General features: G+C 38.3%; 3 protein-coding genes across 4 annotated transcripts in view; all 3 read left to right on the top strand.

Annotated features, from left to right (window-relative positions):
- LOC131134944 (acetylcholinesterase-like) overlaps window positions 1–7,252 on the top strand; it is a 12,607-nt gene extending 5,355 nt beyond the window's left edge. For both annotated transcript variants that reach the window (XM_058080672.1, XM_058080671.1), the window contains 5 exons: window positions 1–158; window positions 869–1,179; window positions 2,950–3,159; window positions 4,921–5,078; window positions 6,432–7,252. The exon at window positions 1–158 is cut by the window's left edge and continues 29 nt beyond it. In XM_058080672.1, the coding sequence (XP_057936655.1) occupies window positions 1–158; window positions 869–1,179; window positions 2,950–3,159; window positions 4,921–5,078; window positions 6,432–6,526 (932 nt within the window). In that variant the 3' untranslated portion in view covers window positions 6,527–7,252. The remainder of the gene's footprint in view (window positions 159–868; window positions 1,180–2,949; window positions 3,160–4,920; window positions 5,079–6,431) is intronic.
- A 27,514-nt stretch (window positions 7,253–34,766) lies between these two features.
- slitrk3a (SLIT and NTRK-like family, member 3a) lies at window positions 34,767–45,337 on the top strand. The gene is made up of 3 exons (XM_058080584.1): window positions 34,767–35,252; window positions 35,626–35,710; window positions 37,003–45,337. Exon 3 carries the CDS (start codon window positions 37,061–37,063, stop codon window positions 39,770–39,772), a length of 2,712 nt encoding a protein of 903 aa, XP_057936567.1. The 5' UTR covers window positions 34,767–35,252; window positions 35,626–35,710; window positions 37,003–37,060; the 3' UTR covers window positions 39,773–45,337.
- Window positions 45,338–71,972: 26,635 nt separating this feature from the next.
- On the top strand, window positions 71,973–133,682 carry si (sucrase-isomaltase). The gene is made up of 48 exons (XM_058080372.1): window positions 71,973–72,049; window positions 73,979–74,102; window positions 74,218–74,303; window positions 74,799–74,919; window positions 75,208–75,317; window positions 75,443–75,594; window positions 77,502–77,673; window positions 78,833–78,932; window positions 79,774–79,886; window positions 80,005–80,130; window positions 82,059–82,190; window positions 82,595–82,714; window positions 85,672–85,785; window positions 86,486–86,570; window positions 86,978–87,095; window positions 87,877–88,048; window positions 89,607–89,723; window positions 91,268–91,422; window positions 92,506–92,590; window positions 96,795–96,851; window positions 98,833–98,957; window positions 99,420–99,508; window positions 100,182–100,231; window positions 100,502–100,693; window positions 104,379–104,528; window positions 104,609–104,815; window positions 105,164–105,318; window positions 106,040–106,208; window positions 107,431–107,527; window positions 108,581–108,693; window positions 108,967–109,092; window positions 109,506–109,634; window positions 109,866–109,979; window positions 110,065–110,127; window positions 110,281–110,397; window positions 110,489–110,576; window positions 110,684–110,822; window positions 113,689–113,822; window positions 113,978–114,012; window positions 115,544–115,660; window positions 121,203–121,351; window positions 121,862–121,946; window positions 122,061–122,117; window positions 123,400–123,524; window positions 124,609–124,697; window positions 126,043–126,092; window positions 131,088–131,258; window positions 132,877–133,682. Exons 2-48 carry the CDS (start codon window positions 73,979–73,981, stop codon window positions 132,952–132,954), a joined length of 5,472 nt encoding a protein of 1,823 aa, XP_057936355.1. The 5' UTR covers window positions 71,973–72,049; the 3' UTR covers window positions 132,955–133,682.
- The last annotated feature ends 10,497 nt before the right edge of the window (window positions 133,683–144,179 follow it).

Raw genomic sequence — 144,179 nt, 5'->3', positions numbered from 1 at the left:
GCCCCACATCTTCCCCAACCCATCTGGACATGTGTCTGCAGAAGTCTGATCCAGGGACTATAACCTCAAAGCAATATGAAGTTCTCAAACAGCCATCTGTATTAACCAATCCCTTTCTCCCTCTTGTTGATGGCAACTTCCTACCAGATGAACCTGAAGTAGGTGTGGCTAGGATTCAGTGAAAAGTGACTGTGGTTGTTTATAATGTTATAAGCTCATAAAATAAGTACAAAATGTAATTAAACTGGCATATACACTATGTACTGAATGCATCACCAGGGAAAAATAGATTTAATACATTAAAGTTGTTGGAGCTACATCCAGTAAACACTCATTAATGTACTTAATAGTCATACAGAGTGGAGTAGCGCTCTGCATGACTGATCTTTGGCAGAGAACAGAAAAGACATAAACCACAAACAACCACTTTTGTTTTTCAGTAGGAAAAATATCCTCATTGCTATATGTTCAAAGTTATCAGCCGACCAGTTTTGACCTTATTACAGTAATGCATTCCAAATTATCATATATTGTATGCAGGTTCACAGTTCACTATTCCAAATAGGCAATTCAATAATTCAAAAAGTCACCAACCATGGTACCTGCTGTGCAAGACTGACATCATGCCTAAGAATGCTGCCTTTTAAATTCTCCAATCCCCTCCTATTGGGTGGCAACATTTTTCTTTAATATTAAAAATAATGAAACATTTAGACAAAAGACAATGGCGTGAAAAATGTGTGCGTGCGTAAATATATAGTTACTGATGGATGTTGTCCATCACAAGGGTGAACTTGTGAACTGGATAAGCAGAATACAACAGATATGTTTGGAAAAAGTCACATTTTTCTTTTTAATTTCTTGGCAGGTGTTGTTGCAAAGTAATGACCTCACGAAGAAAGAATTGTTGATTGGATTAAACAAGGATGAAGGGACTTACTTTTTAGCATACGGAATGCCTGGATATCACATTACTGGTGAGAGTCTCATCACCAGGAAGGAGTTCATGGAAGGAGTGAAGATTGCAATGGCAGACTTTGGCTCTGTTGCAAAAGAAGCAGCAATTTTCCAGTACACAGATTGGACCGATCAAAATAACAGGATGAAAAACCGTGACTCTTTTGGAAGTCTGGTTGGAGACCAACTTTTTGTTTGTCCTGTACTGGAGTTTGCACAAAGGTAAGTAAATGCAAGTCACTGAATTTTATTGATGTTGACGTTTTAGTGATTTTGTGTAATTTGTGTGTAATTTGGCTTATGCTATTGTAAACACAGCAAGTACAGTATATGTCTAAATATTAATGATGCACACTTGGAGAACAGCTCAAATTATGTTGATAAACCGTACCTGTATATTTGTCCTTACCAAATATCATGATATTACGACTAGTAATGACTAGTAAAGTAGCAGCGGCTCAGAAGTACAAACCGTGGCTACAATGAGTTTACTAGCCAACTAAATCGCTATCTTGCAGTTTTACAATGGTAAATGACTGATCATCCAGCACCATCATTTTCATGATGACATCACAGATCGCTGGAGCCCTCGGGTTGTCTCTGGCAAACTTTTCTGGACTTTTCAAACAACAACCGATAGCTTGTCCAAATGTGCTTTAGCATACCTCAGACTCCATTTGTGGCAGAAAAGGCTTCTTCCACATGACTCTCCGAAAATAGCTGAATAGTTGAACGATGCACAGTGACACCATCTACACCAAGATCAGGTTGTAGGTCTTTGGAGGTGATCAGTGAGTTGAGTTTGACTTCTCACCATCCTTCGAGATTCTGAGATTTTTCTTGGCCGGCCATTCCTGGCCTTAACTAGGACTGTGCCTGTGGTTTTCAATTTCCTCACTATGCTCCTCAGAGTGGAACCTGACAGCTGAAATCTCTGACCGAGTGTTAGATTCCTGCCCTTAAACCATGATGTTGAACAATCTTTGGTCTCGGGTCATTTGACAATTGTTTTGAGGCTACCATGGTGATTCTCTTCAGAGAGGATGAAAAGTGGAGAACAACTTGCAATCGGCCACCTTAAATACCCTTAATACTCTCATTGTGGCTTCACTTATATATATATATAGGCCAAGGGTCAGTAGCTTACCAAACTAATGTTGTGTTCCATTAACTCGTGCTAAATGTATTCAAATCAATAAAACAGCAATGGTGCCCAAATTTAGGCACCTGCCTACTTTTGTTTAAATAATTATTGCACACTTTCTGTAAATCCTATAAACTTAATTTCACTTCTCATCTATCACTATGTCCGTCTGCTATATGATGTATTTAACTGAAATTTCTGATTCCAACAACCAGTCATTTTTCAATCCAATCCAATCCACTTTATATAGCGCAATTTATAAACAGAGTTTCCAAAGTGCTGCACAGACTAGTAAAATAAAAAGTAAAAATAAAATACAATAAATAAATGTACAAATTGAATTTAATCCAAAAGTAAAAAATCAAATAAGAAATAAAATAGTAAAATAGATATTAAAATATTAAAAACAAGAAGCAAAGCAGTAACAGTATAAAAAATAAAACCAATTAAAATAAAACAAAGAACAAAGTAAAAAGTTAAAAGCCAGAGAATAAAAGTGGGTTTTAAGACGAGACTTAAAACTTTCGATGTTGGGGGCCTTTTTTTACTTGGGAGGGGAGAGAGTTCCATAGCTTGGGGCCAACCACAGAAAAGGCTCGGTCTCCCCTGGTCTTAAGTCTCGTCTTGGGCACCACAAGTTGGAGCTAGCCCTCGGACCTAAGTGACCGCGCTGGAGAGTAAATTTTTGATGAGGTCTGAGATGTATTTGGGGGCCAGCCCATTCAACGCCTTAAAAACAAGCAATATTTTTAAAGGAAAATCTTGAAAATGATTGGGGCGCCAAACTTTTTCATACCAATGTATTTGTTTGTGCAAGTGCAGTGATTCTGTGTCTCCACCCCCAACAGGTACTCACAATATGGTGGTAAAACCCTCCTCTATTTTTTTGACCACCGGTCCTCCATAAATCCTTGGCCTGAATGGATGGGCGCGATGCATGGCTTTGAGATAGAATTCATCTTTGGAATGCCACTCGATACAAAATTGGGATACACAAGGACTGAAGTGAACATGACCAAGAGATTCCTGAAACACTGGGCCAACTTTGCAAGGACAGGGTATGTGTCATCAAATAAAGTACAGTGGAACCCTGGTTAGCATCATTAATGCATTCCAGATGGTTATATTAAACCAAATCCAACCAAATCCTGAAACCAAATCTATTTTTTTGGTTGAATTCAATATTGTTCTTCAACTTCTTGGGAAGGTTTTGGCCCAATATTCTCATTTGAGGTTGTGCCATACAGGAGGCCTGAGTGAAATATGAAGTATCGCCAGATTTAGTCTTAGGCATGTGATTTAAGATGGCTGAATAAACAAACAATGCAGTCAGCCATAACTGTTAGCATAGTAGACAAATGACGTGGCTGCATGGATTTTGTAAGTTGAGATTATTTTACATACAACACTGCACAGCTGTCATACGCGGAGCTCTGCAGAGACATGTGCCAAAGTGTGAAATACAACAATTTGTTGCATAAACAATTTTGTAGGACAAAACAAACTGAAGCTAAATTTTTGTAGAAAATTTTTCAAACCAAAACATATGCTCGGAGGAGTTTACGCTGACTGGGTTTGTGCTGTATTGTCAACTACACTCAACAAAAATATAGACACAATATTTGTGTTTCTTTCATGAGGGAAAACTTTGTCAATGTCCGAAAAGGCCTTCCTGTCAAATATTTTTGTACAAATCTGTGTAAATCTGTTAGTGTGCACTTCTCCATTACCAAGATAATCTATCCACCTCAAAGGTGTGCATATCATGATTCTGATTACACAGCATAAAGGTGTGCCTCCCTCCACCCTCGGCCATCTCTGTGTGTAGTTTGCATGTACTCCCCGTGCATGTATAGGTTTTCACCGGGTACTTCGGCTTCCTCACACATTCCAAAAACATGCATGCTATGTTAATTGGCACTTGGAATTGAACACTCCTATTAGCGTTAAAGGAAAACTGCACTTGTTGCTAGTTGCCAGTATGAGAGAAATGAACATCTTTGTCTTTTCGGTGTGTTCTAAAGAGTGAAAAACAGCCCGTGTGATACACAGCTAACAATGCACGTATTGGGATTCACTTATTTCACCTGTAAAGTCCTCCTAAGGTGCCCATAGGGGTGTTATTTCATATACAGATGGCTCTAGTAATCTTTAATCATGTGTCTAATAACTTATATAGATGATTAAAAACAGTTTTTTTGTTCAAACTTCGAAAATATTCAATTTATCAATCATCCACATTAAACGGGGGATGACTACTGCCACATTGTGAAACGCCCATGAAGATGATCTGAATTCAAATTTAATAGACGGGGTGCACACTATGTAGTCAGCATGCCTATTGTACACTCCCCAACAATTCTGTTGTGACATCTGTGGCAATTTACTGTGTGATAAAACTACACATTTTGGAGTTGCATTTTATTGTGGCCAACCACCTGTGCAATAATCATGCTGTCTAATCAGCATCTTGATAGGTAACAACTGTGAGGCGGATGGATTATCTTGGCAAAAGACAAGTGCAAACACAGACTGTGAAGAATATTTAACAGAATAGGCCTTTTGTGGACGTAGAATAAATGTTAGATGTTTGAGTTCTGATCATAAAAAAAAATATGAGCAAAAAGTGTTTGTATTTTTGTCTCTCCCCTCCTTGTTTGTTGCTCAGGGTCACACACATCTTAATTTGTAATTTAAGGTGTTGTTTTCTAAATTGCATACTCAATACTAAGAGTGCCCGTGTCTCACAACTGCATATACTGCAGTGTACTGACTCCTTGGGATTTTTGGGGTGTCAAATCTTTGTCTGCTTTGTTCAGCAATCCAGGAATTGATGGGGCCACATGGCCTTTGTTCACCGCTGAGCACCAGGAATATGTCACGCTGAATTCTAACCTTCCTGAAACAAGAAGGATGATGAGAGCCAAAGAGTGTTACTTCTGGAATAAACTGATACCACGTATACAGAAGATTTCAAGTAAGTCATGCTTTCTGTGAATCCTCCATTCACCTAACCACAGATAGTCTTAGAGTTGCCTGGTGTGGGGTCTACAAAAGCAAGTAACCGCTGGGTTTTGTAATTAGTGCTAGGTCAAAAAAACATTGGCATCAACATCTGGGGCAGTAGGAAACGTCCTAATCGAATTCTGGTTAAATTATATCAATCAGCTGTTGGTGTGAAATTTGTGTTACTTCTTCATTAACGAAAATTGGGTTGTTTTTTTAAATCATAATAGGCTATTTTTTTAAAAAATACAAAGGTATACATAAATTATTAATAAAAAAATAAATTATTAATAAAAATGGTAAAAAACAAAATGGTACAACCCTGATCACAAAACATTTTTATGATTCCACTTCAAGATTGTTACTCGAAAGAGACTCCTCTAATCGAATCGTCGAATAGTAGACTATTGTAAGACACCCAGAGTCGCAATTTGTCAAAGTTTAGCTTTAATGTCAGCAGTCATTGAATGTATAGTCTATCATTGTTACACCCGCAAACGTAATAACGTAAAGGTAATAACTTCCCACAAATGTAATATGAGACAAAATAATGATCTTTGTGGTTGTTGTTGTTGTTTGTTCTTTCTTCTTTTAATGAGGGAGAAGGTGTAGATGTCATTTTCAGAATTTTAACAAGATAATTCTTTTTTTCCTTATTTTTGTGGAAAAAATATTATTCAAAGGTATCATTTGAATACATTAAAGGGATCTTTAATTATTAAATTATAATTTATTTTAAATAAAAAAAGATAACATAATTGTAATAATTGCAATTATTTTAATAAAATTATTATTACTATTATTATATTTTATTATTTATTTTATTTATTTATTTATTTTGATTATTTCTTTCCCATATACACACAAAATCACACATACAATAATATACTGTAACTAAAACTCACATGTACGCCCACAAACAATACAAATTTCCCCACTGAGGGACGAATAAAGGCATATCTTAAGGCATATCTTAAACAAAATGTAATAATTTCCTGCAAATGTAATAGTTATTATATTTGCAGGAAATTCAGTATTACGATTGCAGTAGGCAAATTTTATTACGTTTGTGGGAAATTTATTAGATTTGCGGGATTATTACATTCAAAGCTGCAGATTTGCATTACGTTTGTGGTTTATTATGTTTGCGGGCAGTTATTACGTTCGGGGTTGTCTCATATCATACAACGAAAAATAACAAAAAATAGCAAAGGGATTGGACATACAGTAGCTTTTGATTGAAAAGCATGAGCAAGCACGTCCAAACTTTTAACCGGTATTTAATGACCATTTAGTAAGTAGATGTGTTTGTTTCTGTCCACAGATGAGCTGGTGTGTGGGGCTGCAAATGGGATTACACTCCACTATCATTGTAAATTGCTTCTGGTTTTATTGTTTATCAGGTTTATGTTTGTGTAGGGGGTAGGGTCTGTCATCACCCGTACAGTGGTGAAGTAAGGTGAGTCCCACCCTAACAAAAAACTGCAATGGTGTGACACTGGCCGTTGCTATATGCCGCTAAAAAAGCAATAATATTTTTACACCTGTGTGGATTGGCTGTTACAGCACAGCTTCTCAACTCAAGTTTTAGTTTCCATCCATGCATGGGTGGAGGAGCAGAATAAAACCAATGAAATTTGGTTCAAATTACAACTATAGCACTTTGGCATCTTTTGAATAAATTTCAATTAATATTTTTCAAACTGCCTTTGACTGTTGTGAGGAACATCTGAACAATATGCCAGTTGGATCATACGGTCACACAGACACCTCTCAAGAACTACACACTGTTTTCTGGGACATTGTGTTTTTAAAAAAAATATATAGCTGTAGCTTGGAGTGATATTTTTGTGAGAGATTTTTCACATTTTTTTATTATAACCAAAACTAAAACATGCTACTACTACAGTTTTATTATATGAGGTTATGATTTTAAATTGGCTGAAATGCATTTCCACATTGTCACACATATGGTCTGAATGCCTGTTTCTATCTGATATTTAAATTATTATATACATAAAAAGGGAATAAAAAGATCCTTATTTTTTTTCTGAATGCACTGAAGCAAACATTACTCGCTTTTACTGTATTATAATTTCACTGATTTGTTGAAATATTGTTTAATAAAATATTATTCAACAATCATATTTGATGGTTATCATTTGCTGGCCGTCCCTTTTTATCAGGCTTGATTGGTTTAAGACCTGACAGCAATAAGTGAACTTCTGCAAAGTAGAATTCTGCAGGCCCTTCGGCCCTTTGGATACGTAAAGCTTTCTAGATCTTCCAGAATCAGCACCTACCCCAGCTCTATTTCTTTGTATTCCATGCTTCCCGCGAAAATGGTCCGTTTTAGTGTATTCCACCCACGGCACCCATGGTCACACTCCCAAGTGCTCACGAGGACTTGCGGATAACTGCCGAACCCAACTTTATAGAAGTTGATAATAAACGACAATTAATCTTTTTAAAATGATGGTTTCCATCACATTGCTCAGGGTATGGGATGAATACATGGATAAAACAGATGGCTTCCCCTACCATAAGCTAGCAACTTAACTTCTTAGCCTCTCCAATTTACTTATTCTAAACTTAAGAAAGTGTTTTAAACACAGTGGTGAAGAAGGACAAAGTAGCCAAAAACATACCAGTTCCACACGGAATGAGAGGGGAACCAGTCTCCATGCAGTGTGAAAGGTAATGTCATCTAACATGATGTCTCATAACATCACTGAGGGCTAGTGACCAAAACACCGCATATAAGTTGTCTTTGACTAATAACAGGCCACAGTTAACCACAAAACATGGTTCAATGATTTAGAAATCATTCATGAAATATTTTTTTAAATGCTATATAGTGAGGGAGTTCTATCTAAATTAAATTATATCTAAATCTAAAATTCACCAGCAGTACATTTGATGACAAAGACCCAGATCTAAGCATCTGAAGTTGTTTTTCTCTTGAACTTATTTTTGTCTTTTTTTTTTCATAATTTTAAGCCGTCAAGGAGGTCTGGAGAGACACCAGATCTTGTGACAAAATCACCAATTTGTCAGCACTGAGGGACGGATGTCAGGGAGTGAGTGGTGATTAATGTTTATGACAGTGAAAAGTTAATTAAAGATGACACCTCCCACGGCATGTCTCCTGAAATCAGAATTACAAACCCCCGGGCATACATAAAGTGGTACATGTTCAATAAATGTCAGTGAAAAAAACAAAAAACATTGTCTCGTATTTAAGAATGTTAAAGACATTGTGTTTTTAGCAGGTTTCACTAATGTCATGATTTTGTGTCATGTTACTGAGTTTGCATTTAAGGACTTAAGAATGCACAGCATAGCATCAAAAATGCCCGTCATTAATACCATCTGTTGCATATACGGTTCTGGTCACAATGATCCGTAAGGGCTTCAACAACATCTTAGTAGGAAAGCATATTCTGATTTTAAAAAAAGTAGGGACTTGGGAAATATAAATCTTTAAATATATAATCTTAAAAAAAAAAGTGTTTTTGAACTTGAACTTAATGCAATGCAATTCATGGAAAACAAACTTAATGGTCTGAAATGTTCTGTTATTATATGCATGGAAAATGGTCCATCTTTAATATATTTTTCAAGACACATTAAATAATCGTGTTTAAAATGATTTTATCAATATTGATTGCAGTAAAATATGTGTTTTTTTAGCTGCTTGATAGTTATTATTATCCTAAAATTTATAGATTTACCCAAAATTAGTATAACTCCTCCTCTTTTGTTTGCCAAAGATTTGAGACACTTTCTTTCAAACAAGTCTTGGTGTCGCATTTGCATCTCTCTAGCTCACTGGTGTGTGACTGACAGAAAGAAAAGCTCTGACTTCCTTGGGGTGGAGGTCATATTACAGCACTTAGTTGGTTTGCATATACAGAGTGGGCTATAAGTTGCCATACATTAGGAAAAAAATCATTTGAGACCAAAATTCATACTAATAATATGGTTTTTCAACTATAGCTGAGATGCATTTTTGCATGTCTACATGTGTTGCTTTACAAAATATCAAAGTGGCCCTTGCATCCTTTCATTTTTCAGCATGTGGCCCTCCGTGAATTTAAATCAATACAGTCAATATCCTGATAGTTTCAGTGAAATAGTGTGGAGAATATTATTTTTTTGTCTTTTTCTACCGTATAACAGTTGACATGAAAATTATATTGATATTCATGTCTTGCCGCACTCAAAAATGGTCCTCATCTGTTTTGGGGCATTTGACTGCCCCCCTGGAGTATGGCAGAATACGTCATTTCGTACAAATGGCAAGAGAGAATTACTGTGTCATTCAAGACAGAAATGGACATCATTGAAATGAGACAGACAATTAAGGAAAGGGCAAAGCCAAAGTGAAACAAATTTGTGTAGACAAATGGTCGGGGACTACCTGTAGATAACCACAGCAGGTATCATTGACTGAGGTCGGCAACATGATGTGAGTGACAACTAATTTTTCATCAGGACCACAGAAAATGATGATAGAGAAAAAACATGGTGACAGACTGCCAGAGTGGGGTGACATTGAGCCTTACATGCTCCTCATGAAGATGGGTTAAATGCATATGTACATTATATGTGTGCCCAATAAAGATCTTTCTACATTTTTTCATTCATTCATTTATTTATTTAAGAACTGCCTTTATGATAGCTTTCACCTACGCTGTGTTTACTTTCCTCCACTGCCATGTGAACCAATTTTCAGCCTGATTTCAGTATACAGCATGTCTTTGTGGGAAAATGCTGATGTTGTATAAACATGTGTGGGTGGAGTTGGCTGGATGGGTTTGTGGTGGATGGGTGGTCTATCTTAATGCAAGTTGATGCAAATTTAAATGCCTTATGGCTTTCTGACAGATGTGTAATACCAGATTAATTTTGACCCTTGTTGGTCACTGGGGCAAGAAAAAATGCATGTGAAAGTATAAACACATTTTTTATTTGTATTCATCAACGAAAATAGGTTTTTCCCACCCATCGGCGTTTGATTTGTTGTAGTTTCTTGCATTTGTCATTTGCTGGATGTGCGATATATATATATATATATTTTTTTTTCAAGCCAATACCAATAACTTCCTCAGTGATTCGTCCATCAAACATAGCATAAATAGTGATAGTAGACTTAATGAGAGCCGCTGATGACTACTACTTTTGGACAAATTAAGAACCAGAACGGGCGGCACGGCGGTCGTGTGGTTAGACCTCACAGCTAGGAGACTAGGGTTCAATTCCACCCTCGGCCATCTCTGTGTGGAGTTTGCATGTTCTCCCCGTGCATGCATGGGGTTTCTCCGGGTACTCCGGTTTCCTCCCACATTCCAAAAACATGCTAGGTTAATTGGCGACTCCAAATTGTCCATAGGTATGAATGTGAGTGTGAATGGTTGTTTGTCTATATGTGTCCTGTGATTGGTTGGCAACCAGTCCAGGGTGTACCCTGTCTCTCGTCCAAAGACAGCTGGGATAGGCTCCAGCACCCCCTGCGACCCTCCTGAGGAAAAGCGGTAGAAAATGAATGAATGAATTAAGAACCAGAACCTTATCTTTTAAGCCTGAATATATGCAGGATGAGCTACGGGTTACCAGGTAAGAAGCCCCTTTACCCTCCTTATTGCTGGTGCTAAATGTTTCATGAATAACAGCATAATGAAAACAATCATTTACAATGTCCGCTCTCATTGGCATGGCTGTGTCTTTCAGCACAAGACTAGAGCTGGTCATTTCTACAAAAAAAAATGCTGACAGTAAACATCATCAGCATCTTGTTGAATTTTCGTAGTGAAGTTGAGAGCCAGTAGTATCCACTCTACGGTCTTTCCAGTTATATAGTAAAATATGTGTATCCCAATGACGTACGTACGTTGTCAGCTTGGTCACATTAATTTGTTTTCTCATGTTTTCACAGAAAAGGGAAAGAAATATTTGTTCATGAAGGGAAGGGGTCTGAATATAATAACTACAACAAGTGCGCTTGATTTGAAATTAGAGGAGAATGTCAATGTCAAGCTAACAGCAGGATTTTTCTTAGTCAAATGCAGACACTTTTATGAGCCTATCAATTACTCCGTGGTTTTTCACAAATTCGCAATTCGATGGCGGTTTCACCTTCCAAAGGTTAATAGCTAATGCTTCATGAGCAACACCATCACAGTGGTTCGGTCTGTGTAAAACACCAACATATGTAACCAACGTGTCATGATGTATAGATGTAGATTAAGAGATTAAGATTAAGATATGCCTTTATTCGTCCCTCAGTGGGGAACTTTGTATTGCACAGCAGCAAGAGTACAGAGTCAGTTAAGCAGTACAAAATACACAATATAGAAAAATAAACAATATAAACAACCCAAGTATTAACAAAATCAACAGTTTTTCCCAGAGTTATATACAATACAGTATGTTGATGTGTGTATTTAAGTGAAAAATCATATTACTGGGAAAGTGATATTGTGCTGTGTATTTTAATGCTCACGAGGACTTGCGGATTACTGCCGAACCCAACTTTATAGGAGTTGATAATAAATGACGATTAATCTTTTTAAAATAATGGGTTCCTCAGGTTATGGGATGAATACACAAATAAAACTTTTTTTTTTTTTTTACTGGGAAAGTGATATTGTGCTGTGTATTTTAAAGAGTAAAGACTTACATGATAACACATTTTTGATGGCACTTCACTGTAGACTAAATAGCTGTATGAGCAAACTTAAACCCCACAGATGGTGTCTGAAGTTATGGAAAAACACTTTTTTTCTGTAATGACTCCAACATCCTTCTGCATTTACACTGCAAAAAGGGTTGACTTGCTGTTTACTTTACATTAAAAGATGTATATGTTTTGAAAAATCTAACTTCATTTATCCTGAGAAGAGGTCAGACGTACGCACTTTTCTCTATCTTAGTGTTAAAATTGTTTGGAAGATGTCACAAAGTACAGCGGATTGGGAACTATGCTCTTCAAGAAAGAAGCAGGAATTCCTGAAACTAGGAAGCGCCTACTCCGATATGCTATCCTTGAGTCCCACCCATGCAGGGGCGTTACTTCTTTGTGAAAGAATTAGTATGACTGTATCATAGCATTTAACTGGTTTCAATTATAGATGTGAATGAATGTGTTCTACGTGGGAAAGGGTGGCTGCCTTTACAAGGTTGCCAGGCAACCTTTCAGTGCAAAATTGAACAGTGCAACCATTGTCTATGTCTACAATGTTTCTATTGTATAATTCTAGTCAACTTTCACAGTTTACTTTTTTGTAGGTGCTAATATTGTTTATTCTTTTTGTGCCAGTCTTGAGATTTTAAGTCAAACATTAAACTGTGGTCACAAACTGTGGGCCCAAATGTTGGACCCCAAAGCAGACATAGATATCAAGTTTAAGTACACATAAACGTGGACGCAGAGACATATGTAATAAATGGGGACAATGACGAAACAAAAATAGGGTGATGCTGCATGGGAAAAAGACACAAGGGGATGAGTATGGATGTTCCGATCGATCAGCCACCCATCAGTATCGGACGATTTCCATGAAAAATCATGATATTGGCATATGTTGATAAATGCCCTTCAACACCAATCAGGGAAGCTGATCACCTGTGGCCAGTAATCAGCTTAATCCTTGTGTGCAGTGTAGTGTCCTGTAGTGTCCTCCTACTACTTTATTTCGCAGTGTGCAGTTGTGCAAAATGCAAAATACAAAAATAATCATGTGGAACTTAAGTGCCAAAACATTCCACGATAACTATCTTGTGGGGGTAACAAGTTTAAAAAGCTTTAATTTATTACAGGATTTGAAGAAAGGAGTATGGTGAGTTTTCGAGGGTCAAGGTGTGATCATCAGTCAAACAGTAGGTATGGAGACCATGTGCTGCCCATTTAACATGGTCCCCACCTTGGCCTGGCCAACCAACTTAGTCCAATGGTATGCGGAGTCTTACAATTTGGAGCAAAGTGGGTGAAGTGTCTTGCACACAACTACAGTGGAGGGAGCAAGGATCGAACCGCCAACCTTCCGGTTTCTGGATGACCTGCTCTACCTCCTGACACAGCCACCCCAAAGGTACAGTTATAATAACATTCATTCATTTTCTACCGCTTTTCCTCATGAGGGTCGCGGTTGTTCTGGAGCCTATCCCAGGACAGTACACCCTGGACTGGTCGCCAGCCAATCACAGGGCATATAGACAAACAACCATTCACACTCACATTCATACCTATGGACAATTTGGAGTCACCAATTAACCTAGCATGTTTTTGGAATGTGGGAGGAAACCGGAGTACCCGGAGAAAACCCACGCATGCCCAGGGAGAACATACAAACTCCACACAGAGATGGCCGAGGGTGGAATTGAACCCTGGTCCCCTAGCTGTGAGGTCTGCGTGCTAACCACACAACCACATACAGCCCTTAATAATAACATAATAATTGTAATAGTAATCATCATAATAAGAACCTGAACTACTGATGCAGCCGTTATCCACGCAAAGCTGAAACTCAACTCTGAATCACCGGCCTCACTTCCTCATTGCCCGTCATTCAGCTCCTTTAGGAAACACATTTGCTCCGGCACCACATCATCATGAATGCATCACATAATCAGTTCACAGTTCCACATGTCCAAAAGGAGTAGGAAGAAGCAAAGCTTATTAAATACTACCCCTCCATCTGGTACTTTTACAATCAGTAACTGTTACATTTGTTCACTTCCTGCTTTCCATAATACAGTTTTTTTTTTTTTTTTTAAATGTTATCCAGTTAACTTGACTTGCATGTTTTTGCATGACGAAAATTGACAAAAAGGTCCAAACCCAGATGAAAACACAAGAATACTATAAGCAGTAGCATCATATTAGTTTTATGATCATAAAATAGAGTAAACAGTTCATGTTCTTTAGTATTCCAGATGTTCTCAAACTCACAGTTTAAGAGTCAGCATCCCTGCTGGGAAAAAAAAAGAAGTGTGTTAAAAGTGTGTTACTTATTCAAACGACGCACACTACTGCTTTCATCCCCACACCCAAGCTCCCCCACTCTCCATTACTCCTTTCAATGCAGTGCTTTTGCCAAGCCTTAGCGTTGAGCTGCTCTCCTTTCAATACCGCTGATTAAAAATGTCTGATGCATCAACACGACTAAGCAGATTACAGATTTAGTTTCCAGAAGCAAAGGTTTCAACTGGGGAAAGAAGTGAGCAATATTAGACCGCCGAGAACCAAAGCAACTACGTGACCTTTAGTTGCACATTTTCAAAGCACACGGGACCGTGGTTACATGTTTCTTTCTATATGTAAATCATTAACTGAGTGCAAAGTGTGTCATTTTAAAATAACAATGAGGATAAAAATAGACACAGATATGCATTATGGGTTAATGACATGGGCTTTGTGTTACTCCGAGAGCTGAGCTGTGGGGAAATACCATTATCATGCCATATTGAGATGTTATTTGTTGCAATTTGCACCTCAAGGGCAACAAAGGAAGGAATGCCAGTCTTCACAGTTTTCTTAGTTATATATACAGTTGAATGCAGTGGCAAAATGCGACTGGATAAAAACAGCTTCCAAAAGGATACACAAAGGTGTATGTCACAAGCTCTAAAAGCTGCAGCTCATTAAAAAAGACAAATGCCAACTACAGTCCAAAGAGTTTAAGCGCCGCAGGAAAGCATGTGAAAACTGCTCCCAGAAATAACAATGGCCACTTCGATGTCAACAACATACTAATTCCACTTCTTCTTTCACCAAAACAATTTTGATGTTCTTTTCTTGGTACATAGCATTATCGTCCAGTAGTATGTGCAATTCAAATCCACAAATTGCAATAATTTTGGTCAGAAAATATAAACAAGGAATCAAGCTGAATTTCATAACTTACTTCAAGGTGGTTTGAGCATGTGTATATATTTATATGTGTGGGTTTAACCTGTTAAGCCTCAAATCCTTTGTGCAAAGGAGGAGACACTCATTTCCAGCAAGGGGTGTAAACCATGTTTATAGTTTTAAACATATGCTGAAAACGTGAGAAAATTACGGTCTCGATAGAACAATGCAGCCAGAAGCTAATCTACTATGACGGGTAGCAATGCCATGGACTGGTGGCCAGCCAATCACAGGGCACATATAGACAAACAACCATTCACACTCACATTCACACCTATGGACAATTTGGAGTCGCCAATTAACCTAGCATGTTTTTGGAATGTGGGAGCCGAGGACGCACCAGAATACTTCTGACTTCAACTTGAAAAACTTGAAAAATAAAAAGATTATCTAACATACCAAAATAACTTCTGTTATGTTTTTTTTTTTTTAGTTCCTACATTGAGCAAGTAAACAAACGCCACAAAATATGCTCCAGAAAATCAATTTTGCAGGGAGTAGGGGATGCCTCATTGCCTCAGTCGACTTTAAATTCTCTGAAAGCAGGCTTGCTGTGCCACACTGTGGAAACCCATGCTCTAATCCACTTTTCTTCTTATATTATTCCAAAGCACTCAAATGAAAGATAAAAATGACAAGCGTGTAGTTACACCGTACGCAAAACCTTGACTTAATTATGCAGGTTTATATACATATACATGCTTTCAAACTCCCTCACCATCGCATGACGTGCACTTACAAAAAAATCTGCGAGTCGCAGTGCATTAGTAAATATTTCCTGTCTCAAAGGCCTTCTCCTTAAACATCTACAATACAAGTAAATGTCACGGTTACTCTGTGTATTGACTGACTGGAAAATACTGCAAATGTAGCATTTTGGCTGAGAATTGCACGGCATATGCTTAACCCCGACACAACACTTTTGAAGGGTCACGACAGCATCAGAAGGGATGGCATAGTGACACATAAAGAAAGCTTAATCGAGCTGAATAGAGGGACAATGTGGGTTGCAATCCTCCACAATGCATACCAATATTACCTTATTTCTAAAATCACAAATACTTAAACTTGCTAACATAGTTAATCTTCAAACAGCTAAAATAATACATAAGGCTAAAAACAACCAATTCCCTAAAAATGTCATCCAATACTTCTCTACAAGAGAGGAGAAATATGATCTCAGGGAAGAACTAAATTTGAAACACTTATATGCTAGAACTATGTTAAAAAGCCATGGCATTTCAGTATGTGGAATCAAACTATGGAATGGATTGAGTAAGGAACTCAAACAATGCACAACGATGAGCCAATTCAAGAAACAATACAAGCAGTTGATGTTTGCTAAATACAAGGATGAAGAGTCTTGAACCAGTCATGATGTGCTATATATATCACTATATTGACACTTACTATGGTACCCATTATGTCATTGTATGGTCATATCATCTTGTTCTTCGATTTTTTTTTAAATAATGTATGAGGTACATTATTAAAAAAAAAAAAACTGTATTATGGAAAGCAGGAAGTGAACAAATGTAACAGTTACTGATGTAAAAGTACCAGATGGAAGGGTAGGATTTAATAAGCTTTGCTTCTTCCTACTCCTTTTGGACATGTGGAACTGCGAACTGATTATGTGATGCATTCAATTGTAATCTGATGCATGTTCAAATGAAATAAAACCATTACCATTACCAATATTCTCTAATCTGTCCTTTACCTGTAAGGCTCCTGAGGCGTGGGTAGGAACACGCAAACAGCAGCCGCTTGATAAAAACTCAGTTGTTACCTACCGAGTTCACATGTTTTGTTTTGTGAGAGTTAAGATCAGTAATCTTTGCCAATGTGCCCTGTGATTGATTGGCGACCATTCCAGGGTGTACCCCTCCTCTCACCCAAAGTCAGCTGGGATAGGCTCCAGCATATAACCCTAGTGAGGATAAGCAGCATAGAAAATAGATGGATGGATGAATTCTGTTTTGAAGTGATGTGTACTCAAGTCCCCTCTTTCCCAAAGACAGCTTAAAATCAATTTTTAATCAACATATTTACATATCTTTGTAATTTTTTTGAAACATACTCAGTCATTTTGACATTATTTCAAAGTCTAAACAATGTGTTCAAAATTGAGTAAGATTCATGTATGTGGAAAGACATACAATATTGATTGGACATGATATGATGTTCCATCTTCTATATTGATCATTCTGTTCAAATGGCCTCCGCGCGTATGTGCACCATTACCTCCTTAAATAAAGTGATGACCCATTGGACAACTTACATAAATTGTGTTCCAAGCGAGAAAGCTACTAATGGAGGAAGGCCTGTGGTCTCCATGGATGATATACAACAGATCATGAACTTTTTTTCTCCAAAGTGAACCAAGCTGCCCCAGGCTTATTTGGGTCAGAGAATGAATTCAGCACCGCAGGAAGCTTTGGCCGCAGAATGAAGGTGCAAACAATCAGCCTCTTTCACGTGCTGCCAGAAAATGTCTCATCCCTTCAGAAGACCAGTGACTTATTGGGCATGAGGCTGTAAAACGTTTGGACAAAACAAAAGCCTGAGGAAAAACTGGTGGAACAGGACAGTGTGTTGAGCCCGGTGTCCTTACACCATTATTGGAGACAGAGCCACTTTATAAAATGAGTCAAACTAGTGTAAATTAGATTGTTTGCTTCACAGAAAGCAGAGAGACTCTCTTATCCGTGGATGACTTTCAGGATCAGGATTTGAGAAACCAGCAGTTTGCCTGATTGCCACCAAGATTGAGTATCAACTGCGGTAATTTGATTTAAATGGGCGCCTCAGCAGGGAGCCATCATGGAAATTTTGTTTATGGAGGGGTATTAAAACAAGTCACAGTGGACACTCATTCATCTTGATTCTTTATCTTTATCATCCTCTATCTTTTTGCCCTTTTCTACCTTTGTTGTCCTCCCAGTTATCTCGACTTTTCATCTGTTTGCTGTCTTATTTGTCTTAATCTGTTTCAAAGAGACAGTTTAGTAAGCCTGTTAGCCTACAATTTTACAGCTAAGGCTTGGGAACATGCAGCAGGATATCAGTTGGATTTCCAAGTTACTGGCAAAGTGGGAGTAAATCAATCTACCCAAGCTTCTTTTAAGCCTTGTCCACACAGGAACCATCCAGTTTTTTATTTTTGCTTTTTTTTCATTTTGACAGGTTAAAAAAAACATTATGTTCACACAGTATTGGATCAGAAAATATTCACCTCCGTGGGGAACAGATCATTGGGTGAAAGTAATGTAATCACGGTTCGTATGGATTTAATATTCCAAAATAACTCTATTCTAGTGTATCATTAGAGCTGCAATAATTAATTGATGATTCATCAATAATCCAGCTATTTTTGTATTCAATTCATAATAATAATCTTAATGGTTTTGATTACCTCCATATGTTTTCTATCATTTACCAGGAATTTCACACATAAATATGCATATATATTATGACTCAAATTTACAATTGTCGTCGTAGATGGTAAAAATGTCCATTGTATTTAATATCCTGATAAAAGTATTGCAAGTATTGCAAATGATACATTTTATAATGCTTTCTGAGCTTCTGATACAAGCAGATAATGTGACCAGACAGAGGAAGTGTGACTAATTTATCTGATTTACTGATTAAATTGAGCCTAATTATGAGGTATTTTAGGCTAATAAATGAAGAGATGTCTGATTAATCAGATAAGTGAAGAAGTAGGAGGACAGTAAATACCTCATCTCGTGGCCTGGCTCATTACGAATAATAATGATCATAATTACCCAATCATGAAATGGTTGTGCATGTAAATACCCGTATCAGCGGCATTGTTAAATAACTAGCTCTGTCACTTTAAATCCAAGCTAAGCGTTAATATATTTGAAAAGACGAAACATTGATCCTGCATACTATGAGAGAGCTCTTGCAAGTGATAATTATTTTATTTAGCATCACATTAATATGTACATGGACTGTTGCTTAAGTGTCGGTGTATGACTATAGACTATTGCTTCAGTGCTGTAAATGAGTGTATGAGGTCATGCTGAGCGTTACCTTATTACATTACCTTATTACACTACCAGCATTACCTTACCTAGTGCCTGCTTACTTACGTCAGTTGATTGAAGGCGATGCAATGGGGATGCTTAATGAAAGAGAGAAATAACCCAACAGATGAATTCCTGTAATAAAGTCGGTTTACCCTTGAACTCTCAGATGCCTTGTTATACATCCACTCCCCCAAGAGAATACGGCAGTTCTTTTGAAGAACATGAGACATGCTGATTACCGTGTGACACATCAAGCTCACGTACACTATATTGCATTCCACCCGCTTCCTATGTACCATTTTTTTAAGCACAGTGAATGTAAATATTTCATATTCGGTCTTTATGCGGCAGTCATTCATTCATTTATATTCTACTGCTTCTACTTCCTCACGAGGGTCGCGGCTGTCTTTGGGCGAGAGGCGGGGTACACCCTGGACTGGTGGCCAGCCAATCACAGGGCACATATAGACAAACAACCATTCAAACTCACATTCATACCTATGGACAATTTGGAGTCACCAATTAACCTAGCATGTTTTTGGAATGTGGGAGGAAACCGGAGTACCCGGAGAAAACCCACGCATGCACGGGGAGAACATGCAAACTCCACACAGAGATGGCCGAGGGTGGAATTTAACCCTGGTCTCCTAGCTGTGAGGTCTACGCGCTAACCACACGACCGCCGTGCAGCCCTGCAAAAATACAGTTCAAGGAAAATAGCTCTCAAGTTAACCGAAATAGAGGCGAACTGAAGAAAACCTAATAATATGGAGGGATTGTGACCAATGCAACACAAGCCATTTTTAACTTCCCAGTTGCACCGTGTACGTGAATAAGACACCGCTCGGCTGCCACTTGAGGCGGTCGCTGTGTGTGACTGGCCAATCACATAGCATGAAGAATTAATACATAATGAGCATTTTTTTAAAAACACGAATACAGATAATGATGAAATGTTTCATACTCATATCGGGCAAAAATACATTATCCGTAACAGATACTTTTTATAAACGAGGCTCATTCCTACTATCAACCCACTGCTCTCACACACATTGCGAGGTGTAAATATGACCTAATTTGTACATCCATCTTTTTGTGCTTGTAAAAGCGGCATGTCAGAATCCTCAACAGGATTAAGGCATACTGTAGAGAGGTGTAAATACATGCCCTACATACATATGCTCATCCATTAAAACATATTTACAGTCAACACATCTTTGTGAATGAGACTAGTTTAGGTACAGAAGTTATCTTACTGATTTAAGATTCATATAGAAGATTGGAATTCTCCAAGTACATTTAGTGACTGCACACTCTCATGCATAAAGAAACACAAAATACTCTTTCAGTTTGTTTGTTTATGCCTTCGAGATGTAAGGCGGCCTAAGTCCTTATCTTTGTTTACTTTACCCTGCAATAGTGATACATTTCAATTCCATATCCAGCAATCACAGCATCTTTTTCAAAATATCAACATGTTGCTTTTCCACAGCTGGGTGTTGAAAGGGATATACAAACCACAAATCTGGGATTTTCAGGCTGGATGTACTCCTAAAATCTGATGGTGACCATATTTGACCTCAATTTTGATCACGTTTGCCCATGTTTGGCTGGCAATGCGAAAAAAACGGTCTGTGTCAGGATGGGTGTTAGAATCTGATTTTTCTGTGCTGGAGACGGAATGGGTTTCCTTTACTGATAACCCTGGGGTTCAGATACAAGACACTACAAGTCCTAATCACACCACACATAATGAAAGTCCAAAAACTGTACACGTTATTTATTTATTTATGACAACAAATGGTTGGTTTTCTAAATATAACTTACTTTGGGCTGCATGTGAATATGTGGGTGTGTTTGCTGTGTTACAAGTGTCCCTGAATGCAGCAACAACTTGTGTTCCAGGAGGTATGTGATGCACCTCAATGCAACATGACAAAAACATTAATTCATTTTCTACTGCTTTTCCTCACAAGGGTCACGGGGGTGCTGGAGCCTATCCCAGCTTTCTTCGGTTGAGAGGCTGGGTACACCCTGAACTGGTCGCCAGCCAATCACAAGGCACATGTGGACAAACAACCATTCACACTCACATTCATGCATATGGACAATTTGGAGTCGTCAATTAACCTATTATGTTTTTGGAATGTGGGAGGAAACCGGAGTACCCGGAGAAAACCCACGCATGCACGGGGAGAACATGCAAACTCCACACAGAGATGACCAGGGTGGAATTGAACCCTGGTCTTCTAGCTGTGAGGTCTGCGTGCTAACCACTCGACCGCCATGCAGCCTATGACAAAAACATATACATTTTAAATCCCAGAAATGTCAATTTCTCATCATTCAGCCATTGTGGGAATAACTTGGTTTGTATAACAGTTTTGCCATGATCAACCAATTGGAGGATGGTAAAATGCTAACGTCACTGTGGGCCAGCTCGCTGGCTCTGTGAGTCAAATCTGAAATCTAATTGGTTAAAAAAATCCATTGCATATAGCGTATATGGGTCAATCACATGGAAGCGGTACCAAAAGCATAACACAGCAAGCAAAAGTGAACCTTTTGTTCTAACCAATTCCATATTAAAATTAAGTATCGCTTAAATTCATATTATTACATCATCTAGAGTGTTCAGAAAAAACAGTTTACCCCCTTCCTGATTTTTTTTTTTGTATTTTTGTCACACAATCATACAAATTAAAAACCAATCAGTGACAACACAACTAAACATTTCTCCTAACTTCTACTTTAATGCCAGCCTCCGGCATACAGACAACGATTTTTAAAACCCAAACATATTCATTAGAGAACAACCCACATGACGACCAAACATCATGGTAAAATATTGTGTTTGTAGTATTGCTTTGTTAGTAAGCCTGTGCTCCAACGGGAGTTGCTCTTTTTTTTTGCGTGCAGTTCCAATAAATCTATGCCATGTAATATATAGCTTCATTATTTCCTCATTACGCTCGCCGCAATCGTTTTTATAGCTCACACACCCACACGCATTTTCACATGCTCTTTGGTAGATTATGAGAACATTTCCAGAATGTTTTGTTCTTCCTCTACCTCGGCCTATTTAAAGTTATTATTTTAATGTACTTTGTTGTCCAATTATATGGTAGGCAATGAGCTGTATCATATTTCCATTAACATCCATTCAAAATTCCACCATTCATACCTGTTTTTTTTTTTTTTTACCTGTTCCATTAATGTCTAAATGAGATCGACCACAGCAATGCTATGGAATCTTTGTGTTTTCTTTAATATTTAATTCATGACATTTTTATATATTGCAATAATAATATTGCAGGATTTAAGGTCATGTGAGGACCTTAAATCCTATTTAAGGTCCTCCTTTTTAATAGGTCTTTTCCATTGTAAACACATCACAGTACATACACAGAGCACACACACACACACACATTTCCCACTGGTTGGACCAAAATAGCAGACAATATGACTCATAATGTAATAGTAGAGCATCTGAGTGTGGGTTTCATCTGATGTGAGCTAAATGATCTTTCACAGTCTCCATGGACACAATTTCACAGAAGTCACTAATGAACATAACGATTATCTTCTGGTAATGAGTGCAACAGAAAACAGGTTGCCTTATGCTATACATTCAAGTAATTTAGAATTTATAAGGGTTTATATCTGAGAGTCATGCTCCAACTTGGACTGTATCATCCTAATGTAAGTTTGTTTGTGTAAGACACACAGGAAGTTGTAAAACTACTGGCAACATGATACGGCATCTGTGTTCTGCTTAAGGCCTGACCACTGAACAACAAATATCTTTTTATACCTGAAGATTACTATTAGGGCCTGACTGAGCAGTGTGAAAGACCGATATTAATTCTAAGGATTAAGATTATTGCTTTTTAAGCACCAATTTGCGTTAAGTCCTTATTGTAGATTAAAAGTATTAAAATCACTCCTGGATGAAGTTTAAACACATTGTGTTTGGTATTGAATTCCTATTTGGAACAGTGTTTATGTGTGCAATCCAAAAAAAAATGATCAAGGTTTTTAACACTGGTCTCTCTAAGGTAATGACACCGTATCAAGTACACACCAGTGCTGCAAGGGCGTGCTGAACACTGCTCACTGCTTAAATATTTAATTTGCCATTTGTAGTGTTTTGCCGTTGGAGAGAGATGAGTGTGGTATGTGTGGAAGCCTGTGTGTGTAGAGATAGGCAGATTAAAACACAAACAAAAGAGTTGGCATACTGATTCACCAACTGTGTATGCATGCATTTGAAAATGTAAAACAAGATAACAGAATAATAATATATAAAGAGCTATTAGGATGCTGGTAATAACTGGAAGGTGCAGTATATGTCTCTGTGACACATGAATGTATAAAAGAAATGCAACGAAGAAAGGAAAGCTGGAAGTTGAGTTCATACATTTAATTTTATTGCCTTGATACCCTTTATTGTGTTTATTGGTCGTGCCTCAGTCAATATCTTGGTAACTGACAGTTAGATAAATGAAACCTGCACTTCAAAATGCTGCATTTACGTCACCCGCTCATGCTATTTGCAGGGTGCATGTGTGTCTCTGCTGTACAATTTAACTAAAGTCAGATACATCCTTCCATACGTCAACCCAGCAAGTAGTTGTATCCTTACATCCACTTTGCCGGCCTGTCAGTCTGCCTGTCGTTTTGTTCAATTTTTTGTCGATCACTCCGTGTGTTTGACTATGTTACAGACCTGCAGCAAAGCAGAAAGAGCACACATAATCCACACAATCTACTGGCAAAGTGCTGCAGCTCAAATTGCCATTTACTCTTCTCGTCCCTGGAGATTGGATTCTTAGCCTTCTGTTCAGGAGTGCAAGAGCAAGAAGGGTGTGTGTAATGCAAAGAAATCGACTGATTCTTATATTGTTGGGAAGTTTAATGGTGCCAGCGGTGATGTATTCAAGGGTGTTGTTGATTTTGCAGTCGGGACAGGTTGGGCCATGCCCCGTCAAATTCAGTGAAATGTGCTGTTACAGAGCAGTGATTCATCTGTATCAATAACCCTGTTGATAGTGTTCTAAGGAGTCATTTCTGAAGTGTGTTACTGTTTGCCTGATGCATGTTCCTGCCTGTTTTGCCATTCAGACAGCCTATTGCAGTGTAACCATTTTCAAGTCGACAGAAAAATTCAAGTATCCGGGGGACTGTTTTGATACATTTTGTGCATTCAAGTGGCTCAAACCAATTTATGTATCTCAATATATGCTAAGCTATCAAATCTGGGATAGACTCCAGCATACCCCTGTGCCTCCAGTGAGGATAAGCGGTGGATAGTTTAGTTTTTTGTTTAAATTATGAATGTAAAACATGTGTAAATGCAAACTCAGGTTTATTGTTATAGTGCAACCTTCTACCATCCATGTTATGAATGGCTGGAAATCAAGCTGAAAATCAAATCTGAACCCAAATGTCACTTCCTGTCTGCCTGTCACTCCCGTAGGGAACAAATTTATAGCAACACACAAGCTTCAAGTCTTCAATAGCTTATTTCCTCTGATTATGTCTACTATACTGTATAATTTGAGGGTGACTATAGAGGTGTTAGTTCATGTCAAAATGGCTCTAGTAATATTAAAAACTGTATCTATGCGACCACTACAAAAATAAAAAAATATTCAATTTATAAAGAAGGAACCCTGCTTTGCGGAAAATATCATGGTCGGTTATGGAATCACTTACCACAATAACAGAAGGATTACTGTACTTCAATTAAATTCAGGTTCTAGTCAAATAGTATTTTTTTTTTCACACAAATAAATCAACAGTCTCCCTTATCTACTTTTGGTCAGTGTTGCGGTGCGACCCCAGGATGCAGAGAGGACCAGAAGGTGCAGGTAAAAGCTTAGCTTTATTTTCGACAAAGCGATTGCAGCACTGGCATACAACACGACAAAAAAACCCCTCAATGCACCAACAAAAGCAACATGCACCTGGCTGAACTAAATACAATCAACAAATTAATAAAAGGTGCGAGGAGAGAAAGTAGTAGGAGCGAAAGTAGGTACGGGATATAATACAAAATAGGAGCATGAAATGTATTATGGAAAGCAGGAAGTGAACAAATGTAACAGTTCCTGATTGTAAAAGTACCAGATGGAGGGGTAGGATTTCATAAGCTTTGCTTATGCTTTTGCTTCTTCCTACTCCATGTGGAACTGTGAACTGATTATGTGATGCATTCAATTGTAATCGGATGCATGTTCAAATGAAATAAAACCATTACCATTACCATTACCATGAAAGCAGGAACTAAGGCAGACAAAGTGAAAACACAAAACTGTCACACAGGCAAAGCTGCAGATTGTGACACTTTTCAAGGAGTTGGCAACCCAACTCAAGTCCATCTTTTCATTGCTGAAGCAATTGCAAAAATGTTTGCAGCTCAACATTGCTGGTAAACATCATTTCACAACTTGAATTTAGCGTACTTGTACATACTGTACATGTACAAATGCAACAATTACAGTCCGCATGCACTAAAATTTGCTAAAATTCGCTTTTGTAGCAAAGCACACAAGTTCAAAAAGAATTTTTTGTTTCTTTCCGCAAAGCAGTGTCAGGTATCCTAGTCAGTTCATCATATGACTCATCTCACAAATTGACGACAGAGATCTGTCACTCACTTTTTTATTTCCACTGACAAAATGAATGTCTGGTTGTTGCAGTCAAAATGTCATTTTTCACTTGTGTGAATGATAAAATGAAGTATTTGTTACACAACACTTCAGTGAGCTAGGTTAGCCTTGATATATCGTCTTTTATACAACATTCTGTTGATGATAATGTCACACTCAATGTGAAAGCAAATAAAACATGTCACTGTATAAGCTATGACTCCTACCTGATATTAATCTATTGCTGCTTTTTCGAATAAATTCTGTGCTTACTCTGCTTTTAAACCACCATTTAAGGTACCAAATATAGTTCCTTGCTTAGTAAAGAGCTATCGGGAGAAATAAATCATATGAATTAGAGTACTGTCTGAAAAAAGGAAGAAAATATGTTCCCTGCTACAGTATAATTGTTTACTTTGTGGATGTTTATGCCCACCCATGCATCCATTTTCACTACTGTATTGACATGATATCTATAGTCTACATGCTGGTGTTTTTGCAGTTTTCAATCCAAAGTACCATGGAGGTCAAGGATCGATCCCCACACCTTATTGACAAGTGTAATTGGTGGCTTGGTGATGAAGTGCCGCCAATATTGCCTCCCACATAACTGAATTCTACTTTTATGGAAAAATAATATACAATATATTTTCATATGTTGTTGTTTATCATAATCCTCAAACAAGCACTACTTTTTGTTTTCCTGCTGCTTTATTTTCAGCCAGTTTTTTTTAGCAGTACAGTCCAAGGCTGGCCAGAGCCCAGGGCTACTTTTGCCTCATAGAGGTCAGATAGTTGACCCAGTTCTTCCTGTTTATAGGTTCATTCCCTTTTGTCAAGAACTGGAATGCAAGGGGAAATATACCACGCAGAGATTTAAATTCACTCCAAAAATAGTCATGTTAGGGTATATAATTCACGGTTTGCAATACTACCCTAAATTCAGAATTGTAAGTAGCTACTTTTTTTTACATGCTTGAAATGTCCACCATGTGACCAAACCAAACAGAGTATGGGCTCACTTCAGGTTAATTATACGGTTTAGAAAAGTACATTACATAATGATTTATATTCATATTCATTATGTTGCAGACCAAAGAGTCTAAAACATGTTATTTCACGACAAAAATCTGAATTTAAAAAAAATGAATTGCGATATGAATATGAATTGGTTTAACCTTGGCAGATAGCTGAGTGTTGGTTGGTTTTTCTAAAAATTTAGAAAGCAAAGAAGAGGAAAAACAGCAGCCAAAGTTGAAGGTATAACTTCATATAGTTATAAAAAAAGACTAGTAATGTTTCTTTCTTGGAACCAGTTTGGGTTATTATAGCGACTTGAGGTGACAAAACCGTTGAATTTCCGAAATAAGTCATAGCAAAACACAAAGGTGGTGTCACATCCTGCCTTTGGCAACAATCCCGTCTTCAATTAAGGTAAAAGTAACCTTAAATGTCCATTTATCCGTTTCATTCATCATTTATATGTATGATATATTTGAAAGGAGCTCTTTGTGGGTCATGTAAGGCAGATAGATTTTCAGACATGTGTGCCACCTTAAAATAGAATAGATTTACTGCCATTGCATTATACAATACAACAAAATTTAAAAGCTCTTCACTGGCTCTTTGTTCCCACACATGCACACACACACACCGGCAGATATTAATAAATATAGTAGTAAAGTGCATGGTAATGCGGTGTAATGCAGTGATAAAGAGAAACAAGTCCTTCCGCAGGTTCAGAGGGTGGTCGTGAGGGGCTGTGTGGGATCTGGAGGTAGGAGTTGTTCCTTGCCGTGTGGTACTTCAGATCCTTGTAGCAGACAGCAGCAAAGACAGGATGTAGTGAAAGGGGTTCGTAATGGCTTTGATTATCCTACAGGCCTTGCTTTGGCAGCGTGACCTGTAGATGTTTCTCAGCTAAGAGATGGGAAGCTGATGATTTTCATGTTGACTACTTTTCTGCAGTTCCCAAAGAAATGGAGTATGTCTTAATGACGCTAACCAAGATTCCACTGTTGCTAGCAAGATTTTTTTGCACCTGGGTGGGGGCCATGCTGAAATTTAAACTTAAAGCATGGCTATTGTGGTCTTTGTGTATGTGAGCACTTTATATATTTTCCAGACATCACCCCTGTCATTTTCTTCATCATTCCCATCTTTCTATTTCTACCATTGGAACTGAGACAGAAAAACCTGATGAGACAGCAATTTATGCTTTTTCTGCCTGCTCCCCAAACACACTAAGAGACACACACACACACGTACACACACACACACATCTCTCTTGGGAAGAGAACTGTGTGAAAATTAGGTCTCTGAACAGCCATGCTGTGGGTATTTTTGCACAGACAGTTTGAGGCTAGGACAGCAGAGAAAGATAGCGGATGGTATGTCATACTCATCGACAGGACAATGTGTGCGTATATATATTTGTGTGTGCATCATGGGATTATGGTGAGGACACAAACATGCATATATTGTATATGCATATACTACTGCCCTTGCCCAAAGTCAGCTGGGATAGGCTCCAGCATACCCCCAACCCTAGTGAGACGTAGAAAATTATTATTGGGAAGTTATGAGGAATTCAAAAAGATTACCACTGCCAAAAGCAACATTTTCGTCGCCAATAGAGCTAGGGAAGACTGCTGGCCGAAAATTTTGTAAGTTAAGTTATGCTTAAGTTAACACTCTTTGAGATTAATAAAGTATCTGTCTATAATTTCTACTATACCCTTCATGTTTTACTCATTACTCATCACAGTCTGCCTCACGATGTAATCTTACAAAGAACGCTAAAATCATCACACTGTCATTTAACACTTCAACGCTAGGTAGAAAATATGCAATTCAAGTTTTCACACACACGGAGAAAAACAACAGCTATTTTAACTTCATCCCATAGTGCATTTTCCCCAGCAAAGAATTTCATTGTTTACTGCTGCCGGGGGCACTGAAATGACGTCAGCCTCCCTCTGGGTTCCGCTGGCTGCTGCTAGTGGATAGAGGCAGAACTGCATTATACAACATTTATTTCGGTAATGGTATTGTTAATACATTTGATACATGCCTAAGTGATCATTATCACTGACTTGTCATTAATTCAAGTAATCACTTAGAGAAACAAACAAAGTAGCTTTAAACTATGTACTTTATATTGTTGTAATGTCTCAGAAAATAACAGAAACTTTAAAATATTTCGAAGTATGTAAACTCATAAGTAAATGTTTTGAGTATCAATTAATGTGACCTTTGTTGCTATAGCAAGTGTTACAGAAACTTCAAAATACAAACCATTAGTACCAGTTAAACACAACCAACCCTTATCTACAAATAGATTGTGTTGCTTAGCTACCTAACTGGAGACAATTTCAAGGTAGGAAGTTTCTGGAATCTTATTATTTCACCAACCTTTTCACTACCGCTGCAAATTGGTGTGGTATTTATTATTATTATTTTTCATAGACTTGCACCTTAGAATACTCATTCATGGCATGTCACCAGGCATGGTGTTCTCAAAGGTGTTGTAATACAGTGGCATTGATACAGTAAAAAAATATTTTTTACTAACTGCAATAATTCATTAATTAAGCTTTGAAATCCTCATTGCTAAGTGTTGAGGGACAACTGTAGTCCTGAATGTCCCAGAGCGTGTTCTTCAGTCTGGAGTGAAAACAGTGTAGCGCAAAATGGAATGCATAAATATCAATAAGAGCATCTCATTAAATGACTATTGAATTACAGTAGAACCTCAGATTTCATCCTTAATATTATAGTCATCCTTCATATCTGATCATTTTAGCACACACTACTCCAGCATTTTCTTCTTTTGGCGAAAAAAAAAGCACTGTAATGGTATAGTGCTATACTGTCACACTGATCTGGTTTTCCTTGCCTCAGTGCCAGTGTTCATTTTTGTGAGGTCAAGAGATGAAATACAATAAACTGCATTCTCTTTGGTTCTTTATTTTGGGTTACTCTGGTCTTATGTCAGAAATTTCATTTGCAGACTCAGACGTGACCCCAGAAATATGTCACTCACATGCTAATACACTCACACACAAGTTAATAAACCTGTGGGAATGTGCCTTAACAATAGTTCCATTTTCTATGCTGCTTATCCTCACTAGGGTTGTGGGTATGCTGGAGCCTATCCCAGCTGTCTTCAGGCAGGAGGCGGGGTACACCCTGGACTGGTACCATGTAATCACAGGGCTCTAACAGACAAACAATCATTCACACTCACACATATGGACAATTTTGTCGGCAATTAAATTAACATTCGGTTAATTTTTCCAATCAACCAAACATGCTTGTCCTTGGAATGTGGGAGGAAACCGCAAAAAAAAGACACACTGGGATAACATGCAAACTCCGCACAGAGATGCCCAGGCGGAGAATCATCTCCTAACGCAGAGCCTTATGTATACAAAATTGATCACCTTTTGTTTTTCCAGTTTAAAAGTTTCCTGTGCTTGTGGTTTATAAAGCAAAGAGTAATTTATATTTTCCATTCTGAAACCACACTGGAATTTTAACACCAGGGCAGTAATAAAATGATTAAAAAAGCACATACAGCAACCAAAACTGTCCTACAAAGCTATTTAAGCAATTTCTGGTGGCTGTCAGTCAGAAAGTTTTTTTGTTTGTTTTGAACAGTGGACTGACTGATTTAAAAAGGAGCAAAATAATAATTGTTCACCTTCTTTCTTTGCAGTGTTCAGCTCTCATAATGACATATTGCATTATGAACCACTGTTCTTGGCATTCATGTTTTGCTGCCGGATCCTGCAAATATTCCAAAATGCTTCAAATAGAATGTAATTAGCTCTTTTGATCTGTTGCAGCGTTTTTACATACGTACTGAAATTGAATGCTAAAAAAGAACTTGTTCCTGCTGCGAGTGAGTGGGCATATAAGAGAGTCAATCTAGCAAGATTCTAAACTGATGCCAAATCCAGTTAAATGCTTTCATCCCACTTTTTTGTTATTATGAACTCAAGATTGATGTAGTGTTTGTCTGTGGAAGTGATGATGAGCAAAACAGGGGCATGAAAGAATTGATATGAGAATAGCCACCATCATCAAGTGGAGTGATTGGCATGCAGGTGATCTTGTGGGCCGACAGCCAGTCCGGAAAGTAAGCTCGGAAATGATATGCTATTCAGACATTGTGACTCCTACGTACTCAGGCAGACTATTGGCTTGATACTATAAGGAGAAGCAGAAAAAAAAAAACATTTAATGGACACCATTAAGAGTTTTAAAGGAAGTGATAATCTTTAGTCGTATTCTCTCGCTGTTTCTATTCTAACTCTACTACTGCTTCTGTTCATGTTTATTTGTAACAAGTGATGTATTTAGTGTAACATTGCATGTATGTGTGGAATAAACCAAACTAAACTAAAACTGCATGATTATTGCAGCTACCAGTATACTTTTACTCATGTTAAGTTGTTCTTAAAGTCACTTGAGCATTGAAAAGAAGATCTCTTGTTTCACTGTGGGATCATTTAAATTGACATCATCCGGTTCAAATGGGCACTTACAATATGTTCATTAATCCTATAAACACATGGCCATATGTTATAAATAATAACAAAAATATGACTTTGTACGAGCATGTTCGCCACATCCATGTCTGTGTGGAGTTTGCATGTTCTCCCCGTGCATGCGTGGGTTTTCTCCGGGTACTCCGGTTTCCTCCCACATTCCAAAAACATGCTAGGCTAATTGGCGACTCCAAATTGTCCATAGGTATGAATGTGAGTGTGAATGGTTGTTTGTCTATATGTGTCCTGTGATTGGCTGGCGACCAGTCCAGGGTGTACCCCACCTCTAGTCCGAAGACAGCTGGGATAGGCTCCAGCACACCCACGACCCTCGTGAGGAAACGGTAGAAAATGAATGAATGAATGTTGGCCACACAGTCAGGAGATCGGGAAGACCTGGGTTGGAATCTTCACTTGGACATCACTGTGTGGAGTTTGATGTTCTATGCTAGGCTATGATGGGATAGGCTCCAGCATACCCCCACGACCCCAATGAAAAATGGATGGATGGATGACTTTGTACTTTGTGTGCATGAATTACATTTATTAGTGTTTATAGATACAGTAATCTCTCCTTTATTACGGTTAATTGGTTGCAGACCCAACCATGGCAAAAAAGGATTTCTTAATAATAAATGCATAATTTTTGTAGTATGTGAAAAAGCTGTATACGACCCACTCAATAAATTTTTAACATTACTAACAGCCATGCCCTTTATCAGCCAGCATGACAGCTTGTTTTGTGTTTCTCTTTATGTCTTAGTTCTGGCTTTTACTACTTTATTTTGAAGTACTTCCTGTTTTGTTCAGTTTTGGTTTCTGTAGTCTTTACTTTCCTGTGCTGACACACCTGTGGCTAATCCGTGTTGTTCATTATTTTGTTCAGGTGGAAGCATCAGCCTTTGTTGGATCATTGTGGTTTATGCCTGTTTTGTTGCCATTGTTATTAAATATACTTTAACCTGCATTTGGGTCCTGCTCTCTGCATCCTTGGGGTTTCCTATTGTCACATTTATTCTTGTAATACACAATATAGTAGACAAACAAGTAATAAGTAAAGCCAGTTATTCCGTAATCAATTCTGCCAAATCCTGTGAAAGTTGGATGACTGGGATCCAATCCAGGTCAAACTGGCCAAGGCTTTAATGTACAGGAATTTTTCAAAGAACATTTTAACATACTTAATTGTCATACAAGTGTAAAAACAAAGGTGTATCACAAAGGGGATTCCCAATCTAGATATCTCTAACAGTGTCAACGTGGTTTTGCCAGGGATCTTCCATGATATGGTTAAACCAGAGATGGAATGGAATGTTTTTTTTTGTAAAAAAAGAAAACACTTAGTATTTTAGGCACACGTTCACTTGAGAAAGTTAGGGTATCTACACCAACTGCAAAAAAAAAAAAAGGATAATACCCTCAAAGTACAAGTCGATTTACATTCCAACACTTACATCAGATCAAATATTTGCTGGAGTGAGTGAAAGAATGAGATCACTGTTGGAAAACTTTTCATCTTGTGCCGCAGAAATGAGTCTAAAGAGTTGCAATGCTTGTACGGATACTTCGGTCACTCAGCGTTGTGGACCACTTATTGACCTCTTACTCATAATTTCCAAAAATCTTCAACATACTAATTCCTATTTAATATTATCCGAGATTAGCTTCAGTCCAAGAACATTTTGGCACACATTTTGTCAACGCTCGACCAGTTAGTATTTCTTAATCCTAATCAACAATCACTAATGATTTGGTAGAACATGCTCATCATGCTTCTAATACTTTCCCTTTACTTGTTGCTAAGATTTAAGTCCGGGCATTATGGAATGTTACTTTTATGGCTGAAAGTGATCAATGTTCGGTATTATTAGCTGTAATCTTTTAGGTCACAGTTTCTTCATTGTGACAAATGATGACCTATGTACATCATATCCTCTGTATTGAATGAAGGCTTTAGAGTGGCCCTATGTTACTCCGTGTGACATTAGCTGACAGGCTGAAGGACTGAATGATGGCTTTTCATAAAGAAGAATGTCAGTTTTGCCGTCCGGCAGCTGCTCACAAACGCCTCCCTCAAATATCCCGTCCACTGCCAAAGTCTTCTGTGTGGGCTAAAATGAACTGTCACACCAAATGGGTGTTACCCCGACAATTCAGATATTTGACCCCAGTGACCATGGAATATTATGCTCTGCTCCGTTTTCTAAGAACCATGCCCTCAGAGATCCTCATGTCTTAGACATAGTTCATCCATCCATCCATCCATCCTGCCATCAATGGGGGAGAGGTACACTCTTGACTGGTCACAAGGCAAACATGGAGAAACGCCCATCCATTTTCACATTGACACACATAGGCATACTGCAGATAGCGAGACAATTAACCCTGAAACAGCTCAACATATAATACTGCAAAATATCACTTTATGTACGATGAGTTAGCATTTATACAATGTATGTCATTTTAACTAAACGGTGCTGAATATATTTGAATGTAAATGTAATATGCATTTGCATTGATTTTCCTTGGTCTGCAACAACAACAAAGTTCCATTTGATTCCTTTGTAGCCTATAGTCCATTTTCACAGCTTGGGAACCCACTTGGACTTTTTGGCTGTACTGTCAAAGGTTGAATGTGCCTTTTAGCAAGGCACTAAATATCTCGAAACTTTCTTTTTTTGTCTGAATGTCAGTTTCTTTGGACCTGAATGCGACAGTCCAGCAGTGAAAATATAATTCCCTTGGGATCAATAAAGTCAAATAAATGAAATCACTAATTTAAAATTAATGTCTATAGCCTAGAGTCCAGTAATAAGTCATATTTGGTACATTAATGTGGTATTTGCACCATGAAGGACATTCATTGACTCATATTCTCTCATTTCTGACAAGCTTGCATGCGGATGCAAACATCCTTTTTTGCAGAGCTGTTATCGGTGCAAATCGTGATGTTGTCTCTGTCTGAGCTTTGGCTCACTTTCTGCTGCCAAAGAACGGACGCTTGTTGCCCGCTGGAGGCGAGGCGCGGGAAGGCAAGCAGAGTGGGAAGCAGGAGGGGGGGAGAAAACAGCATGAAGTGCTCCACGCCTCTCCCCCTCTTGCTTTAAATAGTCGTGGCCACCCGCTGTCGTCATCACAGCGGAGTGAGCAATGCCAACTACTGTAGCTCTTGCTCGTGTCGGTGAGAATTAAAATAAAGAATAAAAATAAAATACAATATAAAATAAAATAGAATGGATTGAGTGCCATATGTACACAGGTCTCACCCATGCCTCACGACACACTCCCTATTTTTTGTTCTTGGTGCACAAAAGTAAACGTGCTTCACTTCTCTCCCCCTCTTCAAAGCACCCAAACGGTCTCATCACTCTTTACCCCCTCATCCTCCTCCTCTTCCTCTCTTTCTCTCTCTCCTGTGCCTCTCACAATTTCCCTCCCTCCACCTCCACCTCACTGGCTGGCTCAGTCCCTCCTCATCTCTCCTCTGACGCACGACAGCAAGCATTTTTTGAATGAGTGGAAAAAGAAAAGAGACAGCTTGAGAAAGATAAATAAAAGCAACAGCTCTGTTCTGTTTATACATCTGCTTGCGTTTAACGAGTACGCGGTCCTGAGGAGAGCATCCTTACCCAGCTGCGCAGTCGTCGAGCGCACTCACCCGGTAGGAGGCTGAGGACGGAGAAAGAAGCAGGACGAGCTCTGGAGTCGAGGACTTGCATTTTAAGCAAAACAGGAGAGCGGGAAGAAGAGGGAGAGTGTCAGAGTCGCCAGAGAGTGAAAAGAGATTGCACATTCCTCTCACGTCTTCATCTCTCCTCTTCCTCCTCTCACCACGGGGAGAGGAGAGGGTGAGGAGAGCAGGGGATGGGGAACGAAGATGAATCTAACAGCATCGAAACTATTGCGCTGCTGTTTTCTTGTATTCTTATTTATTTGAATGCTTCCCAGCTGCAGCACAAACCTAAGGTGAGTTGACAGATGTTTGTTTTGTGCACAGTCAGTGATTACCTTCTGTGCGTCGTGCATGCATTGATGTCAACTTTACCCACTAACACATAATCGTGCCTTATAGTCGTGTTCTATTCTGCACACGAGCAGAGATTGCTGCATTATGCTTGGCATCTCTTTCCACAAGTGCGGCTGAACTGAACAGTATAGATAAGAGAGGATTTGGCAAATCATATACATTTTTGTAATAATTCAAAATAGAAACAGCTCTTATGAGTATGCAGCAGTTTGCAGGAACCTCCCCAGTTTGCTACATTTTTATTATCTCTGGTTCGCCTGTTTGCTTTTGAACGGGTCCCTCACCTCTACTTGTGCTTCTTTTCCCCCGCAGCCCGGCATCAGACAGTGAGCAGGACGTAGCGGGCCACAACAGAACACGCCGCAGGATATGTGAAGTTGGAATCCCTCTAAACTAAGTATGTATGTCATTAGATCAGATAGACGTATTAAATAGGCGTTAAGACATCACATACACATAAGGAAGGAGGGATCCTGAAGGATTATGCAGAATGAAGAGGATAAAAATATGAATTTTACAGCAAGGAGATGGTCTTGAATGATTTTTTTTTCAGTTGTCTTTTTTCCTGGTGCATCTTTTTGGGAGATTACAATGCTTTTCTTTTTTTTTTTCCTTTTTTTTCCAACCCTCCCTTCTCTGGAGTTTTTTATTTTCAGGACCATGGATAGTGGCTCCAGAAAGCCACTGTTCCGTGCGACTTCCTTGGATTTTTCAGCACCCACCTTTGTGCGGACAGCGACAAGCCTCTGTGTGTGTCTGTGCGTGCATGTGCATGTAAATAGAAAGTGGAAAGTCACATCCGTGGACATATGAATGTGGGTGACTTTTAACCGTTTAGTGTCAAGCATCACAAAGACATCATCAGATCTAAAATTCACATCCGAGATTATCACATCAATATATCATATTGGAATTTACATTTTTAATCAAGACTTTTTAGTTAATGGTGTTGATGCTGTAACACACACTGAAATCTAATGCTCAGTTTCATGGCCACTTTAATTAATTTCTTTTTTTATTTCACTGACAATATTCATGTCAGAATCACTGGATGAATTTATTTACATCTGTTAGGTAACTACTTAGAGTGGCTCAATGCATTTCTTATCAAATCACCTCATCAACACCATGGATGATTATTTTGATTCGGATTTATTCCTAAATATCTCAATTGCAGCTTTTTTTCCCCTCCACTGCTCTTTCATTACTTAAGAATGTGATCGAGACCCCCGTTATGTAATAAACATACCAGAGGGACGGTGTCTCCTCTTGCCGCTCTAACCTCATCCACCTGCTGTTACCATTGTTTATTCATAGCGATGAGCATCTGAGGTGATTTATTGCGACCTTAGCAGCATATCTGCTGTATAATAAATGACACTGGTTTGTGTGGTGACATTAACTCAACAAGAGATTTCTCTCGCATGGATATCACATCACCATCCAAGAGTACCAGGACCATTTTGTTTGAAACAACCAGTAACGTCTAAAGTAGTCTCCTGTGTTATTGTATTATTCAGTGGTGTTCATTTCAAGGCGCTTTTCCATTCCACCGACACTAATGTGCCCCCCCACTCTGGCGATAAGTCTCTCACCTTGAACTTCACTTTGTGAGTGTGACTGTGTGCGCTTACCTGTATGTGCTACCTCTCTTCCCCTGTTCATTGTCGCTCTTTCTGTCTGTTGCAGTGCTGTGAAGTGGCTCTCTACCTGGAGCCCAGACTTCACCTTCTTGGTGTCAGTGAGGATGTTGTGGGTTACCTTGCTGAGCACCATAGCCTTAGGATGGAGCACCCCAATCCCGCTACTAGAGGACTCGGAGGAGATTGATGAGCCGTGCTTCGAGCCTTGCTACTGTGAAGTCAAAGAGGGCATCTTCCACGTGCACTGTGACAGTAAAGGATTTACAAATGTGAGCCAGATTGCTCAAATATGGAGCCGGCCGTTCAAACTCAACCTTCAGCGAAACTCCATGAGGAAGCTCTACTTTAACAGCTTCCTCCATCTCAACAATGCCATATCTATAAATCTAGGTAATAATGCCTTGCAAGATATCCATGCTGGAGCATTCAACGGTTTAGGAATACTCAAACGGCTTTTCTTACATGAGAACAAGCTAGAGATTTTCCGGAATGACACGTTTCTCGGGCTGGAGAGTTTAGAATATCTCCAAGCAGACTACAACGTCATTAAAAGGATTGAAAGTGGTGCATTCAGGCACCTGCACAAATTGAGAGTGCTTATACTGAATGACAACCTGATACCTGTGCTCCCAAATTATCTCTTCCGGTCTGTTTCACTCACACATTTGGACCTGAGAGGGAACAGACTAAAGACATTGCCGTATAAGGGGACGTTGGAGTATGTTGGTCGGAGCTTGATGGAAATTCAGCTGGAGGAGAACCCTTGGAACTGTGTGTGTGAAATTGTCCAGCTTAAGACGTGGCTGGAGAGGATCCCCTACACTGCTCTGGTGGGCGAGATCACATGTGAGTACCCCTTCCATTTACATGGGAAAGACTTACGGGAAATCAAGCGCAGCGAGCTTTGTCCTTTGCTCTCCGATTCGGAGATCGAGGCCAAGCTGGGAATTCCTCGCATCCCATTCAGCAACGAGAACACGTGGCCTACCAAACCTTCCTCCATGCTCTCTTCGTTTCACAACACAGCGTCATCGGCGATGAAGCCCACAAAACGACCTCGGCCCACCAGAAATCCTCCCACCCCTCGTAGCATTTACCCAGGCATCAACCAGCCTCCCATTGCCGGCTACCAGACAAGACCGCCGATACCAATCATTTGTCCTGTGGGATGTCTTTGCAACCTTCACATCAATGACTTGGGCCTAACGGTGAACTGTAAGGAGAAAGGCTTTCACAACATCTCAGACTTGTTGCCACGACCTCTCAATGCCAAGAAATTATATCTCAGTGGGAACCTAATACAGAAAATCTACCGTTCCGATTTTTGGAACTTCTCCAGTTTGGATTTATTGCATTTAGGCAACAATCGGATATCCTACGTGCAGGAGGGTGCTTTTATCAACCTGCCCAATTTAAAGAGTTTATATCTGAATGGGAACGATATTGAGAGGCTGACCCCTGGGATGTTCAGAGGACTTCAGATGCTGAGTTATCTCTACTTTGAGTATAATGTCATACGTGAAATACAGGCCAACTCCTTCTCTCTCATGCCTAATCTGCAGCTGGTTTTTCTCAATGACAACCTGCTCCGCTCGCTCCCCGATGACGTGTTTGCCGGCACCAACCTCGCACGCCTCAATCTTCGCAACAATTACTTCCTTTCTCTGCCCGTACGTGGAGTCCTGGAGCATCTGACCTCCATTGTCCAGATTGATCTTCATCAGAACCCCTGGGAGTGCTCCTGCGATATCATCCCTCTCAAACAATGGCTTGAAAAGCTCTCCTCTGTCATTGTGGTCGGAGATGTCATCTGCAAGACCCCGGAGTTTGCCATTGGGAAGGATTTGCGTTCACTGGAAGTGGAAGTCCTGTGTCCTGAACTTAAGTATTCCTCAGGCCCCTTGCCGGCTCAACCTGGAGGACACGACCTCACCACAGGGAGCGGCGGGATGGGGAAGGCAGGTGGAAGAGATGCAGTGCCGCTGTCTGTCCTCATCCTCAGTTTGCTCATACTCTTCATCTCTGCCGTGTTTGTGGCAGCTGGGCTGTTCGCCTTTGTTCTTCGCCGGAGGAAGAAAATGCCCTTCAGGAAGCGATCAGAGGTGGATCTGACAGGGATCCAGATGCAGTGCAGGATTTTTGAGGATGCGCCAAGGCAGAGTAGCGTCGGCAACACAAGCACACTGGAGAAGCCGACTCCCAGCTTGCCTACGCACACTCACCCCAGTCACACACATTCCCATGGCCACGTTTATGATTACATCCCCCACCCTGTGACTCAAATGTGTAACAACCCCATCTATAAGCCCCGAGAGGGCGAGATAGCAGCAACAGCAGAAGACAGAGGACACTTTTCCGCCAAGAAAGACAATGGTAGCAGCGGTAGCAGCAGCAGCAACAACTATAGAACCTTGTTAGAGAAAGAGCGAGAGTGGAGCCTGGCCGTCTCCAACTCTCAACTCAACACCATCGTCGCAGTCAACCACACCACAGCTGACCTGGCAGGCCTTCATGAGAACGGTGGGCTCTGCCCGACTGTCATTGACAGTCAGAGACCCACACCGACGGTGGGGTTTGTTGACTGTCTGTACGGGACAGCTCCCAAACTAAAGGACATGCATGTGGCGCATGCACACCCACCCGGCATGCAGTACCCGGATTTGCAACAGGATGCTCGGCTGAAGGAAACATTGCTTTTCACGGCAGGGAAAGGCTGCTATCCTGACCCGTCCCAAAGCGATTACCTGGAGTTAAGGGCCAAACTTCAAACCAAGCCTGATTACCTCGAAGTGCTGGAAAAATCGTATCGGTTTTAACATCTCTAGCCCTTGGAAAAGAATGAACCACAAACATGATCACTTTAACACATCCACCCGAAAACCAATATTAGAAGAAAGTCTATCTGGAAAAAGCAGCATGATATGAAATAAAATATTCTACAGTTTTAACAGTGCCGCCCAAATCATTACGGAGGAGAGGCTCTTCTCAGATATTTCAATCAAGTGCCTTTTTTTCAGAGTAGCCAGCAATGTCAGCAGCCGTTATTTTTGTAATATAAATATCTCTATTTGCTGAGATGAGCGCGTAAGAGGAGCGAGAGGTGCATCGGGAAATAAAACATACAACACATCGTGAAATACATCTGTCAGTGAAAACCTTTTGTTTCTGGAGTTACCATGACACACGGGAGCTGGATGTCTCCCTGACTTGGAGGGTTATTCTCTGTCTCTTCTACCCCTCGCTAGGATGTACAAAGACCCGGAGGCCGTGCACATTAAGGCAATGGGAAATGATTGAAAGAGATAAAAATGAATATTAATATGAACTGCAGTTTGCTGCATGCACTTGTTTCAGTGCAGGAAGCAGAAAAACGGGGGGGTGTTGCAATTGTTCACTTCATCAAATTATGAACAGTGATCTATTTAAGTTTTCTATATTATGAATATGGTTGTTACTATTAATTACAGTAGGACTTCTGTCTATATCAGGGTGCTTCTCATAAAGGATGCGCCAACGACGCACGGATGGTTAAACATTTGTGAATATTATCAAAGCTCAAGGTTTTTTGGAAATTTCCATGCACTTTGTTAAAACACAACCCCACTTGCCTCTGGATCCTGCCTCACTCGACTGTACCCCCCCCCAACCCCCTCCCAACCCCTCGCCCCATCATCATCACCCACTAACAGCTTTGTAGGAGGCACTTTTAATGTTTTCTCTCTCACAAAGATTTGAAGAAAAATGTGCATATATTTATTCTGTAATTTCAGTGAAGACTTTAATTGTAAAGGTAATGTTAAATCAATGTATAGTGATTATGCGTCTGGTATAGCCTTCTTAATAAAAAGAAACTCTTTAATCAAATGTCAGGAGGGTTGATACCACCTAAAGGTGTGTGAAAGAATATTGAAGTGTGTGTGTTTGATTGTTCAAGAGGCTGTGACGACCGTATCAGAGTTGGAGGTAGACAAACCTTCAATGTGGGCTCAGGAGAATTTAGTAGGAAATCATACAAAAAGTAAGAATCGTGTCACATCTTAATTGGACTTTTGAACTCACACTTGCACAAAGTCATTACTTAAGTCATTCAAAAGTAATTTTCTACTTTTTTGTATGGAATGCTTTGGAATTCTTGAGAGAACCAGGCTCCGAAATTTGAAAATGATGATGGTTTCCATAGCAGATAATTACTTAACCTAAGTTAGCATTTTATTTCACCACTGGATGTAATGTGATAGCACACGATGCATAAGCGGCACATACATATAAATGCTATATAAAAATATTTTCAAAATGAGTGTGACAAGCTGCAGTCTTCATTTTCCAAAGAGGCATTCATGTTGTAGGTTATGAAAGACTGAGTGACACGAAGAGTGAAAAATACCCAATTTATCTAATGCCCCAGTAATAGTAGTGTGGTTTCAGGCCACTGGAGGGCGACACTAACATGATGAGCTCCTTTGAATTTATTGTTAGAATAACGCACAAAATCATCCTCCCCTGCTGTTATTTTGATTTTTATGTATACTATGCACAACATTTAAACACAGAGTTTGTGGCATTTATGATATACATTAATTTTTGTTGTTTATGCAATATTTTTTTCCAAAGTGTGAGGTAATTGAAGGCGCTGTATTGCATTTTATGTCCCAGTTTCCTACCTTAAAGTTCACTTTACACAGCTGTTGACAAAAATATATACAGTTCACGGTCAAAATTTTGATATGGAACATTGCAATTGATGGGGATGTCACTCCAAACTAATTTTTTTCAGCATTTGTAACTTTATATAAAATAAAATATTATGTAGTGGAATGTGTTAAATAGACTGGAATCATGTGGTTGCCTATTGGTCACATTCAAATATCCCAATATTATCTTGTTTCAATCTGTTCTCATCAAACAACAATGTGTTTCATATTGATCTATGCTAGACATTTCTATGATCTGTTAGAGACACACCCAAACACATGCAGCCTTCCCTTTCCAGGACCGTGAGGCTTGGACTGGTCAGCATTTTCACACTGCACTCACTTTGATTAAAAGCATCATGCGTCAGTTAACCCCAACCTTTACAGTCACCCTTTAATGAATGAATAAATAAGTACAGTTTGGGCGATCACAGAGGATGGCGAACCGAGGTCGAACCGTCCTATACATCTCAGCCACCTTTAATCCTTCACCCTGTGTTTGGCTCTCTGAAGTTTTGGCTCACTGTGTCATGCTGAGTGGTTTTATTCTAATAAATCCTCTTGTTATCCCACACTAATATCTCCAAGGGAAGTCATGCACAGCAGGAATATTAGATAATGGTAACCAATGGGATTTAAGACCGGCTGGCAGTTTCTCCTTTTTTTTTTTGTGAAATGTAAACATGCATTAATTCTGCTTGTTTGAATCGTCCTCTATGCTGTCAGAGATGTTTGAATTTGGCAACCTTGCCTTTCAACATCTCTCTTGGGGTTTGTGTGTCGACAAGACTTCTGGGTAAATGGAGGATGTTGTGTATTTGTGTGTACGTGCGTGCCTCTTCGAACAGTTGGGCTCTGTTGTGTACTCGGTTCTTCCTGTCTGCGTCAATGTATGGTTTATAATGAGCTTTATTGTGTGCGTCTACTTTGGTAGCTGGTTTGGTTGTTGCAGCTTCAATGGGTAGACTATTTGTGTGGGGTTCTTGCTAGTGTAATTCCGAATTGAAACCATTTGTGTAGTAGGCTACATTCACACTGCAGGTCTACTCTTAATTTGATGTCACCTGGATTCATGCTAGTGTGGATGGTATTCAGATCTAAACCCAATGTGTATCGATGCTATCGCAGTCTGAATGTTGTGGTTGCATATATCGAACTTATACGTAATCGAAAGGCATGTTTTACCATGTGGGAGTACTGACAAATGTAGGCAAAAGGTTATTGTCGTCTGAATCTTCTTTTTAAAATTAGTTTTGACGTCTTTCTTTTTAATTTCTTACAAATGTTGGCAATGTTCTTCAGTAACGACATGGCACCACGTCATATTTTTGTGCACTCACATTTCACATGTTTTGGTAATGTGAAAGACAACATGAAAAAATTCCAATTTCTTGATTTCTTTGACCCGCTTAAAGGAAAACTGCACACAAAATTTTTGGCCATCATCCACAATCCTAATGTGAATCATGTCATATTTTCTTTCCCATATTTACTTTCCCTTTTCTGTGTATTTTAACAAGAGAAAATATGAGCTAGATAACAATGCACGTCATTGGGACCTACCTATTTTGACTATTTTGTATTGTTTGATATACATGCATTAACACTTACAATGATGATAACATGTAATACTTACAGTATCTTGCTGTATTTTGATGATTTAAAACATTACAGAAACTTCTTTTCCTGGCGCATTGATTTTAGCCCACGAGCGGCTTCTGTCAACAACAGTAGCATAGAAACGTCAACGGCACTTACTATGTCTACTCTTCCATCTGTTCCGCCTGTGAGTGACGCTGAGACGAGCGGCTAGTGAGGCGTTAATCTGCCAGATATGGAATGGAACACCATTGGAATTTTTGGGGGGCTTTTTTTGCTAGCTCAAACTAACTTGTTTTCTCTCGGTAGGAAAGGAAAGGAAAATTCCCCCCAAAAAGTGCAGTTTTCCTTGAATTCACTCAAATTTAATCATCACAAACTCAGCAGAGCAGAAGACACCTCTTGTAATGTTTAACCCTTTGTTATTGACACATTTTTGTCATCTATTCCTACACTCACTCAGTTATCCAACAGTTTCCCAGCTTTAAGAGATGCCATGACTTTTTTTGGTCTTTGCCAGCAAGTAAGAGGCCTAACCCTGAATTCACACCAGTCACATATCACGTACGTCACGTCCGCGGATCAATTATTGCACTTAGATTGAAACAGCTCATGAGAAAACTCACATTAGAGGCGCTAGTGAAGTGTCTCGTATCCCTCAGCTTTATTGCTCCTTTGCTTATTTTATATTTAGGTTCCAACTCAGTAATACGACAAAACAAAACAAATGTAGCATTGGGCACTTTTTCCAGTGAAACAAAAGACACGTCATCATGTGTAATTGACTTACCGTCAATATGTAAAGTTGTTGATATTGAGCGCCATGCCGTTTCTAATGTTGTTCTTGTAAAACTGGTGTTTTGGGTAATGTAAAAGGTTAAAGTTCTCCACTTCAAAGATGCATCGTTCGTCATCCATCGTCTTTAGTGCTGGTTATCGTTTATTTTGTTAAAAATCTGAAGTTTATTTTGACACCAGAAGCTGTCTTCGGGTGTTTCTCCTACTAGGATGCTGCTAAATGTCCATGCAAACATCAACGTTTATGTCAAGTGTCATTTGCCAGACTGATTAAAACAGAAGCGATTTGAAAGCACCCCTGTGACGTTCATCTGGTGTGAATTCAGGGTAAGGTAGATAGATGACAGTGAGAGAAAAAGAAAGGGGTCCAAGGAAGAGTCCATGTACAAGGTGGAGGTGTATTTGGAAGGGCTCAATCGGGCAACAGTTGTTTTGGTTTCCTAGGATTTTCTATAATATTTACAGTATTTCAGTTGTCAGCCACAGTTGAGAATGTGATCAATAAAATTTGCACCAAAGCATTTATAATTCCGGATACAGTTCTTAGGACAACAACTGCCACTGGAATGGAAGCTAGGTAATAGGCTACAATACAGCGCTCTGTTTTGTTGTCATACACTTCCTTACACAATGTGTTGGTTTGAAGGCCAAATTTGCTTTTGTTGCATATTAATTTCTTTGCATACCATATTTGATTTTGATGCATATTTTAAATATTTAAATGGAAACAAAATGTGTCATTTTGACCATTAAGGCTACTGTTTTGGCATGTTTCTGCTTGACTGCTGTATCAAAAAAATCAAAGAAAACTGTAAAATAAGCAACATAATAACACGGACTGCTTATTTCACTTCTTTAATATTAGAATGTACATATTTGTTGGTGCATAGGATGTAAAATAGGATTCATTTACATCAAAATTCCAATTAAAACCATTACAGTTGTATTTCACATTAGCTTAATGAATGTAAATGAAAGTAGAGAGTTCTACAAACACTGGTGTCATGCTGTCACTAAATCTGAATTTTTTTTCAATTAATTTTTTTAATTTATTCATGTATTTGCATTTTGAGGGTGTTTGAAGCTGTTCATTAATTTTTTGACCTGACCTACAAAGCTGCTGCTATTTGGCACCGAACCTGTGAGTGCTTGCATGCGCGTGCATTTCTGTGTGAGTGACAACAATGCCTGGTTCTCCTGTGTCAGCATTATCTGATGGATCTGTGATGGTAATTATTGTGATTGGCTGCAGGAAATGAAGAGTGGAAGGGGAAGCACAGCAGAAAAGGGCTCAGGTTGAGACTACTATTGACGGTGGGGTGGCGGGTGGGGACACACAAGCCGCTTACGGAAGGGTGAGAGAACATTGAGTTGTACAGGAGAGGATTGCGATGGATGCGCCACTTATAGAAAGTGGGAATTTTTTCTGCTCTTTTGTCAATGAGAAAACTGTAATCATCCAATTAACGGAACTGAGAGTCCAAAGCAGCGAGTTTATAGCATGACGGCAATAAGCAATGCTGTTACCACTTTTTTTTTTCTTTCCTGGAATTGCATGGCATTGCATGTGTGTTTGTTTGCAAGATATGTGATATGCCGTTAGGGAAAACAGAATTATCTCCAGTTTGCTGAAGAAGCCAATCTGTTGGACCGCAATGCTGAAGTTGCAGTTTAGTGCAGGTGGTGCATACAAATATGCCAAATCCCCTTCTTGTGTGTGTAGTTGAGCACACAAACACACCTCTATGCATGTGTTCAATTCTAATTAACTGCATCAAATATACAAAATTATCTCAACTGTTATGACACTATCAGAGGGGTATGTTGTTTATTATGGTATTTAAGTAATCATAATCCACTATCTTGGGGTCCAAATACTGTTGCTATACAGTAGCCTATTGATATATATTATAATGCAATGTGGTCTGGTAGTCTCATTAGTGGAGATCTACAGTACCAGTGAGTATTACTTTCTATCTTTAGATTTAGGCCAACTTATTTTTGCTATATGCGGTATTTTCACTTACCGGTAATTGCATCCCTGTGGTTGAAACAATGGGTTCATCATTTGCTGTGTCGGCCACAGAGATCTTTGTGCTCAGAACACAGGTCCAAGTTTTGTTTGGATCATGGTCACATTGTTTTAAGTTTATCATTACTTCATATCTCAACATTGGTTGAAGCATTATGTGTATATTAGGAAAGCAACAATATAATTTTTTTGGTTTGTTTGATACTTTAGTATGTATGTAGTATGTATTTCAAAAAACGTAGTATTCGGTTCACGATTAAACAATTAAACAATTATAGAATGGACATAGCTGCTAAAAATGCAAAGATAACTTTATTTATTTATTTATATGCGTTTTACCTCTGAGGTATTTTATTCCAAATTTGGGGAATGAAAAAAGAAAACAATGCAACTATTCATGCAGCTTGAGATGCAGTCTGTCGTCAGCCACTGATTCCTTTCACCTGCAGGGATGAATCGTTCAATTCATAGTGCGTATCGAACCTAGACCACAGTATCAAGCAGTTCAGTGCAGATACAAAACATGTATTGTTGCACCCCTAATAGATATATATTTGATTTTCGCGGAAGTGTTTTTATTGTTATTATTATAACATCAGTTATTTTATAGATAGATGTTTGGTTCCTATGGTAATGGTAATGGTTTTATTTCATTTGAACATGCATCAGATTACAATTGAATGCATCACATAATCAGTTCACAGTTCCACATGTCCAAAAGGAGTAGGAAGAAGCAAAGCTTATTAAATCCTACCCCTCCATCTGGAACTTTTACAATCAGTAACTGTTACATTTGTTCACTTCCTGCTTTCAATAACACAGTTTTTTTTTTAAATAATGTACCTCATACCGAAGTACGAAGTGATATGACCATCCAATGACATAATGGGTACCATAGTAAGTGTCAATATAGTGATATATATAGCACATCATGACTGGTTCAAGACTCTTCATCCTTGTATTTAGCAAACATCAACTGCTTGTATTGTTTCTTGAATTCTTGCTCATCGTTGTGCATTGTTTGAGTTCCTTACTCAATCCATTCCATAGTTTGATTCCACATATTGAAATGCTATGGCTTTTTAACGTAGTCCTAGCATATAAGTGTTTCAAATGTAGTTCTTCCCTGAGATCATATTTCTCCTCTCTTGTAGAGAAGTATTGGATGACATTTTTAGGTAATTAGTTATTTTTAGCCTTATGCATTATTTTAGCTGTTTGAAGATTAACTATATCAGCAAGTTGAAGTATTTGTGATTTTAGAAATAAGGAGTTAGTATGTTCTCTGTAGGCGGCATTATGAATTATCCTTACTGACCTTTTTTGCAGTAAATTTAGCGAGTGAAGATTGCTTTTGTAGTTATTACCCCATATTTCCACACAATAAGTAAGATATGGTAGAACCAGAGAGTATTATAAGTGAGTAAATGGTGACTAGTGTAGAAAAGACAAAACATGCCACAGAACAAAAAATATTTTTTTCAAGGAGACGGGGGTACCCCAGCTGTATTATGTGACTGTATCAGATGCTGATAATTTCTGTCTTGGGGAAGCCCGGTGAGTTATTGAGTATATTGCGGTTGTGTGCGACCTTGCACTACTATTTTACGACTGGAATCTGCCCATAATGGGGCACAAATTTGCCTGGAAATGGCACACAAAAGGAGAACATTCAGTCCTCAGAAAGTAGAAAACATTCTTTAGTAAGTAGTCAGTCAGCAGTGGTGCAGTGCAGGAGGCTGACTGACCTGGTATATTGAAGCTGAGCGAGAGAGAGAGAGAGGATGCTGTCTGAGCTCTAAAGTGGTTTTGTTAGCCCAATGATTTGGGTCCACCGGGACTTTAGCCTCTATTTTCTGAAAATGCTGCAACTTTTTGGGCGTAAGGAAGTTGTGCAATCTGTACAGCACACAGTTTGCTTTCAGCCTTGGCTTGTTTATGTAAGGAAGCAAAGTGAGCTGTTATCACTCATTTCAGAAACCGGGGAGGGGATCATTTAACAGACTTAAATATGGAGCATAATGTCCCTGGCTCGTGTTGTGAATAGCCCATATAAGTCTTTAGTCCTCAGTCGAAGGCCTACTTTAAGATTAAGAATGGCCTGTTTTGAATTTCCTATTGCGGCGTCCTTTAATTAGCATATTTTTTCATCCAGCTATTACAGATGAGGTGACGCAGATGAGATTTTTATTATGTCTGTCAAAAATAACACGTTAAAGGCAGTATCTAATTTTTTTTTAATGAATTACTCTAAAATCTTTAACATAATTAGTGCATGCACATCATTGCAAGTCACAGATGGAGACACGGTGTAGCATCACCTCTGATGCTTTTTAAGAACTTTATTCCGACCTGAACACATCAACAGCTGTGCAATTCCCATGACATATATGTATCTCCAACTCGCTAACATCTTTCTCTGCTGGGAATATTTCCTCATTCTCACCATACTTGCGTGAGGTGCATTTACGGACATGCCAGGTCCATTATCTACAATCCCTATATAAGACAAGAACACAGGTCTTTTTCACTTTTCTATGTGTTTTAGATCGCTCTCTCAAGCTAACAATGCAAGTAATGAGTATTCTATTAACCTCTTGTACACATTGAGATTGTGGATCCCCCTAAATCCCCTAAAAAGTGCAGTTTTTCTTTAAATTACATGGTCTTTGAATGCAACCCCTCATTCTTCCTGATACCATGGTGTGAAAGATGCTTGTAATCATTTGACAGTCCTAATATTATGTATATATACAGTGATGGAAAAAATTATTAGACCACTTTGTTTCTTCAATTTCTGGTTCATTTTAATGGTACAGTTGTACAGGTACATTTTTTTGGAGAAATATAACAATGACAACAAAAATAGTTAATCGTAAATTTACTTTGGAAATACATTCCATTAGTTTATTTTTTAAAATGATTATGTTAATCCACCATTTAAAAGTGATGGCTGATTTTGATTGTTTAATTTTAAATAATTTTTTAATCTATTATTACTTTTGGAAATTTAAAGTGATTTCAGTGACCATTGTGTGTTTTTATTTCATTAACTGAGGGGTACCAATAATTTTGTCCACGTGTGTACAATGTTATAGTCACTGAATTGATGTGATTTTGGTTATGATCAAGAAAACCGTGGAAATTGCTAGATATCATCTTTTACATAACATCTAATGAGCTATTTATGTTATCATCATTATATATGTCCAAACAAATTTACCTTTAGTTGGACCAGGCATTAAAGTGAAGAAACAAGGGTGGTCTAATAGTTTTTTTCCAACTGTATATATTTAACGTGCATATATTATTTAATATGTATTATTTAATTGCTCACTATTTCTGGAATATGGCCAAAGTAGTTTCAGTTAAAGTTTTATTGATGACCAACGTCTTGCGAGTGTGTGTTTGTGTGTTTCTTAAATTGAAGGTGTTGAGTCCTGTGTTAAAAGGTTGCCATTTACATTTATGGCGTTGGTGCCAAATAAGGTCACTGTGAATTGGTGCCGACATTCAATTTCACAGACACAAATAGGCACTATAATGTTGCTGACTGGTGTTTGAGTCAAATATTGCTGCTGCAGCTTACAAAAGAACATACTTTGAGGTAGAAAATGTTGCAGATTAAGGAAGGAATTGTCTGTTTAAAAAATAATAGGAGATATCAAAGTGGAATGAAAAAGTATGGTCTTCCTCCGACTCTAAGGTAGACCACAGATGAACATATTGAATATGCTGTGTCCTGTGTTGACCTTACTAAATGTCAGCTGGGGTAGTCTCCGGTTCCCCTTGACCTTACACAGCGTATTAAGCGTTAAAGAATAATCGATGAATTTTACAATAGGGAAAAAGAGGTGATGACTGAAAAAGAGCACACAAATAAAGTGCATGTCAAGAGGATGCTAAGTGATCAATTTAAACAACTACAAAACTACCTCACGCTACTGCGAGAGCGTAGCGAACTGCAAACACACAGGGCACAAACGACTTGCACGAGAAATACATTATGCATCTTGGAGGTGAGGTCACCGTGAGGCAAAAGAAGAATTCTTAAGGTCAAATGTGTTGTCATGCCACATTGTTCCTTGAGCTCATGAATAATGCATATATGGTATATAAGTGCCAGTCATGCACATGAATGCACTTCAATATAATGTGTACTAGCTTGTACCCAAACACACGCCCTGCATTGGAGAAGCAGGACCACAATATGGGCCAAAAACACATTTTTTTAAAAACAAATTTCATTTTAAGGAGGTTCTAAGAAGAGCTTTAAACTGAAATAGGCTGCTCATCAAGCAATACAATGTTCCAAAAAATGACTCATTAATGAATAGATGTGCTATTTTTGTTAATTAGCTCAAAAATGTGTTTTGACATGCTTTCCGGGGAGTTATTGGGAAGGTTGAAGATGTCTTCATCCAAAAGAGTGATGCCATAGCTTAGAAGAAGATGCCATAGAGAAGAAGTCCTTTCTCAGGTGAGTATTGTGGACTGTAGCATTGAAAAACCAAGTCATTACCACACAGACAAGGGCCTTCAGTCATGAGGTTTTTTTCCCCTGGGAACATCTCCACATATCCATTTGCCTTTTGACGCCCCTGCACAATCTGACGCTCCATTGTTCCATTGAAGGTAAAGCAACCCAGATCACGATGGAACTGCTAGAGGTACATAGAAATTCATGACATGACCTCATGATATGGGTGATATGGGGATATATGAAGAAATTATTTTCTTTCTTCTCATGCCTAAAATCTATTTAAATGCCTTATATATCAGGATGTCTGATATTATCTGAAATGAGATATTGGTTCATATCAGTAACAGTTTTTCTGCCGATAATGATATCAGCATGCAAGTGATGATGTGCTCCACACAGCAACAAGATGATAGATTCAGTATGTCTGTGGTCTGTTGGAAAGCCAGTATTGGACTTCTCTACTGAAATATTATTTATCTGTTTTTTGGTAAGATTTCAATGATACCTCTTTTGTAGCCCCGCAACTCACGCCGCTGTCTATATGGACACTACTTTTAGCTGCAGCTCGGATAAACCTTGACTAAATGGCATACAATCTGTGAGAATAAAAGGCATAACTTCATCAAATTGAGGAATGAGATACATTTTTGACCCGTGATCATATCTCAAGGACAATGACAAACACAGAAAACTCAAACAAGATCCAATATAAAACCGTGACCTGAACAAGAACCGTGTTCTGAACAAGCGTATAAAACCTAGGGTCTGAAAGCAGGGTACACATACCCCCAGGGGTATGTCAATTGTTTATAGGGCTGTCTTATGCCTTTTGAAGATGTTATTTTGTACAGGCAGGGTGGAATAGCCGTTTTTAATTATTGTCGTTTTTCATCAGGTGCAGTTGAATTTATATTGGTGATATTGGCTTTTTTGCCGATAGTGTCCAACTCCCAATTTCCGATTCCGATATCAACCGATAACGATATGTGTAACATCACATATTGTATATTTGTATTGAGTAAAATTGTTGTAAACCAGTGTTTTCTCAGTTACATACTAATTGTTCAATAATTGATTCAAAATCTAATGTCAAACAGTTCATACAGGAGGAATTGCTTACTCACTCAGATCGCTCATTATGTTCAATATTCATTCATTCATTCTCTACCACTTATCCTCACGAGGGTCGCGGTCGTGCTGGAGCCTATCCCACACATTCACACTCACATTCATACCTGTGGACAATTTGGAGTCGCCAATTAACCTAGCATGTTTTTGGAATGTGGGAGGAAACCGGAGTACCCGGAGAAAACCCACGCATGCACGGGGAGAACATGAAAACTCCACACAGAGATGGTCGGCGGTGGAATCAAACTTGGGTCTCCTTTGCTGTGTGGACTGGGATGATTTGCACATCTGGAAGTCATTGATCCATTTGCTGGTCTAACCAGAGTGATAAAAGAAAAGCTGGGTAAGGTACATTGTAATTTATACTAAAAAGCAGATTTGACGATAATTAACAGAGCTGATTTCCCGGTGTTTGAAAAACTATTGCGATCAACACGACCGTCATTATTTTTTGTGGTTATTGTTTTTTGTTTTTTTTTTCTCTTGAAGTGATGTATTGTTTGACAGTGCAAATCAATAATTTAGCACTTGTCACTTATATTAAAGTAGATTATCAAAACAAATACATGCAATTACAGTGTGTGTGTATGTGTGTGTGCATATTTTTGTGAGTTTGCAACCATACAGCTTTTCAGCTGACCAAGACAGACTCGCTAACATTAGGTTAGCCAACATTTCCGCTTGGTTAGTGTGCATAATGATGCGTAATGTGCCTTTGCTTTTACTGAATGTGAGGCCGCATGTGTGTGTGTGTGTGTGTGTGTGTGTGTGTAATGATGTGGCTATAGTATGCTGGTCCTGCAACTACAGAAGACAGTGAGAGAGATTTGTGAAGATTTTTGCCTAATGAGCTTGGATCACTTGCATCGTTAGCATTAGCTTAACAATAGTGTTGGTTTAATTAAGGCCTAACTGCTTTTAGAAGATCAGCACACAACCACCCAGTCATGCATGCACACCCCCATCACAGATCTCTGCATGGATGATGATGCTGTTGCTGATGCTGAGACCAGTAGAGCCAGTAGAGAATGTGTTTTGCTGTGTAGCTTGAAGTGGTTTAATTATGACTTATAAAAGGTAATATTAATGGTGAAAGCAGCTATGGAAGATGCATGTTTAACACATGCAGAGCCAGTTTGGTCAAGCATGGGCATTGGACATCATTTGTCATAAATTATGTTTGTTTTCCTTTTGACAAAGTTAAAAAGGTGGCAAAAAATGCAGCACTTAACTGAGGTCACTTGTAATTTTTTGGGAGTTTGGTATCCACTGTTGATACAAAACGATTGCAGTCCATTCCTGCACCTTTCATGATTGTGACTCAACTTTTCACAAGTAATGTTGCTAAACCACGTTACAATTACTGTATGTAGTTCAGATTCAAATTTAATTGTGTATCAGCTATCAGTTGGCTGCATCACCAAATGTGAGGATCGAAATTAAAAAAAAAAGTTCAATTCCAGGTCCAGATAATCATGAATCATGGTTCCCATCGATGCCCAACCCTGATCAGATCGTCTTCCTGTTTTATAGACATATTTCTATCAATATAGAAAGAAAATGGCGATTAATGCAGCCGAACCATAGAAAATCAGTTTATCACCTATATGGTCAGTCTTCAAACTCTCCTCATGATCATATTGAGTTTGGCTATGTGTGACTGTTGTGCTTTGACTGATGTTTTGTGGATCTATGCAGTGTTTTCAATTTGACTTACATGTAAGGTTTTTGTCCTCATATATGTATTTTTGTGTGTGGATGCTTAAATATATTCTGTTGTCAGGCACAGAGGGCAACACCAGGAAGATCTCAACTATGTATGAGTCGAGCAGAGAACCCTTCGGGGAACACAACTAGACAGAGAGGAACAGAGCATCCTGCTGTGTGTGTATGTTCGAGAGAGCGAAAGCATAAGGGAGTATGAGTTGGATGGGGGAAAAAAAAATGAAATAAAAGAAAGCGGCATCCACCCCTTTGAGGTGCTGTCATTCTTCTGACCACTATCTCCTCTTCCCCACTGGTATCATTCTCCCCTTCTTTCCTCGCCATCTTGCCAGGAGATTAGAAGGAAGAGTGCAATAACAGGAAATACACCGCAGTCCACTGAAAAATAGACACTAAAGTAAAGAGGTCCCTACCATGAAATAAGATGTAAAGCACAAAGATGTGCCACTGCTTGACCCGAGTAAATATTGTATGGTTTCTATAATAAGGGTTCTGCATTGACTAGAAGACATAGGCAGATGCATGAGAAGAACATAATGTAAAGATTGCATGCATTCAATGTAGGGGTGCTCCGATCGATCGGCCGATATCAGTAGCCATGTTTACATGAGGAGTTTTTCTCTTTCCGAATGGAATCTTTCCGAATGACCTTTCCGAAAGCAATGGTATACATGGAAAGTGATATTCCAATCGCGTGTTTACATGTGCCGCTATAATCAACCAGAATAGCCAATGGGCTATTGCGCAGTAAAGCGTAAACACCAACATCACGTGATACCGACTTCCTCAAGTTTTTCTTTCACTTGTTGGAATAACTCCGTATTGCCAGTTTTTCGTTTGTCCAGTCTTGAAATTGAGTTTGAATCAAAAACAAACTTTCCGCAGCAGTCCAGTGCCGATTGTTCGCCTCCATTTTTTTTAATCGAAGAACGTCTCAAGCTGCGTGTTACGTCATATCCCAGCATTCGCTGAAAGAACGCACCCGGGAACAGGAAAAGATAAAGTTCAATCTTGCTAATATTTTATAATTAAGCTCGGCACATGTTTTTTCTTTTTTAATAAAACTGGACTTGTGAATGGCATATAGTAGAAGGGTTTAGATTCAGCTCCACAGATGGTGCTAATGCACACAAAAGCTGCTTTCCAACCGCCAATAAACAACAGAAGAAAAGAGGTGTATACAAAGGTTACATTCTTTCCGTTTGAGCAAATAATAATAATGGAATTGGAATATTTGGGTCCAAATATACATGGCTACTGAAAAAGCATTGTTCGATACATGCTTTAAAACGCCGATCCCCTCTGCCGATCAGCATGTTTATCATCATCTATCATTATATACATTTTGCACCCATGCCTTAAAAAATGGGTGCTTGATGCGGCATATTGGGGCGACGACTTAAGATGTGGTGAGTTTGAGACTTGTGATGTCCCAACCTGCTGTACTTGCAAGTGTGGGCAAAATTTGCGGATATGTACCGTCTCAGTACGAATTGGGGAGAATGCAGACACTATGTAGCACTTTTAGTACGGGAGGAAGACAACTTCCATTGTGTGCGTTTATGTTCTGGTAAAACAAGCATATTGTTTGGCTTGAAATAAGTTAGAGTAGAATACTCTCGTTTGGTAAAAGTAAAAAGAAAAAACCTTGGTGAGCCCTAATATAGCCACATATACTAAGTACACTTAAACATTTACACTTTATCTATGTGATCAGTATTGGTATTGATATTGGTATTGGTATTGGTATCGGACAATTTCACTCATTGATTGTTGGGATCATATCAGCAGCATAAAACCCTGATCGGAACATCAACCCCATTAAAGCGAATTTCAAGCCTCTCAAGGCAATGCCAGGGTAATTTATCGCAATTTTCACTGGTCATTACACCAAATTATTTTCACATTAACAAAAGACGTTGCAGAGCGTTTGCACTGAAACATTGCGACTTAATTTAATTGGCAGATTTTGGTAAGCGTCAGTGTTATGAGTGTGACAAGAAATGAGGTGCAGGAGGGGGTGAAATATAAACTCAGGGAACATGGAGCTTTCAAGGGTGAAAAAATAAGTAATTTCCACTGAAAATATGCTCTTCTTCCATCATCACTTGTATTAACTGCTCCTGTCTTTTTTCCCAAGTTACCCATACCTAAGTTACCCATTTGTGTACACAGTGTACACAAATCAGTTATCGTACACTACTGCAAAAATCAAACAGTACATTTTCTCTGTACTGTATTATTATATGTATTATTAATCAAGTGCCCAAACAAAGTACACAATGAAATGAAGTTACAGTATATGTCCAGATGTGTCTCAAAAACAAATGTATTCACATTACCCAATGACAGCAGTCATCCTGCGTTGTTGTGCGTGTCAGAGGTAAACCAAGCCGGTGTTGTTGCTTTCTGATTGGTGTTTCTCAATCAGTCTTTTTCCTTCTCTCCTTCACCTTCTAACCTTATCCTCCTCTTCATCCCTTAGAGCAGCAGTCACAGCACTTGATGGATTGTTCAGGTCAGCAAGGTTGACGGGCAGGATGATGTAAGAGACAGAGAGAGTGAAAGAGATGGCTTGCTCGTGATGTGGAGGACTCTTTTTTCCTGTCGTCAATGCATATACTGTATTTTTTTTCTCTCAACCCACCATGATTTTCTGCTTTTTCATGGCCCTGTCATTTGTAAATCAGCTTTTCTGCATCCTCTCAGGAGAAAAAAAAACCCTAGTAGGGTAGGGTGACTATATTTTGATTACAGAAAATCAGGAAACTCTTCACGGTAATGAGGTACTCAAATTATACTTGAAGTTTACTCAAAGGTGCCTTGTGATTTCCATACATTTATGCTTTCTCTGTTTGAATAAAAAATGTATATTATTCCATGAAGTCATCATGTGACACTTTCATTCATTTTCTACCACTTATCCTCATTGGGGTCACGGGTATGCTGCAGCCTATCCCAGCTGTCTTCGGGCGAGAAGCGGGGTACACCCTAGACTGGTGGCCAGCCAATCACAGGGCACATATAGACAAACAACCATTCACACTCACATTCATACCTATGGACAATTTGGAGTCGCTAATTAACCTAGCATGTTTTTGGAATGTGGGAGGAAATCGGAGTACCCGGAGAAAACCCACGCACGGGGAGAATATGCAAACTCCACACAGAGATGGCCGAGGGTGGAATTGAACTTGGGTCTCCTAGCTGTGAGGCCTGCGTGATCAACTGCTATGCAGCCCATAACATAAAATACATAACAATAATCAATCCGGAGTACCCGGAGAAAACCGGGAAGAACATGCAAACTCCACACAGAGATGGCCAAGGGTGGGATTCAACTTGGGTGTCCTAGCTGTGAGGTCTGCGTGCTAACCACTCGACCACCGTGCCATCATTGCATGTTTGCAACAACACAGATCATTAAAAAAATAATGAAATAATAAATCTTACAGATCACTTACACACATACACACTACACATATAGCAGAATAATAATAAATATAGCAACTTCTGATCAATTAATGTACATTTCAGTCTTAAAATAATGCACAGACATTTATGTTTAAACCACGCCCACTTCCAGTTTATGCCCCACCCACTCTGAGTACAGATGCGGATAATTGAAATGGGTGAACCGATACAGACAGTGGTGTACTTGCTCATCCTTAGCGTCTTCTGTGGCTTTTTGGCAACACAAATTTCAAATATACGACCACCTGGCAACCTCTCAGGGATTACATCAGTTGCAAGAGTGGCTGAATGCTCAGTTTAATAGCGAAGTGAAAAACAATCATTGCGTTTTGATCAGTTTCGAAAGAAAAAAAAAAACAGACAGCCAGAACAAGACATAAAAAGAGTTCATGTCCTGGAAAAAAAGGATGTTTGCTCAACCCAGATTAGGGATTATTTTGAATGAAACTTGTCAGTAATTCAACTGTTGACATCAACTTCAATGGACTTGTGAAGTCACCTTGACATTATATGAAATTCTATGTTTAGTACTTGAGTTAATTTTATTTTAAGATAACAAACCACTCATTTACACCATGAAGCCCAACTCAATTGACACCACTCGCTCATTTAAATGCAAGCAACTGTAGCAAAACACATTAAGCTACCTTACCTTCAAGGAATGTACCTTTTGATTTGATCATGAACCACTCCACTTTGAACAATTAACCCTTTGACGCATAATCTCATGCATGAGGTGTTAAGTGCAATGGTCCCAGCGGTGTACATTTGACTGTAGGCCTACATGTGTGTAGCTCTCTTGTGATGGCACATTTATGATGCAGTGATCCTCGACAAGTCAAAGTGGGAGCATAAAATCACCAATTAGCTCGAGGGTTGCTAACACTTTTGTTTTGATCTTGAAAGATAAAGTAGCTCTTTAAATTCATCGGACACAGTAATTGGATACATTGACTGTGCAGTGGTACCTCAAAATTCAAACACTCCAAAGGTCCACTCTGTCCATCCCCTTTCTACCATTCAGTCTGTTCAAGGTCGTAGGGAGTTAGATGACTTAACCCTTAGATGCACGAGTGACTGGACCCTACACTCTTCCATAAGTGGGTCAAAAATTACCCATACTAGAATCAATGTGTTTTTATGCCAATGTTGCCATTTTGGTTAGGAATAATCACTTTTATGATATTTAGTATTATATTTAGGACCACACAAGAATGATTTCATGCTAGAAACATTTTAATTTTCCACTTTTTTCTATCTTTGAAAAAGAAAATGACACCGTACAACAGTAGAAAATGTGAGGATCCATTGTGTGTTGCATAAAGGTAAGTTAAAAATGTGAATGGCATGATATCAAAATATTTTTGAGGAATACCTGGAATATGAAATGATAACAATTTTTCATTACAAAGATATTTCAAGAAAACATTTTTGACCCACTTATGCATCTAAGGGTTAAGGCAAAAGACAGATGGCTGCCGGGATAATTTTTGGTTAAAAGCATAAGAAGGCGACCAGTCTCCATGCCTTTTGTCATGCCAGATGTCTTAAAATCTAACCTGTAATTTGCTAGATTGTATATACACTATATACACAGTGTATGCCACTTTGAAAGTATATTGGAGCATGTCTTGGCATTTTACAGAGAGGAACATGGAGCTAACACAGGCCCTTTAGCACAGTGTTGTTGTAAAAGAGTCCATGTCCATGTGAAATGTCAAGGACTGAAATCTTCTACTTCTGCCACTTATCCTTTTGACTGCTGACATTGAGTGAGATTTTGGGTACACCATAAAATGGTTAAAAGTCAGTCACATGGCACTATACTATACATGGCACAAAAAACCTTTCACACTGGAGACAAGTTAAAGTCTCTGATTAACCTAACGCATGTTACTGGACTGTGCCAAGGAACCGGTGCACCCTACAGAATGCAAACTCCACATAAAGTAATACAAGTAACTAGCTATATTACAGACACTGTTCAGTGCTGTTTGGGAAAAAAAACCAAACATTTATTTAATCAAAAGTTTTTTTTAATCTTTCTGTGTCCTAAATATCCCATGTTATGACTTCAACACCTGCAGCTTTAATGCATTATTTAATGTCAAAATAAGCCACTGGTTGTTTCTTTCTATGGAAGGACGGCAGTGACAAGCACCTTTCACTTCAAACACTACTGCAGCGCCTTTTATTATTGTTTGATAAGCAAGAATAACAATATCACACTAATATTAAATACATTACACAGCCTGTATTATTGGTGACATGCTGATGAACATAAACTGGCAGGCCCCATGATCCAACGCCGTGATGGTAGACAGGGCTTGCGCGATCAACCGAGAAAACACTCGCTGCAGGTCCATCCATCTGATTGCGGTTTCTGCCCTGTATTGGATCAGAAAATTTTTTAATTCAGCGATTTTTATTGAGAAAATTGATTTATTCACACATTTAAAATTGATTATTGTTATGTATTTTATGTTATGGGCTGCATAGCAGTTGATCACGCAGGCCTCACAGCTAGGAGATCCAAGTTCAATTCCACCCTCGGCCATCTCTATGTGGAGTTTGCATGTTTTTCCTCGTGCATTTGTGGGTTTTCTCCGGGTACTCCGGTTTCCTCCCACATTCCAAAAACATGCTAGGTTAATTGGCGACTCCAAATTGTCCATAGGTATGAGTGTGAGTGTGAATGGTTGTTTGTCTATATGTGCCCTGTGATTGGCTGGTGACCAGTCCAGGGTGTACCCTGCCTCTCGCCCCGAAGACAGCTGGGATAGGCTCCAGCTCCCCCACCCACCGGTAGAAAATGAATGAATTATTTGTTGCATCCCCTGACTGCCTATAACTGCTGTCCAGGTACTCTGCATAGCAAAGGCAAGATAAAACAAACATCAAGGCTGTATAAATAATGTTACAATGGACACACTAAAATGGGAAGTAAATGCGCAAATGAGTAAAGAACAATACACCAAATATGCAGTGGCACAATGCTGGTAAAACCAAATTTCACTGTACAAATGGTAGTCTTTTTGTCTCCAGTGTCCCACAAAATCCTCGCTAGAACATCTTCTCTTTTTATGATAGCATTGGATGTTTTAAACTCTGCTGTCTCATTTACATGTGAGTTTGGATTCAGATTTTTTTATGGTGCAGAGCAAGACAAAAATCTTAGTGTGTTTCCCACGTGCATTCCTATGTCCACATGTGCCTTTGGGATTTTGGATGCTGTCCAACTTTTTTGCTTCCTGCTTTTCTTTTTATATACAATATATATTTTTTTTTTACCACAAGGCCAGTGATGAAGTCAGGACCAGAATTTTGATGTGGTACGTGTGTTCGTTTGCCTTTGCATGTGTGTGCGCACGTATTTATAACACAAGGACAGTGATGCGGGGAAGAGCTGCATATTGATTAACTGAAGTCGAAGAGAAGGCCTCTTTGTTGGCAGGCACAGCAACACTGCACTGCAACAACAAGCTATTCAATCCAAGTTAGACACACACTCACTCATACACACAAGTCTATGTGATACACTTTACATTAAAAATGGAAGCAGATACTTTGGAAGAACATTTTAACTTCTTTTGATAATTTTATTATTTTTTATTGTACTCATATAGACAGAAATAAGGCCTTTCAGTCTTTGAATTATCAGGGAAACCATCAAAGGTGAAGGCATGCCAGTGGAAGAAAAATACAACTGAAAGCAGGCTTATGGTGGCAAAATGCAGTGGAAATAGCAAGTATGTTAATTCATTTTTTGTTTTCTTGTGTGCAGCAGAGAAAGGTAATGATGAAGATGAGGAGTCTCTTGAACTCATTTTTATGAAGAGGGGAAGCATACAAAAGCAGCATATCTGCAAGAGCGAGGGGGAAGAAAAAAAGGAGCGCAAGTCAGACAGCTGCCGGAGTGAGAGTGACAGAGCGAAAGGGGGAAGGGGGGGTGGGGGTGTTGGGAATTTTGCAGTCTTTCACAAAGAAAAGCACATACACAGTTTTCTTTCTATCTTTCAAAAACTCAGTGAGGTAGGACACACACACACACACACTCAACCAGCACTTTACAGCAAGCGAGTTCTTGGCACCTGACAAAAGTTCACTAGTTCAGAGTTGCCACGGCAACAAGGAGATTCCTTGCTGCTACCCACGCAGCATCTACTCATTCAACATGATGGGAGAAATAAACTTTGCATAAAGTCTGAGGTAGTAATGCTACTTCAGTCAGAAGACGGATAATTGACCTGTAAACTAATGTCTCGTTAAAACCTTGTGTGAACAGCGTCAATGTTTAGTGAATCACAAATGATATATAATGAGTAATTTCTCTGACATATACGTGCAATATCGATATTGCACCATGGTTTGCATTCCTGCTATTTGTACAACATGTCTTAGTAGCAGTAACACATTCAATTTTGACAGTATCTTTAGTTGTATGGAAAAACAAACATTTTACTTTACTGGATTTACCAATAAGGGCTGCACGGCGGAAGAGTGGTTAGCTTGCAGACCTCACAGCTAGGAGACTGGAGTTCAATCCCACCCTCGGCCATCTCTGTGTGGAGTTTGCATGTTCTCCTCGTGCATGCATGGGTTTTCTCCGGGTACTCTGGTATCCTCCCACATTCCAAAACCATGCTAGGTTAATTGGCGACTCCAAATTGTCAATAGGTATGAATATGAGTGTGAATGGTTGTTTGTCTATATGTGCCCTGTGATTGGCTGGCCACCAGTCCGGGCCTCCCGCCCGAAGATAGCTGGGATAGGCTCCAGCATATCCCTGTGAGACTTGTAATTTGACAACAAAATATTAAAAGAAGAAATCCAATAAAATAGTCATTTTAGTAGAACAAAGTTGAAATATTAAAGTCAAGTCTTTTGAAGTCAACATTTTCATTTTGGAAAGTTAAGTTGCGGAAAACAATGCAACGGGAATATAATAAAAATATTAAGTCATAATTGTGGTAAAAGGTTAATTAGCGACTCCAAATTGTCCATAGGTATGAATGTGAGTATGAATGGTTGTTTGTCTATATGTGCCCTGTGATTGGCTGGCCACCAGTCCAGGGTGTACCCCGCCTCTCGCTTGAAGACAGCTGGGATAGGCTCCAGCACAGGATAAGCGGTGGAAAATGAATGAATGAATGAATGATTGAATGGATTTACCAATATTTCTGCTTGGATTTAATTACCGAATAAATGCATCATGCAAGAAACACTTTTTAATGTGCACCCCTATGTGCTAAATACAGCGACCGTGCCCCTAAATTGTCAACACAGACCTCATCTTTGTATGAGGTGTGTTATGAAGTAGAGTTATGATCGCCACACTACGCCTTCATCTCGGACACACACTGCCGACAGCCCTGCTGCCGCTCCGGAGGTCAGGAGAACTTTAATAATGGAGTGGATGGAGCACCTTGCTATAGCTACCATGGTACATGTAGTACTGACACCTTCTCTGAGAAGACCCGGTTACTGTCATTGTTTAACGGTAACAGTGATTAAGGGTACAGACAAGTCATAACATATATGTGTTCTGATGTGATAAACCAGTGACTTTGATCAAATGCAGAATTACTACAGCGTAGGATATTAACATGTGCAGCAGCTGTTCGATAGAAAAAAAAAATATCCAGGTCACTCCCTGATGCTGGGAACACCAAAGTAGGTTGGACTGCAGGGTTTAAAGTGTGTATAAAGCACTTAATGTGTGCTTCCAATAATGCCTTCCAGACTGCCACTTCCATATTAAGTTCATTTTTATTTATAGCAGCAATGCTATAGGTCACAGTCTGTCTGGCTTTTGGCTTGCCATTTTGGTCACGAGTCAGCTTTTCTGCAAACAAACGTTACGATCTTGCGTTAAATCTTGTGACACCCGTAAAAACAGACAGGTTTTTACAATATCTAGAGATTTTTGCAAAAATTTTGCCTTGGTTCTCGTTTGCCGTGTCAGCCACAGTAAAATACTGTGTATCACAAACTGTGATATTTTACCTTTTGGTCGGTCAAATCTTATAGTATTACTTAAAACGTTAAAGGACAGGCTACTCCCAGCATTGCTTGTTTCTTCAGACATCTTACATAACACATCGAATGTCACAATCTGCATCGCTTCCTGTGTGACAGTTTTGTATTCCACGTTGTTTGCCTTAGTTCCTGCTTTCATGCTCTTATTTTGTAGTTTTTCCTGTGTTGGTCTGTCCTGTTTTCAGTCACTTACTTTCTCTCCTACACGCACCTGTTTGTGATTTGATTATTGTATTTAGTTCAGCCGTGTGCGTCTTCAGTTGTTGGTGCATTGTTCATTTCGCCGTGTATGTCAGTGCTGCATTCGCTAGTTGGAAATAAAGCCAAGCTTTTACCTGCACCATCTAGTCCTCTCTGCATCCAGGGGTCGCATCGCAACACCGACATGCCGAACCGTGACACCGAACACCAAACCTTCACAATACTTTATAGTTTATAGTTTATATACTTTATAGTTTATACAATACTACACAGTCGGGCACACTGGCAAACTCAAATGACAATGTTACACACGCGAGCCGGTTTACCATATCAGCAATAATTTCTATCCTGGCAAACAAAGAAAGAAACTAGGAAGCTATTGTTGTAAAAGGGGTAAAGGTGTTAACCGAACAGAGATCACAAATGATTTAAGATGTTGAGATGTTGTTGGTGAGGAAAGTGTATTATATAGATACTAAATTGCTTATGTTTTTGTATGTTTTAGTTTTATTTAGTTTTTGACCTTATGGATATTTTTTCCCTTGACCTTTTGACCTTTGGATAATTGAAGCTGAAGTATCATTGTCTCCTCCTGATCGCCCGAGGGAAAAAAAAAGTTTTTTTTGTTTTTATTTAATGTTATTTATGTTTTTATTAGGTGTATATTATATCCGCATTAGCTATGGTGTCCCTCTCACGTCTATAAACCAACCCATGCATTGACCATCCTCCTTTATATCCACTCAGACATCCATCCATCTCGGATTACGTTTCTGCCATCACCTCCTAAAAACCTCCATGCAGTGACCAGACAACTCTGCATGCAAACCAAACTAACTAACCAAACAATCTAATGGAGAGCTGTTTTTGCCCTTGCATCCTTGGTCCCGTCACCTCACAGCTTGGCTGCAGTCTACCATCTCTGGCATGTGTCTGAGCCCATATTTTCTGAACGATGCTTCTGGTTATGGAATCCTTTTTTGATAGGTGGCTCACACTCTTCTGCATTCTCGTCACTGTCATCTAATCTCTTGCCAGTGTGGTTATTTTGAGGAAAGACTGAATAGTCTGAATGATTATTTGATTTTTTTAGTCATGAGTAATGCTCGTGTTGGGAGCATTTTGCCAAATTAAACACACTCAGGGTTGCTCGCCACATCCTGTATGAGTACTGCATGTGCATTCACTAATCCACTTTCTATCCTCCTGGTCGGATATTGTGCCAAGTTAGTGTGGTAAGTACACAATTTCCTCACCAATAAGCACTGATTTGGGCTGCTGTGGGTTTCCCCAGCACCCCTCTGGCATGCCACAAGTCTTTCTTTTTGCTGTTTTGAGTGAGTATTTTCACTCTTGTTTTCTTCCACAACAACTTATTCTAGCTATTGTTGCTCTACTTCTAATAGAAGGTTTGTTCTGCCACTGAGGGTGCACCCCTGTTCCCCTGGGCGGCCTGGAGGAAAGACGAAGCTAAGCCCCCAGAAAAAAAAAAAAACATCCTGAAAAAAACTTAAAGGCGACATATTATGCTCATTTTTGATTCTTTGTATTGAGTTGTGGACTCCTATAGAGCAGCCACACACAGTAACCTGTACAGAAAGCATTTTAGATATTCCAGAATCCGCACTTATTAGCTGTATTTTCTTGGATTTCCAAGGAAGGTCTGTTTTGATTCATACCACCCACTGCTCTTCTCTGGGCACGCCCACGCCGCAGCTTCTACTTGGGCATGCCCATATGTGGAAGTCACCAACTGGATGGAACCTCATTATTTAAAAGTTTGGTCTTGTTTAACACGATAATACATGTATAGGTCAGAAAAGTGGATAAAGCATAATAGGTCCCTTTTAAGACCATGGGTGGCATGGTTGCAGCAAATAAATTATTTTGAGTGCCAAACTCCCCAGCAAGCGTACCTTCACCTTTCAAGGTGTGCCATACAAGTACGAACTTCTTTCATGTTCTTCTTCCTTTCTTTCCCTTTCTATGCAGACCTTCACAAAGCGCATAGATGCTTCTCTTGCTCCCATAAGATAGAAGGTTCATCTGAGTGCTGAATGATCTGGATGATTGGCTTGTGTGTGCTCCGTCTTTGAGCCTGGCCAACAAACACACTGCAGATGTGTTGATGCACCTCACTTCACTCGACCCGCATTGAGTGCTGCTGGGTCTATCCGCCACAGTGGCTCATGCCGTGCCTCTGGTGTTGTTGCCTCAATAGTCTTGCATGGGTGGAGAGGTCGAGAGCTGTCGAGGAAGGTGTTCCCCTGTGCCCATTGGGGCTCAGGGTGATTGTGAGCACAGATGCCTCCCAAACAGGCTGGGGTGCTGTGTGGGAATTCAGATCTGCGTTCAGGCATGGCCTCCTTGAGATGGACATAATAAGTACAAGTAATCACTTCAACTTATCTTGAATCATGTGTTTACATACTGTAATAAAAACATTGCATTTTGTATGTTAGTTCCTACTGCACGTCCATGGATACATATTTGTCAAGTTGTGTTAGTTCTGTAGCCAAACTCATCAGTTTGATGGCAGTTCTTGAACATATCCATCACATTGTGAAATAATGATACATCCATCATAATCCAAGACATGTTCAACAGAACGGAATCATTTGTTATTCTTCCTTCGGTGCCTCTACAGCTTAATTTGTCCCAAAAATGGGAGACGCAGAAGAAAAATGCAGTGGTGTCACTAGACTTATTTTCGGGTAAAGCCTCACAAAAATATTCTTAAACTATGGGAATTACCAAAAATACTCAGAATAAAGTGGGCTCATAGGGAGTAAGAATTATTTGTAAAAAAAAAAAAAAAGGGGGGGTTGTAAGAATTTGGGGATTTTATGCTTTTTTTCATAACATTGTAAACAGACTAAAATAATAATAATAATAATTTCTGAGTTTTTGTTTTAAAAAAGTATTTTAAGTCATTGTATTGTCCATGTTTTACTAACCAATTTGACTTTCACTTTCAGCTCTATAACTTAAATAAGCCCTGTGACATTATTCACAAGGTTATTGCAAGACGGCAATATCTCATCCCTGTCAACCCAAAAATATTTGGGTTTAACTCAGAATAAAGTGGGCTCTTAGGGAGTAAGAATTATTTGTAAAAAAAAAAAAAAAAAAAAAAGTATTGTACGAATTTGGGGATTTTATGCTTTTTTTTCTTAACATTATAAGCAGACTAAATTAATAATAATTATTTCTGAGTTTTTGTTTTTAAAAAGTATTTTTAAGCCATTGCATTGTCCATGCTTTAATAACCAATTTGAGTTTCACTTTCAGTTCTATAACTTAAATAAACCCTGTGACATTATTCACAAGGTTATTGCAAGACGGCAATATCTCATCCCTGTTGCTCCCCTGCTAGTTTTTATGACGGTTGTCATTCATGACAGTTCTCATGTGCGCTGCCAAACAGGTTCAGGCCTAAATCCTTACTAATCTCGTCATGTTTGGAGGTGATCTGAGCTTCTGGAGTGGTGTTATTACCGTGTGATGTGTAAGGGCAAACAGCAGTCTTTACCACAATGCTTCATTCACCATCTTTAACAAAAACCTGAAAGCATTGTGATTTAATTTGGTCCAAAGCTGATTCAAATGGGTTATCATAAACACCTCAAGAGAAAAGCAGCTGAAACTGACCTTCATGCATTTGTCCTTTTCCCAGGACAAGGTTTATATACCTTATATGGAATGGAATGGAATGGCCTTTATTGTCATTATACAAGATGTACAACAAAAATGGAGAGCTTCTCCTTTCAGTGCAGTAGTCAAGTTTAAAAAACAAAAAGGTATATAAAGTAGAGTAAAAAGTATACTTCTGCACATAAAGCTTTCTTGCTCATAATGATGTTACTGGTGTTTACATTCATCCATTTTCTATGGACTGTGTGGCCTACATGCTAACCACTTGTCCACCATGTGGCCTTGGTGTTCACATATTTACAGTAATACACTTGTTTGTCATGGTTGGTTGGTTACAGACCCCACGTCGATAAGTGAATTTCCGCAAAGTATTTTACTTATTTATACATGTACTATTTTATAGCTAGCACATACATTTTCTAAAATCCATTTTTAAACATTTTAGCGCCCTCTATCACATTGCACCTCCTGTAGCTGAGGTAGCCTTTGGCGTTTAATGGGATGGTGTGCAGCTGAGTGTGACGCTTATGGTATGAGACTCAGCACCTCCAAATCCAAGGTCATGGTTCTCAGTTGGAAAAGGTTGGATTGCACGCTTTGGGTTGGGAGTGAGGTGTTACTGTTAGGAATTCAAGTATCTTGTTCACGAGTGAGGGAAGATTGGTGCGTGAGGTCGACAGGAGGATTGGTGCGGTCTCTGTCGCAACGTGGTCGCTGTACCGGACTATCGTGGTAAAGAGAGAGCTGAGCAGAAAGCAAAGCTCTCCATTTACCGCTCCGTCTATGTTCCAACCCTCACCTATGGTCATGACTGGAATGAGTTTCCTTCGTAAGGTGACCGGACTCCGGGAGGGTCTCAGAGCAGAGCCAGTTGAAGTGGCTCGGGCAGACCTAGGACAGGTTGGAGGTATTATGTCTCACAGCTGGCCTGGGAACGCCTTGGTGTATTCCCGGAACTGGTAGAGGTGTCTGGAGACGGGGAAGTCTGCCCCAACACACTCTATTATTTTATTTCATTTTTTGCCATTTTTGTAACAACAAATGACATTTTCCAGTACAATAAATACTGTTCATGAGGGTATAATAAATACCACAGTATGTTCAGAACACTGTTTTTTTGCTAAAGAACTTGGAAAACCTGTCGGAATTAGTTACACCAACTGCCAAATCTTGATCAGCCTCCAGTTCTGTGGCGCAGCTTTAAATTGTTGACCCACTTTTTTTGTATATTTCTGAAATACACATTGTTTTTCAGTTTTAGGTCATTCTTCAACCTCTGGCATTTCCCCACTTGCTGTACCATTTCAAGCTATGAATTGGACTTGAAGTTCAACTAGAAAAATTAGTGTGTTCGAGAACTTTTGACTGGCAGTGTATGCACTATTTAGGCTATACACCATTTTGACCTTGTGTAGAAATTCAAACTCGTACACCCAATTGGTGTTTATAGAAATAAATCAATTAAAGTGCAGGGTGTACAGTATATTAATCCAACCCTGGGAAAAGACCAAAATTTAAATGATGGTGGAGTCTATCCCAGCTGACTTCGGGCAAGAGCTGGGGTACACCCTGGACTGGTCGCCAGCAAATCACAGACATATAGACAAACAACCATTCACACTCACATTCATACCTATGGACAATTTGGAGTCGCCAATTAACCTAGCATGTTTTTGGAATGTGGGAGGAAACCAGAGTACCCGGAGAAAACATGCAAACTCCACACAATGTTGGCCGATGGAGGAATTGAACTTGGGTCTCCTAGCTGTGAGGCTTGCGTGCTAACCACTGATGAGTGCATGTAAACTTACTAAAAAGTAAACATATTTTAAGTAATTCTGGAATATTTTAATGTACTTTCATGGCATACAGTAGTTTTCTCACCTACATACACACTAACACTCATACATACATAAGCTTGTCTGGTTGGCAGCTCTCAATGTTGAGTGGCCACTTTAAACAAGACAGGATCGATACAGGGGAGTGAATTGCCAATTTCAGTTTGTTCTATTGAAACTGGCTCAGTGCTGCAATCCAGAGGGAGAGCACCTGAAATTGGCAGTGGCAGAGTGGAATTGGATTTGTAAAGAGAGAAACGCTGATGAGTGGAGCAGAATGATCAGTCAAGGAGTGGGGAAAATGGTGCTATTCAAGATGTACTAATGTTCTTGTTGCACACACCAGCACTGTAGAAGTACATCTCAACACTGATGTTAGAGCATCTAAACGCCCTTTGCTCATGATATCACCTTTCTGCATTTTATCCCCTGAATTGTTGAAAGGGGAGATAGAGGTAGTCTTGGAAAGTGAACATGATTGTCATCTGATTCGATGCATTTGTTGTATTTTGATGGCATGACATCAGCAGGTTTTGATGAATAAATAAGTGAGGGCAGTTTTTGTTTTATTATTGGTAATGGTGATGGTTTGGTAATGGTTTTATTTCATTTGAACATGCATCAGATTACAATTGAATGCATCACATTATCAGTTCACAGTTCCACATGTCCAAAAGGAGTAGGAAGAAGCAAAGCTTATTAAATCCTACCCCTCCATCTGGTACTTTTACAATCAGTAACTGTTACATTTGTTCACTTCCTGCTTTCCATAATGCAGTTTAAGGTTTTTGGTTTTTTTTTTTTAAATAATGTACCTGAGAACTTCCCTGAGATCATATTTCTCCTCTCTTGTAGAGAAGTATTGGATGACATTGCTTATTATAATTGGTTATTTTTAACCTTATGCATTATTTTAGCTGTTTGAAGATTAACTATATTAGCAAGTTTAAGTATTTGTGATTTTAGAAATAAGGAGTTAGTATGTTCTCTGTAGTCGGCATTATGAATTATCCTTACTGACCTTTTTTGCAGTACATTTAGCGAGTGAGTAGAGTATTATTGTATTTAACACATAGCAGGATTATTACTATATTGGTGCACTACTCAGTACAAAGGGTCAAAAAAGTAGCAAAAGAGTATGAGTCTGTTCTACATCATTGAATCCATGTTAAATAATACAGTAATCTTTCATCTGGGTTGTAGGATTCCATCCTTGTATCAAATATCAGATGTTTAGTGTTACACTATATTACAAGTTATTTTTATGTCCAATTTATGACTGCGAAAGATAATCTGCACAATAAGAGAGTACGGTATGTAGCCTACTCAAGTTGAACATGTTATTCTTGTGCAAAATATGCAAGGCTAACTTTAGCCTGGCGTTCTAAATGCCCAATATGATTATGATCCATGGACGTCTCTGTTTCATCAGATATAGTCTTGGGAAATCACAGTGTGGCAACATGTTTCAAAAGACCAAAACAAATCTCAACAGCTCAAGCGTGTACAATAGGCATAGCTGAACTGCTAAATGAAGATGATTGTGTCACTGTGACAGTGTCACAACAGAGGGACGGCAATCTGTCTTTTCCCCCACAAAGCCTGGAAACCTTTATGACAAGACAAAGGCTGCGTAGAAATGAACAGCAGTAGAGCTCTGTGGGGAGGTCCTTGAAAAAAAAAAAACAACCAACTTCTTTGCATCAACTGATTTGAATGAACCTCACGCCTTAATGCGCAGAGTAGTTGGCACCAACATACCTAACAGATGGGCAAAGCAACGCTCAAGGGTAGGAAGATACCCGATAAGTGTTACACTTTTGGATGCTCATTTGAGAATATGCATTTAGAGCATTAAAGGCATAGTTTGGATTTTTTGATATGAAGTTATATGACAGGGCTGCACAGCTAGGCAAGTGGTTAGCACGCAGACCTCACAGCTAGGAGATCAGGGTTCAATTCCACCCTCGACCATCTCTGTGTGGAGTTTGCATGTTCTCCCCGTGCGTGTCTGGGTTTTCCATCTTCCTCCCACATTCCAAAAACATGCGAGATAACCTCACCAGACTGGCACCCCCCGATCCATTTCTTTTCAAACTGTCTCTGTGTCGAGTTCCAGACCACATTTTAGAATTTTTAACAAATAGATTGCTTTAAGACTTCACAGCAACACAACTAAATTTGGGTGATTTACATTTCTGAACAAGAAATCTTTTCAGGTATATATACATATATATAGGAGACCCGAGTTCAATTCCACCCTCGGCCATCTGTGTGGAGTTTTTTTCTCCGGGTACTCCGGTTTCCTCCCACATTCCAAAAACATGCTAGGTTAATTGGCGACTCCAAATTGTCCATAGGTATGAATGTGAGTGTGAATGGTTGTTTGTCTATATGTGCCCTGTGATTGGCTGGCGACCAGTCCAGGGTGTACCCCGCCTCTCGCCCAAAGACAGCTGGGATAGGCTCCAGCATCCCCCACGAAAGTTATATGATATCCCCATCATCAGTGTAGTATATCAACAATGACCTGCCTCCTCAATTGGCCACATTGGCCATTTAAATAAAAAGTTTGACTTATCTAAAGAGCATGCATTCAAAACATTGATACATTTTGGCACTAGATTTGTTTACCACTGTATACCTGTGCACTGCTGCCTGTGCATTTTTGCGTATTTGATGAAGACGCTTGCCTTCTTCCACCGTGGAACACATGTGTAAACAAGATGGCTGCAGTGCTCCGTCACGCAAGTAGATGCAAGCGTCTTTGTCGCATACACAAGAATGGACAGGTGACAGCATGCAGGTATATGGCAGGAAACAAATACTTGTATAACACTGAGCAATTTGTGACATCTGATTTTTTTGAGGAACCATTTTTGTCATGCAAATGTATGATTCTTTCAAACGTATGTTGCTCTCAAAAGTCCAACTCCTTACTTTACTAAAATGACCCCAGCAACTCGCCACGGATCTCCAACCAGAACTGGACTCAGGGGTCAAATTGGGGGGTAAGTCAGTTTTGTTATACTTGTCATACAACTTCATGTGAAAAACTAAACACACTATCGCTTTAAAGGGGTTGTTGAAGTACGTGTATCCCAATTACAGTATTGTAAACTAGCTCAAATTAACTTGTTTTCTCATGTTATAATGCACAGAAAAGGGAGCTAAATAGATAAATTCCTCCAAAAAAATGCAGTTCCCCTTTAACCTGTGGAACCTCTAAATCTAAACAACAATGACGTTATGCAGTTTAGTCTTTGTGTGAAGAGACCTCCAATGCTTGAGCACTTATCTCCCTCTGCACATTCACCAAGGCAGTGTGTGTACGCGCATGCGTGTGTGTGTAAAGTCATAACAGATCACATGCATTATAAGGTATTTGGCTTGAGGAGAACTTTGCCCGGGACAGTGTGGACAGAACCAAGGTAAGGCAACAGCTGCAGTCTCTTTAGTTGTTCACCAACAGGAAATGAATCATTCATACTCTTATGTATCTCCATTATTCATTTGTACGACAAGTGAACTGTCTTTTCATTATAGCCAGATTGTGGCACTTGTTCTGCCGCTAAATGATTCACAGTCACGACATCTATTGCGGTGCTGGTGGGATTAATTTTAAGTGTAACCTCAGTTCATGCAAAATTAATAATGAAGCTACTTTAAAACCTGTTGCGATGAAAGAAAAGCATGTTGCATTATTTTCAGCCTGTTTATGGACAGGAGAGATGTGGGTGTCTTTGCTTGTATCGTAAATGATCTGGCAGAAGTTTACGAGGATGGTTTGATTACTGGAGTACAAATCTTTTTTTTTTTTTATAACTCAAATATTCACTGTGCTTTTCAGGCTGAAATAGTGCTAAGTTGTTTCTATATAGAACCTCATCATTGCATGCATTAAGTGTTTGGTTTGTAGTGTGAAGCCATATTGATGTTTCTTAATGATCGTTCATGTCCTGTGTGTGTGTGTGTGTGTGTCACTAGTGTCTAATAGGCAAATTAATAGAGAATTTGTAACAAATGATGGATGACTTCCGCAGTGATAAAAGCAGCGAAGAAGGAAAGGAAGTGTTCAAAAATGCTTTAAGAAATATATATGAATAAGTACATGAAAAAAATGTGAATAGAACTGATTGTAAACAAACACATAAAATAAAAAAAATTACCAATATTCAGGATAAATTAAAAATAAATTTACACAGCAACTTATAAATATATATCAATTAAATATATAAATTAGTTAAATACACTGATTGATATTGTTGAACTAAATCATTAATAATGTATGACAAGAATGAATGTTTCTGTTGTATTAGCTATCCGTGTAGTTAAAGCAATTGCTGCAAATTTTGGCAAATAAATTACTGTTCAAATCCATGTTATTCTCCAAGTTCAGTTTTCCCTATTGTAGAAAATATTCTAAATGAAATGATTTGTCCTATAGGCACAATAGTGTTGCTGTTGTTTTCCCATCTCTGCATGACATTGGATGTTGGTGGGCACTTTTCGGTGGCACATAATGTGCATCTGACTCAGAATCATACGGGGGTATGAGCACGATTGTCTCTGTCTTTGCCCTCGCTTGATCTTCAAGGCACATTAAACAGGATGGCAATAAACGTGTAATTCACCCAAATAGACACATAGCCACACAAGCAGCTTGACATTCACCTTGTTTCTGTCTCCAATAGTACATTGGAGTGAAGCTTAATGGCTCGAGTGCTATGATGAATGTCTTTGAAATGATGAGGGCAAACGTGTCTGCAAGTTTTGGCAATTAAACCAGGGCAAAAGTTTTGGGACATCTTACCATGGAAGGAACTGGAAATTGTAAAAGTAGCAGTTTTATTGGAATTGTAGTGGTTCACATAGCTGACGTGGGGTCATACATGCCATGAGATCATTATGTGTAAATGCAAATACTGTGGTTTTAACAGTTGAAGTAATAATGTTGGAGGGACCCTATGTCTTCTAGTTTGTCCCAAAGGGCATTTTTCAAAGTTGGAAGTCAACTAATCTGAAAATTAAAGATTTAAGGAGGGTCTTCCGCCATTACTTTTTTCCAATTACTGTCCCCGACTCTCTGAACTTCAAATATCTTTCATCAATGCTTGTGTTTAAGGTTACTTGTTGATAAAAAAAAAAAAAACAAGCTTATGGCAGAAAAACATAATGTCCACATACAGTATGTGAACTTTTTTTATGAGTGTGTATCCCGCCAATGGGCCTCATTAGACAGGAAATAATGTGTGACCTTTGAGACCTTGCCATTAGAGAGCTTGATGTCATTAATGGGTGCTAATGCTGTTGGTCTTTCTAATCACTTAGCTTGCATGCCTTTGCTTTTGTGGTTTCAGATGGGGAAAAGACGGTTCTCAGGTTTGGAGGTGACCCTAATGGTCATGTTCACATTGATGTTGGCAATAGCCATTGCTTTTATAGTTCTGTTTGCTACTGGTGAACCTGGGACCATTAAAGATGGTAGGTGGAACGAGCGAGTGTCTGTGAATGTACATAAAAACACTAACAATTAGGTTGCCATACGTATCACTCACAGAACAAACTTACTTTTAACTTTTGTGTTATGTTTCTGCAGAGACAACTGAGGTATTTGTTCCACTGTGTCCAAACATTCCTCATGCAGAAAGAGTGGACTGTTTCCCTGATGCTGGAGCCTCCAAGGTATGTTTGTCAGTCAACTTAAGGCAACATTTAGAATGAAAATTTTGTTTTGGAAAATGTAGAACTGCAACTGTTGGTATTACAACTTGGGGAAAAAACATATTTCTTAAATATTTATATGTGTAAAATATGTAATAATGTCAACCATTGCACAACAGTCAGGACTTGATTTTTTTATTTATAGTTATTTATATTATATATAATATAAATATTATATATATATAATTATATATATATATATATATATATATATATATATTATTTTTATTAATTTTATTTATATTTATTATTTTTTTATTTAACCTGTCACTATTAAAATAAATATGTATTGTTTTGTTCCAAAAAACTACTAGGTTAATTAAAAAGTAGGCCTTATCATTATGAATGTGTTTTTATATCTTTATTTTAAGTCCTAATGTAGAGGACATATTACTAATACTACTGCTGGTATGGCTACTGCTCAAAATCTCACCTAATCTCATGTTGCTTCAACAGCAAGGATGCCAGCAACGTGGATGCTGCTGGAGTCCACTGGATGAACACAATGTACCCTGGTGCTTCTTTTCCACCAACCAAGGATACACTGTTGAATCTGTGGAGCAACCTGATCCTTACGGTATAGTCTTGTCACGTGCATTGATGAGCTACGACAGTGTTTTTACGACTTTAGACGGCACATTTGTCCCGCAAATTTTGAATTAAGACGAGGTATTTTTGTTATTTTGCTAATTGTTTTTCATTTTTATTCACAAACCCCCATGACGTACCCAATGGGGTATGCATACCCCACTCTGGGGATCTTGGCTGTACAGTATGTACATAACAAAATGCCATACCAGTAATCATGAAATTATATTATTTAAATTTATAACCTGGCCCTTAGTTTTGTTGTGTTTCCTTGCAGTAATGAAGGCAAGTTTAAAGAGAATGGCCGCCCCTTCCTTGTTTGGAGCAGACATACAAGAACTGTCATTTCATGCTGAAATGCAAACAGGCAATCGACTTCGTTTTAAGGTGCGCAGGCTAACATTTGCCACACAAATACAAACACATTGACAGGGAAAAAATATCAAATAATTTCTTTTTGGCATGAAAAGGTACAAACCCAGAGATGTATAACCACACTGTGGTCTACTTAGATATCTGATGCCCGCAAGCAGAGGTTTGAGGTGCCCCATGAACACGTCGGCAGCCTCAGCAATCACCCAACTAGCCCCATCGGCAACACACTGGAGATCAGACACAACCCTTTTGGCCTGGTTGTTCGCAGGAAGGGGAACAAGAAAATTCTGTGAGTGCTCACCGGCCTGTGATTATTCCGTCTTGGATTAGACTTGGTGGGGATGGTTTTATTGTGGACAGTTACACAGTTAGAGCATCAAAACACTATATATATATATATAGTATATTGTATATATAGTTGATATAGCTGCACTCAGTAAATAAAGCAAACACTCTCGCTCGGTGCACCGTTTTCGGGGAAGAAGGAAAGGAAGTCTTCAAAAATGCTTTAAGAAATATATATGAATAAGTACATGAAAAAAACATGAATAGAACTAATTGTAAAAAAAACACATACAATTAAAAAAAATAAAAATATTCATGATAAATTAAAAATAAATTTAAATAGCGACTTGTTAAAATATTAATTAAATATACTGATTGGAGAGAGAGCCACATGGCCCACACCGTCATACTAAGTTAATTCTTGAGTTCAATAGTCTTTTCCACCTTCTTCATCTGGTACTTGCAACTTTGGCACCATGGTGGGTTATTTTGCAGCTGCACTCAGTAAATAAAGCAAACACTTGCGGTGTAACTGTGTTAGTTAATGTGGTTATTTTGTGCAAATGTGCACCGTTTTTGGGGAAGAAGGAAAGGAAGTCTTCAAAAATGCATTAAGAAATATATATGAATAAGTACATGAAAAAAACATGAATAGAACTAAATTGTAAAAAAAACACATAAAATAAAAAAAATATTCATGATAAATTAAAAAATAAATTTAAATAGCAACTTGTTAAATTTTTTTTATTAAATATTAATTAAATATACTGGTTGGAGAGAGAGCCACATGGCCCACACTCAATAAAGCAAACACTTGTGGTATAACTGTGTTAGTTAGTGTGGTTATTTTGTGCCAATGTGCATAATTTTCGGTCATAATTTGAGAACCAAGTATTTCACTCAATATTATACGATCAGAACGAAGCGAGTCAGTGTATGAGAACCGAGGCACAAAAAACAAATCTTACAAAAACTTCTTCAAAAATCTTACAACCACGGTGTTTGACAACTGAGGTTCCACTATACTAAGTACAATCCAGTAACGTATGGGCATATGTCATTTATGTTAAAATTATGATTATACATTTGTTAATAATGTTAATAATACATAATACCAATTACATACCATATTGCTTGAGCCAGGCAACATGACAACATTCCCTGTGTGTGGGTGGGCACATGAGTCCAGTTCTACACGTGTGAACTCTTGTATACTTAATAGCTTTCTTTGCAGCAGTAAAATGATTGTTAAATATGACTTTGTTTGGTTCCGACCTACATCAGCATGAAGCAGCATTACTGTGTTTCCCAAAACAACATGTGACCTTTAACCACAAGCTGTGAGATTGTACTGGTTATTAGCTGTTGTTGAGCAATCATCAACCACCTCAAGTAACCAGTGACCGGCACCATAAAAGACATTAAGAGCTACATATAGCAGCACTTGTATGTGAATTGTCATATTGTTTTCCATATACTGTATTTGCAAATGAGTTGTAGGTCTGATGTTGGCTTTATGACAAGTTCTTCTTTTTTTTTTTTTTACTATCTATCAAAGCAAACCTTGTAGTGGGATGGAAAAAGATCTTATCATGTTATATATTTGCATTTCACGTCATAAAAAACAGCAGTAGGTCATAAAATACTACACAGAACTGCTCTTTGGTCATCAGTAGAGTCTTTCTGCGACATGGGGAACTTAAATATGGTTGCACAGCGGAATATTAAAGAACAATATTAAAGAACTTTAGAACTGTCAATCAGTTAAAATAATACCCCAAATGACAATGGTGTAATATGAGCTCTGACCTCAGATGATTTTGATTGTGTTTCCATCATTCTTTTCTCCAATCTGTGACCTATTGTTTGGCATTTGTCTCCGTTTTTTCACTCTTACACTCATACATTCAGGTTTGACACAACGATGGGCCCATTAGTGTTCGCAGACCAGTACCTGCAGCTGTCTGCCAAACTTCCATCCCATAATATTTATGGCCTGGGAGAACATGTGCACCGGCACTTTCGCCATGACACACACTGGAAGACCTGGCCCATATTCACCAGAGATGCTTTTCCCAATGGGGTGAGGAAGAGCAGTTGCTTCATATTATATAGTACACATGATATATTGTATAACTGATTTTAATGTGTATGATCATTTTAATTATTGTTTTATCCACAGTCAACAAAAATATCAATTTGCTCCCATTTTGTACACTCCCTTATGTACACATAAGGCCTGTCTCAAATATTGCTCCCACTTCTGACTCAATCTGTTTTAGTGAGCATTTATCATTCATCCATTCCACAGATGCTGATGAGGAAGTCTAATTATTATTATTGCACAGCGGTGCCTTAGGCTGGCCACAACAAAAGCCTTACACAGTAATCCCTTTTTTTATCGGGGAACTGGTTTCAGACAGAACGTGATACATGAATTTTCACCAATTAAGATTCTTCATTATAAATTGAATGTTTTCATATCGAACCTGTCTCCGACCTTCTAAATCTGTTTTTAAACAACGTTCGCTCTGAGAACTGAGTGGCAGGTATACAGGAACTGACGTCAGGGGTTCAGAATTGAGTTTTGGCTTGGTAGACCATATTTTTTTATCAGGGTTTATTGTGCCTGTTGTGAGATAATACAAACCCGCAATATAGGCCAGTTGTTTCAGCAATCAAGGCTGTCTCATCAGTATCTTGATATAGCACATAATGCAAGAAGAATATATTCATGAATGGTGAATGCTCACTAACACAGATTTAGATAGGCCTTTTGTGTGCATATAGCTCATATCAGCTAATAAAAAGGTGTTGTGTTTATGTTTTTGTTGCGTATAATGGATTAGTAATTGCATGTCTAAGAATATAAGTATAAGAATGTATAAGAATGTTCTCTTTTGTCAGTTTGAAATGTTAGAAGCTCAGACTGCAGTATTGCAAGTAAATACATGAAGGAGATTGCGCCAGGTGAGTCTTGGACATGAGAAACAGATCCAAATTTCCAGCTGTGTCATATTATGTTTCTGACAGACCGTATAGCAGGAAAGGCTTTGCTTCACATTTGCAACCCAAACTTTCTCTTCTCCAGCTGTCAGTGCAGAGAGTTTAAAAAAAAGCCAACGATGTAGCTATAAAGCATGTTAAAACATTTTTTCAACAATTTTGTATTTACTAATGGCTGTTCAATTGTCTATCCTAATTGTTCTCTTATAGTCTATTGTGTTTTTTTTTTTTTCCAGGGAACACACAACTTGTATGGACACTATCCCTTCTTCCTTTGTTTGGAAGATGAGAGTGGAATGTCATTTGGTGTTTTCCTCATGAACAGCAATGCAATGGGTAAATAACAGCATACAAACACACACGCAAGTTCGTTTTCCAGAGACTAAATTGGGGGGTTGACCCGCAGCTTGTTGTTTCACTGACCCTCAGCATAAGATATTCATTCATTCATTTTCTACCGCTTATCCTCATGAGGGTCGCGGGGGATGCTGGAGCCTATCCCAGCTGTCTTCGGGCGAGAGGTGGGGTACACCCTGGACTGGTTGCCAGCCAACCACAGGGCACATATAGACAAACAACCATTCACACTCACATTCATACCTATGGACAATTTGGAGTTGCCAATTAACCTAACATGCATGTTTTTGGAATATGGGAGGAAACTAGAGTAGCATATATAAGATATATTATTAGATATTACACTACAGTAGTAGTGTAGTGTAGTAGTAGCAATTCAATACTCATAAACGGCATATCTTTGTAGTTTGAGCATAGAAAACCTGTTTCTGACTTTGCAATTGCAAATTCTGGTTTTAATATTATTAGAGCCCTATAGACATGGAATAACATCCCTATGTTCACCTTTACCCTCATATTATTCTTTGTTTACATCACAGGACGCAGGCTATGGCATCACTGCATTCATTCTGCGTCATAACAGATGGCAGCCGCTAGCTGTTACAACAAGCTCCCGAGCTAACTAGTTAGCCTCTCCAATTTACTTATTCTAAACTTAAGAAAGTGTTTAAAATGGAGTAGGGGTGAAAGGCAAAGATGCAAAAAAATTACCATTTCCACAGTAAATGAGATGAGAAGCTTTTATTTGTCCATGTTTTATTTACTTATATATAGTATAATGCTTAAAATTCTAAATTGTGGAATTTGTACCAATTTTCAGAAGTGACTTTGCAACCTGCTCCTGCTGTGACGTACAGAACAATTGGAGGAATCTTGGACTTTTATATATTTTTTGGAGCTACACCAGAGCAAGTTGTGCAGGAGTTCCTTGAGGTGTTGCATGCGTCTTTTAAATGTAGTTTGCTTGTATTTAGCACAGCATATTCATTTGTTTTGAAACAGTTCAGCATAATATTGTATATTGACTATATCATAACAATTGTGCTCTTAGCTTATTGGCAGGCCTGTCATTCCGCCCTACTGGTCACTGGGATTCCAGCTTTCCAGGTGGGACTACGGTAACCTGACTGAGGTTAAGGCAACCGTGGAAAGGAACCGTGCAGTGGAGCTTCCATACGTAAGATGATTTTAGACACCAGTACTTTTAATGTTTAATAAGCTCGTGTCTAAAGGTTTGCTTGTCAGTAACAGAAAAACAAAATACAGTTAATATAACTGAATTTTGGTTAAGTTAACCATATTTATTATTTTTGTGATTTATTTAGCATACTTTACAAAGAAATCAAATTTTGCTGCAGAACTGTAGTGTGCTTTGCAAAGTTGTGTTCAATGTTTGTGGCAGCTCATGAAGCCTTCATCACATCTGTGACCCTAATCAGGACAAGTAGTATAGAAAATAAATAGATGGATAATTAATCTGAATTTTTTGCCTTAAGTTCATACATCTGGATACAATTTTAATTTTTGCTATTCATCACAACTGAATCCTGAAGGATCTCTGATTGGTATAAGCCTGCTGTGCTTATGCATTATGATTATGGGAATTCTGGGTTTTCTTTACAGGCACCTGGATAAAGCTTTCAGTAAATAGAACCAGTAGTTCATGTAGTGCGACTTGTGTTACATTTGAACACTTTAAAACCTTCTTGTCTCTTGTTTCATAGGCTTGACATGTAACACTATCTGGGTAGGTGTGATATGCAGGGGGAAGTGGCAGTCAGAGCGATGGGAATGGCCTTTAGCTTGGACGGGGCAATTCAGCTTCCTGCCAAATAACGGAATATCTGTTGGGCTCTATAGGTTCAATCCCAAGAGCACTATTTTTCAAGTGTAACTGAATGTTAATGCTGATCAAAGATCAATCAACCAAGTTCCTTTGATGATCTCATTCATTCTCATCTAAATGTGAAACCTACTCCAGACGCTCTCTCCTTTTGCGGGATGATAAATACCAACTTTGGTTGACATTTTCTTGGAAATGTGTCTCTCTGCTTATCTCCATACGAGCCAACAGTCACTCGGCAAACATGCACTGATGTCTGACACTCGTTTTATTAGTTAATTACTAAAATAAACTCCCAATTCTAACCTTTAAACTCACTATGCTCATAAATATGTTTCACAAGAGAGCGTTGCTGGGAGTCGGCTTATCTATTTATCAAATTCAAACAACAAACCACACTGATAGTGGGCAATCTTTCTCTGATATCAAAGATTTTAGGAGGCAGATGCTTCCTCTTCTGCCACAGGGCACATTTATGACAACCTATAGATAAAACATCAGAGAGTTGATTGGAAACGTGCTCACAATTGACTTAGAGGTGTTTATTTTTCTAAAACGGACTTAACTGAACTCAAGATTCATTCATTTGCAGAAAGTCAGCTAAGCTATGATGGGTGTACAGCATATTGTGTCGGTGTCATTTTTTCTGGAAAACCAAGATGTTCTTAGGATACTTTTACAACTAGGCCATTCTTGTCAACATTTGCATTCTAACATAAGACAAATGTTCGGAAAAAATAACGGAAAATAAGGTTAATTCTGATCTTACAATTTCTACAAGCACACACCCGAGGTGTGCGAAAGTCAATGTTTCGCAAGTCTCAAGCCTTTAGTTCCATGTCTCAAAAGTTCCAGTCCAGGTCAAGACAGACAGTTCAAGTCAAAAGTCATAGGCTTGACATTTTTGAGTCATAAACAATATTTAGTGTTTATCAAATAAAGAGTAACGATACGGGGACACTATTAACACTGCAGAGCACTGAGGAAGAAAGTGCAGAATACATAATTTATTGGTGAAAACAGGTATAAAAATGGGCTACACTGGTATTTTTTCTCATATATTTGTGTCTGTTAACTTTCCCCAAGTTTTTACTTTGTCCTTCCCAACATCATAAAATACAAAAACAAAAATCTTACAAAATTTGCAGGTACGTGCTGTCATCGGAGAACAATAACATGTGATATTGAATCCATGAACATGTATAAAAAGTGGTGACAATCTAATTCACGCTAGCATATTTTAAATGACTGTCTTCTCACAGGAAATCCAGTATACTGACATTGACTATATGGAGGATAAGAAGGACTTCACCTATGACAAAGTCAAGTTCAGTGAGCTGCCTCAGTTCGCTGACTATCTTCACGAGAAGGGACAGAAATACATCCTCATTCTGGTAGGAAAATTGCACTCAATGTAATATGGAAATGGTATCAACTGTATTGAAATACACAAATACACGACCAGAAATATCTTAGTTGGGAAGGTTGGTAAAATGAGCAAACAACAGAGATAATATGTGATCGATGAAGCATACGAGTTCACTGATACTGACAACAAAAAGAGAATTTTTTTTGTCTGTTTTTGTATTTGATTTTGTGTAGGAATTCCTTCTCACTAATTCACTAGTCATTAATTAAACAATTAAATGTCAAGTATAATAACAGTTATAAGTGTTCTGACTATGATAACATGCTTATGTGAAAACCAATTTCTCCTGTTTTTATATGCCATTCTTCACCAAACGTATTATGTTTAATGGTATGATTACCCTTACAAGTGTGTGTCTGTTTCCCCAAGGATCCTGCAATAGCCACCAGTAAGAGGGTTGGGGATGCCCCATATGAGTCCTTTGATCGCGGGACTGAGAAGAATGCATGGGTCACTGAATCAGATGGGAAAACTCCTCTACTGGGAGAGGTGAGACAAATGAATGCTTGGACATTAAACGTTTAGTGGGCCTGTAATTGGGGTCTTATCTGCATTCAATACTAATATTATGCTCACTTTAACAGTCACATAGATTAGGAGGTCATTAAGATACATTGCTCTTTGTTCCGTATACAAACACAACCTAAACAAAGGGCATTGGTATGAGACAATGTGTGTACTGTATGTAGAGTTCTTCATTGTATCTCCAAGTACTGGGCTGCATGGTGTGTGTGTGGTTAATACGGAGGCCACAAAGTAGTTTGATTCCCTGCTCAGTCATCTCTGTGGAGTTTGCATGTTCTCCCTGTGCATACCTGGGTTTTCCAACTTCCTCCCACATTCCAAAAATGTTAATTGGCGACTCCAAATTGTCCATAGGTATAAATGTGAGTGTGAATGGTTGTTTGTCTATATGTGCCCTGTGATTGGCTGGCGACCAGTCAAGGGTGTACCCCGCCTCTTGCCGGAAGACAGCTGGGATAGGATCCACCATGCCCGTGACCCTCGTGAGGATAAGCGGTATAGAAAATGAATGGATTTCCAAGTTCAGTTAGAAAGCCTCACTGTTCCTGCCCCATATTTGCACACTTGGAAAAATTACAGCACTCCTGAGCAGGATTTTTAGCAAATATTGTCAAAAGCAGAGTATTTTCCTTAACCTTCAGTGTACCAACAGTAAATGCCTTATTTTGTGGCATAGATAACCAAAGGACAATCATAGTTCATTCATTCAATCATTTTCTACCGCTTATCCTCATGACGGTCGAGGGGGTGCTGGAGCCTATCCCAGCTGTCTTCGAGCGAGAGGCGGGGTACACCCTGGACTGGTGGCCAGCCAATCACAGGGCACATATAGACAAACAACCATTCACACTCACATTCATACCTATGGACAATTTGGAGTCACCAATTAACCTAGCATGTTTTTGGAATGTGGGAGGAAACCGGAGTACCCGGAGAAAACCCACACATGCACGGGGAGAACATGCAAACTCCACACAGAGATAGCCGAGGGTGGAATTGAACCCCCGTTTCCTACAATCATAGTTCTCTACCTAAAAGCCTACACAAATTATTTTTAGTAAAACAACAAACCTAAGAACAAAACTCATCTTCCGTATAAAATGCTAACTTAAAAAACATTGATAATTCAGATCTCCAATACGTGAAATCTAAGAGTGCTGGTCATCAGAATGATCTAGTGGCTCACACTGTTGCCCCACTCTGGGTTGTGACCGAGCACAGGCTAAACCACATAGTAAATGGATAGATGGATTAAATGTGTACTGAAAGTCTGTAGACTGTTTTGAGCCTCCGTATTAAATAATAGGTCACCAATTAAATAAGAGTATTTGCACTAACGCAGATGTCAGGGTGACTCGTTGGTCCCAATTTCCATCAAACCATAACACTCTCTAATGGAAGTTCAAGCCCCTGGAGTGCTATTTTTTCTCTTTCTGCCCGCACAGCTTGTATTTAAAAGGCTCTCTCCTGCTGTGAAGGTTGGATATGTGAGGGATAAACTTGTGCTGGTCTTATGCTTTTACAGCCTTGTTTTGATTATGCACGCGATTAGGTCCAATCCCAGTGCTAATCGCCTTTTCATGCTGCTTATAACAGGTCAAACATATGCATTGATTCCACATTAGTATTTAATCTTAAAATGTTCTGCATCACTGCATCACAAATTAAGTGTGTACTCAAGAGAGAGAAAGAAAGATAGCACTTTATGTGCAATTGTGCCTTGCTGTTTGTTGATTATGTCCGTGCAGGCTTTTATCTGTGATGATTATGGAGGCTTGTTTATTTTCATTTGAATGTATATGTTGTAATTATGAGAGTTGTGGGCTTCTTTCTAAAACGCTGCATTGGCTTTGCTGCTGAAAAGACGACAAGACGTTTTTTGAAAGTACAGTTGTCACTCGTCACAAATTTCACAGCTTCACTCTATCACGTTTTTTTCACAAATATATTAATTAATAAATCACGCTGTTTCGAGGTTGAGTACAGACGATTTTTAGTACAAAATACGTTTAATTAAGCAAATATATATATTGCCTAAATTAAGAATTTTCAAGCATACAAGCAAATGGCTAAATTAACTAAAATCCAAATGCAAGGCATTCAAAAGGTGCATTCAAAGACCTGGAAGATATGCAGTATTCTATTCTGGTTACTAGGTGTCAGTAGAATAATTGTAGTAATCGTGAGACGGATCAGATTTTTATTTCAGTCTTGAAATACCTCACAACAGGCACAAATATTCAACAAATATAACAAAAACACTGGCTACTTTAACCCTCTCAAAGCTGAAACTCAACTCAAACCCTCAACGTCACTTTCTGTCCAACAACTTTCAACACATTTATAGTAACACGCACAAGCACACGTCTTATTTATGTCTTATTTTGTGTATTATGTTGGGTATTTTGGGTACTTTCGAATATAACTAAAGGGGTGTAATTTCATGTAAAGAGGGTTAAAACTGTATTTAGAAGGAAACAGGTTTTCGATGCTCTAGCTACCAAGATATTCCATTTCTAAATAAGGAAATTCACGTATCACTGTCGAGTCTAGAAACAACCGGGGATTACTGTCATTGTATATTACATTTTCTGCGTTACTTTCACCAAAACAATAACTGAATTCTTACAAATGACATTTAACTTTAATATTAAGATGGCTTTTAACTCAACAACATTGACAAAACAAAACATTATATGTGATGCTAGTCTTAATAGGGAATCTGTTTACATTTTTCTGTGTACATTTTGTGCAGAGCTCCTCCATTTTCAAGGACTAAATAGCATAGTGATTTTGTTTTTTGACTGACTGACTCACAATGAATTGTACAATTGTGATCCCTATATGATGGAATTTTCATTTTGTAGTTTAAGACACAAAAATTGCTCCTGTTCATTCCAAACTATTTCTACTTCTCTCAGGTCTGGCCAGGCGAGACAGTATTTCCAGACTACACTAGCCAGAATTGCATCGACTGGTGGGTTGATGAGTATGAACGATTCTATCAGGAGATCAAACATGATGCCCTTTGGATAGTGAGTTGTTTTTTTTTTAGTATAACAATATTGACAATATACATACCGTATTTGACGAACTATAAGTCACACTTTTTTTCATAGGTTGGCTGTTCCTACGACTTATACTCCTAGTCCTTTACAATTCAATATTTAAACCGTCAATGTTAGACAACTGAGACAACTGAGAACTGCAGAACACAAATGCCACCCCCCCAAAAAAAATCATATTATATATTGCAGCTGAAAACAGTAATCGAGCAGGAAAGAGAACATTTGTAGTAAGTGAGAAACTTGTTAGGGCCTGGCACAAGAAGAAAACGAACAGTTACTGTACTTAAAACTGTTTGTTATGTTACATAAACACTGGACACCTTTTCTGTTTATGTTTATTTTTTATGTAGCTGAATAACCATTGTGCTAGCATATCTTACACCTATTCAGCCTGTTCAGCCTCTATTCTTTTATTAATGTTAGAACTTGCCTTCCAAGATAACATAATGTCTGTTTTAGTCAAGTAGTTAACAAAATAAATTACCCCCCAAAAATGTGACTTATACTCCAGTGCGACTTATGTATGTTTTTTTTTTCTAATTATGCATTTTTGGTCTTGTGCAACTTATAGTCCTGAAAATACGGTATTTGTATCATGCCATTTATAATTGTAATGATTCATTACATTTGAGCTAGATTGAATACATTCGACTTGTCTTGGTTGTAGGACATGAATGAGGTGGCTAATTTCAAGAAAGGATCAACTAAGGGATGTGCTGATAACAACCTCAACTATCCTCCGTACACTCCAAGTAACACATTATATTCAACTTCATCAAATACTTCAAATATGTGTCCTTGTCTTGGTGATGTGAAGTGTATGGCACTCTATGAACCATTTAGTACATACAATACCTGTAATGTAAATAACTTTCATTGAGTACAAATGGTATGCTCAAATAAGTCAATGAGCAAAATATATCTGTCTAAATTTGTGAGGAACAAATGTTTATTACTGATAATTCACTCACATCATGTCTGTATAACTTCATAACTAGAGAAAACAGCATTTTGATAACCCTTAGTCCTTTTTTTTTACCTTCACCACCCTTCCTCTCCAACTGTGGCCTAGAGATGTTTTTGTTTGTGTGTTTTTACTAAATGCTGTTACTTTTTTTACCATCCTCTTTGTACTTACTATAATCCTTTCCACCAACAGAAATTCTGGATAAAGTGATGTACAGTAAGACTCTGTGTATGGATGCCAAGCAGGCCTGGGGGAACCACTATGATGCCCACAGTCTCTATGGCTACTCAATGGTGCTGGCTACTGAAAAGTGAGTACGGAATTAGTGTTGGAAGTATTTTGCCAACATGTGCTTTGGAAGCCAACTTGCTGACATTCATTTAATGTTAAGAGAAATTAGAAGGAAAAAAATATGCAACAGAATTTCAAAAATATTAGCTTGCACATGTCGTTGTTTTTTTGGTAATTTAGACACTAGAATTAATGAGAGGGAAAAAAGACCCCAGACAAATGTGATGATTCAGTGAAGCATATTGACTTTAAAATTATGGGTCCCATTTCTTAACTGTAGAATATACCTTTAATTAGCTCTCAAAGTTTGTTAAAAGATTTTGCATCTGGGTCAGCACTGGAGTGAACCAATTAGGAGTCATCAATGTAACTGGATTGTAGTAATAAATATACCTCATAAAACTGGCTTAGATTATAGTGTGTCTATCGTTTACAAATGCGCCCAAAACGCCTAAACGCTCCACACACAGAAATAATATATAACAAAAACACACCATAAAACACATGCAACAGGAAAATAAATAAATTGAAAAATGCTGTAATTGCATCAACGGTGTATGACCAAAAACAAATAAAAAAGAAAAATGCTGAACATGCCAACAATTTTCCACTGCACAGAATGCTTTCTGGATCTTCTAGATTCTGCAGCTCTTTCTGCAGTGTTTCCAAACAGGCTGTTTATTCATCATCATTTGTGTTTGTGTGTCTTATACTGACAACTCTTTTATTACATATTCTCTCCTGTCCTTTGGCCCTTTTTTAATGTTTTCAACCTTTTGCTGTTTCTCCTTGTTCCACAGAGCTCTGCAGCATGTGTTTGGAAGGAACCGTACTCTGATGCTGACCCGCTCCTCCTTTCCAGGTGTGGGAAAATATTCGGGTCACTGGCTGGGGGACAATGCTGCCAACTGGAACGACATAAAATGGGCCATTCCTGGCATGCTTGAGTTTGGTCTGTTTGGGATTCCTTATGTGAGTTTTCTCTGAAGGGCGAATACTGCTCTTATGGTGTTTTAAGTATGGGCTGCCTTATGATATGATAGAAACCTGTGAATCTCCAGGGGACTAGAAACAAGTAGAACACATTTATGCACAGCAATGGGCCTCATTTTTATGTAATTATTATTTCGACAATATGTATTTTTTATATATTATTGTAATTGTCATCATCAAATAATGAAGGGTGAACTAGGCTTATTTGGCACAGGAAGTAATGAGCCCATGACGCTGCTTATGTGACTTATCATGACATCAATCAATCATGACATATTAATAACAAAATTAGAAAGGTACGGAATGAGAGGATTACTTTTGAACTGCATCAAAAGCTACTGAGCTAACAGGAAGCAATATGTAAAGCTAAGAGAACACATTAATGCAAGTTTAAATATTATGTGTGGAGTACCCCAGGGGTCAATACTTGGACCAAAACTGTTCGTCTTGTACATCAATGACATTTGCAAAGTCACGAAAGACTTAAAGCTGGTATTATTTGCGAATGATATCACTGCCTTTTTTCCGGAAGAAGCACAGACAAAAAATCATTAAAAAGGTCAGAAGAATTTGTCATATTACATGAATGGTTTGATTATAATAGGTTGTCCTTGAACCTAAGTAAAGCTAAAATCATGCTGTTTGGTACCAGTAGAAAACACACGTACGGGCAAGTACAAAAACACACACACTCACAAAATCATACAAATAACAAATATAACAGTAACATATTGAAAAGTAAGAGATGGAGGGGTAGGATTTAATAAGCTTTGCTTCTTCCTACTCCTTTTGGACATGTGCAACTGTGAATTGATTGTGTGATGCATTCCATTGTAATCTGATGCATGTTCAAATAAAATTAAACCACTACCATTACCATTTTCCTCTTGATAAGAAAAAAAACAACATGTAGCTGTAATTGAAGTACAATCCAAGTACAACTAACTGTGAACCCTGCTAGCAGAGTAATGGACATAACAAGAAGTTATGTTTACACATCACAGAGGCTGAGCCAGAGGCAATAAAAATGATTTGATGCATGTTTCATTTTAGTTTCGCAAGTGTTCAGACATACAAGTGTGCTTGTATGAGATCCATGAAAAGACAGAAAGAACACCGGTTCTCACCTTTGACACACACACACACACACACACACACACACACACATACATGGTTCGCGATGCGACTATAAACAGACAAAGAGAGAAAGTAAGGGAGAGAACTGGAATTTAGATCGATTCCCTCCCACTGAGTTTGTTGCAAAATGTGACCAAGAGTAAACAATTGAAAGCAAGAAGTCTCTAAGGAATGGCCTTTGACTGAAAGACTTACATTGTACAATCATTGTAAATAAAGATCACAGTAAATAAAGATCTACTGTCTGTCAATACCTGAGCTGACATCAAACCACAAACATGTAGCCTGTTTAAAACATAACTATCCTATTTTCCCACTTTTATTTTACACAGCTTTAATACTACAATACACATAATCTGTTGTCAGTAATGTCAAGTTTTTGTCCCTTTATATGCTTCAGATTGGAGCTGACATCTGTGGATTTTTTGATGACTGCAGTGAAGAGTTATGTCGTCGCTGGATGCAAGTCGGGGCTTTCTATCCCTTCAGCCGTAACCACAATGCTCAGGGCTACCGGGTACGTGTCAATTCAATATGTGCTATATAGCTTCAATGCAATGGTGTGGAAGATAATGAAATATAGAGGCGAGCTGGTCATTGATTGACCATTGTACTGCTGCGGCTTAAAAGCAATCGCTCATCAATCTCAGGGAAAAAAAAAGTATAATGAAACTTTGGTCAAAAGGTGAAAACCATTTTTCCCATGGAAATTGAATTATTCAGTTCCAAGGTCAAACTGTTGCCACGATAAAATCTTTATTAACTGTACAGGCAGTGTTTTAAGTAATATTAACAATACTATCTTTAAGCGTGATAACGCTACAAAATAATAGTATTCCAAGATAATAGTCATCCAAATATAATTTAATTCATGAGTTACAGTTTTTGTGATGGCGAAGTTTGGGTTTTTATAAGATTCAAACTGGATGTTGATGGATAGATCAATGTTTTTCAGACGTTTCCTTCATTACTCATACTTGTATTTATACAGATGTCTCTCAGATGTATTTACTCATGTTGTTCTAGCTAATGTCTGTGGCTGAAGACTTTGAATATGCCGCCATATAACACTGTCTAAATACTGTTTATAGATAGAGGTAGACAGAATCGTTAAACGGCATTAACAAGACAGAGCCTTTACCTTTTTTATCCCTGAAGAAGGGTACAGACAGTCACTTCTGAAACCAAGAATTGGCCCCACAAGGAATATTCGTGTAGATTTTACTTTGAGAATTTACCCCGAATTTAAGATGAAGTGGTAAGTAGTTATGAATCAGCTTGATTATGACTTGAATTTCACAAACAGAACAATGTTTAATGCCACAGAGTCATGGGAAAACGACCCAATGAGCCAAAAGCGTTGTTTTTATTGACATCAAACACTGATTATTCCAGATGAGAACAAATGACTGGGGAGAAAAATCAGACCCTTAGTGTTGAACAGCATGAAAATGAAGGCTCCGGCAGTAGACATGTGGCATTTCCATGCTCATCAGCGTTACAAAGATAGAATGGTTATAAATGGAATCTGTGTATGTGTGTGTGTGTGTGTGTATGTGTGTGTGTGTGCACCAGAAAAAGGGTTTTACAATATTTGCTATAGGATAGGGAGATGAACATGGTGAATTTGAAAAACTATTTTGACAAAATGAGACACCTAATACAGCATGTGAGCGTTGCTTAAAGCAAATCATGGTTCTCAAACTCTGGCTCTGTAAATCAACATACACACACTCATACACACTTGCGATCAGAGGTAGCAAAAGTGGATTAGCTGAGAAAAGAACGACAGACAGACAACACAACGTTACCACAAGAAGTTCCATTTTCAGTGTCGATAGCCACATTAAGCTCATTGATGGTAAAATGTGCCAAAACTGCACAAATTCTAATGTGTGATTATCATACCACTAAGCCACTATAGCCCAGTTTTAAACCCTACATTATGCCAAAATACACCTTCCATGGACCTGCATTTGCTTTCAAAGAAACACCCCCAAAAAACAGAAGTGTCAGGCTTTTGCTCATCAACTCAATCCCTGTAATCGATGTTGTCTGCAGCCTCAGGATCCAGCTGCATATGGCGCAGGCTCAACCCTGGTGGAGAGCTCCAAACACTACCTGAGGATTCGTTACACACTGCTGCCATACCTCTACACACTCTTCTTCAAAGCCAGCACCACAGGGGAGACCGTTGTGCGTCCCCTGATGCATGAGTAAGTCTTTCTGAATATTGTGAGTATACTGCCAAAATCTCGAGACACAAGTGCCATGTTTTTTTTAAGGTATTTCAAGGGAAATACCTTTTTCATTCATCAGACTGTTTTTATAGTTTTACTTTTTTGTTTTACATAATAATTACAATAATAATATAACTGTATATCAATGCCAGTATTGTGTTTAGGAGTGGTCACATTATATTAGTTTTTATTATATTGTATTATTTATTATTATATTGTATTATTTATTATTGTATTATTTATTATTATATTATGAATTCATTCATTTTCTACCGCTTTTCCTCACGAGGGCCGCGGGGGTGCTGGAGCCTATCCCAGCTGTCTTTGGGCGAGAGGCGGGGTACACCCTGGACTGGTGGCCAACCAATCACAGGGCACATATAGACAAACAACAATTCACACTCACATTCATACCTATGGACAATTTGGAGTCGCCAATTAACCTTTTTGGAATGTGGGAGGAAGTTGGAAAACCCAGGCATACACAGGGAGAACATGCAAACTCCACACAGAGATGGCCGAGGGTGGAATTGAACCCTGGTTTCCTAGCTGTGAGGTCTGCGCGCTAACCACACGACCGCCGTGCCGCCCTATTATTCATTCATTCATTCATTTTCTACCGCTTTTTCCTCACAAGGGTCGCGGGGGTGCTGGAGCCTATCCCAGCTGTCTTTGGGCGAGAAGCGGGGTACACCCTGGACTGGTCGCCAGCCAGTCACAGGGCACATATAGACAAACAACCATTCACACTCACATTCATACCTATGGACAATTTGGAGTCGCCAATTAACCTAGCATGTTTTTGGAATGTGGGAGGAAACCGGAGTACCAGGAGAAAACCCACACAAGCACGGGGAGAACATGCAAACTCCACACAGAGATGGCCGAGGGTGGAATTGAACCTTGGTTTCCTAGCTGTGAGGTCTGCACGCTAACCACACGACCGCCGTGCCGCTCTATTATTTTATTTTATTATATTATTTTAAAATATTATTTTTTTATTTTATACTTTGTTAAGCTTATGTAATTGACATTTCTTTGGTCACTGTCCCTCCTAAGGTTCTATTCCGACAAAGCCACCTGGGATGTTGACCGTCAGTTTCTGTGGGGGAAATACCTAATGATCACGCCTGTACTCGACCCGGTCAGTTGGCACACACAAACTATTCCTAAACACACCATTAAGTACTACAATCCACCCTTTATGAGATCCAAATGTACTACTTGATTTGTTACATGCAATATGTGATACGCAGATGGGATGATCAGTTATCTGACACACACATAGTACATCCTCTGACCTCCACAGGGAAAACATGACATGGGGCTTTCTTTGTTGCCCTCTCCTTTTCTCACCCCTCGTTCCTCCACTTTCATACCCAGCCTCTTTTCTCTCAGCTATAATGAGAGCACTGACCTCATTACAAGCAGATTAGGAGCGTAGATGGAAGTGTGTGTCTGTGTGTGTAAGGGCTAAGTTTCCTGTAAATGTGTGTGTCTGCACATGCATGTCTGTGCGGGACGATGTAACAATTTCGGTCATGTCAAAGTGCCCTGATTAAGCAATTTAGCATGGCCCCTTGTGAATTACGGAATAGTGGAAAATAAATTAGATCCAAAGTGCGAATGAAGTTACTTCAGAGTGTAAAAGTTGAGAATACTTGAAGGTGGAGCTTACAGGGATTTATGGAAGTAGCAGCCATGACATGTTTGAGCTAAAACCAATGCAGGTGATCCTCAGGGTACGGTGTTTTGTGTGGTTCCAGGAGGTGTCATGAGACACTCAGTTCACAAGATGAGACGATACCTGATATTGGGTCTACAAGAACAGGACACAATTTTAGCATTACTATTATGAAAAGTACACTGAAGCAATATTAAAAATGTATGTAAAAATACAGAGACAATGAATGCTTTAAGGTGCTGAAACCAATGCACTCTCTTCCTGCTTGTTTGGAAGTTGGGAGATGAGGAAAACGGACATGCATACAAATAGCAATATATTGAGACTGGTAAATGACCAAATAGTAAGGGTAAACCCCATTTACCAAAATTTGTTAATTTTAATTTTAATTCATTGCGTGATTAAATTATTTCTAATCATCGTAGGCCTAGTACCCAAGAGGCATTTTTATTGTTTTAGAGTTTTCAGTGTGATTGACTTGGGAGTTAATTTCAGTGTAATTTGGTATAACATCCAATTTACACCACAACTCGACAAGGAATGGAACCCATGTGTAACCACCTGTTGAATCAAAATAAATGTTTGAAAAAGCAAAGGGCATCGTATTTTCTAGGGAACTTTGAAAAGGTCACGGATGCAACAGATGCACTGATCAACTCCGACATTATCACAGTGAAATCAGTCCATAAGGACATGGCCAAGGTTTGAGACATACTGGGGAGTGCAGAACAAAATGTCAAGTTGATGACTGGTTCCTGGACAGTTGCCAGTTCTCTTCCTGAGCACTACGGAAGAAATTCCATGAGGCATGCAAAAGAATGGGAATCATTATTGCATCTCATGTAAAAGATAGGGTGAGGAGCTTGGTCATCCTGGAGGAGCTCAGAGTCCGAATGGAATGGAATGAAAATCTAATGTTCTAGACGTGCTTGGGGTCTTGATGTTCATTAGTAGCAACAGAAGAAGGATCTTGTGTAAATGGGAGTTTTTCCTTCCTTGTGCATTTACATTTTTTTATGTAATCCCAGGATCAGTCTGGTTTTGCTGTATGCCGTACATCAGTGGCACAGTGAGCACGGCACAGTGAGTCTTCCCTTGGAGAACATAAAACAGCTTCGGCTTTCCATACTCTCCAAAAAACTGGATCATATTTTCATATATTTTTACTCATCCCATACTTTACTCAAAATCAATGTATTCAGTTTTTGACTTCACTTAAATAGGCTTTTTAGGTTTCATTTTTTAAGCTTCTGTGCCTCTCCTGGAGTCTCTAGGCACTCCCAAGGGAGGCCCAATTCACACTTTGAAAACCCTGTATATAATTTGTATCCAAATTAGAAAGGTTCATTGTTCCACTCGGATGATATCTAATTCATATGCTTTTTTGGTTATATTAGTCATATATGGCCTGTCAGTGGGTCTCATTGTGTAACAAATACCGCACATGTACCACAATGCTTAGTGGTAAGAGGTAATAGCTAAAAAAAAAAAAAGCCATATTCTTGCATTTATGGCAAAAGCTTCCACTGCTAAGCAGTTCCTGTCTCTGTCGTCTTTACATCTCACCAGGCAAACCAGCAAAGCAGCTGCACCCGTCACAGCCACTCAGTAGCTTCAACTGGTAAAGGAGTAATAGGCAGTGACTACATAATGTACAGTGACAGACCATCTTCTCCATTCACTATCTGCAGAGCGTCATTGTAATCAGCCAGTGTATTATACCCCTGTCAGAGTGACTCACCTACTAAACTGTTATTACATGGGGGGAATGCAAATGCACAAGTTCATAATAAGATCCGGATAGGGTAGGATGCCGGTGATGAAGTCATCAAAAGACCAAATGTTCTTTTGTTTTAACCCTTCATCTTCTTACCTTATGAACAATTTTTGCTTGAATGTCTCATCTTTCTATATTCGTCACTACATCCATCTGCCGACCCTTTATTCTAATGAAGCTGGAGCTCTACCATTCAGATCAGTAGACACGCAGACCTTGATCTCTCACCATCATCCCCTCCGGTCACCATCGAGAGCCTTATTCTGCTGATTTCTCATTTTTGTTTTCAGTTCATATACTTTCATTAAATTTTGGCTTCATTTCTCATTTTGATTATTCTAATCATCTGCTGTCTTTCTTGTGATCCTTTTTCCACTTTACTTGGGATCTCACTGTCTGGACTGCCTTATTGTCTTTCTCACCTCTCCGGTCTGATTGTACTATAGCCTACATGGGCATTAAACCATGGTCTACCTTATACTATAGCTTAAAGAGCTTTCTTTGATAGTGTAAGTGTGGAGTGGGGTGGCGTGCCTTACTAATCCTAGCAACCGTATGAAGCCTTGCTATTTTCACCCAATTGTAGGTATGGGTGCCGAAAACAGTACTTTTATAGGCACAGACCGAATTTGTCAGTAATACCAAGCACCAATTCATGTGAAGTCAAAAGGCACTATGTTTCAGTACCAAAACAGCATTCATATGTCCCTTTAACACGTAACATGATGCATGGACACATATTATTATTAGCAGTCATTATTTTTATTTTATTTTATTTTATTTTATTTTATTTTATTTTATTTTATTTTATTTTATTTTATTTTATTTTATTTTATTTTATTTTATTTTATTTTATTTTATTTTATTTTATTTTATTTTATTTTATTTTATTTTATTTTATACCAAAACAAAACAAACTATAAAAATGTCTATACCCAGATATCAGATATCATACAACAATGGTACCCGTCCTGATACATTCATCAGAGAGTGCTTGATGCCTTTGCACTCATTGATTTCATAAGTGACGCATATTAAGGCTTTTGCGAGTGTAAACATCATGTGATGTGCTTCGTTTGTTCCTGTGGATTGAGAATATGAAATGATTAGATAGTTAACAGACTATAACCCTTCCACCCTGTTTTTAACATGGTTTTTTAACAGATTACAAAATATAGCGTACCACAAAAGAAAGAAAAAAAGTGAAGTGCATTTGATGGGCAGGCTGGGTCTTCACTGCTGACATATTGCATTTAATATTTTTCTTTGAGATGGACTTGTGGCTCCTTCAGTCAATGCTGTCCCTGTCTTTATGTACTCTCTTCCTCCCTGTCACAAAGAGCAGGGATCTGACAACGCTATCAAAGGGCTTGTGCTCTTCTATTGATTGCTCTTGTCTGCCCACCACCTTAAGACATCAAAAAGCTGTCACCAGTTGTCACTTGATATGGTCTTTCCCATCGTAGTTTGTATCATACTGCTGTGGACTTAAACACGCTCGTTCCTCTCCGCTTTACAGTTAAAATTTTGTGGCTTCACCCTTATAATTGTTTTTTGAAAAACATATTAATTAATAAATCATACTGTTATGTGGTTGAATAAAGCCCATTATTAGTTAAAAAAAAAAGTTAAGAATGAGCTGCCCCCAAAGTCAAATCAGTTACTTGACTTTGTGTTTTTTTTACATTAAGATCAGTTAAACTTGCTGACTCAAATTGTTGCCACTATGAAACATTAAAATAATTATAATAACTGATAAACACATGCAAATATTATCACTGTTGTATGACTTTTGATGCATATTTATCCCAAGATTTTTTTTGAATTTTTTTTGAATTAATATTTGTTTTTGAAATTTGTATAACAAACTTTTTTTTTTAACTACAGGGTGTGTCTATGTTGAGGGCATATATCCCGGATGCTTTGTGGTATGACTACGAGACGGTAAGAGTTTCATTGTCACTTTTCCACTGATTCCAGACTAATTATTTTCATGGATTGACTGCCAAACTGTTGTTTGAAGTGTGCAATTAATCAAAAGGTACAGATATACACACATGTAAATTTTGTCTCTAGTAAATTGGTAGAACAACATCCAGAAATTAAGAATCTTAATACATTTGATCATCTGGTATGTAATCCAAAACAGAATCAAGTCCTTTATGAATGTCAGTGGAGTCAAGCTAGCATCTCCTTGACACAGTCTTACTGAAAAGTAAACATCATAAGCTGCTTCAACAGGGGAGAGGGATCATTAATAGGCTAAACCGAGCTCCTCGCGGCTGCATCATTGCTGGATTAATTTATTGTGCCTGAATGCATCAATTGTACAGGTGCAGCCACTCAAATGGTAAATGTAGTGCTCAAGAGAATGATTGCAGTGGAGGCTTATCAGTATTAGAGGCATTAGCACACACATAGAACACAGTATCACGTGAAAGTCTTTGCCTGAAGTTCTTTGTCAGGGACTCGGAGACAAGAGAGATAAGACTGAACAAGACTGGAGACAAAGATAGGGTGAAAGCAGGGGCACCCGCAACAGCGGAAAGACCATCTCGCTCACAGAGAGATAAAAGAGCTGTTGAGTCCCTTTGGGATCCTATTTGGACGTCACAGTGGCGATGAGAAGCGGTTGTTGATCAGATGAACGATTAGATTCTGGTTTCTGGGCTCTTGTTCTTGTTGGTCTCTAGTGATTATCTAGGTAAAAGAATGAGGTGAGCGGGCGGAAGGTAGCCGTGTACAGACCTAGTACAAGACGGATACGATAAACAGAAAATGGCATCATGAGGAGAATGGAGAAGCCAGAATTATTCCAATTAAAAATAAAGCAGGACCATTGAGGAGAAAAAACAAGGGAAATAGGAGGTTATGATAAGAACACAGGAAACCTTCTTAAGGCAGTCAATGAGAGAAGGCTTTTTCTATATACACACCTTGTTGGAAACATTGGGAAACATTGGGAACAGAACCACATCAGAGGATAACACGGCATAAAATAAGAAGGCAAACCAGATGAGATTCAGAGGAGAACATTTGAAATTGATTTTGGTTGTTGGAAGAGCTCAATCTTCTGGAGGTCCGAAATTAAGTGTGCTTATGCATCAGTGAAAGAGTGATTGGAACTGTGGAGTATTCTTCTTTTTTTACTTGAAGAAAGCTAGGATTTGAGCAAACTCAAAGACCATTTCTTAAAGCGTCAAGTTTATAGGTTTGTAGAAAGAGCAATGTCTACATAGCACATATACAATGGAGCCAAAAGTAGGGTTACAGTTAAAGGGGACCTATTATGCTCATATTCAGTTCTTTATACTCAGATGTGGACTCCTATAGAGCAGCTATACACAATAACCCACACAGAATGTTTTTTAGATCTTCCAGAATCGTCACCTATTCCAGATGTATTTCCTCCACTCACACTTTGAGTTTGACTCACATCCTGCGTCCATCTGGCCCGACTGAGGATGAGCACTCATTGTCGGAAACACTTTGTCAGGGTTTACTAAGTGCAGACAAACTTGGCACAACATTGGTAGTGGAAATGTGGTCATTATACGGTTTTTGCAGGACTACCCTGTTCCAGACATCAGTGAGCGTGTAATTTACATACTTACAGGTGAGAAGCCCCCTGTATTCACACTCTATTATGCTACATAGACAACAGTGTACACAAAATAAACCCGGTGCTAACAGAAAAGTGGGAAAAGCATAATAGGTACTCTTTACATAAAGGTTCAATAATCATTATATCTAAAACATCCGCGACCCTAACGAGGATGGATGGATCTAAAACGCAAAACAGATAATGAAGTAACTGTAACCCTACTTTTGGCCCACCCTTCATTGTTCATAGCCCACTCTTGCCGTAAGCATCACATTCTCCAAATTATGGGGAGTTCAAATATGATCTTGTCTAACCAACCAGATGAAACCGCTGTCAGACCGCAGACAACATACTCAGCTGCATTTACCAGCCGACAAGATTGGTTTACACATCAGAGGCGGTGCCGTTCTTCCCACACAGATGCCCGATGTCACCACCACATACAGGTACACACATAGACTCAACTTGGGTAGGAGATAAAAGAGGCTAAAGCCAAACATTTTCAGTATTTTGGTCAGTCTCAAAGATTATGGGAGTCCCTCCTCAAGAGGAGAAAACCTTTGCTGCATTTGTTTACATCAAGGAAGAACTGTTGACCTTGATTTAGGATGTCATCCTCGGGTGAAGAATTCCTAAACCTTACAGACAGTCTGTTGGTTGTAGATGAAGAGCCGGATGCTTTTGGGAAAGCCTGGTCCATATCCCGAGAGCAGTTCCACGAGAAACTCCTCCACGGGAGGACCCTAGGTTTTGACAGAAATTCTAAAGGCATTAGCTCTTTTGGAGGGCGTCCTTGAAAAGGGATTACACTACTTCTTCCATTTTCGTACTACAGATGCCCAAGAAGTCCCAGTACGTGAATCCATATAATATATCTAAAAGGTGATTCTATTTGTTTTTATCCTTAGTCGGCGAAAACCCATGGGTTTGATTGTTACTCTTGATGATAATGGCGATGCTGCAGGGGAGCTGTTTTGGGACGATGGAGATTCCCGAGGTATTGTTATGTTTTCAAAATGTTGTATTAATACTACATGTTCGATTGCAATACTGTTGTGCAGGCATTCACATGAAACCTGACATATTTTGAATATGTTAAAACATTAAACCTTTTTCAGGGGCTGGGAATCATATTTTAGAAAACCCATATAACAACATTCTGGTATTAGCGGACAATGGAGCTTCCATGTTCTCCCCGTGCATGCGTGGGTTTTCTCCGGGTATTCCGGTTTCCTCCCACATTCCAAAAACATGCTAGGTTAATTGGCGACTCCAAATTGTCCATAGGTATGAATGTGAGTGTGAATGGTTGTTTGTCTATATGTGTCCTGTGATTGGCTGGCGACCAGTCCAGGGTGTACCCAGCCTCTCGCCCGAAGACAGCTGGGATAGGCTCCAGCATCCCCCGCAAAAAAGCGGTAGAAAATGAATGAATGAATGAATGAATAATAACACTTCATTACTTTGCTTATTATTGTACTGTACAGCTTTTCTATGAATGATTTATGAACTCAAAATGCTCATAACCGATAGCTGATCTTTTGCCATAACTGTTTAAACATTTGGCTCACACAGATGAACAAGTGAAGGTCAGTCACTCAGTGTGACAGTACACCGGCTGTGTCAAATTGCTGTGACAAATCCCAACATCTGTTCTCTTTTTTTCACAGAGACTGTTAAAAGCGGCACCTACATCCACTACAAATTCACTGTTATCTACGTAAGCCTGCCTTGCACACCTTTAAAAAAGTCCAGCTCTTTCTTTGTGTCTGATCTGGGTTCAAGTTCAAATTTCAAACCAGCCAAGACTTTTCTGGCAAAGACATTGGGTCAGGACTAATAAATCCTGATCCTTTCAAGCTTTGATCAGTTAACATATGTATAGCTCTGGCTTGCTAAACATTGATGAATGACGATTGGAAAATTGATGGATAAAAAACAGGGATTTACCGTGTATCAAGTATATAAATATGCGTCCTTCACTTCACAGGGAGTACTGACCATGCAGGTGACTCACGCTGGCTACAAGGATCCAAACGACCTAAAGTTTGAGGACATAACAGTGCTTGGGGTACTTCACCCTCCTAAGTCTGTCTCTGTGACGCATGTGGACTCAGGATCACATGTAAACACTACCAGCATGGTTCCGAGTGCCAGCATACAGTATGATGCAGCCAAGGAGGTACGGTGTATTCATAATCATCCTTTTTCATCTATCTTGTAACCTCAATGCTTATTCTACTATTAGAGTACAGTTGCTCCTCGCCACATCGCAGTTTGAAATTTGTGGTTAAAAATCTATAATTCATGCTGTTCTGTGGTAGAATACAGTCCATTATCAAAATTATGCATATTTAAGCATATTTATTTTTATACCTAAATTAAGCATTGAAATGGCTAAAAATAATGCAAGGCATTAAGAAGAAACATACTGCAGTGGTCGCTAGGTGTCAGTAGTGTTATTGTAATGTTTGGTGAAGACCTGATTGACGGAACAACCGGATTTTATTGCAGGTTTAAATCATCTCTCCACACAACATTCATTCATTCATTAATTTTCTACCGCTTTTCCTCACAAGGGTCGCGGGGGGTGCTGGAGCCTATCCCAGCTGTCTTCGGTCGCCAGCCAATCACAGGGCACATATAGACAAACAACCATTCACACTCACATTCATACCTATGGACAATTTAGAGTTGCCAATTAACCTAGCATGTTTTTGGAATGTGGGACGAAACCGGAGTACCCGGAGAAAACCCACGCATGCACGGGGAGAACATGCAAACTCCACACAGAGATGGCCGAGGGTGGAATTGAACCCAGCTGTGAGGTCTGCGCACTAACCACTTGACCGCCGAGGCACAACATTAATAACATAATAATGATCACAATAACACGGGGTATTGTTGTGGCCATAATCACCACACAAGTATAAGTTTTATTTATGTCCTAAATGTCTTATTTTCTCAGGTTATATCTACAATATTGGGTAATATGCATGTAAAGGTGATGATAGGGCTGTTATTTTGTGTCTAGATGTCGCGTCTAATAATGTTAAAAACCATATTCTATGTTCAAGAATAACTAGGAAAATATGTGATACACTTACCACGGTCAGGTCTGAAACCAATTAACTTCAATAAATGAGGATTATATATAGCATTGCAGTTTTACACCACCCAAATACAATAAATAAACCTAACTATATTATTTTATTGTTGCAAGATTTTGAATGCGGCCAGTGCTTCTTTTGTGTGCTCACTTCTCAAGTCACACTGATGCACGGCTGATGCTGGGTGGATGACTTCAGTCCTTTTCAAGGTTAACGACTAAGTGTGAGAAATGATAACAATTTTCCATGGCAGTGTGTTTATAGAAAAAGAGACAGGAAAAAATGACTAAGAGCCTCAACCCTTCCATGTGCGTCCATGTTTCGTGTTAAAAGCTTATAAGACACAAGTCTATGAATGGAAAAAGAAATCCGGTTAGCCAATATATTGAAGATATTTTTTGATAACACCATCCTCCCCCGTCCCGCACTGAAAAGTGTTCCTGTGTATGTAATTGTGTTCAAGGTCTTTGTGGTTACACGGTGTATGACGCATTTATCACATTTTCAGTTATTTCCTGGACGTGAAGGACACCAGTGCTCTTAAACCAAAATTGCAATTTTTTAAGGTCAATTCTTGCTTCGGTAGGTTAAAATGTCCAAGACTCACAGTCAACATTGACCACAGTTTTTTTTTTTATTGTTGTTGTTTTTACTGCTTTTTTTGTTGTATTGATATTTATTTATGCAGGGTGCAAAGGTATGCTAGAATCACGGTGTGGTATGTAACTCGAATATAAGTTCACAACTCAAAATTTTTGGTACTGTAAAACCAAAATCAAAAAAAGTATTTTTAAGTGAAAAACTACAAATACATATTTCATATTTACTGTAGATATACAATATAGAATAACTGATGCAGTATGTTGGCCACACCACTGATATATTTAGTGCATTAAAGTTGCTAAATCCAATCCAATTAATTTTATTTTTAGAATATGCCAAGTGGTTAGCGCGTAGACCTCACAGCTAGGAGACCAGGGTTCAATTCCACCCTCGGCCATCTCTGTGTGGAGTTTGCATGTTTTTCCCTTGCATGCGTGGGTTTTCTCCGGGTACTCCGGTTTCCTCCCACATTCCAAAAACATGCTAGGTTAATTGGCGACTCCAAATTGTCCATAGGTATGAATGTGAGTGTGAATGGTTGTTTGTCTATATGTGCCCTGTGACAGCTGGGATAGGCTCCAGCACCCCCGCGACCCTCGTGAGGATAAGCAGTAGAAAATGAATGAATGAATATGCCAAGGGCCAACACAAAGCAAGCTATGGCCGAAAAATGGGTTAAATAACGATAATAATGGGTTAATTATTTTATTCTTAGAAAGTGCAGCATTAATAGTTCTAGCTTGTAGCTTCATGGCTGAACTGAACTGAGCAATTCTGGCACACTGCTATTGTCTTTTCCACTTGTCTTAATCTGTTATGTCTTTCACTGTGAAGGCAAGGTGGAGGAAACAGGAGACTAAAAGCAAAAGAGGGTCTCCAGTCTTTTGTTTGTGTTCAGCACTATTACTATCCATGATTCTCAGTAGCAAAGACTGGGCTTCACTGTATACAGTATGTTTCCATATTATGTTATACTTCCTGTCCCTCATTTCTGGTATGTGCAGTATGCCTCTTTACGATACCACACCAATTCAATTTTATACTTGTGTGTTTACCATCAAACATTTCTCTTAAAAGTCTGCCCAGCAGCCCAAGAAGCATGAGGGTGTTACTGTAACTTTCAAGAGTCAAATAGCTCCCTCTAGATTTGTTGTGACTCATAGTTTGTAGAAGCTGTTGAAACAGCTTGGGGAATGAACATCTGTGTTTTAATTGGAAAAGCACAAGCGGAGTTCAGCGCATAGTCTTGCTTAAGCAAGCCTGTCTATACAAAGCTGAGACATTGTCAGGAGAATGAACTTCATTCCCATTCTACCTTTTGTCTCAGTGCAGTTTAATTAGAAATAAAAAAAAAACAATAACCACTTGTTACATGATTTAACAAATCACAAAACCTGTTCAATTATGTTTTTTTATTGCACTGCACTGTGTCCTTTTTTGTTCTTGAACTTGTTCCGCCCCAAAGTACCGAACCAAAAGTGTGAATGCAGCCTAGGCAAGTTAGTTAAAAACAGATCACTTACCATATGATGACAATGTTGAGACAATGGATCAAGGAAACAGTCATCAGACAGCTAAGAAATACAATATATATTTTTTCTTTCATTCATTCATTCATTTTGTACCGCTTTTACTCACGAGGGTCGCGGGGGTGCTGGAGCCTATCCCAGCTGTCTTTGGGCGAGAAGCGGGGTACACCCTGGACTGGTGGCCAGCCAATCAACCAATCACAGGGCACATATAGACAAACAACCATTCACACTCACATTCATACCTATGGACAATTTGGAGTCACCAATTAACCTAGCATGTTTTGGAATGTGGGAGGAAACCGGAGTACCCGGAGAAAACCCACGCATTCACGGGGAGGACATTCAAACTCCACACAGAGATGGCAGAGGGTGGAATTGAACCCTGGTCTCCTAGCTGTGAGGTCTGCGCGCTTACCACATGACCGCCGTGCCGCCCCATTTTTTCTTTCATTGATATTGAAAACATTATTTCCGTCTCCCAAAAAAACAAGCCTTGATAAAATGTCTTATTATCAGGGTCATTATTTGTCATTATTTGGGTTGGTATGTACTTAGGAATATTGAGTGCCGAGTGCACCATCACAATATCAGTCATTCACTTGTAACTCCCACTCAAACACAGGTTTTGTTGTTACGGAACCTGTCCTTAAACCTGGGGGAAACATACATGGTGCGCTGGGAGGTGGTAAGTGAAGACCTCCAACGCTTTGACTGCCACCCTGAGGAGCATGCAGATGAGGCAAAGTGCAAAGCCAGAGGCTGCATCTGGAAGGTGAGAGAGGAAACCCAAATATCCCAAAAGTCATGTTTATTGTTGTAAATGCCTGCTTTGTTTTCTACTTTACTAATCAGGAAAGCACAATTGAACGTGTTCCATGGTGCTTCTATCCCAAAGACTACGGATACTCTGTTGGAACATTTGAAGAAACCAGCTCAGGAATTTCGTTTGTTATCGATCGTAACAAACGGTACCGGAGCAGTGGTCGCCCTGAGTCACCTGACATCGACAACCTCCATGTTCAGATCAACTACCACAGCAGTAATATGCTACAGTTCAAGGTGTGTGTTTAGTTGTCTGTGTACATGTAATAATATTTACATTATGGTTTTATTTGTATATGTTTTTTATTTTATTTGGTTCAGCCATGCTTTTCACATTTCATTAAGGAGGATCACAAGGTTACTTTTGCACAAGCAGCACTTATTGAGTCCTAGGCACTCCCAATTGTGCACATTGTGAGATATTTACATTACATTCAAAGTGTGTGAAAAAAGTAGTCATATAGTAGTAGTACGGCATTTATAGTATATTTTTTACTGAAACATTTTGTTTCCACGAGTGCTGTTGCAGCATGCTTGCTTACTTGCCACACTTTGGCTCACACCCTAATATGCCCTCCTGTCCAGATCTGGGACCCAGCCACAGATCGTTATGAGGTTCCAGTTCCATTGTCTGTCCCACCTGTCCCTGAGACTAATGAGGACAAAAGGCTTTACAAGGTCCTCTTCAAGAACAATCCATTTGGCATCCAGGTCATACGGAAAAGCACAGGAACCAAGATGTGAGTGCAGGCGTTTCAAAAGAGAGATTTTTTTAATGATCACTGCACTTCATTCAGTTATATGGTACGATTGTGCAATTGTGCAATCTCAATAGGTCCGAATTTAAAGTCAGAGTGATATTATATACATTTATAAGAATAGTTAGGATAATTATAACCTATAGCCAAAATGTGTGAATATATATATATATATTTTTTTTTAATATTATGTATTATATATATACATATTTTTATTATGTATTTGTTATGTTTATGTTATTATGTATTTTAAAATAAAAATAATATATATATATATAGTTATTTTTTATTATATTTTTTAAAATTGTGAAAAAGCCTGGTGGCAGCGTGAGAGGAACAAACTGAAAAATTAAATGCTTTGTGATATTGTCAAAAAAAAGTATTATTAGTATAAACTCCAGTCTATGTATAAAATATAAAATATTCATACAATACATAATATTCAAAAATATGAACAAAAACCGACCCCTCCATCATGTCACCAAACAGCAACATTCAATACAACTATTCTGAATCTTATGTACATATTTGAGCAGGGTTATTGTGTTGTGTCAGCTGAGGTGTCGCTAATTAATAGGTCTGAATCGGTGCTGGTACATTCTTAGGGGGGTTACTGTGTCATCCAAACATTTTTTGGATGACGTCTTTTGACAATAATCCTCTCTTATTGATTTTAATCCTCTTGTCACTTTTTTTTTCTCAGTTGGGACTCCTCTCTGCCAGGCTTTACTTTCTCAGACATGTTCATCCAAGTGTCGACGCTTCTGTCATCCGAGTACGTGTACGGCTTTGGCGAGACTGAACATCAAACATACAAACATGACTTGAACTTTCACACCTGGGGTATGTTCTCCAAGGACCAGCCGCCTGGCGTAAGTATCCATTTACTGAAACAAAACATTGCACACAAGCACTGAAAAGGAAGTTTCTTTCTCTGTGCTTAATAACTATTAATTACTTCTTTTACTTTATTTGCTTGGATTCTGTTAGTGCTGAAACTCAGCCGCAAGGGAATGTTGGTAGGATTGGTCAAATCAATGTTTAAGGGGAACTTTTTCCACTTTAAATAATTAGTTCTGATAAAGATCACTGGGTGGTCTGTTTAACCAGATGGATTTACTGTATATACTGTATAAATAGATGTATAAACTGTATTAAAAAGCTTTATATTGTTATATAAATAGATGGGTTTGCAATATTGGACATATGAACATAGATGATTGTATGGATGTGTCTTTATGTCACAATGTTTACATTTTGCCTGGTTGCACGTACATTTTCCACTTAAGCTACGTACAATATGGCACCTTTCTTGTTATTGCTTGACTCCATCTCTGTTTGAAATTGATTTTTTAAATCACAAAACATCCTGTTTTGCAGCCTATGGCTTACGAACAAATGAAAACAAGAACCATAAGTCATCTCAGTCACCCCGTCTATGATGTCATCAGTTCTTTGCAAACTCAGTTACACCACAAGACTCTACTTTTACTTTCCATCCATTTCCTTCGGCGCTTATCCTCATTCAGGTCACCTTTTCCTTGCCACATAATGTAAATTAGGGTTTTGACAAGATAAAGACCAAAAGGTCAAGGTCGGTCCATGCATTTAATTTTTTTCTGCATTATTTTCAACTTATCAAACAATTTTGGTTTGTCTCAAAATCTCAAAATCTGTCCCTGAACAAATACAACTTCATTTTATGGTAATGGTAATGTGGTAGTACAAATGGGAAAACTACAACAATCCTGACCTTTCTCTTTTATAGATAGCAAGACATTGGACACATACACATATGCACACAGGCATTACATGAAAGTTTAACAGCTCCTTAGGTACCAGAAGAACAGGAGGCTGATGGAGTGTGACATGCCCGTGGGCTTTCATCATGGATGTTGACATCTGAAAGTGGCAGATTTCCTGTCCATAGCACATCACCATGAATCCCCTCATAGTCCAGTCTAATGCTCAATTGTGTGTTTACCCCCTCTTTGTAATTCCTCTCATGTCGACATTCTTGAAGCAGCACATTTCCTCCCACACCGAAACAATGAAGCAACAAAACCAAAGTGACATGTATTGTCTTTGTTACAGTACAAGATGAACTGCTATGGAGTGCATCCGTTCTATATGGGACTGGAGACAACTGCAGACGCTCATGGCGTGTTGCTGCTAAACAGCAATGCAATGGGTGAGATGAAATCACAACACACACGTGCACACATGCACACATGCACACATGCACACATGCACACATGCACATGCTTGATGAAACCCGTTATGTCAGCACATCTTGACATGGATGCAGTGGGCATTTTCTGTAGGTATTAATATTAATACCATATTTTCTTATGCATGCTATTACAGGAAGCCTTAAAAAGCCCAGTACAATATACTGTATGACACATGTTTGATTCATTTCCACATTCCACATTGTAGTTTGTCTTTGCTTCACTCTATCACTGTTTTTCCAAAACATTTATATATATTTTTTATTTTATATATATTAATAAATAATGTACTCCGGTTTCCTCCCACATTCCAAAAACATGCTAGGTTACTTGGCGACTCCAAATTGTCCATAGGTATGAATGTGAGTGTGAATGGTTGTTTGTCTATATGTGCCCTGTGATTGGTTGTCAACCGGTCCAGGGTGTCCAGGGCCTTTCGCCTGAAGACAGCTGGGATAGGCTCCAGCACCCCTGCGGCCCTCGTGGACACACAAACTCCAGACTTCATCTCCAAAACAACAGGATTTTGTTGCAGGTTTTAATTATTTCACATTTTTTTCATATTTTTAATTAATCCCTGATAAAAACACGAGCTACTGTTGCGACTATAATGCACGCCGAGCTAAAACATTACTCCAAACCCCCGAAATAACTTTCTGTCCGCCTGGCACTCAGCTCCCTTCAGGAACACATTTAAAGCAACATACAGGAACAGAAGTCTCATTTATGCCTTAACTGGCTTATTTACTCTTATTCTGTGCACTATATTGGGTAATATGAGTAAAGGGGGTGACTATAGGGGTGTTAGTTTATATCTAGAGGGCTCTAATAATGTTAGGGTTAGAAAACTGTATTTAGAAGACCATAAACAGTTTTTGTTTGCTATAACTACAAAAAGAATCAATTTATAACAAAATAATCCTACTTTGTGCAAATGCAGACACATTTGTAGACATGCATGGCATATCCAAATACATTTCGGCCATAATAAGTATCATTTGCTTTTCACCCAGATGTGACTTTCCAGCCCACGCCAGCTTTAACCTACCGAACTGTGGGAGGAATTCTGGATTTCTACATGGTCCTGGGACCTACACCTGAGATGGTGGTGCAAGAGTACACTGCTGTAAGTCGTCTTAGTTGTATTATTTGTTTGCGTATATGTGTGTGTGCAAGAGACAAACATTTTAAATTGTGTTTGTGAGCCTATGTGTTGTGTCTGGCCCTGGGCCTCTGTTGATGGACTGTAGCAGCTGGGAGTTCTTCGCTTCATTGCGCTCTCTCATTTGGGCAGTCTAAACAAACACACACACTCACACACACATACGTACTTTTTTGCAAAACAACTTTTTCTCTGCTGAAGTGTTTTAACTTCCTTGTTTGTTTTTCATCTTTGTAGCTGATTGGGCGACCTGTTTTACCTGCGTATTGGTCCCTTGGATTTCAGCTTTGTCGCTATGGTTATGCTAACCACCAGGAGATAGCAGATCTATACGAGGGAATGAGGACGGCAGGCATCCCTTATGTAAGTTCTCTGAAGTCCATGCACTGATATATACACAATGTTTCTGAGGAAGCAAAGTTACTTCATATAATGGTCAGATTCCTTTATTAGTATTAGGCATTTTCTTAAGGGTAAGGCATTTATGGGGGGGGGTGCATAAAAAGTTGCAAACTATACTTGTTATTATTAAGATGAGATGTATGAAGTGCACTGTGTCAATTTGTGCTATTTTTTGACTTCAATTAAAAAATTATTTATAGGCTTGTATTGCTATACAAACTAAAAATGCACCAAACCAAATGGGATGTGTCTTTACCGACTATAACTTTTTCATCCGATAAAGTCATCACACATTTTTTTTTGTATTCCATGCAAATTGCTGATATTTATATGACGTATGTTTGTTTCTTTCTTTCTTTAACTGTAATCTACAGGATGTGCAATATGCAGACATTGACTACATGGATCGGCAGCTTGACTTTGTCCTGGACCCCGAGTTTTCTGGACTCCCTACCCTCGTTGAAAACATGAGAAAAGAGGGCATGAGGTTCATTTTTATTCTGGTAATAAACCCTCAACAACCAGTCAGATTTTCTTACAGACTAATAAGACTAATATACTAAACAATGCAGAAATGTAGTCATGTCATTATATTTTTTTAATGTGTTAAGAAGGCAAGTGTTCATTCAATCGTTCAGAAAGCATTCATTTTTATGGAATGTGAAAGTAGACCAAATTAAAAAAAAACACAGCAGGGAGAACATTCAAATTTACTTTTACATTTTCAATTCCAGGACCCAGCCATTTCAGGCAATGAGACTGGTTATCCTGCCTTTGAAAGAGGTAAAGCCGCAGATGTATTCATCAAATGGCCCAAAAACCTTGGTGGTGACATTGTGTGGGGGAAGGTAAAATTAACTGGATTGCCATCATTATCATTATTATTACTTTTAAGATATTATGCCATGTTTTGATCATATCACTCTCTCATAGGTTTGGCCAGATTTGCCCAATGTCACAGTTGATGACTCTCTGGACTGGGATACCCAAGTAGAGGTATGAATGAACTAATTTCACCATAATTGTACATTAAAGGTGTAGGATGTGCACCAGAAAATGTCTTAATATAGTACAATATTTACACAAGTTATGGTATAATAGGAAGGTTTGTTTGTCTGACATTTTCAGAAATTAATTATATTTTTACAGCTCTACAGGGCTTACACCGCCTTCCCTGACTTCTTCCGTGAAGTAACCGCAAGTTGGTGGGAACAAGAAATCATGGATTTCTATCAGAAAACTATGAAATTTGATGGCATCTGGATTGTGAGTGACATTCTAATAAACAGACCATGTTTTTATGCTGTAGTTGTTATGTGTAATTTTCCTTTATGCTTAATATTTCTATCCTTTGTAGGATATGAATGAGCCTGCTAGTTTTGTGCATGGTACAGTTGGGGAGTGTCTGGGTAACGGTTTGCTTGAGAATCCTCCGTATATGCCATGTAAGACAACAGTGTTAATATGTTGTTATATGCTTAGAAGTCCTGTAATGTGACTATCAAGCAGTAATTAATCTACATGTATTTTTTGTGTCCTTGTCCTTGTTTAGCCTTGGAGTCTAAACATCTTGGCTTAAACCATAAGACTCTGTGCATGAACAGCGAACAGATACTCAGTGACGGAAAGGCAGTTAAACACTATGATGTCCACAGCATCTATGGCTGGTCCCACACCAAACCTACTTATGAGTAAGTACAGTAATCATGTCTATGTTGGGTTGTGTGCTTGTGAGTGCCTGTAATATTAACTCACCCATCAGACTACAATAGTAAACTTTCATAGTGTCTAGTAGGTTTCAAGGTAATGGTAATGGTTTTATTTCATTTGAACATGCATCAGATTACAATTGAGTGCATCCCATAATAAGTTCACAGTTCAACATGTCCAAAAGGAGTAGGAAGAAGCAAAGCTTATTAAACCCTACCCCTCCATCTGGTACTTTTACAATTAGTAACTGTTACATTTGTTAACTTCCTGCTTTCCTAATATGGTATATGGTATAATAACTTTTTTATTTGTATTTGTATTTGTATTTGTATTTGTATTTGTATTTGTATTTGTATTTGTATTTGTATTTGTATTTGTATTTGTATTTTTATTTTTTATTTTTTATTTTTTATTTTTTATTTTTATTTTTATTTTTATTTTTATTTTTATTTTTATTTTTATTTTTATTTTTATTTTTATTTTTATTTTTATTTTTATTTTTATTTTTATTTTTATTTTTATTTTTATTTTTATTTTTATTTTTATTTTTATTTTTATTTTTATTTTGTCACATACCGAAGTACAACGTTTTTTTTTTTTTTTTGTCTCGTACCGTATAGCTTAGTACTTCTATTGAGTAGGATGATACAAAAGTAATTACAGAAGGTGAGCTGAATGATTAACTCCTAAAAAAAAACAAAAAAAAAAACAGCTGCGGCCTGTAAATGGCCCCCATTCCGCCCTTTGGACACCACCGATGTAAGCAATTAAAGGATTAAAAATAGTGGCCTATGCAACCGAAAATTAGTTTCCAAATGCAAACAAAGCCACCAGGATAAACTATGGACAGCAGGGTAGGAGTCCTCCACTCTACCCACTCATACAGCCAAACAGACATAGTCCATATGATAGAAATAAGGGAGAGCTGGTGGAAAACATGACCCCGCACGATCATGACTCCGAAAGACCTCACTGCACTTATCAGCTCTGTATCCGTCAAAATTAACCAGCTACTATCGACCACAGCCTCAGTCCATGAGCCATCAGTTGATGTCGACCTGTTGGCCCGACATTAAACAGATAAAAAGAACAGAGTGTAGGCACCACAAACCCATCACTGTGAACAAATCAGTTGCAAGTTGCAACCGTTGGAGTGTTGCCACAAAGGGAAAAAATACCAACATGACCTTTGACTGAGTGCATGACCACATCAAGCATCATACATCGGATATGATCCATGCTCAGCTCATGAACTTACATAAACTTACCCACCTGACCTTTGACCTCAGCTGCTTGAAAACGTGGGCTGGGTAACCTTTACAATTGTTACTCCTAGCACTACTTTTTAACTTTTTATCCCCCGTTAATGACAAGCAACGTTTTAACTCATTCATTCATTCATTTTCTACCGCTTATCCTCACGAGGGTGCTGGAGCCTATCCCAGCTGTCTTCGGGCGAGAGGCGGGGTACACCCTGGACTGGTGGCCAGCCAATCAATCACAGGGCACATATAGACAAACAACCATTCACACTCACATTCATACCTATGGACAATTTGGAGTCGCCAATTAACCTAGCATGTTTTTGGAATGTGGGAGGAAACCGGAGTACCCGGAGAAAACCCACGCATGCACGGGGAGAACATGCAAACTCCACACAGAGATGGCCGATGGAGGAATTGAACCCTGGTCTCCTAGCTGTGAGGTCTGCACGCTAACCACTAGACCAGGGGTCGGCAACCTTTACTATGAAAAGAGCCATTTCACCCACTTGCCCACTAAAGAAAAATAGCCTGGAGCCGCAAAACGTTGTATGTTTAAAACAACATTGGAGGGAAAAAAAAAGACGAGTTGGAGTACTCTTGCTAGTACTGGAGATAAACTTTTGTTTTTAAATGAGCTCTAATTTATTTTTTAGAATCGTCAAATAACTCATTAATAATAATTAATAACTCAAATAACTCAAAGTATTACTCATTTCCCTTCATGTTAACCTGTCAGAGAGAACTGGATAGCATCCTGTCTGCTCATTCAGTCACCAGTCAGAACTCAGTCAGGATGCATTCATGGTCTCACACAAAGTTGGATTTTTGTAAACTCATAACAAAGACGTGCATTTTCACCACACGGGTGCTAAAAAATATTCAAGCATTGCAAAGGGAGCCGCAACAAAGAGGCTGGAGAGCCACATGCGGCTCTGGAGCCGCGGGTTGCTGACCCCTGCACTAGACCAACGTGCAGCCCTACTTTTTAACTCAAATTCCTCAAATATCTTATATTAGGGTGTCGGGAAAAGTAGTAGGTACTGTGAGGATGCCCTGCATGCTCTGCGGGTATATTTTTGCATGTATGTTAGTGTGTAAGTGTTATTTTGATACCCTCATAGTCCGTGTTGCATTGTGTTTTATTTTTGTTGACTTATTGCGTTGGTTTTGCATGCACCGCAAGTTAGGTAGACGTTTGATTACCCTCCTGTCCATTTTTGCTATGTTGACAGAGAGTGTTTTTGCCTTTTTATTTTCACATAAAGAGTACTTTTTTAATCAAGCTAATCAAGATGCCTCTAATCATTACCTGTGTGACTCAATATAGTACTAACAAATGGTTTTGGTCTTCTGTGAAAATCAGTTTAAATACCTCTACAGAGTGCTGTTGCCACCTTAAGAAGTATTAATAGATGGCACCCCACTGAGCTTCAACCTTATCACCCATCTTTCCAGTAACAGCAAGGGAATAAATAAATAAACTGGGCCTTACATTGTAGGGATTCAGATAGTAGACTTTATTTTTGGGTAAGGATATAATGTTCTATATTTTATACATGTAATGTCTCTCTTCATTGTACAGTGCCTTGCTGAATATAACAGGTAAAAGAGGAATAGTGGTGACCAGGTCGACTTACCCCTCCAGCGGAAAATGGGCTGGACATTGGCTGGGTGACAACAATGCCAGCTGGGACCAGTTATATAAATCCATCATAGGTATGTATAAACACGTGTTATAATTAAACCGTGATCAGAACATTTGGTTCTGTTTAATTAAATTAGCGATTACATGTATGCATGTCGTTTAGCTAAATGTATCTTTAGTGTATTGGCATCAAATGTAGAAATTGCTTAATATTTTTGTCTTGCAGGCATGATGGAATTCAGTCTGTTTGGCATCCCTTATGTAAGTATCATTCTGATGTTGTTTTTTGATAAGAGGTAATCTTATTGATGTGACCTTGTCCACTGTAAAAAGATTACACTGTCGCAGTGCTGTTATTTTATTTTGCTGGACACTTTGATCAAAGGACATCTTGTAGAGTATGTTCTTACAACAAGAGACAGGAAGACTGATGCTGTCGGTCAATATCTACAAAAAAAAGCACGTCAACCATTTATTCCTTCATTTACCTTTTGTACATTTGTGATGTGTGTATGAAGGATGAATATTTTCCATTCATTTTCTGTGGGGAAAGGTGTATAAATATGGAATTACATTGAGTGTGGGAATTGTTGTAAGTGTCATGATAGTCAATGAGCTGATTGTAATGGTAATGGTTTTATTTCATTTGAATATGATTACAATTGAGTGCATCACATAATCAGTTCACAGTTCCACATGTCCAAAAGGAGTAGGAAGTCTGGTACTTTTACAATCAGTAACTGTTACATTTGTTCACTTCCTGCTTTCCTAATATGGTTTAAGTTTTTTTTTGTCACGTACCGAAGTACAAGGTGATATGACCATACAATGACATAATGGGTACCATAGTAAGTGTCAATATAGTGATATGTATAGCACATCATGACTGGTTCAAGACTCTTCATCCTTGTATTTAGCAAACATCAACTGCTTGTATTGTTTCTTGAATTGGCTCATCGTTGTGCATTGTTTGAGTTCCTTACTCAATCCATTCCGTAGTTTGATTCCACATACTGAAATGCTATGGCTTTTTAACGTAGTCCTAGCATATAAGTGTTTCAAATGTAGTTCTTCCCTGAGATCATATTTCTCCTCTCTTGTAGAGAAGTATTGGATGACATTTTTAGCTAATTGGTTATTTTTAGCCTTATGCATTATTTTAGCTGTTTGAAGATTAACTATATCAGCAAGTTTAAGTGATTTGTGATTTTAGAAATAACGAGTTAGTATGTTCTCTGTAGGCGGCATTATGAATTATCCTTACTGACCTTTTTTGCAGTACATTTAGTGAGTGAAGATTGCTTTTATAGTTATTACCTCATATTTCCACATAATAAGTAAGATGTGGTAGAACCAGAGAGCAATAAAGAGTGATTTCTGATTGAGAACAAATTTTGCTTTGTTCAATATTAAAATATTTCTGGCCACCTTATGTTGTATATTTGTAATATGTGGTTTCCAGCTCCTATTTTCATCTTTTGTGATCCCCAGTTGAAATGTTGTGAGTCGGATGAAACATGAGGAAGTAGTTAACAGTCAGACAATGGAGCTCAAAACAAGCTCAATTTCAAAAGTGTTAAAATATAAGAAGCATGGAAAAAAGATCAGAGCGGGACTAAATCAACCAAAATCCAGTTTCACTCCTCTTGCTCCTCGTCTAGTCTACAAGTGGTGACCAGTTGAACATTATCAGAACCTCTAAACCTATATATTTTTCTAAATTTGCAGTATGAATAATATTGTATTTTACAATTAACTGGCATTTTTCCTTTATTTCCTTCCTCTCCTTCAGACCGGAGCAGACATATGTGGGTTCTTTAATGCAGCAGAGTATGAGATGTGTCTTCGTTGGATGCAGCTGGGTGCCTTCTATCCATACTCACGCAACCACAACGGGAAAGGCAACCCGGTGAGTACACTCCCAGCGGGATGATGAAAGCTTGGCTTTCTATGACAGTCAAATTAATTATTGTTGACTGGGTACTCTGTATGTTTGAACTCTGATCTAGAGTATACCTAGAATGAATACAAGGTTACATTTAAGTTGCCTGAATATCTTTATTACTCTGGAAAACGGATGCTAAAATATGCCAAATATTAGCGAAAAACACACACATTCACAAGATAGACCGTTTTGGTGCTGTTGTATTGGTGGCATTCATTTTTACAGTGACCTTTAAGAGTGCTGGAACACATCTAAGAAATCCAATAAGGCCCGTTCAAGGATCGATCCCATGAGGCAAAATTTCTCTGCAATGGAGTTTGAAGTCCCCGACAGGATAGTTTGCGTGTGTGTGTGTGTGTGTGTGTGTGTATTAGGGTGGGTGGGATGATTTAATTGAAATCTCAAGGTGATCTGGACACCACTGTACACACAAGCACATATTATTCCAGCTGTTTGGTAATGGCTTGTAAATGACTGTTTACACACAGACAGCATTTCGAGGAAAAGATTACCTCGATGATGTGATGTTTGCAGGTCGAAGAGCAGATCAAGATGCTATACAAAGGGCACACAAGGCTGGGAAAAAGCGTATATTTCAGATTATGAAGTTAGCTCTTGGGAGAAAACTATAAAACTGATCAAGTCGGCTGTATGTATCACAGATTCAACATGTTCCTATGTGTCTTAACCCTTAGATGCATGAATGACTGGACCCTACACTCTTCCATAAGTGGGTCAAAAATGACCCATACTAGAATCAATCCGTTTTTATGCCAATTTTGCCATTTTGGTTAAGAATAATCACTTGTATGTTGTACTTGTATTTAGTATTATATTTAGGAGTTGATACGTTGATAAGAATCAAAGGTTCCTATTGGATTCCATAGAAAATGCATGCAGGTCATTTTTGACCCACTAATGGAAGGTTGGGGTAGTAACACAAAAAAAAAAAAATCTTCTTGTGAATGGCATGATATCAAAAACATGTTTTTTGAGGAATACCTGGGATATGAAATGATTAAAAAAAATTCATTACAAAGATATTTCAAGAAAACAACCTGAACGGGTCGTTTTTGACCCACTTATGGACGGTTTGGGTAGTAACACACACAAAAAAAATTCTTAAAATGTATAAAAGGTAAGTTAAAAATGTGAATGGCATGATATCAAAAACATGTTTTTTGAGGAATACCTGGAATATGAAATGATTAAAAAAAAATTTCATTACGAGGATATTTCAAGAAAACAACCTGACCGGGTCATTTTTGACCCACTTATGGAAGGTTGGGGTAGTAACACAAAAACAAAAAAATTCTTAAAATGTTAAAAGTTAAAAATGTGAATGGCATGATATCAAAAATGTGTTTTTTGAGGAATACCTGGAATATGAAATGATAAAAAAAATTCATTACGAAGATATTTCAAGAAAACAACCTGACCGGGTAATTTTTGACCCACTAATGGAAGATTGGGGTAGTAACACAAAAACGAAAATTTCTTAAAATGTATAAAAGGTAAGTTAAAACTGTGAATGGCATGATATCAAAAACATGTTTTTTGAGGAATACAGGTAAGGGCCAGAAAATTAGAATATTTTCATAAACTTGATTTATTTCAGTCATTGTGTTCAAAAGGTATAACTTTTACATTATATTTAATCATTGCACACAGACTGATGCATTTCAAATGTTTATTTCTTTAATTTTGATGATTATAGGTGGCAACAAATGAAAATCCGAAATTCCGTGGGTCAGAAAATTAGAATATTACCTAAGGCCAATACAAAAAAAGGATTTTTAGAAATGTTGGCCAACTGAAAAGTATGAACGTGAAAAATATGAGAATGTACAGTACTCAATACTTGGTTGGAGCTCCTTTTGCCTCAATGACTGCATTAATGCGGCGTGGCATGGAGTCGATCAGTTTCTGGCACTGCTCAGGTGTTATGAGAGCCCAGGTTGCTTTGATAGTGGCCTTCAGCTCTTCTGCATTTTTGGGTCTGGCATTCTGCATCTTCCTCTTAACAATACCCCACAGATTTTCGATGGGGCTAAGGTCAGGCGAGTTGGCTGGCCAATTGAGAACAGAAATATCATGGTCCTTAAACCAGGCACTGGTACATTTGGCGCTGTGTGCAGGCGCCAAGTCCTGTTGGAACGTAAAATCCCCATCTCCATAAAGCAGGTCAGCAGCAGGAAGCATGAAGTGCTCTAAAACTTGCTGGTAGACAGCTGCGTTGACCTTGGATCTCAGGAAACAGAGTGGACCGACACCAGCAGATGACATGGCACCCCAAACCATCACTGATGGTGGAAACTTCACACTAGACTTCAAGCATCGTGGATCCTGTGCCTCTCCTCTCTTCCTCCAGACTCTGGGACCTCGATTTCCAAAGGAAATGCTAAATTTGCTTTCATCAGAAAACATAACTTTGGACCACTCAGCAGCAGTCCAGCTCTTTTTTTCCTTAGCCCAGGTGAGACGCTTTTCGCGCTGTTTCTTGTTCAAAAGAGGCTTGACACGAGGTATGCGGCAGTTGAAACCCATGTCTTTCATGCGTCTCTTGGTGGTGGATCTTGAAGCACTGACTCCTGCAGCAGTCCAGTCCTTGTGAATCTCCCCCACATTTTTGAATGGGTTTTTTTTCACAATCTTCACCAGGGCGCGGTGATTCCTATCGCTTGTACACTTTTTCCTACCACAGTTTTTCCTTCCCTTTGCCTCTCCATTAATGTGTTTGGACACAGAGGTTTGAGAACAGCCAACCTTTTCAGCAATAACCTTTTGAGTCTTGCCCTCCTTGTGCAATGTGTCAATGGTTGCCTTTTGGACAGCTGTCAAATCTGAAGTCTTCCCCATGTTTGTGTAAGCTTCAGAACTGGACTGAGAGACCATTTAAAGCCCTTTGCAGGACACCAGGTGTCTTCAAAATTGAACCCTTTCACAATATTCTAATTTTCTGACCCACGGAATTTCGGATTTTCATTTGTTGCCACCTATAATCATCAAAATTAAAGAAATAAACATTTGAAATGCATCAGTCTGTGTGCAATGATTAAATATAATGTAAAAGTTATACCTTTTGAACACAATGACTGAAATAAATCAAGTTTATGAAAATATTCTAATTTTCTGGCCCTTACCTGTACCTGGAATATGAAATGATAAAAAAAAATTCATTACAAAGATATTTCAAGAAAACACCCTGACCGGGTCATTTTGGACCCACTAATGCATCTAAGGGTTAATTTGGGCAAGATATCCTGAGGGTCAAGAAGTATGGCACACGTTCAAACGTCTCAAAACAGCCCAGCAGCTGATTATGGCGGGGCTGTCCTGGCTCAAGCACGACCCCTGTACTGCACTAGAAGCCAGAGCTGATGTGCTGGCCCTGTAGCGAGCGAGCGAGCGAGTGCCTGAGGGAGCGGTACAGAGAGGAGCTTGGCACATGTCACACGTAGCGACAGTTTCACCCAGAAAACCACAGCTCGGGTCTTCCTGGAGGGAAAGAAGGAGATTAGCCATGAAGGCAAGACATTACTTGGAGTACCAGATGGAGATGCTTTGCACGCGCGACCAAGGTCGGAAGCCCCAAGAAGAACAGACCATCTGAGCATCCAACAGCACTACAACAATGCTTAACATTCAGCTTTGACATGATAGTGAGACCGTGTAGTCGGTTACTAAAAAATAAAATGGCATCTTCACTCAAATAGCGAGTGGAGAAACTTATCGTGACGGCAGTCTTATGTATATTTTGTCCTATTGTTTTGTAGGGCCAATCGGAATGTTATCAAAAAATTCCGTGATTGTAATTTCACACTTCATGGTTGTGCAGGCACTCCAGAGGCCCAAATATGTGTATACACGCAAATAAAAAGGCTATTAAATTTTGTGATTGGATTGTTATACTACGTATAAAGGCTATTTTCTTTCTGATTAACAGGACTGGAAACTCACATTTCTCGTTACATGTTCCCATCTTTTGGTGTGTGCTGTGTAGTACCGTATCACACGCACACATTTCACAATACCATGGGGTTGTGAAATGAGGGTTACTATAAGAACAAGACAGGTGCAAACCTCTGCACTTAAAGTTAATTACAACCTTGAACATTTCCTCAGAAATTAAAAGGTAGTCTCCTTGGGTCAGAAGATAATGGAAATGTTCTACATTCCATCAGGTGCTGAAATGTCAGCAGTATGTAACCAGCTTTTCGCCGTTTAAAAAACATATTAATAACCATTCTATTCTTGCAATGTAAACCAGCTAGTTAGGCTGTGTGATAGTTAGGAATTCTTAGTGTGCTGGTCATTGGATTGGGAGCTTGGGCTTTTTCAGAGAGGTTGAGGTTCTGCAATGACCACTGTTCCAATCTCTAATATTCCATCTGTTTATTACTTTCACATTTCTGAAATTATTTAAACTCTAGAGAGAGTCACATTTCACCCTTGTTTACACATAAATGTGAAAGTAATATCTCTGACAGTGTCAATCAAACAGTATTATCTATGTAAAGGCAGACTTTTGTGTGAAAATTGGTCTCGTTGTTGATTGTTAGACGTCAAAGGTGGACGACTTTCACGATGCTCTGAGGAAAATGTGATTGTTATAGACTAGGGTTTAATTTTGGAGGTAAAACATAATTAAAACATGCCTGTTGCTGCTGTTGTCTGCAGAGAAACAATACAAGTTGTGCAACTGAAACTGTGTAGACATTTGAAAGTATATACAGTATAGGGCGGCAGCTATCGGATATTTTTAGGAATCAGGTATTCTACTGAAAATGTTGTGAGATTAATCAAGTAATCAGAAAATAAACATAATTTTGCATGGTTAAAAAGCAATAATAAATACACAAATGCTATATATTCACTATATGAAATGTGACTGCACGCAAAAGAAACAGTTCTTAAGGGAGTGAAGCAGGCAAACAAAATTAACATGTAACATTTTTTTGTTGTTTTTTTTTAAAGGAAACAAAGTAGAACTTTGATGGAGGAGAGTTCCTTGAGAGTTCCTTGATCCTTGAGAGTTCATTCATTAGCTCAGTTCAGGTGTTTGCAACCATTAAAGATTCAATAAACAGAGACAATTATTCTAAAAAATAACAGCCGAAATCAAGGTAGCACAATCAAAAATTAATCCAATGACACCACTAGTAACTTAGTCACACAATAATAAATTAACAAACAAGTAAATGAGAAATCACCTTTTCACAATGGGTGTTCAGTGCGTGAAACAAGTAACTTTTCCACAAAACCTACAAAACATTGCAACTTAAAACAATAACAAGTTAAGACAGTTTTTTGTTGTCTGTGAAGCTGTATTTCAGTGTCTTATGTATATGAAAACAAACGGCACAGGATAAACAAATATTTGATATATGTCTCCATATGTCTCCAAATAAAATAAGTGTGTATGTCGTCCTGTTCTATCTTTGAGTTGATCGAAAACATTAAGAGTGTACTGTATTGTTCATGCATGATTATTTGTTGTTATCAGAGACAAGATCCTGTTGCCTGGAACTCCACCTTCGCAGAGGCATCCCGAAAAGTCCTCAACATCCGTTACACCCTCCTGCCATACCTGTACACGCTCATGTTTGAGGCACATATCACAGGAAGCACCGTTGTCAGACCGCTGTTGCATGAGTAAGTCCACCAAACTATGTTGAATCATTTTTGATAACTTACTGACATAAACATAGAGTGATCTCTAGTTCAATGTGTTTGACCTGAAGTGACTTTTTGCAAAGCAGGATTCTTTATTCACCTCATACTTTGGTATGTGACAAAAATTAAAAATTAAAAATTAAAAATTAAAAATTAAAAATTAAAAATTAAAAATTAAAAATTAAAAATTAAAAATTAAAAATTAAAAATTAAAAATTAAAAATTAAAAATTAAAAATTAAAAATTAAAAATTTAACATTTAACATTTAACATTTAACATTTAACATTTAAAATTTAACATTTAAAAAAACTTAAACATATTTGGAAAGCAGGAAGTGAATAAATGTAACAGTGATGCATTGATTATGTGATGCATTCAATTGTAATCTGATGCATGTTCAAATGAAACAAAACCATTACCATTACCATTACCATTACAATATGGGAAACCTGTTTACAACCTTCTAAATAAGGGTTTTGTGCTAACAGGTTTGTCAAGGATAGAACGACTTGGGACATCCACAAACAATTTTTGTGGGGACCTGCTCTTCTTATCACCCCTGCCCTTGAAGCGGTATGTATATACACATACACTCACGTTTCACCATTACAATATTCAATATGTACAGTAAACCTGAGACAACATTTGTGCATCTATTTGTTAATTCCCTGACTTTGGGCTTGACAGGGAACCACACATGTAGAAGGCTATATCCCCGATGCACGCTGGTATGACTTCCACACGGTGAGTCCACATAGTAACATCATGCTCTCATTATTATTTCAGCCAAAAAGGCAGATGAAAATACATCTATTGAATGCACTGAAGCACCTGTGCAATAAAATTGTTTTTAATATTTTATTATCTTTTTAATAATTAAGTTGAACCGAATGACTGCAAATAAAAATACAAAGAAATACTAATAAAATATGCTATCCGTATGAAAGAATGATTTGCACATAGTAGGACTGTTGCATGGTTATATTAAACCCTTCTGTGGTTGGTTTTATTGTTGTGGGCCATTGGTAACCCTTTGACTGAAGTGGAAGCTCAGTATTTTTATTTAAGCGCCTGACCTAAAATGTAACGTGGTTGGGACTTGAATTTATTTCATCACATTATAATTATTTTCAGCGAGGAAGGTACATGAATCAGTGAAAGTCCAATTTACATTTGTCAGTCTTTTACTCAAGCGTTGGCATTGAACTAAAGAGCAACTACAAAACAGCTGAATAACCACATTGGATGATGAGATGTAATGCCTCATAAACAGTACGGCACACAAATTATTTTATGAGCGTAAACACGACTGCTGTCCTTCTGTCGCTGTCCTCTTAAAACTTTAACAGGATGCAGTCATCAGCACAGTGCATTTCTGTTCTGTCATTATTTCACAAGTTTGCAAAACTATAAAGTTATAAAGTAATACGAATATGGCCTGACAAATATCAGTCTGTGTTTTCAAGGAGATTAATTAATCAATGACCATCCACAATTGGCGCTGCTTCAAAAAAAACATTTTCTTTCCTTTTAATGGAAGTACGGCACCGACAAGCATCTTTTCAGCATACACATGCGTATATCATTCTATTATTTCCCTGTAATTTATTGTCAGATTAGCATAGTAATGATGTACACATATATTAAAGATATTACACAAGCATTAGAAAGTCATCATGGATCAGCTATCTTTGTTCATTTAGTTATTTAGTTATTGTCCAAGTTTCACATCCATATAATAAAGTAAATTTTATATAGCAGTTAAGTATTCTAAACCTCCGGTCTAGGGCAATTTTCCTTGATTTTAGTCCTGAGTACAAAGCCCTTATGGCTATATCTATTCCCACAGCTATTCATGAGAGCAACCAGGAACACTTACTTAAGAAAATCTTTAAAACCATTGGAATGATAAAGAAAATACATCCATCGGACAAATATTAATATCTTTTAATGTAGGCCATATATCCACCTAACTCCCTTGACTGGTACATCACTGGTGTATTTTAACTAATACTATTTTGATCAGGCCAAAGATGTCAATGTGCGTGGTCAAATGGTCTTGATGCCCACACCGATGGACCATATCAATCTTCACATCAGAGGAGGTTACATCTTACCATGGCAGAGGCCAGAGAACACAACATCCTACAGGTAAAATTCTGTTTACAATTACAGTTTATGTGAATGTACTGTATTAAAGTGGAACATAGTTAATATGAATAACACTTTCAATTTGGTTAGGATAAACAAGTGGACACACAAATGTTTTTGACATTCTGTTGCTTTGTGTGATTATGGTATTTTTCCTCATTGTAAAATGTAAATGATAGAGTCCTGTTCGCCTATTACTAACACATGATGTCATTTTCCATGAAAGAGAAAGTTGCTGATTTTTTTTTCCCCTTCAACAGGAGCACATTTTTTGACACTTCCTATGTTAGACCGTTTTGCCTGAAGTAAATTTAAACAAATTAGGATTATATTTGTACTTATTTATATATTGAATATTTTCATAGTTGGAGCAATGAAAAAACTGCGTCTTTTAACATTATTAGAGCCCTCTAGACATGAAATAACACCCCTACAGTCATCTTACCCAACATAGTAGATATGACAAGAGTAAATAAGCTATTTAGACATAAATAAGATTTGTGCTGTTTCTATCAATGTGTCGAGCAAGCAGAAAATGATGTCTGGAGTTCACAGTTGTATTTCAGCTCACCCTGCCTTACTGTAGCAACAGACTGAGAACTTTATGAGGGTTATTGTGTCTGTCATTAAATAATTTAAATAATAAAATAAGTTACTGTAACATTACTGACACTAGAGACAACACTAGATACTACATACCATTCACAATGTCTCATAAATGCCTCAAATTTTACTTGCTTCAACCATTTTTATGCTTGAAAATGCTTAATTTTGGCCTATTAGATAATTAAATCAAATGTGCTTCAATATGCATGCTTTTTATTGATTTTTTTTATTTCAGACTTAATCTTAGATTAAAGTTTCTCCAGTGTAGCAGTTAAGCCATAGTTACAGTACACCTTTGCAAGATGGTTGTGAACGGCATGGATGGTTACAGTAAGCTTAAGAGCGATAATGAGTCACATAGTAGAGGGGGATGAGTGAGTAAGTGCAGCAGCGATGAGGTGGGTCCCCGCCAGCAAGAATATAAAAATAGCAGGTGTCCTTCACTGCTACTACTCTCTCTAACACTCCTCTCTTTTAGCCGGAAGAATCCCTTGGGACTGATCGTTGCCCTTAGCGACAATGGGACTGCTCAAGGATCATTCTTCTGGGACGATGGAGAAGGAATAGGTGAGTTAAAGGTCAAGTGTGAAAAAATGTTACATCATAAAGGTTGTTCAATTAAAAGGAACATTGGCACTTACATTTACTTTATAATGCTTGAATAATTTTGTTCTGACTAATATTGAAGGCTATAGTAATTGTGGGAAACAACAAAAACACACAATGTACATTAGTAGATCATTTTAAATTGTTGTCTTATGGAATGATTTATGTAATTATTTCATCATGAGTTTTGTTTATGTTTTATGGAAGTGATTTAACCCTCCGTTCACTTTTAATTATCTTGCGTACAAATTGTGCTCTATAAACTTGCCTTACACAAAGCCACGTTCAAATCAGCCCATATACTGTAGCTCCTTCTAAAAATATTATTGGCATAAATTATAGTACATCATTCGTTTTTTTGTCTAAGCCAAGAGAAAAAGAGTTTTTTTTTTTTTCAAGAAGGGGAATTAAAGAAGTTATTCAATTATTTCCTTGTGTCCCTCACCGCTACTGCGTTCTCCCTCCTTTCTCTCTCACAGTCTGGCCTCATTTGTCTTGTGTTGTTTGCTTTTCCACTCACTTAAGCGACTTATTACGTGCGTTTTGTTTGCGATTCAATGTAAGCAATACATTTAACTGCCATTCAGATGAGCACACACTTGTTTATCACACTCAGCAATTGCTGGTCGCTTTTTCATTCATCTTGCTCCACGTCCACAAGTTCACAGAACTAATTACACTTCTTTCATTAAGTAAAGCAGCGCAGCAGTCCATTATTTGCTTAAATCACCTCTACACCCATTATTCTAGATACTACTTGAATAAACTCCAATGAGATTATTTCTTGAGCCATTTGACCCTGCCATGCCACATAGCGTTTTACACATTCACGCAAAACGATGCTGTTTTTTTTTACACTGTGTATTGTACAGTGCATATAAAAAGCCAAAAGGTGGTGCAGTGTTTGTCAATTATTGTCCATTATGACCCCCCAGGGGTAATTTGTCTCAGAAATTAAGACAGATTTAAATTACATTATTATTATTAGCGCAGTCCTGCCAACATGCATGACTTTGTTGTAGTTGTAGCATTGCAGTTTGACTTTTAATACACTTGTATGCTTCACTGCTCTCTATTCTGTTGCATTTTAAATAAATAGATATTATCAGTTTCTCAATAGTATTTTAAATTAAGTAGGGCGCAAAAACATTTATGCCAGAACCAGTGCTTTTTATACAGTATACAGTCTTTGCATATATTCTCGAAAGACAAAGTTTCTGAATATTTTTAATGTTATAATGTTGGTGCAGGGTATGCATTTGAAATGTTCTCAATGATCTTATTTGTATCTCTTTTATCTCCTCAGACACCATTGAAAAGAGACAATATCTGCAGACCTCCATGGTTGTAGAATCGGTGAGTTCAGATTTTGATCAAATTTTACATCTTTTTTTGTTGTTGTCCTTGTTATTTAAAGGTATACCTAAAAAAGAAAATAAAAAAAAAATAAATAAAGGTATACCATGAGGCTTTGGTTTCTGAATGTGAAAGGCTGGTTGGGACTTGTTTTGATGATGGCCGCTTAAATAGACTTTCGTCACAATTGTGCTCTAAGAGTACTTTGAAAAAAGTACATTGCCAAGTCCAAATGTAGGTAGTTATGATGCCTTTTAATTGTGTAAAAATGTTACAAATTAGTGTACATTATAGTTGTTTTAATGTCAATGTATGTTGAATAACTTGCAAAGTGTCCTTGAAGTTAATGTAGCTGATGACCAGGGGATAAAAACGGACTGCAGGGTGGACTTCTTCATTGTTACGACATACAGTACAAAACATTTCAGCTTTACAGCTAAGCGGTGAATGTGATCTTTCTTTATATTACCCTACATAAAAATAAGCTCATTCTTGGCTGCGGTGCTGTGAATAAACCCATCACACACAAAATAGACCCGCATAGGACCGTCCTATATGTCCTATTAATGTCTTGGCAGGCTTTACTGGGGGTAATGTTATGTAAGGGAGCTCTTTTGTTTGTTATCGGCAATTTTAGAGCGATAGAGAAGTGAAAAATAATGTATGTTAAATGTCAATGCCATACAACAAGTTAAAGGCACAGACGTGATACTGTACTGTACGGAACTATTAAAGACTTGAATGTATCTAGTATTTATCCAATTCTATCCGGAAGGTGTTGGTGGTGGATTGTGGGGGTTGACCAGTTGCTACCGAGGGGACGTGTTGGGAAAGCAGGTTGTGGAATCGGACTATGTTGACCAAGGGGAGAACCCTGTACCCTGTACACAACTCTCGATTTATGGGGTATTTTTAAAAGAAACTCACAATGGTGCCCCACTTGGATCCGATATCATTTTAAAAGCCACTGAATTGAGCATGACAGGACACTGTAATGTCTCTGGTGATTTTGGGTCCATCATTGAAAATATTACGGGATTCATATTCTTTTAAAATAAATTACACTGGGCCTGTGTGCTTGCTCGGATGACCGAGAATTGTGTTCTGCAGGCCCTGCATTAAAAAGTCACTGATCACTGGGACTAATGGAAATAACCCAGGCCCATTCTCTTTTCAGCCAGGCAAATACACACTATCACACACAGACACACATACATTTAATCCCAAACATCCACAGATATACACATGCGTACGCACACAGCATCGCGTACACATACGGCAACCGGAGCCAAACATCTGTGGCTGTCCTCTGCCTACCATCAGGCTCATTCCAAAGCAATTTCACACAGCGATAAAGCAGGCACACTGTCTGACAGCCAAGGGGAGGAGGAAGAGAAAGAAGGCATCAGAGTATGTGTGTGTGTGTGTGTGTTTGTATACGTGTGTGTGCGCTTGTTTTTGTGTACATGTGTGCGTGAACAGGCAGATGTGAGGAGATGAGGATAAGTTGGGCAACGAGGCCAAAGCTGCCTTAGCACATCGCATGCCACTTTGGATGACACTGAACGTAAATGTGTGTGTGTGTGTATTCCTCCTAAGAGTTTTCAGCTGAGAAAAAGTTTTGCAATCTCAGAACATTGCATTCTATTTTAAGAGGATGTTGGTACAGTACCTACTTAATAAAAAAATGTGTACATGTTGAAAAGTAGAAGAGAAAAATAACATTGTGGCCTCAAGCCTACCCCTCAAGACTTCACTTCTCCAACACGATATTGCAAGCAGTTCCTCCTCCCAGGAGAGGCCTTATGTATGGTCAATTTAGTGGCAGTTTAAGGTGGTAGAGCGGGTTGGTATTGCTTATAGCTAATATGAGAGTATTAATGGAAAGGAAACAACAAAACATAAGCATGTTACATTAATGACGCGTAACAATGTTAATAACAATAATAATAAAAATGTTGTTGTAATGGTAATAGTAATGGCAATGGTAATGGTAATGGTTTTATTTCATTTGAACATGCATCAGATTACAATTGAGTGCATCACATAATCAGTTCACAGTTCCACATGTCCAAAAGGAGTAGGAAGAAGCAAAGCTTATTAAATCCTACCCCTCCATCTGGTACTTTTACAATCAGTAACTGTTACATTTGTTCACTTCCTGCTTTCCAAATATAATTTAAAATAGTTTGTTTTTTTATTATTAAATTATTAAAAAATAATACATTTAATTATATTTAATTATATTATATATTTATTAATTTTTATTAATTTATTTATTTTTAAATTATTATATTTTAGTTTTTTGTCACGTACTGAAGTATGAGGTCATATGACCATACAATGACACAATGGGTACCATAGTAACTGTAAATATAGTGATATATATATAGCACATCATGACTGGTTCAAGACTCTGTACTCTGTTGTAACTTGGTTAATGTGCAAGTCATATTATGTAAGTGGAACATTGATAGCATTTTTGGAGGTTTTTTCAGAAGACTTTTTGGCAGAATAATTCTGTCCCACTATACACATACTTACTTCTCAGTGAGTTCTGTAAGTCTTAGCCATTTTCTTGCATGCTAAAATGCTACCCAGCTGGATTTTTTTCAATGTAATTACTGTTTTGTATTTTTGTCATTTTATTTTATTCCATTTACTTTTTAGAGGTTTTTTTTTAATGTTTTTTTAGGCCACACATAAGTGGATAATTTTAATAAAAAAATATATTTTCCTATGTCTGAAGTGAAAAAGATTTCCATCCACACAAAACATATAAAAGAAGAAATAACTATCAACTTCAAAAACACATTTTCAGGCATTCATGCAAAGAAGCCTGGAATAACAAAAAATATATTCTAAAAGCTGCCTATTAACCTTCTGCACACAAACACTGAAGGTAGATTGAAAAAAACTATGTTTGCATGCGGCCAAAATACCAAAACACACAGAATGTATGTGTATTTTTAAATGTCTGTGGATGTAAAGACATGTTCTATGCCTCCCATTTCAGTTCAGCTATGTTCTACACATGCGTGTACTTAGTATGTGTCAGCTCCTTACTTGTGCTTGTGTTCTACCCAGCTGTGTCCTGACTGTCAGGTTAGTTTGAGTTTATTTAAGACTCCCAGTTTCAGTCCATTCTTGCCCATCATGAGTCAAATTAGCCCCCCAGTTTCAGCTGAGTTTTGTCCTTTATGTGTATTTACTTCTCGCTGTGTAAGCCAATCACTTCCCTGCATGGCCATGTTCTACCCAGCCGTGTCTTGTTTGTGTTATTAGTCTTACTGTATTTAGTCTCTGGTCAACCATTTCACTATCTGCTAACTTTCCAAAGGAACCAAATAGCCACTAATGTTGGGTGTTCTTATGTCCAGCTTTGGTCAGTGATGACCATCCAACCTTTCCATTTGCTCTTATAATTAATTTAATGGTCCAATCTCAGTGAGTGTATTCAAGGTCAATGGCACAAGCACCAATATGCAGATATCTTTGAAATCCAATATGGTAGATTGCATCTCTTCACTATTGTTTTCAAGGAATCTGACTGCTGGTGAGCATGACTCCACTGTTTTTTTAATGAAATCTGCTGGGATAAAGTCAACACACAAAATTATTATTTAACAAATCAATAGGGCATATCTGAATATTATCGGCCAATACTGGTTTAAGAATTAGATATGATGACATTGCTGCTTGCTCAGTATGTCTGACGTGTGGAATTATTTCCAAGTTTCCCCTTTGAATTGTAAATATACAATTTGGAATGAAAGCCTTGGTTATGTGAGGCAAACGTTCTAATCTATTTTGTTTTGTTTACACTGCATTAATTCATGATGATCTAAATGAGCCTTGTTTGAAATTGAATTGATTGTAATAGTCCAGAGTTTCATACTGTGCGCTTTACTTTGGTCTTTGTTCATATTTGTGCTGCAAATGTGCAGCTTTTCAAATTGTTTAGTTAGCGACCTTATTTATTTGGCCTGTTATTTGTGACTTTATTAAGACTTACCTGTCTTACTTGTTTATAGTGTAGTAGGAGAACCTGTTATTTTAGTTGACTTGATTTGTTTTCATCACTATATTGTTGAGTTTAAATGTTTAGTTTTTTCTATAATTTGACTTGCATGTTGCAATATAATTATCTTATGTTTATGCTTATCAGTGTTTATTTGTGAAATGTCGTCAGTGGCATCAGAGTAAAAGTAGCATTATGTGTTCATTACACTAGGTGTGGCCTGACATTATCCATCCATCTTCTTCCACTTTGTTTAAGGGAAAAGCTACTAGACAAATTTCAGTGTCTGAAATTAAGTGCTAGACAATATTGGAATATTGGATATCGGTAACAAAGTCAATACCGAGCATCTACTAATCAACCAAACCTGCAATCCCACTTAGTTTATTTTTTTAAGTTAATTTGTATTATTAATTTATTATTATTTTTAAATTTATTTAATATTTTATTATTAACTTTGTATTAATATATAATTAATATTTTTTTTAAGTTTTAAACTCAACTCTGAACTTTGATGTCACTTCCCCGAGAGAACAAACGTATAGTAACACAGACGAGCATAAGTCTCATATATTCCTAGTTTATTTACTATATTGGGTAAGGTGTTAAGGTGAATATAGGGGTGTTAGTTCGTGTCTAGAGGGCTCTGATAATGTTAAACTGTATTTACAAGGTAAGAAACAGATTATCCATGCCATAACCACTAAAAACATTCCATTTATGGAAAAAATTCACGGTTGGGTCTGGAACCAATCAACTGCAATAAACGAGGGATCACTGTATATTTTTGTACAGTACATTTTTTATGATGTTTTCTATCCATCTGGGTCCGTGTAGAAACCTCAATCTTTTGACCCATATTGGAGTTCTATGAGATAAATGTGACCTGAACAAGGATATGTAATTGTGCTTACTAAACCGTTTAACAACATGATGCTTTTCTCTACATCACCCGTCTTCTTTCTCCTTTCTAGAACACCCTGTCTAGTACGGTTATCCAGAACGGCTTGTTTGCTGCTGACCATTTGATCCTTGGGGTAGTAAAGGTCTGGGGGACAGGCACTGCTAACATCACGGAGGTGACTATAACAGATGTTGCTGGAGCCACGCATCCTCTGACACCACAGTATAACGCTGACACTCAGGTGAGTAGTTTTACAGTATACTAACATTTACTTCAGCTCCAAACCCAAAGATAATAGTATTATACCACTCTTTGTTGTTAAATGTGTTTTTTGTCTTCCAAAAGACGTCGAAGGGCAGTGTCCTAAACGACACAGACAAAACATTCTCAATACGATTGAGCCACCTAGCAGACATAGATTAAATGGTGTTTGCTTCAAACCCTTGCTCAAGGGCACCTCGCCAAGAAGATCCTCTCTCTAACAGTTTCATTTCTGTGAAAAGAAAATATCTACTTGCAGAAAAGGACAACTTCAGGAACAGTATGGAACCTCCCTGACTAACATGAAATATTTACAAGCACACATATGGCAGTGGAAACCACATGACAGCAATAGTTCTGGTCCACAGGGCATCCAAAGTTATTTCATGTCTATGACTACAATCAATCAAGCTCAATGTTTTTTCATCATTTTTTGTTGAACCTCTTAAAATTACTCACAAGTACTGTGTAACACAGAGGTTAGTAGCCAGCCTTATTTGTTTGTATTATTATATATTTTTTCAAGGCTATAAATCCATTCACAGTACACTTTATACACTTTTCTCAGGGATACATTTTCTCACGTTTCTCTCTTGTTTAAATACTCTCAAGTATTTAATAATCAAGTACTCTCGATACTCATCTCTTAGACCCAAGAAATTATTAAATGACTCACCGGATTCACTCCTCTGACGTGCCTCATCCCTATGCCGCTCAGCTGTATCGTTTTTGTATCCTTGTTAAACCACATCACTCATGTTGCAGTGTTACTGTTTTACTCTTCTTCGTAGTTGTCCATGAACGGAAGATTTATTTTCAGTATTCTATAATGGCATCCTAGCAAGCCTACAAATTGAAGGAAATACGGAAGTGGTAAACGAAGGAGATTGATTGACACAAGCAGCCCTACATGGAGCCCCTGGCTACATACAGTATACTCGGAGGAACTGGACATGGCTGGACACGTAATCAACTCTCACATCAGTATACAACATCCTCTGCTGGTTAGCCTTAGTAAATACAGTAACACACATTCAACAGAGCAGCGACATATTGCACTAATACAACACAAGAATGCAGAACACAAATCAGATTTATACGATGTAAAAAATTGCACTTTGAAAAAAAACCTATGAAGCAAATCCACAAAATATGAACTGCAATTTAGCGAGGAACACTATTTTTTCCAATGTCAATGCTTGATTCCGGCCTCCAAGCTACAACGACTGAAGGTCACCTTCAGGAGGGATATAGTCAAGTTAACTCAACAATAAACAAGCCTTTTTTTTTAACTCAAGGACACTTTATCAAGATGAATGTTTACCAAAACAGAGCCTGGACTCACTTCATTAAGATTAAGGACAGTCTCTAATAATTAGACATTAGGTCGTAGGCATAATGATCAGAATTCTTCCCAGAAGAGATTAGGTCATTGGAGGATACATTTTTGAATTGACTAAGGTAGATAATGAAGTGGCACATATATTTGCAGATAATTCATGCAGTTTTATACCAAACTATGTATCACAATAACAATATTTTGTCTCATTCCAGTTCACACCATCTCTCTGAAACTATTCTTTTCATTTTATCAACAGGAGCTGATTATAGATGCAACTGCAACATCTATCCGTGTGGATCATCCTTTTACTATTACATGGAAGGGCAGTGTCTGATATGATGATATGTTCAGATATTATGTTCAGTTGGTGAATATTTAACATACCTGTGTACAGAGGCCCACTTATGCCATTATAAATGATCATAACCAATTGATGCATTCTCACTTTGAACATGTGAATGAGAGGTGATTTCACAATATACAATTAATTGATCTCAACATGTTTGATTAAACTTTTTACACTGTTGACTCAAATTTGCAATTTGATATTGATTGTGTTAGTAGGTGATAGTGAGTATAAGTGGCAGACCAAAAGAAAATCTTTTTATGTGAGTGAATTTGGTAAAGTGAATTAGAAAGGTTACCGTATCCGGTACCGAGTCTCATGCCACCAAAGCACAGCTAAGCACAATCTGTGCCTTTTCAGTCAGCAAGTAAATGCAGCTCCTCATTTTACTGCAGGCAGTAATGTGATGTAAATGGGTATTTTTTTTCACCAATATTCCTTGCAGTGGCCAAATCCCACACTCTATTACTTGACTCACTCACCCATTTGTCTGGCCAATCAGAGACTACTGATGTTGAATCAAGCTTGGTTGACAAAACAACAGCTCTTGCTGATTCTTCAGTTTAGTCTGTTGTATAAGGAATGCTATGCAGAAATTATGGAATTTCCACATTATGATTGCTATTTCTTTAGAAGATGTGAAACTTTTTCAAACCATCTGTGACTATTAAACTATACTGGTGATGAGACATGAACAGTTATTTGTCATTAGTTACTGAAGTTGGGATACCTAAAATCAAGGTTGGTTTATGGCCCTGCCGAGATAAAAACGCTCCTTGGTGTTTTTTATTTAAATTTGTTTGGCCGGTTCGAAAAAAAACCCAAAAAACACGTCTGCACAGTGCCGGTTCAGTACATTGTCACATCCATACGGGAACGTATTACTGGGTTAAAACTATGTAATACATATGGCATACCTGCATGTAGGGCTGTAAAAAGACACTGATGTGAGACACCAAAACAACAGAAGAAGAAACGGTAGCACAAGAAAATAAATTTAGTTGAAACAATCGTGCGCTAGCGAGACAACAGAGGTTAGATAGAGCTGATAAAGGGTAAAACAATAAGTATATAAACACCAGTGGTAATACCATGACGTCAACAGCAATGGTAATGTTCCTATCATTACCAATACTAGTTAAAATAATTATCATCATAGTCTTCACATTTTTGATTTGCTCAATTATTTGTGGGTCCATTTATGAGTATTTTTTTGCCTGATTAAATTGACAGACTTGGCTATGTAATTAATACCCTTATTATAGTATTCATATTCATTAGCAGCTGATAAGAACGTGCACTTAATTCAAGTCCAAAACACATTACCTGCAGTGTGAGAATCACTTTTATTTCAATTGCCAGAAGTCCATCGACATCTGTGCCAAGTAAGTGAGCAGATGTTCATGATGAAATAGTAACTAGACGTGATGCTCAATGGAAAATGCATCTGAAGAAGTATGCATTTGATAATTGGAACGACTTTGATTTTCATCATGTAGTGACTGAGCACGTAGGTCACATACATAATAGCGATATAAAAAGTGGAGGTACAATTATCATGTGCAGTTTGACTTTTTTGAGTTCCATCTTACCGTGTGTATTTGGCATCTGTGCTCTTCCATAGATCTACATGTGTGGGAGGGTCTGGGGGTATGCCAGGAGCTAAATGTTAATTATAGCTTTTACCTGCCCCGAGCTGTCTCTGTGAGCTTTGTCTCATCCCATTGCCTCCGTCTATAGCACGATAGATTTAAATATACAGTCATCCATTATTCTCCCTGCAGTAAATGTACTGTTAAGGATTAGCTATGAGCCACTCCCATTGATTTGCACTCTCATCACCTCTCCATGAGAGTGATACTTATTTTTCTCAAAATACAATTGTGTCAATGGTAATGGTAATGGTAATGGTTTTATTTCATTTGAACATGCATCAGAATACAATTGAATGCATCACATAATCAGTTCACAGTTCCACATGTCCAAAAGGAGTAGGAAGAAGCAAAGCTTATTAAATCCTACCCCTCCATCTGGTACTTTTACAATCTGTAAATGTTACATTTGTTCACTTCCTGCTTTCCATAATACAGTTTAAGTATTTTTTTTTTCATTTTGATTTTTTTCATTTTTTGTCCCGTACCGAAGTATGAGTAATATGACCATACAATGACATTATGTGTACCATAGTAAGTGTCAATATAGTGATATGTATAGCACATCATGACTGGTTCAAGACTCTTCATCCTTGTATTTAGCAAACATCAACTGCTTGTATTGTTTCTTGAATTGGCTCATCGTTGTGCATTGTTTGAGTTCCTTACTCAATCCATTCCATAGTTTGATTCCACATACTGAAATGCTATGGCTTTTTAACGTAGTCCTAGCATATAAGTGTTTCAAATGTACTTCTTCCCTGAGATCATATTTCTCCTCTCTTGTAGAGAAGTATTGGATTACATTTTTAAGTATTTGCTTATTTTTAACCGTATGCATTATTTTAGCTGTTTGAAGATTAACTATATCAGCAAGTTTAAGTATTTGTGTTTTTAGAAATAAGGAGTTAGTATGTTCTCTGTAGTCGGCATTATGAATTATCCTTACTGACCTTTTTTTCAGTACATTTAGCGAGTGAAGATTGCTTTTATAGTTATTACCCCATATTTCCACACAATAAGTAAGATATGGTAGAACCAGAGAGCAAAGTCACAAAGTCTACAGTTGAGTACATATTGCACATATCTCTCTACTGGCTGCAGTTTGTTTTTTGAGTTACACTAAAGCCTAAAATGTGTTTTATTTGTAGCCTCAGGTAAACATTTAAGTACTCCTTAGGTTCAGTGTGTGTGCCAGTCACACCTTTGTACCCTTCTGAATAATACTGTGTTATTTACATCACGTTCAGAGATCACCTGCGGGTTGAGGCGGCGAAGAGGAGTTTGGTGACAATCATTTCAAAGCCGGATTGACATGTAAATAACAGCAGATAACATTTTGAAAACAATGTTTGTCAAATACACCCTGCAATCTTTATTTTACCTTCACTCGCTCGCCTTCCAGTAATGCAGTGCTCTCATACACACATGCACGCATACTGTGTGTGCACATACTTTTCATTCATTCTATATTTAACCAGATAAACCTCATTGAAATTAAAAATCTCTTTTTACAAAAGTGAACTGGCCAAGATAGCAGAAGACACAAACAGTAACTGAACTGTAAACTCTAAGCGGTAAAATTGCTTTGATGTCTGAGAACACAAAAAAAACATGGCTGGATTATGGATGGAAATAATATTTGTTTAAAAAAAAAAAAAACTTTCTGTCAGCACACTGTGGAATTAAGCGCCACAGTACAGCCACACACATCCATCTTCTCGGATCACATCAAATAGCTCATCAGCGCAAGCACATATTTATTCACTCACATTCTTTACAAATCAAAAAAAGAAAAAATTATAATAATTCACACAGCAAGAACAGATTGCTAATTGGCAAGACCATCCACACAAAAAAAGGATTGAAATATAATTGTGAACAGTGTTATTGGAAATGTATCTGTTGTCATACTCCATATAGGCCTAATATAAACAGCATAAAGTATCACCTGTTATCACCAAGGAACCAAGAATATAGGTTGGTACTAATCATTCATTCATTCATTTTCTACCGCTTTTTCCTCACGAGGGTCGCGGGGGGTGCTGGAGCCTATCCCAGCTGTCTTTGGGCGAGAGGCGGGGTACACCCTGGACTGGGCGCCAGCCAATCACAGGGCACATATAGACAAACAACCATTCACACTCACATTCATACCTATGGACAATTTGGAGTCGCCAATTAACCTAGCATGTTTTTGGAATGTGGGAGGAAACCGGAGTACCCGGAGAAAACCCACGCATGCACGGGGAGAACATGCAAACTCCACACAGAGATGGCCGAGGGTGGAATTGAACCCTGGTCTCCTAGCTGTGAGGTCTGCACACTAACCACTACCGTGTCGCCCTGGTATTAATCAATCGTCCCAAAAGCAGAGCAAGTACTCTTGGAAAAGAGCAATCAAGCTGTCATGTTCTGCTGCTCTGCTGCCGCCTGTCTGCTCTATCTTGCAGTGCACCCATTGACCTTCCGGGGGGCGGAGCCACCTGCAGACACCTGAGAGCAATCCTAATCAGGCCTTCTTAAGCCATGTTGTGAGGCTCCCTCTTTGCTACATTGTTACTGTGGCCTTTACTCGCTCCCTGCTCACCTACCTGCTCATGGTGTGCCTTTGTTGTGTGTTGGACCTTCAATTAACATTTTGTATTTTCTTTTCAGCAGCTCTTTGTGTTTTTGCATAGCTTTTAGCTTAACTTCCCTGTTCGGATTCTTTCCAGCAGTGATATTTTTGTTCCTGTTTAGTGTTTTGTATTTTTACCTGTTTGGCATTTTTTAGTAGTATTTTGTGTTTTTATTTTTCAGGTTTTGAATTGTACTTTGGTTTTGTGTTGTATGTTTTTGCATACTCTGTTGGAGGACGGCGTTTTGGAATTCTAAATGTTTTCTCTACTTTTTGGTTTTTGTCTCTTTGCTTTGGAGTCCAACCACAAGGCAAACTGAGATATATGTATATCTGGCAAAATCATGTTACAATAAAAGGTTTTTATTTCTTTTTTTGAGAACTAAAAGCAGAGGCTAGTATCCAATAATAACGTTCACGGGGGATTACAATCACAAAAGTCAGAAAATGACACATTGATGATTCATTCACACACATCGCACACTTTTGCAGGCAACAGCGGTAAACTAATCTTTGTGGAAAACACATGTCATGACATTGTCACGGGACAAAGCAAAACCTGACAGCACTGATGCGTTCTGATGTTTCCATAGCTCAGACTCAAAATTAATATATATTTTTTTCAGAATAAAAATTGCTCTGCCCAATGTGACATTTGATGGAATGACTGATTGACGTCTGATGTCCTTATTTTTCATATTTCTCATATTCTTTCATTACACTACATTCCTCGCCTGTAATACGTAAACAGTGACACAAGAAACGGCCGCTGCGAGCATAGCTACCTAGTTAGCCTCTCTAATTCACTTATACTACATGTAAGAAAGTGTTTCAAACGGAGCAGGGAAGAAGGAAAAAGATGCTAAAACTTTACCACTTCCTCACAGAATGGGAGGAGAACAACGCTGGAATCCATTGATACTGATACTTTGCAAATTCACCAAATTTCTTTGTTTTTTTTTTGTTTTTTTTGGCTTTTTGCTGATTACGGAGTTACACAGCGGATCTTTTGATCCGCATACTGATATGCATACACTTCATATTCCGGATGCCCTTCCTGACAAATACCAATGATGCTTACTAGTGGAGATTTGAACCCGGTGTGTTTGCTCCAAAGTCCAGAATGCTAACCACTACACCACATCTGGTAAAGTGTACTTCATATTATAGCATAAAGAATACAAGACATTTAAGTAATTTATTAACAAAATTATGAATTTAAAATGCATTAAAATTTTATAATTTACATAATTTATGGATTTATTTTAAACCTTGCAGTGTATTGATGTAGTGGGATGATTTACAATATAGAAAACATAATATACAACAAGAGAAAAAACATAAAATATGTGAAATGATATTTGAATCAATAACAAATAAAATAAAACCATTAAAATACATGATTCATTATTAAGAAGTATTTTCAGAATCAAAACTTTATTCACAAATCATACATGGCTCTGTTTACAAGAGTAAATGTAAACATTCCAACAGATGTTTCAGACAAACAATGTCAAATGACTGAAGTGTCAAAAGTATCGATATTTTGATTTGGGAATCAATTGCAGAGAATGAAACGCTAGTATCAGAAGTATCGATATTTCAGGATTGTTCCACACATAACTACATAGCAAGGGACGAGTTCACATTTTTTTTTTTTTTTGCAAGTAAAGATTAATATTGTGTGCGGCGTTTCTTTTAAAAGTTGATTTTGGTTTCTTAAAGATTTGTTGCCCAGAGCTGACAGCAAACGGGAAGGCTCAGGAGAAGAGCAGATTACCATCACACAACAATAGCGGCAATGATGATGAATTGAGAGTGATCACAAAGAGTGGATAGGGAAAGATGAGAAATGAGAGTGGAACCCGAGACGGGGGAGATGAGAGATGGGGAGCATTGACATGGTGACGGAGTGGGTCAGGAAGAATAAAGGATTGTGGATGACAGTCGGGCATATAGTAAGTTGGAGGGTTGGATACTGGGACCCAGAAAGGAAGTGAATGTCCTCTTGCTAGAATGGCTCTGATTGAGGTCAGTTTTCCCAACGGTTCAGACTCCACTTTAATCACCCCCTTGTCTGCCTCATCACCACGGAGGGGCTGGCCTCATCACAGAGAGTAGGACAGGGAGAATTATGAAGGAAGAGAGACATTATACAACATTTGGGGAAGAAGTGTTGTCGATCTGATGCTTAGAACTACAATTCCGTGTGCGGCAATACGCTTGTTAAGTCACCATTTGTTCATACAAATGTCCTTCCTTGTCCTTTCCGCACAGTGATGTTGATCAGATGCAAAGTAAGGGGTCACAGTCCAGTTTTCTCCGGGTCCTCCGGTTTCCTCCCACATTCCAAAAACATGCTAGGTTAATTGGCGACTCCAACTTGTCCATAGGTATGAATGTGAGTGTGAATGGTTGATTGTCTATATGTGCCCTGTGATTGGCTGGCGACCAGTCCAGGGTGTACCCCGCCTCTCGCCCAAAGACAGCGGTAGAAGATGAATGATTGAACACCTTGCTTAAAGACACAGAGTTAAGAAAACAAACAAAACAACACAAGCAAAATGGTAGGAATCTCACTCCTGTAATGACCAAACTTGGATTTTCATTGTCGATCATAATTTTCTGCTTCCTCATATGTAGGAGTTAGTAGTTCCATCTTGAACACCCATTTAAAATCTCCTCATGAAGTTCAAAAGGAAAATCAAGTTAGAGAAATGAGTGAGATTGTAAGAAAAATGAACGAGTCAAGTCAACTTTTTCATCCAGACACTTGAAGAGTCGTTTGAGTTATTAACTGTGACATTGTGACAAAAGTCACCTTTTCCATTTACATGGATGGCTGCTGATTTTCAGATTTGTTGTCGATTTTGTGCATGGTCACTCATGTGAGGGGGAACATCCTTACTTTCTGTTTCGTGTGTTGATGTGTGTGCAAAATAACAGAATGCACACTGATTACAGAGTGCAATTAAATCATTTTAGCTCATCAGTCTGTCAAGTTTAGTTTCGAGGTTTAAATGTGCGTAACGTCTGATCCTGGTGCAGCCTGGAGGTGAACGACATCCTTTAACCAAAATATGGTTTGTATAGGACTCTCTGACACTGTAGTGTAACTTTAAAGAGGGATTACTTTACACCACAGGGGGTTACATTGAAATGTGTTAGCATAAGGCCATAAGATCACATATTGACATCAGTGAATATTCTCATTCATTCAGGTCATTGTATTCTCAAGGCATTGAATTGATCATAACTTGATAGATGGATACTTGACAGCACAGCTCTTATCTGACTAGTGTGTGCCCAATCTAGTTGTGAGTGAAGCCACAGCTAACTTTAGCAGCAAAAACATTAGTGAGCCATCACAAAGCTGTTTGACTATCAGCAAGTCTACGAATGACAGACTGAGAAATGTTCTTGCCAAGTTGATTGCAATGAACTGCAGGTCAATAAACATAGTGGAAGATGAGGGGTTAACAGAAGTGTTGCAAACTGTGTCAATTTTCTGCAAACAATGACGCATCATAGAAGTCATGGTGCAGGACTACAGTGACAACCCAAATCAGCGAGATGTATGACAGCCAAAAGAGAAACAAACAACATTTGTGTTGCTGTAACTGGAGCAATGGACCTCATCTGGCAACCACAACTATTTAGGGGACCAGACACTTTATTGATGGTGATGAACGATGTTTTTTTTTTTTTTTGGTGCGAACTTACAACACTGTGACTGATGGATCCGTTTTAGTCATTTTATAATATCTGGGTTAAAATCTCTCGGTTTCCTCCCACAAAACATGCTAGGTTAATTAGCGACTCCAAATTGTCCATAGGTATGAATGTGAGTGTGAATGGTTGTTTGTCTATATGTGCCCTGTGATTGGCCAGTACAGGTTGTACCCGCCTCTTGTCCGAAATTGGCTGGGATAGGCTCCACCATACCCCTCTGACCCTAGTGAGTGTAAGCGGCATAGAAAATAAATGGAAGGAAAATACCTCAAAGTGGGGGCTTTTCTCAGCAATATTTAGGTGAGAATAAAAAATTGGAGATTAACTAGATCGATTAATTCCTGATCATAATTAATCTCTTGACAGCACTACAGTCGATACCTACTTTTCACAGGGTTTCTGCTTCAGACTTACCAGCAAATGACAAAAAAAAAATGTGAATAATTGAGGCGCACATGAATATCTTACTAGTTCAGGCTTACTAGTTAATATACCGCATTATACAATATTACATGATCAAATAATTACTTGAGACAATGATTGTTATAAGCCTTTCTCTGAACTCTTATCAAAACAATTTGGATTTAGGCTCTATTTTGGAATAATTAACTGAAGAAGAAAATGCCGTCCCCACTTATGCTCTTCATGAATCACGTTCTCATGTGGCTCTCTGTTTTAGTGATTTGCTGCTCATTCAACAATTGAAGTTGAAGATGAAGGAAGGACAAAGTACTAAAGAACAAATACTCAAAATACTTAAAGACAAAGCAATATATGTGTTCGCCACTTGAACTTCTGTTATGACACCAAACATTTCTGAACCGCATCCAGCCGTTAATACGAAATCATTAAAATTTTACCTTTATACATTTTCATGTCCCTGTGTGTATAAACATTATGGCATATTTTGGTTTGGGTAATGCACATTTAATGAGGGTTGTTTGTTTTCGACTGGCAATTAAGCACATTTGTCATATTTACTACATCACAGCCTATTTTACTTTGTTTAGAATATTACCCTTCACGTTTTACCATCTGCCCGGCTTTTGAGATGTTTGTTAGTGCAAATGAAGCATGCAAATGGAATGCAGTCATGTATTTTTTGCAGTGGCTAAACGTTTATGCTACAATATGCTACATCAATTAGTTTCTCTTTTAAAGAGTTTTGCTTTTTCTGTTTGGTTTGTTTTTAACACATTAACAGTGCAGACAGACAGCTGATTATATGGTAACAGTAATTGATTAATGTATTTTGAACATGCATACATGTTAAAGGGGAATTTTGGGAGGATTTTTGCCCATCATTCACAATCCTTATGTGAAATATATTTATTTCCCTTTTCTGTGTATTATAACACGAGTAAACGCGTTAATTTGAGGTAGCTTACAATACTGTAATTGCGTTAAACCTATTTGTACTATTAAGTCCTGTAAAAAAAACTCTTTTTAATTAAATTCATTTATTTATTATTGTCCCAGGCGTGGTGTCCACAAGACATTTTTTTTTAAATGAGAAATCTTGTCACGTATTAATCTCAGAACATCTTGTGACACCCCAAATATACTTTATTATATTTTTAGACTCAACACTTCATTTGTTGGTGTTGTGGATGTATGTCATTGAGCGCACTGCTTAAAATAGAATGGCACTTGCATGCACACACACACACACACACCTACACACACACACAGACTTGGACACAGTGTTTGGGGGTTGCTGTCCTAGGTGCTGAGATTTAAGCTCCTCTCCTCTTTTGGCATTGGCTGTGTCACCAAGGCTGCCACTGGCCATGGTTATGAAGTGGCAAGCTGTGTGTGTGCATGACAGAGAGAGCGCGTGCGTGTTTGTGTGTGTGTGTGTGTGTGTGTGTGTGTGCCTGTCTGCGTGGTATTTCAGAGTCTTAACACCCGCAAAACCTCCTGCCCTGAAAATAGTCACTCAAGGGGGACTTCTCGTTTTTATAACAACCCCCGGAAGGAGGATGAAAAAAACTGTCATGCTGGATTTAAACACTTCTATCCTCCTCTATACATACACCACAAGTCTTATTTTGCTGGACCTTCATGGCCGTGCACTTCACATGTTTAAAAGGTACACCAGTGAAAAGACAGACATCTGGCAGAGAGAGATAAAGATGAGATATCCTCCGGCTCCCTGACCCAACATATCCCCTTCCTTCCATCTCATCTAGCCCACTCCATCATCCTGAATAGGAATCACTCTGATGTTTGACAGCAAATCAGGATAAATTGCTTTAGCTGCCCATTAACTTTGTCATGGCCACCAAAATTCTGAAGTTGAAGGTAAATGGGAAGAAATACAAAATGTTTTAATAATGTATTAGGCCAGTGGAGGTGGGTAAAAACAGTTTAGTGTCAAAGAAAATGGGAGAAAGAAAGTTGAGTGACAGATAGAGCCTGAGTGGGAGAGGTGGAAACAAAGTGAGAAAGTAGGAGCTACACATGGGCGGAAATACAAAAGGGCCAATCAAGGAAAATAATGAGGGTGAAATCGAGACGAGAGTGAAGTGGAAGTAGAGCAGGAATGGGAGATGGTGGCCAAGAAAGCAGAGAAAATGGAAGCTATCAGTAGCAGATGAAAAAGTACAAAATAAAAGTGCAAGTGGAAGCAGGAAAAAGCAAAAACTGTGATCCATACAATACAGCACATCTCAATTTTTCATTTTTAATGACTTTTTTTCCCCCGATATCTTGCTTACCTTTCTATATTGGTATTGTTTTTTTTCAGTCCTTAAAATGTCGTGTGTGCATCTTTTTACTTGCCATCTGCACTTTATTAGGTAGACTTGCACATTGTATCGAGATCCAGTACAAGAGATGTTATATGTTATATTTCAATGACACTGTGTTACATTATCTGACAACTGTATCTAATATTTTATACAGTAGGTGCTATTTTTGTAAAGCATTGACTTTCTAAATGCAGTTTTAACATTAGAGCCCTGTAGACTCCCAGAAAAAAAACACTCCTACAGGCACCTCTACACTCCTACTATTCATTATTTACATAACCCCTTATGCAGCAGAGACACGAGCCAGCTATTCGCTAGCAAACTATTGATCTAACAAGTTAGCGAGATAAGCAGTTAGCCTCTAATGTATTTTCTTTGAAACTTAAGAAGCAAAAAGAATACCACTTCCACACAGAATGGGAGGACCATTATTTACTTTATCATGTCTGACATACC

Source organism: Doryrhamphus excisus, chromosome 8 (genome assembly GCF_030265055.1).
Source record: "Doryrhamphus excisus isolate RoL2022-K1 chromosome 8, RoL_Dexc_1.0, whole genome shotgun sequence".
NCBI classification, from domain to species: domain Eukaryota; kingdom Metazoa; phylum Chordata; class Actinopteri; order Syngnathiformes; family Syngnathidae; genus Doryrhamphus; species Doryrhamphus excisus.
This window is presented reverse-complemented; position numbering and strand designations above follow the sequence as displayed.

Excerpts from the sequence above, each read along its gene's own strand:
- slitrk3a (XM_058080584.1), top strand. The coding sequence starts at position 37,061 with ATGTTGTGGGTTACCTTGCTGAGCACCATAGCCTTAGGATGGAGCACC.
- si (XM_058080372.1), top strand. The coding sequence starts at position 73,979 with ATGGGGAAAAGACGGTTCTCAGGTTTGGAGGTGACCCTAATGGTCATG. Across the intron at positions 92,591-96,794 it reads TCACGCCTGTACTCGACCCG|GGTGTGTCTATGTTGAGGGC; the intron begins GTCAGTTGGCAC and ends TTTTAACTACAG. Across the intron at positions 124,698-126,042 it reads GGACGATGGAGAAGGAATAG|ACACCATTGAAAAGAGACAA; the intron begins GTGAGTTAAAGG and ends TTATCTCCTCAG.